The sequence below is a fragment of the Salvia hispanica genome, chromosome 3 (assembly GCF_029641045.1).
Source record: "Salvia hispanica isolate PSC_SH4W2 chromosome 3, Shi_PSC_v1, whole genome shotgun sequence".
NCBI classification, from domain to species: Eukaryota; Viridiplantae; Streptophyta; class Magnoliopsida; order Lamiales; family Lamiaceae; genus Salvia; species Salvia hispanica.
The window spans coordinates 18,556,025-18,663,890 of NC_142694.1; the positions used below are offsets into that span (position 1 = coordinate 18,556,025).

Here is a 107,866-nt window from a genome sequence, read left to right on the forward strand (position 1 = left end):
TATATCTCCCCGAATGAATAAATATTTAGTATCATAATTTCGAAGAATTTTGGATATAGCATGTTCTTTGCTTATATGGAGTATATGTTAGTTAAATTATTACTATTATTCTCCACCAATATAATTTGTTATCATATTTTTATAGTAGAAGAATCTTAAAAAAAAAGCAACCAGCTTATCAAATTATCAAATAATATATAAACTTTAATTCAAAGTAGTAGTATATAATTTTATTAACTTGAAGTTTGACAGGTTTTCAAAATCGAGTCAAATTGAATCAAAATCTATGCTTTGTTTCAGAGATAGTATATAGTATGAATTAAATTACAAAATATGTCTCTATTATTGAACTTTCAAACTTTTTTTGGTCATTGTGTCAGCGACAAGAAATTCAATCTACAATCGGCCAAATATACATTTTTTATTGTAACATGCAGTTAATGATTGGTCTGCAGTTATTATACATAATTATTTACACATTCATTGACGATATGAACTTATATGTATATATTAAATAATATAATTATTGTTCGTAAATGAAAATTAATGGAGAAGGTGAAGAGGAACCAAAAGATAAGGTGAGCAAGCAGCCAAAGATGATAAAATATGAATATCTATGGAGTCGGAGATAGATTTTTCGATAAGGTTACAAATATGAAAAAAAAATTGCGATGAGGAAAAATATTTTTATATGTATCATATGTGTGTCTGTAAGACTGTAACGCCATTTGCAATAGATTCTCTACTTATAAAAGTATAATTTGACAAGGACCCAAATATATTTAATATGAGGATAATAAATTCGCTGATTTAATTTGCAACTTGTTAAAATTTCATAAATATCACAAACTTATATTATTATTTTTATTATCTATCATAGGGGAGTGTTATATTGTTAACTCAATACCTAATTGTTAACTACAACTAAATAATAGCCATTAAATATTCAAATTAAGGGTCTCTAGATCATCAACCACGAAATGTCAATACGATCAACAAAAAATGTCAATAAAGCCATAGGATTGATTCCATAAAATATCAATATGGGTATTAATGTCAATCAACTACATGTTTAGTTATAACTAACTTTTAAAAGAAATCCCAAAACGTTAAATTCATATAAGAAATTAAAGATAATTTTATAAGGATTCCAACGATATCATACATGCATATGTTCCGACGTCAAAATTTGAAAAAAAATTCGAATTTTTTTCAATTTTTTCGTAAAGCAGAAATGTCAACATACTATATAAAATATGTCAATATAATACATGTAGAATGTCAATATAAGCAATGGGTTAACATTCTTAAAGCATTATGTTGACATTCTCAATGCATTGTGTTGATATTTCCGAAACACTATATTGACATTTTCATCTAAAACCCTAATTTGGCGTTTTTTTTATCTTTTTTTTATTTTATTAATAAAAACGAAAATTACACATGGCAAATTATAGACCACACGTTTTCTAAAATCATATGACCTTAAATTAGTTGTAGTTAGCAATTAAGTGATAAGTTAACAATTGATGACCATCATATTTATATTATATGGAGTAATTATTTAATTTGGCAATACATGGCACCGGATCTAACCTAATTAAGAAAACTAATTAAAAATTCGAACAAATGTTGAATTCAGCGAAATGACCAATGAGTATTTCACACGGTTACCAATATTGACATTATTTTGAGTTTTTGACATTATTCTAACATGGCAATCACACGAGTCTTTGGTCTAATTTATTTTATGAGGAAGACTAAATACAAAAGAAAGACTACAAATTTAAAGTTTTCGAGATTGAGGATGATCTTAGCAATATTTGTGTAGAGGAAATGAAAAGTATTGAACATATTATCTTTAGGTGTTATTATTCCATCAACTTGTTCCTTGTGGTATTAGTGTTACAATTGTTGGAACCTTTCCTTATGCTACATGGGTTATTGGGGCTTCATTTTTTAGATTTGACCAAAAAATTTGGACATTCATATTTTATGTGGTGATGTCTGTTTGGTAGCTAAGAAAAATAACCGCTTTCTAGAAAATGAAACTAAATTGAAAAGTTAATTAAAAAAACCCAATTATGTGGAGTGATGGGTTGTGGATTAAAGGATAGAGGGTCCTAATTTTCCTTTCTCTTAGCATCAAGTTTACGAGAATTTGCTTAAAGTCAAGTGAAAAGGAAAAGACTTGAAATCTTATCGAGTGCTACTGAGGTGATATGTTATTCTATTTGCTTGCATGCTTTTGCATAAGATGAATCTTCGTATATCTATGTGTTATTTTTGGACCTTTTGGGTTTGGATTCGATTGGCGTAGTGATTTGCGGGAGTGTATTTATTTTTGTCTTGTCTTTGTCTTTGTCTTTGTCTTTTGCTTTCGCTTTTTTTGTTTGTTTATACATTGCTAACAATTACCAGTCTTACGATTGAGTCCTTGATCTCAATAGATAAAATCCCATAATGACATTATTTTCATAATTAATATTCGTAGCCTTTAGATTCGAGCAATATCCAAGACTAATGTAAACTAAAGAAGTCGAAACTTTTCTCTGCACTATACACTAGGACAAAATTTCGATGTGTAAACATTAAATGTGTTCTGGGCCTTACTGATCCAACAACAAGCACCATAAATGGGCCACCATGTAATCTCAAACTTTTATGGGCCTAATATGGATTATATCCCAAAATTCATTGATTAGAAATAAAACTAAGAGTATATATTTAGTTTTATTTTCTTCTTTGTTCTATTAATTTTGTTCAAGTTGGTTTCACACGATTTTTTTCTTCTATTCTCCATGCCCCCAAGGCATGCAAGGCAATGTTGTCCACGGTTTTTGATCAAACTAAAATATGTTTAAATATGGGCCTTGGCCCATTTTGTTGCTTTAAAATAAAATAGTGCTAGTGCAATGTTGTTTCTTTCGACACTTCACACCTAAAAAAAATTAACCCTATTAAAATAAAATTAATTGACGATGCTAATTTCTGCTCGTGGAATCTTGTTCAGCCCAAAGACTGCATTCAATAGCTTCAACAAGATTCCTCATTTTTACATTGGGGTCAAACCCTTTACCTCAAAACCCCCATTTTCGATGTCAGCGGACACTCTCACAGCAGCAGACAGTGATGGTGCAACCATTAGCCTCGAAGAATGGCAGGGGTGGGGCACCGTGTCGCCGCTGCCGGCGATGGTGGATCAAGTTATTCATGATATGAAGCTTCTGGAGAAGGACATTGACAAGCCCATGACCTTTGGTGGCAACCGCGGCGCCCTCACGGTGAGAAAAGGCAGTGTTTTTGTCGACAGCTTGTGTGTAATGCGGTGGAGTTGTGTGGAAATTGAATCAATTGGATGATGTTGTGATTTTGGTTTGTGGGGTTTCGGAAAGATTGGGAATTTGTGGGGCGGAGTTGGATGTTTGTGTGATTGAATTAATTTTATGTCTGATTTTTACCTTTTATGTTTGTTTATTTGTTTGTCTGTTTGTGGTGAATGGTGATTATTGAGTGTTGTATTGTTCTTTGTGGTTTATCTATGGATTAATTTGTTTCAACAACATAACATTTGCCCACAATTTTGGTTTTGCACGTCCTTGAATATAGACATTACATTGTTTGTAAGTTTATCCTAATTTCACCCTGACCTATGGGATGGAGGGAAAGTGTCTCACCACCTAAGTTGTGCTTCCTCCTCCATATTTTGAGGAAATTGAAGCTGATTCGCCAGTGTGAACATACCCTCTGCATACAAGACAGGAGTAGTTTATTGTATGCAACCAGTCATGTCACATGTGCAAAACCAAAATTAGGGAAAAGTTCTTGTATTTCAAACCAATTAACCGTTGCATGTAATAGTTTGTATTTGCTTGGAAACATTTTTTGTTTCAATCAAATGTATGGGAAAAAATCAATGTGATCATCAATGCTAAGCTTGAGAATGCAGACTTTGCCATTTTTAAAATTTGTTTTACTTGTAAGAGCGGCTATTTCAGTACGTAACCAATAAACACTTGCATAAACCTGTTGCTTTCAATCATTGTCAAAGGAAAGTTGGATAAACGTGATGTTAATTGGTTAGATACACTGATAAAGTAGCTGTGTTTAGATTCATTTGCCATTTTTATCTGTGTACATACTCTTCAACTATGTCTATCTTGATCTCAATATTTTAGATATGTATAAGCATGCTATTGTTATAAATGAAACTCAATCATCCAGAGGCTGGTTTATTGTGTCTCCTCCTTAACAATGGCATCTCTGCTTGCTACTAGGGAGGTTTTAAGGTTGCAGAAGACAAGAAGCATCGTGCAAAATATGCATCTCTAAACACTACTGAAGAAAAACTTCAATTCTTTTCAGCTCGACAGATAGCATGCCGGCTACTTGGGAGTAGGGGCTATCTGTGTCAGAAGGTACAAAGTCGGTCAATTTTGTCATACACCATTTTGTTTCTACAAATATAATTGGTTAGTGACTGACTTCCTTACTCTGATGGACTTAATAGCTCTTCTCCATGTGTGGTTATAATTTCCATTTTTTAACTACTTGTTGTCGTTTGAATTTATTGCAGTGCTGGCTTCCCCAAGAAGACTGTGTATGTTCGAAAATGAAAACATGCTCCTTGTGGAATAAATTGCGTATTTGGTTGTACATGCACCCGAAGGTTTGAGTTTCTGTCTGTTTGTTGCTCATTTTGCATTTATTATTTCATTTCAGAGGAGGAAACACACATGCTTGTTCTGATTTTTTTTTTCATTTTAGTTTTATGATATGCTTTCTAAAACTTGAAATAAGATCGTTGAGCATTGCATTTTCATCTCTTTTATCAGGATTTCCTAAGACAGAACAATACTGGGAAGTTATTATGGCAAGTCTTTGGTGTTCAAGCTGCGAGCTTGTGTATCTTTGGCATAGCTGAGCACGAAGAAATGATGTGGAATGAATTGAATCATGCAGGTATTTTGTGTTCTTCCCACTCTTCACTCTTGAGATGTTATTTCCAAATTGAGGTTTTATGCTTATTTTATGCTTTTTTCCAAACCACAGTTTCTCCAAGAAAAATGTGAATTTTTTTTTTAATCTCAAAATTAAGTTCTTTTGATTCGACCAAGGGTGTTTTACAGGTAGAAACAGGGTTTGGTGTCTTTATCCTAATAAGAATGCAGTGACTGAATCTGTTAAGGATATTGTTATCTGCTCAACAAGTCAGGAAATCCAAGTAGAACCGGTAATTTGCATGCCTCATTACTGCAGGCTCAAGTTTGTTATAATATTATATACCAAAGCAATTTCAATATACAACCTATGCATGAAGCTTCTTTCAGTTATATGCTAAAAGCTCGTATTTTAATGTCACACAGGAAAACAAAGATGATGTGTTGCACTTTATTTTGATCGATGGTACTTGGAGCAATTCAGCTGCAATGGTCAAACGTTTGCAGGTTTGGAGCTAAACAAATATAAATCCGTATAATATCCAAAAAAAAATTGGTTCTCATTAATAATCTTTTATTTGCATTCACTCCTTGCTACGTTAAGAATCTATGAATCCGGCTTCTCATGAATGGAAAGTGAATATATGAAACTAACTATGTACTCGAAGAATAGCTCGTTAGGCATTGCGTAGCTACCATTTGTGCTGGCTAAGATTTTCTTCCACACTCATACATCGTGAAAGATAACATTTCACTAATGTAAGCTTGATTTTATACAGACTAGAGCTGAATCAGAATGGGGAAAGGAACTGCGTTGCATATCTCTGAACACAGGTGCATCCTTGATGCATAAACTACGGTAAAATCCCTTCTACATTCTTCCATTAAGTTCATATATAAAACTATCTAGTTGCTATTGTAAAGATTAAAAAAATTTAAAAATAATTACAATGCGTCGTTTTTGGCGTAAATTACTGTTTCACCCTTAACCCTTAATGCACATGAATTAGCCTGAATTCATGACTAAAACACTTTGTGGACTAACAAGCAAACTAGGCCAGTTTATATTAGGACTAAAAAGCTGTGGTTGTGAATTATAGGCAAAATAGGGTCAGTTCACGACTAAGAATACTCAGTTGTGGAATGTGGATTGAATGCAAAATATAGTCAATTCACGACTCTGAAGCATTTTGGTCACAGTCTAGGTAAAATAGGGTCTATCCACTGTCAAGTGGTGTCGTGGTTGTCAATGTTATCAAAATCACCCTCCCAAGGTGGGCGGGGCGAGTGATATCCAGGCCGAGTTCTGTGGCGACTTTTTTTAGAACAGTGATAACACTTTTTTATTTTGAGAATAGAGGCACTCTTTCCCCTATGTTACTTTTTGTTCTTTCTAGGTGACTTTATATCTCCTTATATTACATCTCTTATATTTCCTAGGTGCCTTTATATCTCTTATTCTGATTTTAATATCATTAGTTGCAGTTTGCAATTTTTATGTTTTAATATATATAAGTCATTCATTTTAAGTTTTAATTTTTACTAATGTTAACTAGGGATAGATATAAACAAATTTGGCTATAAAGTAGCCCCGTCGCCCTGAATTTTTACATCAATGGCCCACATCCTAACAACACTTGTGGTTGTGAATCGTAGGCAAAAATATGGCTAGTTTTGTTTTTTTTTAATCTTGTTGGTTTTCTCTCTGTACATTTACAAAAAAAATGGATATGTATGACATTTTTCTTTCTAGTGTTTTGTAGTTTGAGTTGTATTGTCTGATCGACCTATTATGTGTGGTTTAGACCCCAGCCGTCTTGGGATCGTACATGTACTGCTGCTGCAGCAATCGGCCTCCTCAATGAGCTCAACCAGCTTCCAGAGTTCAGTTCCATGGGATTGGACAAACAGGCAGAAGCAATAGACGATGCTTTGGAGGTGTTGTACGAAGGTCTCATTACTCGGAGACTGCGCTGGGGCAGGTCGATCTCTCGCAAGGAAAGGCACAACTGGGATATCTGGTAACGAGCAGCGCCACATTTTACGGTTTTTGCATATGGGCATACAAAGTTTTGCTGATTTCTGATGATTGATTTTCGATTTTTTTTCAATCTTGAATTTTTTCTTATTTCGTTTGATGTGGAATTCAACGAGACTAGAAAGTGATGGAAAATAGAGAGTTTTTTTCGTGTAATTTTTTAGCACTGTATTTCTGCTACTTGCTCAGTCGAAATAGTTTACTCGAGAGAAGTTCGGTTTCCGAGATTGGAGCTCAAGATTGAATTTGTGTCATGTTCGATTCATGAGATTGAATTTTCGTCTAGCTCATATTGTAACTTAGTAAGTATCATAATAGTGTCAAAACAATTGACGACAGCTAAGACTTTTAATGAACCTTTCAAAACAGCTAAGTATGCACTGAAATAAGGTTGTTATTGAAATTAAATTCTTTGCTTTTTAAATTGAATGTATGTCTATATATTTTAACTACCAAATTATCTTCAAAATGAAGAATATTAGAAGTACATCAAAAATTGTAAGAATAGATTCCGGTACACCCTTCTAAATTAGAACGAATGTGGAAAGACTTATGCATTTTTTCTATTATTAAGGCAAAGTATTTTGATTTAAAAAGTGTAACAGTGACAAAAATTGCATATAACCGTTACTTGCCACCTTGTTCATTCAACACAATTTGTCTATACACTAATTACTATGAGTCTGATTTTCCCCCTTTTTATCTGTAAATCCCTAGAAAACACCTACTTATTTTTGTGCAATAAATTCATACTACTAATATAACAAGCTAAGATTAATAAATATTTTTATGTTGCATATATACCATTCTTCTCCCGATTTCTTCTCCTTCAAACTCACCAACTCAAAGAAATCCAAAATTAGAAAAAAGCAAATAACAAGAAAAAAACCAAAAATATTTTATTAGAAAAGCAAATATAGAAAATAGCAATCGACAGAAAAAAAATCGGTTGAAAATCCCATCTGCAGAAGGAAGAAGGCATCAATGGATTCCAACAAATCCTTGCTGCATTTGTTTCTATTCTTCCTTGTTGTTGGCATTGCATCTTCTTCCCACCTTTCAAGTAAATTCTCCTTTTATATATATACACTAAGTTATTTCTCTATCATTATTTGAATCCTGATTTAAATTCCTTTGTAATGGGGAAAACTGTATTTTTCTTTGCAAGAATTAGTTGTTTAATTATTTGATTTTATTGTTTGAATGTTCAAGAATTTGACACATTTTTTTTGGTGATGTTTGTGAGAAGATGGGATCTTCGAACCGCACGGATCAATTGGTCGTTCGCTTCTACAGCAGAAAAAAAGTAAGAATCTATTTCTATTCATTTATCAATAAAAAAATTTATTTTTATTGTTATTGTTTTCCTCATTTTCGTCTTTTTTCTCATATTGTTTGTATAGTAGTAGTAGAATGGCCTGTACAAAATAGTTATTTTAGAGATTTACCATGTTCAATTTTGAATAGCAGGGGTGGGTATTCGGATTTCGGTTCAAACTTTTGACTAATTCGAACCGATTCAAAAATTTGAGTTATGTCCCATCATATACTCAATAATAATTAGGGTTAAAAGAGTAATTTTTCACAACATTACCAAAGACATTTAATTGTGGACGGATGAAGTGCGCCCCTAATTAATTAATGGCGACAAATAACTGCAGCTTGCCCCGTGGATTTCGAGAACATGAACTACACGGTGATCACAAGCCAATGCAAGGGGCCAAATTACTCGGCCGATAGATGCTGCCCGCCGTTGAAGCAACTGCTCTGCCCCGTCAAGGATCATGTCAACGATCTCAAGAGCGACTGCGCGGACGTCTTCTTCAGCTACGTCAACCTCTACGGCAAGTACCCTCCGGGGCTCTTCTCCACTCTCTGCAAGGAGGGCAAGGAAGGGCTCGACTGTGAAGGGGTTGTTGTTGCCAAAAATGGGGCCTCTTGCGCTGCCTCCTCCTCTCTAGTCATGGTCATTGCTACATTAGCATTGATCATGTTTTGCTATATTTGATGAGAGTGTGATGTGTGTGTGCTTTGTAGTTTGTTTGGCCTATTTATGAGTTGATTATTTGGAAAAAGCTCTGTGTTAAATTTGGGATGTGGATTGTGCACACATTTTTAATAATGTCTTTGTCGTCCTATCATTGTTGAATTGCTATATTTGATCTGGAAACTTGGACCAAATTAAAGAGAAAATTAAAAGTTTATTGTGACTTGAGATATTGGATCAAGATTCGAAGAAAAAATTCCGTGGTTAAGGCAAACCAAATGACAGTTTGATGTTGTATGCCCCACTAATAAATTTTTGACATCTGAATTTGTATAGACATCACTGAACATTAATTTCTTTACCAAAATAGATATTATTATAAAATTTGGAAACTATCTAAAAATTTTAGGAGTTCCTATATTTAATACTACTACTACTATAACTTAATATACTTTTACGTTTTTTATGACCAAATTTCTTGCGATATGAGTTATAAATATTTTCATCCTTTTAGTTATCAATAAGATGAATTTAATAAAATAAAATACTCTATACATGAAATATTATATATAGTATTATATTTTGTTTTTAGATTGACGAAGATTTAATATAACAAGATTAATTTTCATGTCATTTACTTACTATTATTAGCTACGTTTATATTTAATACTGATATAATTATTCATATATATGAAATGGTAAAATAATATAAGAATTTTCATGTCATTTACTTACTATTATTAGCTACGTTTATATTTAATACTGATATAATTATTCATATATATGAAATGGTAAATAATATAAGAATGAAATTATAGGGGAGCATTAAGATCCTTACACCCTTTTAGGACTCGTTTGATAAGAAAGATGAGATATAACAAAATTTGTTAAATAAGATAAGAAATGCAGGCTTCGTGTCAAGATAAGCTCGGATGAAGGTTTTTTCGTTGTTGTTTGGTAAACAAGAAATTATCTAGATTTTGTATTAATAAATCATAATAAATGAGGTAGAAATGCTATCCGACCAAATTTGTGAGATACATATCTTTGTATTTTAAGGAAAAATTTGCGGGCTCAGATGGGCCATAGAGAAAACCACGGGCTGACATAATAGGTTAACTATGATACCAAACACTTAGAAATAGTCATATAGATATCTATATCTAGGTATTACTAACTTATCAAACGAACCCTTAGTGTTATACACAAAACAAATCGCAGTCATATGATAGGTAGATTGGATGGATATGATTTAAATTTTAAACTACCCGAGCTACATTATTCAGCCAATTTCGTACATTATCGGGGTAAAATTGGTATCATACAATAATTTGTAGCAGTTTTGAAACTGCAGTTCCAAGATTTTAGCAGAATTAATTTGAGCGACGATTCCACAACCCAATCTTTTTCCCTCCTCCGTCAATTCAACTCTCATTCATTCTCTCTTCCTCCCAATTCAACCCTACCCCAAACCCTAAAATCTTCTGGCGCTATTTTTTTTGTTAGGAGTCACTAGTCCAGTAAGTCAAAAGGTTAAGGATATTTAGGATAATTGACTCCATAAAATAATAGAGTGATGCAATATAACTGGAAATGAGTACCCAATCGATAAATATGAACTAAATTATCGATAAATGGCCCAATTTAAATTATCGTAGTATATCAACAGCTAGAGTATATGCAAATTCATAATATTAATCTATAGGTAAATCCATTGTAATTGATTTATTATATGATATAGTGTACGCAATAGTAATAATTCACAATCTCAAACTATAAAATAGACACTTAGTGTTAAGATACTACATCGTATTATAATACATAAATAAATATATGAATTCATAATAATAATTTGAGGGAACATCTTTTTTTTTCCACGAACTTTGTCAAAGTATCATTTTAGGTCTGTGAACTTTGAAAATATTATTTAAGGTCCATCAACTAATTAGTACTTTTTTAATATTTCCAAGTTTTTCTGGACGAAAATACCCTTATTACCTTGAAGGTATATATTTTTAATAAACTTATCATATACTCATATTTTTTATAAATATATTTACTATATATTTTTGACTAATTTTTTAAATATAATTTGACCTTCAATATTATCACTTAATTTTGTGACAGACAAGAAAAGTTCCTTATTCATTTTTTTATTATTAAAGAGTTTTAAAATATTTTTGAGGTATTACAGTATATCAATATTCAAGTATTGTCTATTGACTGTGACAGTTATTTTTACGAGTATTCATACATCAAAAATATTTAAAAATTCTTTAATTATAAAAAATTGAAGAAGGAACTTTACTTGCATGTCACAAAATTAAGTGATAATATTGAAGGTCAAATTACATCTAGAAAATTCGTCAAAAATATATAGTAAAGATATTTATAAAAAATATGAGTATATGATAAGTTTAAAATATATACCCTTCAAGGTATTGAGGGTATTTTCGTCCAGAAAAACTTGAAAATAGTAAAAAAGTATTTGATTGATATTAACTCATAGTTGGCGGACCTCAAATGATATTTTCAAAGTTCACGGACCTAAAATGATACTTTGGCAAAGTTCATGGACCAAAAAAGAGGTTTCAGGTAGTGCACCGACTAGTAGACTACATGCCAGTGCGCCGACTAGGAGCATAGGGGCTGTTTGATGCACATGAGTATGACGTTGGACCATTCCAAGTAAATTTGGGTAGAAAATACTCCTATATAGTAGGAGTAGATGAAAAGTTTCGTCCTAACAAAAATAATTTTCAAATTATATACTCCCTCCGTCCCACATTAATTGTCACTTTTTTCCATTTCGATCGGTCTCACAATAATTGTCACACTTTATTTTTACCATAAATAGTAAGTAGGTCTCACATTCAACTAATTCACTTGACTCACATTTTATTATAAAACCAATATAAAAAAATGGGTCTCACATTCACTAACTTTCCCAACAAACTTTTCTTTACATTTCTTTACATTTCATCGGCAGGATCATCATTGTTGTTCTCCATTGTAGCTTTCACCTTAAGCACAGATTCTCCATCGCATGCAGCACGGATTTCAGCAGCACGGTCATTGCCGAATATTTCTTTCCAACTCTCGCAATGATGCCAAGACTTATTGCGCATGTATTGCGCATTGTTGACCTTCTGTTAGGTTAAGTAGATACACGTGAGATAGACATAAATGAACCAGTAGAGGCAAAGGACAACTTATGTTCAACAAAAGATGAATCAATGGAGACATCAAGCTCATTCCACGCATATGAGAAAAAGGTATGTAAAGTCACACTAGGCAAACAATGTTTTATTACATACCTGGAATATTTGCGACCATTGTTTGTTAGTGCATTCAATCGTGTAGTCCTCATTAGAATTGAACCCTATTCTACTTCGGTCTAGGATTGAACACAAAGAGTTGTAGTTCTTCTTCCAAGTGGAAATCTTGGAGCTTATGTATGCGGTAGCCTTCAAGTCGATTTTCAAAAATTCCATTTTCATGGCCTCCTCTATCCGGTTTAGATACCCTCCCTTAAATTCATTGTCAGATTTCCACCAAGAGACGACCAAATCCTTCAACGCAATGACAAGTGTAGCCTCCTCTTTGTCAGACCAGGATCGTCTAGACCTGTTATTATTTGCTGACTTATTCCGCTGATAATCACTGCTCTCTGGATGTTAACAACATGCGAAACACAAAAGAACAGTTCACATATATCATATATACACCCATATTTTTTAAACGACTGTAGAAAGTAGACTAACCTTCAGTGCCAAGACTCCCGTCAAAGCCATTGCTCCTAAGTTGAGATTCTGACATAGCTGCAACCAAAACCTGCCCACTACATAGAATGTATACAAATGTCGTTGTTAAGGATGAGCGTTATGAAGACGCACTTACTGGTCCGATTTTGGACCAAGAAAATACGGTGGAAGATGAACATGTGATTGTGATACCAAATACATTCACACATAACATATAAACGGTAGAGCATATACAAAGATGAATAACTTCATTTCACACAATTGGACCTTATTTACAAATCAATATAATCCACAACGAAGCACGAAACACAACTGGAGGGAGTCTACAAATAAATAGTTCACGATTCGGAGTAAATGTTAACGATTTCTTACCCGAGATCGGTTTGAGGGGTAGGTCGTATGTTAAGCAAATGGAGAGAGTCTGCGAGAAATGAATAAAGATGAAAAAATCAAATGAAGGGAGTCTTACACTAATATGTACAATATTGGTGTTTCGGCGGGAGATGAAATTTGGTTTCCCTCCACAACAGAATGCGAAAATTTTGGTTACTTGGTTTCCCTCCACAACAGAAAGTGAAAACATATGGTTACTCAGATTATAATTTTTTAATATTGATGGGGGTATTTTTGACATTTCACGAACCAATCTACTTTTTTCTGTGAAGTATCAAACACGAGTTTGACTAAAAGTGCGAACAACCAAGCATATCAAACACGCGTTTATCTCAACATATGGAAGCTAACTCTATCAAGAATATATGGAAAGTGGAATTTTTTGTCCAATCTTAGATTTTCCAACCCCGTGTATCAATCAAGCCCTAAAAGGATTGAGAAACAACCAATCGGGGAAAGCCATGGGAAGGCATAGAAAAGTTCTAGGGGCTAATAAGAAACATGTCCTTCCACAAAGAACTAATAACTAGCAAGGAAAGACAAATAAACATAGAACCAAGCTTGAGCAGAGTACTACATAATTACTAATAAACCTAGAAGAAAACAGCTCAAGCTCAAACGGTGGTGAAATCTTCGAGAAGACGGGTAGCAAGGTAAGAACCCCGGCTCAACACTTGGATGACCTTCAAGTTATTTTCAAGGTCAACCATTTCAACCTTGAAGGCAAGCTCAACCAAATGGTAGATGACCCATGAAAAGTTGAGGCATAAAGGTAGCGCTGATCTCCTTCCAAGTGTCTCGACTGTTAGCAAGCAAGATGTAAGTAAGAAAAGACAGCAGCGCATAGAAGCCCAGGTGCATTCCAACCCTCTTTTTCTGGTCAACAGAGGTTTTATTGAGAGTTTTGGTGATAAGAAAGGCAGCACCAGAATCAACGAGCTTCAAATCAGTTTCACGGTTTCCAGTGAAGCACCAGGGTTAACGACACGGGTATGTGCATCTTAGAGCACGTAAATGAAGTACAAAGAAAGCTTCTCACAGCCACCATCAGTGTCGTCACGGTCGTTCATGGCCTATTTCACCACGGAGAGTATTTGGATAATGCAGTCACCCCTTTCACGGGCATTCAGATTAATGAACCACATGAAGCTTCACCTTGTTGGCAGTGGTGTTCACTGCAAAATAAAAACGATTAGAACTATACAAATCAAAAAACATAACTAGGCATTAATAAGCAGTTTACCGATGTTATGCAGTACTTCCATGGTGATTTGAATGTCTAAGGTCGTCTGAGAAGGAAATGAAATGAGAATCGACATATAAAGAAGAGGGAGGGGGTAAACCGTGTTCACCATTTTCCCCCTCCGCTCTATCATCTGTAACGAAGCACCGATTTAGCATTATTTGAAAATCGAGTAGTTAAAACCAAAAAAGAAATGTTGCAGACCATGGCATATAACATGATAGAAAGCACAAAGTAGAGTAGAGGTATACATATGAGTATTGTTGAGAAGCAGCGCTACGTTTGAAAGTTTTGCACCAAAAAAGAACGATTTTGTAAGAGAGTTCTGAAACACAAAAATGAAGGTTGAGGAGAAATAGAGATAAAATGAGAGGCATATCAAGAGAGGTATGTATATGACTAACAATGGGAACTCAAACATCACATCGAGAACCCAAACCCTAAAAATATACAATCAACAACTTTAAAGTTTATTCATTATAGTACTTTCTCCCCAATATTAAATACTCCCTCTGTCCGCGAATAGGAGTCCTCGTTTTTCTATTTTATTCCGTCCGCGAATAGGATTACTGCTTCACTTTTACCATAAATGGTAATAGGGTTCCACTTTCCACTATCTTTTTCCACCCACTTTTCTTAACATTTCTTAAAATCCGTGTCACCCACTTTTCTTAACATTTCCACAGAACCTGCAATAGCCCGCCGCGGCTCTCTACACACCGCCCCATCTACACCGAGTAGTCAGCTCTGGGATGTCCGTCACCCATCGCCGCGCTGCTTGTGTCATCCACTATAGGTAGGCGCGGCCATCGTATCCTCCCTATTGTGGACACTCTGATTACAACTCCCTGCAATCACGTTTTTCATTCCCAATAAATTAATTAATTTGTTTGTTCCAATGCACAATCATAATACTTGGATGCTGACAAAATAATACTAAATGCATGAAGAAACATTTGAGATAACCATCTTGGGTGGGATTGAGCGCCGTGGTGGGATGTTAACCATTTAGTGGATGCCCGAAATATTATCACGAGGCACACAGTGGTGGACTTGAGCCACTGTCGATGACCAACGGTCAAGAGAGATTGCATTTTTGACAAATAGTTTACAACAAACACGTGGAGCACCATGCATAATTGGTGAATTGACCTCATCCGGGTCTGCAGGTGACTTGTCGTTGGCATGGTCGACCACCTCAATTGTGTCTTATATAATGATAACCTCGGTCACCTCAATTGGTGAATAGCCTTTAGTAATGATGAAACTTCAAACACAAGTTGTTACAATGATTTAAATGGCGCAGCACCTTCGATTGCCACTATCGCCTTGAAAGTGGCGTACCTATGCTCGAACACTTTCAGTCTCAAAGAGAGATCTATGGCCGTCATCGGAGCACCCGGTTCCCCCATGAACACACGTTCAACTTTGGCGAGTACCCATGTGGGGACTTCATTTCCTTCCCACGAATGCGAACGCCTAATACTCACAATGGTCGTCACAAGCATGCTATCTAGCTTTGGAGTCCATTTCCCTTTATAGAAGAATGATGCTTGAAGGGGGATATATGGAGGCATTTTTTTTATGTTGTATTGGTTAGTTCTTTGAAAGCATATGAGCCCTGAGTTTTAACATGTGACTAGTATATAGATAAAATGCAAGTTTGGTTGGTACCACACATGCAGCATCGCACGTATTGAATTTAAATACACACAATGAATGCAGTTTTGCTTTTCATTATGTCTCTACCTTCCCATTTTGAAGCTTCAGTTCGCCAACCTTAAATGCAATCAATTTCATCAACCACCCCAACTGTTGCTCTCCTATATCACATCGTCGACCCACTTCCCAACTCCAGCTCAATATCACATCGTCGACTAACCCATATCGCTTGCGTATTCCTATTTCCAATGTCTTCTCATCAATTGTAGTGGATAGGTTTAGGGTTGTCAATTGGGCTAACCCGCTTGGGTTCGGGCCAACCCACTCGGGTTGTCGGGATATTTGGCTGCGGGTTATTCGGGTTGTGAATTTTTCGGATTTTAAATTTTCGGCCCTAACCGCAAATCTTCGGGTTTCGAGCTAACCCGCGGACTATTCGGGCCAAAAGTGATCTTATGTGTTACTACTTATATCCAATCCAATATTCTACTAACTTATAAAAAAAAAACAAATTGTCGCAAATAGTAAATTATAATCAAAGTGATCAAGAGAAATAAAATAATAACAATTGAAAATTGAAACAAAATACATAAACATATCGCTAATTAGTAGTACACGTGAATTTGACTACAATTAAATGGAAATCATGCATTTAAAAAGAGTTAAATGACATTCTTAATTGTACACCCAAAAAATAAATTCTATGTAGCTAAATATTAATTACATTTGTATTCCATATAACCCTAACTTTCAATTTGATAGAGAATACATAATTGCCATATATACTGCATATCAATGTTGCTTTTTATATTGCAATTACCATATATACTTCATATCAACGCTGCTTTTAATATTGTAATTACCATATATACTTCATATAAGTATATAACCCAAAATTTTAATTATATTTTTATTTTAAATGCTCAACCCATGGGCTAACCCGCAACCCACCGGGCCAGCCTGCATAACCCCCTGACCCGAACGGGTCAGTCCGTGTAGCCTTATTCTGTATTTGGGTTGCGATTTTCCAGCCATAACCCTATAATTTTACCGGATTATTCGGGTCGACTCGCGGATTTCGGGCTAGATTGACATTCCTAAATGTGGGTGTTGTGCTCTTGCGGAAGAACAAGGAGTAAAAGTGGATCCGGGATGAAGGTGGATGCTCTAAGTTTAGAAAGGGGCTAAATTGTAGCCCACTTCAATCGATGAGCCACATTTTATTGAGTGGGGCAGATATGGGCTGGATATAGGAACTAGGATGGGTAAGGCTAAGTTAGGCCTGCCCACTAAATATGTCTAATTCCTCACAATAAAAAAAATGTGTAATTTTTTGACTGAATCTCTGTCATTGTATCATGCTTTTTTGTTTTCTAGAATTTGATGGAAAAAAGAATTGATGCTCCTCAAAATGATGGAGTTATTGAATATTAAACTTTTAGCCGGTGTTGGATTCTAGGCCGCTCATTCACAAAAAACCAATGAGATATATAGGCATCAAATAGCATTCCCAATTAGGCCAATCGATGTTTGGAAACCACATCCACAACTTGAAGAGATTCAGCATTACCTAAAAGTTACAAATATGTTGACGAAGCAACAATTATTATGATGCTGTCGCCATATATATGGCCACACATGATACTATCTTCAAAACAAATCTTAAATAAAATATTAATAATGTACTATAAAGTAGCATGACCAATTATCTGCATGTGCAATCACCATGCTAAGGAAAATAGTGAAAAATACAAAGTATCTGAAAAGTCACGGAACTTCTGAAAAAAAAAAGAATCTAATTTAATTCAATAGAAGATTTGGGAAAAGATGAAATCAAAAAAATTGGGAGGGTTGCAATCAAAGTGTTTAGCTAGGCTTATTTTAATTAATTTCATATAATATGTCAAAAGTTCATACGATAATGTTTAAACAATATTGATGATTGAATTTGTAAAGGTAGAGGGCGAGAATTAATCTTGAAGAGAGAGAAAATGAAGGTAAAGAGAGAAAGTCAATTATAATAGAAATTAGAAGAATATATATACTAAAAAAATAAATTGTAACAAGATTATTTTTATAAATTTATTGGTGCATATAAGATCATGAAAGAATATGACGGGTTGAAATTTTATTAAACTACAGGTGAAACAGAATAACATATCATATAAGGATTGTTTTTGTAAAATGATTATTGCTAATAAAATCATGAAACTAGATAGTAGAAGAACCTGTTTTTTGGACTTATAATTATAAGCTGTTGAATTTTATTTTCACAAATTATAAGCTATTCATAAGTTTATCTTGTCAAACACTTCTCAGAAGCTTATAAGCTCAGTCAAAACGACCTATTAATCTTACATAAATGAAAACTCATGTTGGATTATATGCAAACAAATTTTAATCCACTATCTAAAATATGATTTCTTTCCTGCCTAAGTTTAGCCAACGCGTTTCAAGAGCCTCCCTTGCAGCCCGAGCCACGCCCCTTTCTTTGCAACGACATGCGCCGGTGCGCCCCAACTGCCATGCCATTCGGCTCACCTCAATGTGAATGCTGGAAGAGCTTGGTAGATTGCCTTTCAATTTAGGTTATCATAACTATCTTCTCGAATCTTTTGTTTGTTTTTTTTATCTTTAATATTTTGGTAAAAAATCAGATAGTTTTCTAAAAAAATTTGGCAGATCATCGTTTAATATATGTTGAACAATAATCATACTAATTAGTCTGCGGTTCCGATTATAATTTGGCCTATTGACCATGGTCCTAGTTCTGAACCGTAGACTGTCTGCCTGATTCCGAAGTGAACCAACGGTTCCAAATTTACGGTTTTACCATACATGAAAAGGCTAAAATATACATTACGATATATTGGATGCTAATAGTAACTTGGTTGTTAAATTTACTCGAAAAGAAAGTTAAATATGGATCCGGGAGGTGGGTATTATATTAAATCAAGTTCAACGATTTTCTTCTCACACGACATCCATTATTTATAGAATTAATTCCCATCATAATATAGTAGTACACTCAAATTACAATTAGAGGTAGCATGATCTCATCTTGATTTTATTGTCCAATCGTTTGATTCATGCCTTCATCCTTCACAAAAGCTAGTTGTGTTGAGTCTATTTTATCGAATCTAAAAGGGAACCCAGCTTTGTCACTTATTCCAACCGCTCCAAACAGAAAAACGAAAATACCAAAACAGAGTCGACAAAAATTGAAGAAAAGATAAAGCAACTAGCAACGGTTTTAGAAAAAGCCTCTCTCTCTATCAAACTACAAATACATTCTTATATCCGTCGACGTCAATACACAGCAATGATACAACAATATAAATCAACCTAACAACGCCAAATTAGCCTACAAATCACCCGGTCCCTTATAATACTCAACATCCAAGCCTTTTAAATAATTACTGGGACCAAAAATACGGAAAAAGAAGAGGAAAAAATTAGAAACGCGCAGATGATCTTATCTATGAGCTGTCACCAGCGTCTCTATGAATCTCAATCCATCAAACCTCGGCGCGAATTTTTCCGAAGAAGACGATCCCTGTGATGCAGACTTCTCGGTGTTTTTCTTCGCCCGATCATCCTAATTTTAATTATCAAAATTAAAATAAAATCAGAAGGTGAAACTGAGAGTATGGGACTGCTGAAAATATGTGTGCGCTCAGAAACAACCGAAGAACACTCACAGAAACATTCAAATAATGCATATTTTTCACTAATTGATCAAACCGGTGCTTTTCTCCGTAAATCGTCAACCAAAAACACTTGAGAAATCGAATTTTAGCACCGATTCAGGTGAAAAAACGCCATATAATTGAAAAAATAAATTCGAGATGCAGATCAACCGTGAAAAGGCGAAATTAGTGAGAAATCGCGAAAACTAGGATGAGAATCGGGATCTAGATTGGAAATTACCTCGCGAGGGAAGTGAAATTTGGCGGACGACGCCGACGAGATCGCGGTGGCGGAAGCGGCGACGGAGGCGGCGATGGCGCCGGATTTCTTCATCATTGATTGAGATAAGAGTAGTTAGTTTCCGCGATGAATCAGAGAGTAACTGGAATTGAATCTGATTGAAGGCGTGAAATTCTTCGCGGAAAATAGGTGGGAAATTGCGGGTGGGTATTTTATTTATGGTGGAGGGAGGAGAGAGTATTTATATAGGGAAGTGTGGTGCGTCATTTTATTTGTGCGAATAAATACGCGGCAACCATTGTGGCATCTGACGCCCACTTCTCTACTTCAATTACGGTCTTACCCTTGCCTTAACTTCCCCGCAAACAATTAAATTTCACAATTATGCTATATACTCAATCCACAACTAAAAGTCTAAAACATTATCTTGATACTTTTTTTTTTGCACTCCCTGTATTTAACTAGATGATTAAAGTGTTTCTTTCCACATTTCCACACTATCACTATGGAAATTACAACCCTATTATTATCGTCTCATCATTTACACTATTATTGTCTCAGTTAGCTTCACATCAACACTCCATTAGCCTCATCGATCGAGCTTCGGGTAGAAAATTTTTCATTGAATATTTATTCTGTTCTCTTCAATTCAGCATGTTATCAGTTGTCTGTTCACTTTTTGTACTATTATACATTCTCACAAGTTAACACGTACTTAAAAGTCTTACTGTTATCAGTTGGGTGGTACTACAATTTTCAACTGCAGATAAAATGCAAAATTAATTTTCTAATTTTAAAACGCTAAACAGCTATTTCAAAGACGATGTGCCTTGACAGCGTGTGTGCGATACGCATCACATGATTCTTCGGGCACACGTGTGTGCCGTGATAGCCCCGCGGCATTTCACGCTGGTCTTCCCTTCTTCGGTGCTTTCTACCGCCCTCACATTATGTGGAGTACTATGAGCCCCCATTGATCCTCTTACTATGCACTTAAGGATAGTATAGTCAATTAAACTCATTTAGTTTATCAGAAAATTGTAAAAGTAATTCAGAGTAACAGTATTATTCATATTCCTCCAAATATCTATTAAAATCAAATTTTATGTTCAACAATCCGATTGTTAAGCCAAGACTTCTATTGAAATCCAAGAGTTCAAAATTGATGAGCCAAGACTTGTATGGCTAATTTAAAATAGTTAAGTATATAAATTCGAATTGTTTACTTTGTTCCAATGAACAAGTCAAGGTAGCTAGATCGAAGCAAATTATAACTGGACTATAAGACATAAGTATTGATTTTGAATTTTATTTAGTTAACGGATGATTTCAACGTTTGAATGCATCCGGAGACTTTTAAATTCTAATTTAAGAGAGTTTCTCTTGATATTAGAGGCTCTTATTTAATACTCTAAAATTCTAAAAGACTCTCTTTGGGTCCATTGATTGGTTAGGAGATTTATCTTGTAATCCCTCTCGTGACTACTCTAAAGTCGAAACAATCTTAATAATAGACTATATAAATTTAGTACTAAAATAAAGAGAAATAAACATAAAATATGCTTGAAAATAATAGTAAACGACACAAATTCAGTACACACTCCGATGCTTTTTCACATAAAAAAAAAAAAAAAAAAAAAAAAAAAACCAAAATTGTTAAAATATTTAAAATTGGCTTATGGTGGTGATAGGGTGAAATAGTAAATTCCTGTCTGATAATTTAAAATTAGGTTTGCGCTTCGGGGCGTTGATTACCACTTCTGCTGGACAGAGATAGGCCGATATTTTGGACTCACCACCAATAGAATTCTTCCACGTGTATGGAGCAGATGCACCCACGACACCTCCACTGTTTTTCACATGTTTACTATCCCAATCATCCGGGCCACGTGGAATGGAGCTGCTTACATCTTTTCTTTGCCACGTGTTATTCAATTTTTTTTTTAAAATGTAATTTTGGATTACTTTAGTTTTATTTTCTTTCTTGATTTTCATCATCTTCGATGTAGATAATAGTTTGATTATTACGGAGAAAGAACAACTGTTAGTAGCATGGATTGTTAAAAAGTCAAGGGTCAATATGTTAATAATAAATGGGTCAATAGGAATACTATATGGCTAAATGTTGATTAAATGGAATGAGTCATAAAATTATTTGAACTTTGAAATATGTAAATAAAAGATATTGATATTTCAAAAAAATTCGATACTACTAGCTGTATTAGTACAAGAAAAACGCAATTGACACATTGATTTGCCATTAAAGTCCATGTTGGTTAGTTGATGAATGATTTGACATTTTAGGATCATAAATATGTGGGATGAATTAAATAACGTATGCTAGTCGCTAGAGTGTATTAATTTTATGTATGTGGTGATAGTGATTCTGAATTTTGTGGCTAGTGTGATGAGTTAAAATATTTTTGTGGTGTGTATGAAAGAGAAAATTTATGAGTGGTGACTTTATTAGGAGTATAATTAATAGTGGTATATGGTTGTGGTAGATGATGTATATATATCGTACAAGTTGTTAGGAGCAATAGAAAATTAATAACGTTCGGCATAGTGTTTAACACGCAATAGCTAATTACAATTGAAAATGAATAAGCAATCTCCTAAAGTTTTTTACCCAATTATATACTCTCACTTTCCTATTACAAATGCAACGTTTTCCTTTTTGGATTGTCCCACTAAAAATGAAACGTTTCTTAAAATGAAAACATCACTCTCTCTACTTTTCTCTTTCTTTTACTTTACTCTTTCTTCATTAACTCACAAAACAACACTTGCATAAAATCCTGTGTCGAAAACCAAATACTCCTATTTCATATTTATTGGGACGGAGGGAGTATTTGATTGTATTTTATATTAGACATTGATTCTTGACATCATACTACCTTTTTAGTCCCTTTTAGTTTATACACATATCTCTATTGTTCATATAATCAAATACCCAGGGGAGTGATCAATTGCTAACTCATCATTTAATTGCTAACTACAACTAATTTAAGGCCATGGAATTTTAGAAAACGTGTGGACTACAATTTGCCACGTGTAATTTTCGTTTTTATTAATTAAATCGAAAAGGATAAAAAAAACTCCAAATTAGGGTTTTGGATGAAAATGTCAATATAGTGTTCCGAAAATATCAACACAATGCTTTGAGAATGTCAACACAATGCTTTAAGAATGTTAACCCAGTGTTTATATTGACATTCTACATGTATTATATTGACATATTTTATATAATATGTTGACATTTCTGATTGTACGAAAAAATTTAAAAATTTTGAAATTTTTTTCAAAATTGACGTCGGAACATATGCATGTATGATATCGTTGGAATCCTTATGAAATTATCTTTAATTTGATATATGTTATATGAATTTAAAGTTTTGGGATTTCTTTTAAAAGTTAGTTATAACTAAACATGTAGTTAATTGACATTAATACCCCTATTGACATTTTTTGGAATTAATCCTATGGCCTTATTGACGTTTTTCGTTGATCGTATTGACATTTAGAGATTAATGATCTAAGCCTTTAATTTGAATATCTAATGACTATTATTTAGTTGTAGTTAGCAATTAAGTTAGGATTATAAAAGTACTCAATCCAATTGGCAATAGAAGTTATTTTTGGATATTTTGGTCCATCAAATAATATTTATTTTATTTTATTTTTATTATAAATAGTAAATTTATTTTATATTTTATTCACTTATTTCACTCATATTTTATTATAAAATTAAAAAATTAATAAAAGTGATACGCACATTTCTCAAACTTTTTTCAACTCATACTTATTCATATTTTCTTAAAATGTGTGCTAAAACAACTCTAAAAATTAAACAATGTTCAGCCATTACATAAGTTAATTAATTTTCAAAAAACAAATATCTAAATTAATGACATGCCTACAAACAATATGAAATGTTCGATTGAAAATTGTTACTCTGCTATTTATAAGTAAACAACAAAAATAAATAGTAAACTCTATTTTTGCAATATTTTTTCAGTTTAGACTAAAATGTCTATTATACATTTATATGGATGGATTTCATATAATAATTCAACGACAACCCCAATTGAAGGCTAGCTTATTCATATTTGTCAAACTTTTTAGTTTAGATGTAGTCTTTGTATCTATTTATAAATGGATAGATTTGGAGCCTTTCCGTTTATGCTTCTCTTAGCTAGAGCAGTCATGTTTATTTTTTATTTTTATTCAATTATTACTCTTTCTTTATAAACTTAGTTTGCGAAATTGTATCTTGATTTGTTATTGTATTTCATGATTATTCATCTCATCCATACCCTGTCGACTAATTTAATTATGGCCAAAGTTCATCTTTAACTCATTTAATCTGAATCTAATAACCCAATATCATTATTTTAGTAGCCCAAGATGTGGTATGTGCATATCGTAGATAATATTTTGTCATTTTTGTAAGATTTGCTTGTTATCATGCCAATGTAGTAGATTCATCTCAACTAACGATTATTACATCTTTTTCGCCCAAGAAAAAACAAAAAAGTTTTGTTTTTTTATGAAGGAAATCTATTTTATAGGTTGATGATGATTTGTTCTTAGCTACACGGCACGATGGCCGAGGCGACCATTACCTAAAGATTCAATTTTTAAATCAGTCGAAACCAAATTTAATCAGATTAGGTAGTTAAGGTATATATATGTACCATATTCCATAAAAGTAATTTAATGTTGTAGTTGCGTAAGGTTAATTGAATTATACAATCGTACAAATTTGCTCAACAAATAAAGGTAGCAAACACGATCACCTACTCATTGTAGAAAAGATTTAACGTGTCAATTGATAATGCGCTAACATTCCAATTTACAATATTACTACATACGTTCACCAAATTTTGACACAGTTTACCATTTCAGTCTGTCCTTAAAAATTTGACACACTTCATTTTTACTATTTTTGATAGTGGACCCCATATTCCACTAATTCATTTTTACTCATATTTTATTATAAAACTAATACTTTAAAGTATGACCCACGTCCCACCAACTTTTTCAACTCATTTTTTATTACATTTGTTAAAACTCGTGACGGGTCAAAGTGTGTCAAAATTTGGAGGACGTAGTATAATTTTCTAGGCTAAATGTATAAACTAATACTATACTAACTTTTTACTATTATTATTCATTCACCTTGATCATTCCAATTATAATAACTTTTAACCAAACCCAAGCTTCTATTGTCTCAAGAAAAACAAAATTGTATTAGTATTTAATTAAGAAAAAAATAACGGTGGAAACAAAAAAAAATTGCATAAGACATCCATATACATCCAAGATGATTCGAACCATCAACTTATTATTTGGAGCGAAAGCATCCTGATAACTAAGGGCATAGATAACGCATCTGTCACATGATTGAGCTACTCGCTACTTTTTACTACACCCCTTAACTAAGATTCAACATTGATAAACTCTAATTCATTCTCTTGCACTATTTATGGATATTATTCTTTAAATTTTGATTCGATTCTTACTTCTCATCTAATTCATTAAATATTCAAATTAAAATAAAACAAAATAATTTATTAAAATTAAATTCAAATAAACTCAAATATAATGAATTTTTTATATCCTAAATAAATTTATTTGCTAAATAAACTCAAAAAGGAAAGAATGCAAAAAGAAACAAAACGAAAGCAAAAATAAAACTGAAAAGAGGTTGTAAAATAATGTTAGTGCTAGAATTCTACCCAACACCTCACCTCCTCTTCAACAAAAATCAATAAAACGTAAAAAATTTAAAAATTTGTTGTGGTTGGTTCTACTATTTTGGTGAGGTAACATGCCCGTCCGTCCTGTAATCACCTCCGCAAAACGTTCTTTGTGCGTCACGTCCGCTAAGATGAGCTACATCCTTAGCGTTGCAGATGATATATAACATCACTTTATCACTAAACATTAAATAATTAAATTAGTAAAGTATATTTATTAACTTACTGTAAATAAATTAAAAATATACTAGTATTAACAAAAATAGATTGAAATTTTGACTACTGAACCTTCATTACTATACTTAAATTTTAAATATAAATCATCATTACATATACTCCATATCACCCTCCAAAAAAAATAAAAATAATGTTGGCTCCCTTGCTTTATTATTTATTAATAACCGTAATGTTAACCCACGCACTTTTGACCTTTAATACTTAAAGGTTATTAGAGAGATTCCTTCACTACTTTATCATGTTCTTTTCTTTTCTTTTTTCTTTCTAATAATTGACTTGTTAAGAGGTCATGGCCACCAAGGAGCTAATTGACTTGTTAAGAGGTCATGGCCACCAAGGAGCTTACTCCGTGGCTCATGAATTCTTGCTTTGAAAAAAATGACAAGACATGGAAAAAGGCTTCAAAATTTTGTAAATTGGTTAAGTCATTATTACATGATGCTTTCGGTTTTAAAAAGGTTGTATAAAAAAGTACAAACCTAGATGGGTTGACAATTATGTAAAGATTTATTAGCTTCATTCAGTCGCAAAATTGCTTTCAATTAAATATTTGATTTAACAGGAAGATTAAAGAAATAGGGTTGATTAATCATGTAGTTGTCAAAAAGATAAGCCATCCATAAAAGATAAAACCATATATGATCATAAATCCATGTTTTGTAGTGATTATAACTTTAATTAGGTCAAATTCGTGCATGACTCCAAAAAAATCAATCTCTTTAGTCCTTAGTTTAATAGTTTCAATGTTGAACTAATATAATGAGGTTTAAATTATGTGTTGCTTGTCACTTTCTCTTACGTGGTTTATGTGTTAGTACAATTGAGTTGGCCAAGATTATATCCATTTTATTATTAATGTTTATAATTATTGTCGACCTCTTCAATTCGATTTTGAAAGAAGAAATGCAATTTGAAGCACAAGTCCCACAATGTTGATTCTTTTGGTTGGGATGGTCAGTGCACATGTTTTTGTGTCCCCTAATAAGTTTGACACATATGTTTCAAATGAATAATAATGGGGTCTCATTCTAAGATAAGGGATAATGTTTAATGAGAATCACTCATATTGCCGCTCATATGGAAAATGAAAACTATAACCATTTTTAAAAAAGTATTATGCTTTTTGGGTTTGTCAAAAGTAAGAATCAAATCTTGATTCGTTTTTGGACCATTTTCCACCCAAAACAAAAGGAGGCTTTGGATTCAACAAAGGTTTGGAATGTTTTCCAGTAGGAGTTTTGTCACGATACAAATAAATAAAATTTATCCTTCCAAAAAAATGACTAAGTTTTTCATTTCGAACAGTCCATATATCAAAATTAGTCTCTATCTATTTATAAATCATTTTTTTAATAAAATGGATTTTATTTTCCACTACCATTCAATCATTTTTCTCTCTAGATCTCTTTTACTTAATTAATTTTACAATAAAACTCATATTATGCACTACCAAAACTATTTTTGTGAAGAAAGTATGTGAGTAAGAAAATGAATTTATTTATTTTAGTAGCTACCGGTTATGTGTTAAGATGATTTGTTTGGGGGTAGTAAATAAAAATGAAACCAAATATGGACTGGCACAGATAACACTAATACACAAGTAAAGTCAATAAAAAGAAAACATGTAAAGTCAATAAAAATAATAAAGAAAACGTACACGTAAGTCAATTAACAAAGGAAAAAAGAAACCCACGTAAGGTCAATAAAAGCACTAACAAGAATAATCCGTCGAATATCTTTGAAGCAATTATTAATAGCTAATGATTTGTGGCCAAATCGCTTTTAACACTTTAGTTCCAATTAAAAAACTAATGCTAATTAATCAATTAATTAACTATAACGACAAAAGATGTGGTGTACCTTCAACGACGGCATAGTTATAGTATTAGATAAACGTGAACTTCATTAATCCCATCTCCATCATTCACATTTGAAATCACCAACAATTTTAATCACATAATACATGCAATAATTTGTTTAATATAGCATAAGTTTGTTTGCTGAATATGACATTCAAAACAATTATTTGTATACAATCACATCAAAGTGAACTATGGGGAGCAATTATTATTGTTTATTACAGATGTACATCACACTGTGATTGTGTTTTTCACTATAATGAAAAGTTGCCAATAAAGGGTAGATGCAAAATAACCAAAAAAAAGTAGTGAGCTTTGTTGTTTGTCCATAAAGAAACGGTAGAAAACATAAATATTACAGTACTATTTTGTATTGGTGTAATGAATGATTTTGCATCATATTTGTTGTGGAAAGAGCTACCTCTTGATACTAACTCCAGCTCCAACAAAAATACCAACACGAACATGAACACCGAACACAAACATAAGATTCCTATCAATGGAGTTCACAGCAGCAAACACTAATCCTGCCAAAGAGACTTCTTTCAATTCAATATTAGGAAATATGCTTAGCAAATCTGATATTTCATGAAAGTAAAAGCAGATTATTCTGGAAATTAACAAATTAAATGACGTCTGTAATCAAGAAGCATGTCGAGTAAATCAAGACCAACAAAGAATGATTCAAGCAGGAACCAACGGTCCAGAAACACAAGATAGTTGAAGCGTTTCAAGCATACAGAATGCTGCTAACTAAGATACAGTAACTTGAAAAACTGCATGCCTACGGCTGTAATACATTATTGAACTATGTATTTGGTTCATGACACAAATGCATTCTACCAAAATATCGACTTCATATATAGCCAGTGTCTGAAAATTTGGCCGAGGTAGCGACTGGCCACAGCATTATTTCAGGCATTGTTGAATGAATATAGTGCTTTACATAAATAGGACTTCAACAACCAATTAGAGCAAAAAAAATAGTATTGATTAAATACTAGAAAGTGAAGACACCCCATCTCCAATTACTGCTCAACAAGTAGTCATTTAACACACTAAGTTCCCGAGTGGCTCCTAGCTAACTTTAGAAACACTGCTTCATAAGTCTTAAATTAATCTAATCAAGAAGTCACACCTAGCAAGAAAGGAGTATCTTGTTTCTGTTGGTAGGAAAAGTTTCTATCTTATTAGGATTTAGAAGGTATAAACTCAAGCAGATATCTAAAGTTGTAAAAGGTCGACTTCTTATAGGTTGATTCTGAAAATTCACCCTAGGTGGCTACTGGCTACAGCATTATTTCAGTCATTGTCGAATGAATATGGTGTTTTACGCAAATCGGACTTCAACACCTATCAGACCTAAGAAGCATTGAATAAATACTACAAGTGAAAATATCCCATGTCCAATTAGCTCAACATAAAGCCACTTAACACACCAAGTGCCCGAGTGGCACCTAGCAAACTTTAGAAGCACTACTCATAAGTCTAATATTCTTCTAATCAAGCAATAAGAACTATAGCAACAAAAGGAATGACTTGTTCTGTTGTTCTAGCAGCCCAACTTAGGCCACCTCAGCAAAGTTTCAGTTGCTGAATGCACGTGGTAGGAAAAGTTTCTATCTTTTCATGATTTAGAAGCTATAAAGTCAAGTAGATATCCAAACCAAAGAGCCAGTACTCAACAACTACATCATGGTTTTCAAACTATCAGCAATCTAGTTAGCCTTGTAATAATTGTAGTGATTGCGAGTGAGCAAACTAAGAACCCAGGTGTCCATTCCAACAAGCAACAAATAGTTCCGTTTCTCCAGTTTTTCAACCAATAAGCTACTAGGCATGACTACATACTTCACCTTCGTGCAATACATTCACAATGTTTGGTTGCCACATTGCATATTTCACAAAGGAAGAATTTTAGCATCTCAATCCAAGGTTGGATATATGTTCAATAAATTCTAGCACTTCAACACACTACACCCCTCAAAACACATACGAAACAACAGTGCAGACAATGCTACCATACTTAATCAAAGAAACGCATCAAACACCACAAATGATCAGAAGCAAGTAGCCCAAAACAAGGCATACATAGCACATAAAACACAAGTGTAAAAAGCATTACTTCACAAAGCTTTGAACAAATTCACTGCCAAAACATATAAGAAACGACAATGAAGATAATGTAACCTAGCTCATCAAGAAACATACTAACAAACACAACAAATTGTCATAAGAAAATATCCAAAAACCAGGCATGCATAGCACAAAAAACAAAAGTACAAAAAGCATTACTTCAAGATGATTTGAACGAATCCACAAATCCGCTCCCAAGCAGCCTCTCTACATACTTCCCCAAAATATCAACCTCCAAATTCACCTTCTGCCCAACTTTCTTCAAAGCAATCACAACTTTCTGCTGTGTGTAAGCCACCAACATGAAATTGAAACACCCTTCATCATCAAACACATCCACCACAGTCAAACTTGTCCCATCCACAGCAATAAATCCCTTAGGCACAATGTACCTCAAAATCTCCCTCCCAACCTTGACTTTCACCCACAGTGAATCTCCCTCCGGCCTCAACTCCACTATTTCTCCAGTCCCATCGACGTGCCCCTGCACAAAATGTCCCCCCATTCTGGTGCTAGGGCTCAGCGCCCTCTCCAAATTGACCAAAGACCCACTCTCCAATTCGCCCAGAGAGGTCTTCCGCAGCGTCTCCGGCGCCAACCCAACCGAGAATTCGGACGAAACGGTGTCGAATTCAGTCACCGTTAGGCAGGTTCCGTTGACCGCGATGCTGTCGCCCAAGTGCACGCCTTCAAGAACGGTTTTTGCTTGGATTTTCATGGTGAAACTGTCGGGTTGGTCGAAACCCAGGTGCTTGATTGTGCCCATTTCTTCAACTATTCCAGTGAAAAGGGATTTCACTGTGGTGTTGGCCAATTTGGGCTGGTGGGGTTTGGAGGGTTTGGTGAAGATGGATGAGAGTGGGGGCTGTTTTAGAGCTAGCTTGGAGTGGAGCTGAGGCTGCCGCGGCGGTGCAGCTGCGGAAAGGTCGGAAATTGAGAGTATTCTGGCCGCCGTCAATGGATTCCGGCGAGGGCCGGAGAGGAGGGTAGGTGGGCAAGATAGAGCCATTTTTTCTTTCAAATTGGCGGAAGGAAAAAAGACGTTTCTTAAGACTTTATATTTATCAAAATAGAAAAAAAAGGTAAGGAAGAGGAGGAGAAAACTTACGAGAGAATCGAGAAGAATTGTTCTTTTAATATAATACTACCTCCGTCCCCCAAAACTTGACACAGTTTACTATTTTGGTCCGTCCCCAAAAACTTGACACACTTCACTTTTTTCATTTTTGGTAGTGGATCTCATATTCCACTAACTCATTCCTACTCACATTTATTATAAAACTAATACTTTAAAAGTAGGACCCACATCCCACTAACTTTTTCAACACACTTTCCATTACATTTCTTAAAACTCGTGTCAGGTCAAACCGTGTCAAACTTTGGGGGACGGAGGTAGTACACATTTTATTGATTAGTTAAAATTACTACCCCCGTTTTTTTCTATATTAACAAATATAAATATTAATTAATTAGGCGTATTAATATTGATTAGTTGTGCTTTGGTAAATTACGTAATTTGGTACTCCCTCTGTTTCTTCATAGTTGAGGCGGAACTTTTCGGTACGAAGTTTTAGAATTGAATGTTGGGTGTGTTAAATAAATAGATAGATAAAAAAGTAAGAGAGAGGAAAATGTAGAGAGAATAAAGTATAAAGTGAATAAGAGCATCCGCAACGCTGTTTCTTATCCGTCTCTTAACCGTCTTATCTCTTCACTATTCATGGGCCCCACTGTACTTTTCAGCTCATCTTTTAACTAAGAGACATCACCTGCATCCCTCCATCTCTTAACCATCTCTTAACCATCTCTTAACTATTCATTCAATTTCATTTTTTATTTTTAATTCCAACAAATTCAATTAATAAAAACACGCTTCATTAAAATAAAATAAATATAACAATTTAAAAGCCTAAAAAATAATAAAAAAATACATAATTTAAAATCCTAAAAAATAAAAAAAATACATAATTAAAATACTGTAAATTAAACTATAAAAACTACTCTGCCAGCGAATCATCATCCCCCGAAGTCGGCGGTGCACCTATACCAAGTTGAGCTCTCATGTACTCAATTCCGACCATATGGGCTGAAACTTGGCCAGGAGTCATTTTTGAAAGGTCAGCCATCGTGCCGACCAGGTACATGGACATTAGGGTGTGCGAGCCCATGCCCGTGCCGGAGCCCGAGCCCTCGCCCGCTGGCTTGATTCGCCGCGGCCCCTCCCTCTCCCCCTCGCTCTAGCCGCCTTCGCCGCCTTGTTCCCTTGCGGCCGACGTCGTGTACCGGAAGAAGACCCCCCTGCATCATCGGTTGGCGTGCCCTCACGTGAGGTGTTGCCTTCGCCGCCATCACTAGACGAGTAGTCGCGCCGTGTGCTTCGTTCGTTTCGAGCCCGACTCGACACCGCCAGCCAACCTTTCAAGGTGGTGGACTTGCGACCAAACATCGACAAGCTTGAAATCTTTGCCGACGTCGTCTTTGAAGACCCGCAACGCCACTCTCAGAATGTCGGCTCCACTTGCTCCGCTCTGATAATTCGCCTCTTCTCCCCTGTATATTGCGCAAAAATTTTTGACATCTCTGTCGCATCGGTCCCAATGACTGCGGAGCATCTTCACGTTGCGGGCAACGGTCTTCTTCGGCCTTCGTGCGTTGTAAACTTCATGACTTTTTGCCAGAAACACTTGTTGGTTTGTTGATTCCCGACGACAGGATCGTACGAGACGCTGATCCAAGCGTCGTACAGAGCCAACGTCTCGTCTTGGCTGTATGGATGACGGGTGCCGTCTCCCACAACCTCTTCCTCCGCTTCCTCCGCTTCCTCCTCGGCATTGACGCCGAGCCTGAGGCTGATCCTGCCGGAGCCGGAGCCGGAGCCGGAGCCTCCACCTATTGGCCAGTCGGGCAAACTGCGTTCAGGCGCCAAAAAATTCTCTGGAATTTGGGATAATTCCGACGATTGCCCGTACCTCTGGGGGGGGGGAGGGATGATAGTATGCATCCACATCAAAATGTGGTGTTTGGTACGCTGGCGGGGTGGTTGAGGCTTGGGTGCCCGGCGACGAACCGGGAGTACCCAAACAGTTGTACATGCTCGCCCAATCGTCGAACGAGTTCAAGTCGAACCCGCCGGAGCGCCGCCTGCTGGAGCCGCCGCCGCCGCTGGAGTTTCCATCGCCAGACATTTTTTCAACAATTTGAGAGTAGTGTTTGTGTGTAAAATGGAAGAGGAATGAGAGTAGTGTTTGTGTGTAAAATGGTGAATGAAGTATGGAGTATATTTATAGAATAATAAAAGAAAAAAAAATTAAAATTCGACCGTTTGTTCCCAGCGGTCATTTGACCGTTTGAAATTTTTAATTTTTTTTAATTAAATTCGATTTTTTGAATTTATAAAAAAAAATTATTACGTCATAATTCCGACGCCCACTCGCGGGCCGGCGAGTGGGCGTCACGCCATGTTCTAGCGCGCGCCACGTGGGCGCGCGCATCGTCTCTCCAGCTCGAGGCCGGCCTCGCCGGCACGCGTTGCACCACGAGAAGTCTCGTCTCGTCGAGACGAGACCGAGCCAACATCGAGTCAGCGATGCGGATGCTCTAAAGTAGAGAGAATAAAGTAAGAGAGAGTAAAGTAAGAAAGAGGAAAAAGTTACCATATAAGAAAATACTCAACTATGAAGAAACGGAGGGAGTAGCTTTTAATTTTTTATATTAAGAATGGTTTCTTTTAGTCAAAGAATCGACAAAAAAATCTTTAATTTCAAACTAATATTTTATTATGCCAAATACCTACTAATTTCAAACTAAATATGCTATCAAGTATAACAAACAATAGTTAAGCAAATTATACTTAAAATATGCTAACAACACTTAAAATGTCAATAACTATTTGGCATTTATACGGAAATGTCAAAATAACTATTGTTTCACTTTTTATTAAAACTCACGTTAAGCAAATTTATCTTACTTACATTTTATCCATCTTTGTTAATATTTTTATTCACTTTTTATTTTATTTATGAGAATGTAAGTCCCTATTTACTTTTAATAATTAATAATAGAGTTCACATTCTACTACTTTCCATATTAATTATGGGTTCACTTTTGTGATTTTGTATGTCCCCAGTTAACTATTGACTTCACTATTAACTTACTCTTATATTTCACTCACATTTTATTACTACTATATAAAAATAAGATTTATATTTCACTAATATTTTTTCTTGACATTCTCTTATATTTTTTAAAATCTGTCTTAGATCACAAAAATAACTTATTTCACTAACTTTAATATCTATCATTCCTTAATATCAATACCGAAAATAAATAAGACTCTTGATGATAGATTGAGGAACTAATTATTTAAATAGTGAACTACAAAAATAGTCCTTGGACTATGCGTTTATCTCGCCAATAAACCCTGGACTTTAAAAATATCCTCAGACAACCCTGGACTAAGCGTTTATATCGAAAATGGTCCCTTTTCACTGTTTCGTGACGAAAATACCCTTTTAGGCGGGGGGGGGGGGGGGTTTGGGGGTTTGGGCAATTTGGTCTTTTTACATTTGAAATCTGACATTATTTCAATGATGTACTGAATCTGATTTTATTTCAAAATCATCATTATTCTTCCCTTTTGCTATCCTTTACTTTGTTTCTTTATTTCAATATTAGATTTAATTTTATAAAATTAAATTTTAAATTTCAATTTTTAAATATCTATAATTTTTTTGAATTATTAAAATTACTATTAAATAACAAATTAATAGTTTTAATCAATATTTGATAGTGTGTAATATTTAATCAATAAGGTACGACAGACGCCTTAGTTTTAATCAATATTTAATAGTTTTAATCATAAATAGATTATATAACACGATTTATTCCGAAATAAATATGCATATAATGTAAGACTAATATATTTTTCGTTTATTAATTTGAAAACAACCAAAATTAACTAGAAAATTTCAACAACATTCTCTTATATCAAATTTTTAGTCAACTTCATAATATTTTTAGTCAACTTCATAATATTTATTTCAAAATAAATCGTGTTATATGATCTATTTATGATTAGAACTATTAAATATTGATTAAAACTAAGGCGTCTGTCGTACCTTATTGATTAAATATTAGACACTATCAAATATTGATTAAAACTATTAATTTGTTATTTAATAGTAATTTTAATAATTCAAAAAATTTATAGATATTTAAAAATCGAAATTTAAAATTTTATTTTATAAAATCAAATCTAATATTGAATTAAAGAAACAAAGTGAAGGATAGCAAAAGGGAAGAAGAATGTTTTGAAATAATATCCGATTCAGTACATCACTGAAATAATATCAGATTTAAAATGTAAAAAGACCAAATTGTCCAAATCTCCCAAAACCTCCCAAAAGGGTATTTTCGTCACAAAACAGTGAAATAGGACTATTTTCGAGATAAACGCTTAGTCCATGATTGTCTGAGAATATTTTTAAAGTTCAGGGTTCATTAGTGAGATAAACGCATAGTCCAAGGTCTATTTTTGTAGTTCACTCTTTTTTAAAATTCATGTTAAATTAAAATGAGACTGTTATTGTTAAATGGAGGGAGTATTTGTCTAAACAAAATTTTAGTGATGAGTCGATTACTTTAATTCTTCTAATATTTTCTCCTCCTTGGTTATGATTATTTCCACTTTCCAACGCAGCATCTACCATGTTGATTGTTGAGTTCTTCTACTGAGATCGTGTAATTTTCTTGTGTATAATTGAGTTCACGTGATAAAAAAAAATAGTAATGACCTTACTATTAAAAAAATTAGATGAAAATAGATTAATTTTTTACAGCTAAAAATGATCTTCCTAATCATAAAGTATGTTGTCAATATCTGGCGACATGTTTTTTTTACCTCGACAGCTAACCTATCATATTTAATCTTGTAATACTGCCATATATTTATATATAATCTAATTATTAATCACTAAGTATAAGTCGAGATGGCCGAGTTGGTCTAAGGCGCCAGATTAAGGTTCTGGTCCGAAAGGGCGTGGGTTCAAATCCCACTCTCGACATTTATGTTTTTGTTTTAATAATTTTTAACTTTATGTTTATGTTTGTTTTAACAATGGCACTATATTTCGTAAATATGGAATAACAATTTTTGTTTTAATAATTTTTATGTTTATGTTTGTTTTAATAATGGTACTCTATTTCGTAAATATGGAATAACAACCTCACCTCGTTATCATATGGATTATGGAGTATTTTATTTCATTTTATTTCTGTTTTCATAATGGTACTATATTTCGTAAATATGGAACAACAATCTCACCTATCATTTATTTTATTTATTTTATTTATTTTTTAATAATATAATTTTTACTTTTATGTTTGTTTTAATAATGGTACTATATTTCGTAAACATGGAATCTCACCTCATTATCATATACTACTATCATACTATGCAATAAGATTTTTATATGTTTTTTAAATAATGGTACTATAGCTCGTAAATATGGAATAACAATATAATCATGTATGGAAGAAGCGTGGGCTCAAATCCACTGATCTCAACATTTAAATTTGTAATTTTATTTTTGTTTTAAGGGTATTATATATAATTTTTAATTATTTTTATGTTTTTAATAATGGTACTATTATATCTCGTAAATATGGAATGACAATATCACCTCATTATCATACATGCATAAGATTTTCTTCCTTTTGAAAAAGGAGCATATATAAATTTCCTTTCGCCAAAATTTATTGCCAAACACGACATACTTTCCATTAATTTGATTTATTCAGGAATAGGTTAAAACCACAACCGCCCTAAGTTGTATTGAGTAGGAGTAATATATAGTGGTGTAAAGGCTTTTTTTTTGCTCATCCATCTCTTCAAATAATTTAGTGTTACACAGAACTCCCCTATTTCTCAAGCAATTATAATTGATGGGGAAATCAACCACAGCCAATATATTCAGAGGAATATCTGCGCTTTTTTATTTTATAGCATTTATTATCATGTTTGTAACCGAGCAAAAGGTTCGAGCTGGTACCGTTGCGTTCACTGCCAAATACTCTCATTGGAATGCTCTCTCGTAAGTTATATTTCATCAGTACATGTCACGTCGTATATACACGTATAATATCGATGTCGTAGCATTTCACTTTCATTTTCTTTTTGTTTTTCAGTATCTAGCACTTTAATTTAATTTATATTTATTACTAATTATGATTCACTAAATTAATCAATTAGGGTTAATTATTATACATCTCTTCTAATGAAATTGTGACTAATAAATTTGCAGGTTTGTTTTATGGGTTAGCTTAATTCCTTGCATCTATAATTTTGGTGTTCTATGGATTCCTGCAGGGAGTAAGTTTTGGAGGCTTGTCATCTTACTCGATCTGGTATATTTTTTTAAATTTTTTTAATTAATATAGTGTTTCAATTGATAGCTAATTAAATGAAATTTTTGTTAAGTAAATTAGTACTTACTATTTATTTGTGCAGGTTATGTGTATTTTAAGCTGCGCAGCAATTGGAGCTGGGTGGCAAACATATTCACTATTTATTGAAGGGCATATAAATTCAATTTATGCAAATTGGTCTCCAATATGTGGCGTAGTCCCAATCTTCTGCCTCAGAACTTTGGTCTCTCTCGTTTTCTCTACTATTGGTTTTGTGTTTATCTTTTTGCTTACCGCTTATTGTGTTAGTGTTAGTGTCGGATTGATTCAGGATTCATGAAACCTTTAAACCATGACTACAGTTTTTGTGTTTTACTATTTCATATGAATAATTTACTCGTTTGTGTTTAGTAATGGAATTAATTATAGTTTTTTCATTTATTTTATCCGAATTTTAGAGCCATTTGCAACCTAATAAACATATGAAGAATATTTTGGAAAGGAATGGAATAGCTTGGCCTTTTATGTGCTAAAAAAGTAATGTAAAATAAAAGCAAATATTAATTCATATGATATGAGCCAGCAATTCTGGCATATATGGGATGACTAACTACCTTTTATACATGTGAGATTATATTATTATTGGCAATCAGTTTAATTGTGTTGCGTTTTTTAAGGGGCATTAAATAAATCAGCCGTTATCAAGTCGTATACAATTATCTTTAGCAGTTTTTTTACACAATATATGAAATGAATCACCACAATATCACCAAATTTAATACTATGAATCAAGCTTCAGCTTGTAGAATAATCCAATGCATAAACAATTTTTTCATATTCAAGCAATAAAATTAGAGGAGAATCCAATGTATAAACATTTTTTTCATATTCAAGCAATAAAATTAAAGGAGAACAAGAACAACTGAACAAGACAGAAAAATGCGAAGTATAATTACTAATTATCATAAATTGATGGAGTAATTTTTTTGACGTCGTTTGTCCTCCTCTGTGAGAGAGCATTTATTTTAATTCAACTTTATAAAATTGGCGTGCTTTTGTATTGACAGAAAATGAGGTGGCACGTTTGGTAAATTTTACCATTTTTCTCTTTCTTTATTCTTTATTCTTTATTAATGGAGTACAAAGTTTGAGTAGGATCACATGACTAGATTCTATATTTTTATTGTTTTTGAAGTTAAAGAAGATTCTACGACTAAAAATTACGCAAATTAGACGAATTCTTGACACTAAATACGAAGTTGTTTGACTAAAATTCAAGCAAAATAAAATTAGAGAATCTTTAAATTTAGTGTTTGCAATAAAATTAGAGAATCTTTAAATCTCCAAGGGAGAGGATAAATGAAAAGGTAAAAAAAAATAATTATTATATTTATTTATTCTTTATAAAAGTTTATGTTCTAATGGAAAAGGTATTTGAGGAGGTATTGTACCTTCTTTCATTTTAAGAAGGTATTTATACAAAATGTATAAAGTTAGTTATTTTGTTTGTCTTTTTAATTTACCTTTCCTTGGAGTCTATCACTTTTTAAGAAGGTATAATAATTTTTTTAAGAAGATAAATGAGAAATATACCTTTCCTCCCGGAGATGCTCTAAGGTAAGCCAATTTCATTCGAGTCAAAACAATATTCCAGAATCAACATTTAAACTTAAACACTTAATATTTCCTCTTAATTCAATATTATTTTGAAATATTCTAACGAACTAGTCAACGAATATCTTAATTTCCAAGTAAGTCTGACTCTTTTAACGATGTAAATTAATTTATTATATTTCAAATAATTGCCTCCAAAGAATTAACCTAGTCCAACAAAGAAAACCTTCTGAAAAAAGTTTGAACTTTACGGTACAACTACGTGAGCCAAAGGTACCACCGAAACATCTCTTTATCATATTTCCATCCGCCATTACCACCTTTTGAATAACTTAGCCCTCTCAATTCCCAATTTCCGCCATCAACGTCAATCTAAACCCCACCGCCGCCGCCGTAAACGCCACCACCGCGGCGGTCGCGGTTATTAATCTCGATAATCACAGGAATCACCTCCATCGCCTTTCCAAATTCCGCAGATCTCTGCGAATGCAGCTATGAATCAAAGCGGAGAGGAAGAAGACGTTTACAACATCATCCCCGTCCACAATCTCCTCGCCGATCACCCCTCCCTCCGATTCCCCGAGGTGCGCGCCGCCGCCGCCGCCCTCCGCTCCGTCGGGGACCTCCGCAAGCCTCCTTTCGCGCCATGGGAGCCTCATTACGACCTCCTCGATTGGCTAGCCGCGTTCTTCGGCTTCCAGGCCTCCAGCGTGGAGAACCAGAGGGAACACCTCGTCCTACACCTCTCCAACGCGCAGATGCGCCTCTCGCCGCCGGCTGACGACGCCGACGCGCTCGACCCGGCCGTCCTCCGCCGCTTCCGCCGCTCGCTCCTGAAGAATTACTCGAATTGGTGCTCGTACCTCAACGTCAAGTCGAGCGTCTGGTTCACCGAATCGCACTCGCGCCGCGGGGAGTCGGATCACCGGCGGGAGCTGCTGTACGTGTCGCTGTATCTCCTGATTTGGGGTGAGTCGGCTAACTTGCGCTTTGTTCCTGAATGTATTTGCTATATTTTTCACAACATGGCGATGGAAATGAATAAGATATTGGATGATTATATCGATGACAACACGGGGATGCCATACTTGCCCTCGGTGTCTGGGGAGAATGCTTATTTGAATAAAATCGTGAGGCCAATTTATGATACAATTAATGACGAGGTGGAAAATAGTAAGAATGGGACGGCGCCGCATTCTGCGTGGCGGAATTATGACGATATAAACGAGTACTTTTGGAGTAAGAGGTGTTTTGAGAAGCTTAAATGGCCGATGGATCTCCGGAGTAATTTCTTGGTGACGGGACACAAGGGGCGGAAGGTTGGGAAGACTGGGTTTGTGGAGCAGAGGTCATTTTGGAACTTGTTTAGGAGCTTTGATAAGTTGTGGATTATGCTGTTTTTGTTTCTTCAGGCGGCAATTATTGTTGCTTGGGAGGGGAGGGAGGACCCGTGGCAGTCATTGAGAAGTACCGAAGTTCAGGGTCGGTGCTTGACTGTGTTTATAACATGGAGTGCTCTGAGGTTCTTACAGTCTCTGTTGGATATCGGAATGCAGTACAGCTTGGTTTCAAGGGAGACTAAGTCTTTAATGGTGAGAATGATTTTGAAAACTGTGGTTGCGGCTGGGTGGATTGTTGTGTTTGGGGTATTTTACTGGAGGATTCTGGATCAGAAAGATCGTGATCTTAACTGGGATAGTGGCGCGACAAGGAGGAGAATGGTTAATTTTCTTGAGGTTGTGGTGGCTTTTCTTGCTCCAGAGCTGTTGGCTATGGCTTTGTTTGTGCTACCATGGATTAGGAATTTTTTGGAGAACACAAACTGGAGGATATTTTATATGCTGACGTGGTGGTTCCAGAGAAGCACTTTTGTGGGTCGAGGACTGAGTGAAGGTCTTGTTGACAACATTAAGTACAGCCTTTTCTGGATCGTTGTGCTTTCCACAAAGTTTGTTTTTAGTTACTTCATGCAGATCAAACCCATGATTGCTCCAACAAAGGCTTTGCTGGGTCTCAAAAATGTTACTTATGAGTGGCATGAGTTCTTTGGCCACAGTAATCAGTTTGCAGTTGGGCTGTTGTGGCTTCCAGTTATTCTGATTTACCTAATGGATATCCAGATTTGGTACTCAATATACTCTTCATTTGTTGGTGCTACAGTTGGGTTGTTTGATCACTTGGGTGAAATTCGGAATATGCAGCAGTTGAGGTTGAGATTTCAGTTTTTTGCCAGTGCTCTCCAGTTTAATCTTATGCCTAAGGAGCAGCTCTTGAATGCAAGAGGTAATATTAAGAACAAGATCAAGGATGTCATTCATCGATTGAAGCTGAGATATGGACTGGGCCGGCCATTTAAGAAACTTGAATCCAATCATGTCGAGGCCTACAAATTTGCATTAATATGGAATGAGGTAATCAAAACATTCAGAGAGGAAGACATTGTCTCTGACCGTGAGGTTGAGCTTTTGGAGCTGCTTCAAAATGACGGGAATGATCCTACAAGTAACTGGGAAATTAGGGTGATTCAGTGGCCATGCGTGCTCCTGTGTAATGAGCTGCTTTTGGCACTGAGCCAGGCAAAAGAGTTAATAGATGCTCCTGACAGGTGGCTTTGGTATAAGATCTGCAAGTATGAGTATCGACGTTGTGCAGTTATTGAAGCATATGACAGCTTAAAGCATTTTTTGCCAGCAATTGTGAAGTATGATTCTGAGGAGCGCTCCATAATCAGAACTTATTTCCAAGAAATTGATCAAATTGTTCATACGGGAAAATTCACAAAAACCTATAACCTGACTGCCCTCCCCAAGATCTATGAAAAGTTGGTCCGTCTTCTTGATCTTGTCGTCAAGGTTGATTTAAATGCTGATAAGGTGGTGAATGCTCTTCAGGCCCTTTACGAGGTGGCTATCAGAGATTTCCTGAAAGATCCAAGAAACAGTGACCAGCTGATTGCTGATGGTCTGGCTCCTCAAAAGGCAGTTTCTGGTGAAGCATTGCTTTTTCAGAGTGCTGTTGAGTTACCTAGTTCAAGTAATGAAGCTATCTATCGCCGGGTTCGGCGGTTGCATACCATTCTCACCTCTCGTTATTCAATGCTAAAAGTTCCAGAAAATCTTGAGGCAAGACGTAGGATTGCCTTCTTTAGTAATTCCTTGTTCATGAACATGCCTCATGCTCCTCAAGTTGACAAAATGAGAGCCTTCAGTGTTCTAACCCCATATTACAACGAAGAGGTACTATTCAGCAAGGAACAGCTACGAACTGAGAATGAAGATGGGATTTCAACCCTTTACTACATGCAAACCATTTATGCCCGTGACTGGAGGAACTTCATTGAGAGGATGCGTAGAGAAGGGATGGAAAGTGAAAGAGAACTGTGGACAACTAGGCTGAGAGATCTTCGATTATGGGCATCATACAGAGGTCAGACACTTACCCGCACAGTGAGGGGAATGATGTATTACTACCGTGCCCTTGAGTTGCTGGCTTTTCTGGATTCTGCTTCTGAGGTGGACATGAGAGAAGGATCTCCACGACTGAGTTCCATGAGGCGTAATGATGAAGCAGACTGCTTGTTAGAGCTGTCACCCACTTCAAGAACATTGAGCAGAGCCAGTAGTTCAGTCAGTCTTCTTTATAAAGGGCATGAGCGTGGAGCAGCTTTAATGAAATTTACTTACGTAGTTGCATGCCAGATTTATGGTTCTCAAAAGGCGAAGAAAGATCCCCGGGCTGAGGAGATACTTTATTTGATGAAAATTAACGAAGCTCTTCGTGTTTCCTATGTTGATGAGGTACAGTCAGGGAGGGATCAGAAAGAGTATTACTCTGTCCTGGTTAAATATGACCAAAAGTTGCAGAAAGAAGTTGAGATATATCGGGTCAAGCTGCCTGGTCCGGTGAAGCTTGGCGAAGGGAAACCAGAGAATCAGAATCATGCGATTATATTCACCAGGGGAGATGCAATTCAAACCATTGACATGAACCAGGATAACTACTTTGAGGAAGCTCTAAAGATGCGGAATCTCTTGGAGGAATTCAAGTCTTTCTATGGTATCAGAAAACCTACCATCCTAGGAGTTCGGGAGCACATTTTTACAGGTTCTGTATCATCACTTGCTTTGTTCATGTCTGCTCAGGAGACGAGCTTTGTCACCTTGGGGCAGCGTGTTTTAGCAAATCCATTGAAAGTTCGAATGCATTATGGGCATCCTGATGTGTTCGACAGGTTTTGGTTTCTAACTCGGGGAGGCATAAGCAAGGCTTCCAGAGTAATCAACATCAGTGAGGATATTTTTGCTGGATTCAATTGCACACTGAGAGGTGGAAATGTTACCCATCATGAATACATCCAAGTTGGAAAGGGTAGGGATGTTGGGCTGAATCAAATCTCTATGTTCGAAGCCAAGGTTGCCAGTGGAAATGGTGAACAGATACTGAGTCGAGATGTTTATAGGTTGGGTCATCGTCTGGACTTCTTCCGAATGCTTTCATTCTTTTATACAACTGTTGGCTTTTTCTTCAATACCATGATGATTCTCCTCACCGTGTATGCATTTTTGTGGGGTCGGCTGTATATGGCATTAAGTGGGGTTGAAGGTGCTGCCTTGTCAAATGCCAATGATAATCGAGCACTTGGTACAATCTTGAACCAGCAGCTCATCATCCAACTTGGTCTCTTTACTGCCTTGCCAATGGTTGTGGAGAACTCCCTTGAGCATGGATTTCTGAACTCTATTTGGGATTTTCTAACAATGCAGCTCCATCTTTCTTCAGTGTTTTATACATTTTCCATGGGGACTCGTGGTCATTACTTTGGCAGAACAGTTCTGCATGGTGGTGCAAAATACCGTGCAACTGGCCGTGGTTTTGTGGTGCAGCATAAGAGCTTTGCTGAGAACTATAGATTATATGCCCGTAGCCATTTTGTTAAGGCTATTGAACTTGGATTAATACTTACTGTTTATGCTTCTTACAGCCCAGTTGCTAAAGATACTTTGGTGTACATAGCATTGACTATTAGCAGTTGGTTTTTAGTGGTTTCGTGGATTATGGGTCCCTTCATTTTTAACCCTTTGGGCTTTGATTGGTTAAAAACCGTGTACGACTTTGATGACTTCATGAACTGGGTATGGTTCAAGGGTGGTGTGTTTGCAAAATCTGAACAGAGCTGGGAAAAGTGGTGGTACGAAGAGCAGGATCATTTAAGGACGACTGGGCTTTGGGGGGAAATTCTGGAGACCATTTTGAACCTCCGTTTCTTCTTTTTCCAGTATGGTATCGTGTATCACTTAGGCATTGCTGCTGGTAGCAAGAGCATTGCTGTTTACTTGCTCTCATGGATATATGTGTTCGTGGCTTTTGGGTTTTATTTGGTAATAGCTTATGCTCGGGAGAAATATGCAGCAAAGGAGCACATTTACTACCGTTTGGTTCAGTTCCTTGTGATCATCTTTGGAGTAGTTGTTATAGTTGCCTTGCTTCAGTTTACCGACTTCAAATTATTGGATTTCTTCACCAGCTTATTGGCTTTCATTCCAACGGGCTGGGGATTCATATGTATTGCACAGGTCTTTCGCTCCTTTCTGCAGAAAACAATGGTTTGGGAGATTGTCATCTCTGTAGCTCGAATGTATGACATCATGTTTGGGGTTATTGTCATGGCCCCCGTCGCCCTTCTATCATGGCTGCCTGGATTCCAGAATATGCAGACTAGGATTCTCTTCAACCAAGCTTTCAGTCGCGGCTTACACATATCCCAAATTCTGGCTGGAAAGAAACCCAAGGCAGATGAGTGAGTTAAGGTATTACTTTCACCTACATCCCAGCTTTTATCCTACATTATATGAAATGATCGAGTATGAATACGAATATGTAATACCTCTACTCAATTTCTTCATTTACTGCTGTTATTATCTCCTTGTGTGTATCTATGTTCTGGCATGGTAGTTTTCCAGATGTATGGAATCGATGCTAAGAGAATTGAACTTTGAAATGCAGGTTTAGAGTTTACTTGTGAAAAATAGATAGAACACAGAGCTTAGAGTTCTAGTTTACAACCACAGAGCTGAAGATTCTGATTGTTTTTCGTCTTTGCCGGTTGCTCCATCTCTCTCTAGCTGTTGATAAATTTTCAGGTTTTTGATATTTCATTTGTTTGTGTTCATCAATTTATGACCCAGATTTTGTAAAAAAAAGTAGGAGGAAGTTGTGTTTTTTCATCTCCGAGTAAATATATTTTGCCAGCTTCATACCTTTATTCCTTCCAACTTTTCATTGTAACTAGCAAATCTGCAAACTCTCATGAGTTTTGAAGTTTTTTCATGCTTAGAAAGTCTCTTTATTCGTAGTCCTTGTCACTTGTGGTTCAAAATTGTACATATTCAAGAAATGCAAAGTTGATATTTGTAAAATATTAACAAAAATAGTGGGGGCCTAAATAAACAAAATACATGTTGGCGACTTCTCCACTAGTATGCATTGTCACTTTCTTGATTTGTTTTCATACTCATTTATTACTACGACTTCGCAAAATTTATTGATATACAAACAACGTGTTGAATCCACAACCATGGATGCATTATACGCAATATCAATTAAATTTTTATTTGATGCTTCATAATAATCGCCTAGAATCAAGCTAATGATTTCCTACATCAAGTGTGGCATATTACAATATTAGTATTACTCTAAATTTATGAATACTATAGTAAATTTTTAATCGCGAAAGAGTTGACACTTTCCATTTAAAACTATAAAAACATTTTCAATTTTTAAATCTTATGGACTGACTCACTCAATGATTAAACTAAAAACTTCGTGTGCCAACACTTAATAAAATAAAGTTAATAGCTGCGACCCAATCTGAGAATTCAATAAAAATTAAGTTACTCCAAATAACTAAACACCACATATTAGAATCTAATTATGTAAGTGATTTTTATATACCAAAGCCAATTTTCATTTGCAATAACATTGTTTAGTGGTTTGTTAATTACGTGTTAATCACATCAAGCTCATTATTGAGAATAATTTCAATCAATATTAGAAGCTAATTAATTTTAAATTACCAAATTAATGTGGCCCCACGTGGCCGTAATCACATTTTCCCATCATATAGCTCATGAATTTTGCCCCAAAATGAAAAATTAAAGAATTCATACAATCGATTGGACAAGGACGTTAATTCGTTATTATCCCTAATTCAATCAACGATTCTTCTTAACAAACCAATGCCGACATATTTTCGCAGATCTCCGACACGTAGCAATTGGGAGCGCATTTATCCGCTGACAAATTTTCGTTTCACACACACACATATATATAATCATATTAAATGTACATAACTAAACCAACCACTCGCTTTGTCGATCAATTAATTAGTTTATTGGAGCTGCGCACCACCTGTTTGATCTATGCGCTAAACGGCCACAAATAAAGGGACAAAGCGGGTTTACTCAGTGAAGAAAGTCCACATCTGAATCTTGGGAAAAACTGCAGAAATGGATGCAGCTCTTCTCGGTGACGATGCAGGCAGCAGTGGTTGGGCGAGAGCGAGACGGAATCATCGGCGCGTGTTTGATCGAAGATCAGAGGCTATCGCTCATGGCTCGCCCTATGAAAGGGCTGCTGCTTTGGTTGATCTTGTATGTTAGTTTCTCTTTACTCGTTTTTTTAGTTGAAACTTGATATTGTGAGCTCAGCTTCTTCGCAATGTAAAAGTGGGATCTGCGTTTTTTAGATGAGTTATCGTTTTACTTGAAAAAAATGGTATCTTTAGGTGTGATCGTTTTTGAGAGACTCTCAAGTTTCTTTCTTTGCATAAAGTGTTGTTACTCGAGAAGATATTAAAGCTCAATTCTGTTTTGCTGTTATATCATGATTTATTCGTTATGTTTCACCTTCAATTTTGAGTTGTTTTTAATTAATTGTCTTTTGTCTGGAAATTGGCTCTTGCATATGCTAGCAGATTAGAGTGTGACATTTATTTTCATTGACTTTGACTTTTATTGAAAGAGCCATCTGGATAAGGAAGAGTTGGTTTTAGAAAATTATTTTCTTTTCGTAGAGTTCTTCTTTACTCGTTCTTTAGTTGAATCCTGATGTTGGGAACTGAGCTTGTTCGCAATGTGAAAGTGCGATGTGGTGGGATCTGCTGTTTTACATAAGCATGATCTAATTCTCTAAAAATATGGTCTCCTTAGGTGTGATTTTATCTAAGGTTGCATGAAGTGTTAATATTATTTATTACCCAAGATGATATTAAAGCTCAATTCTTTTTTTTCTTATACAAGACAATTGAGTCTTGTGAATTATCAATCTCAGTTTTGAGTTGTTATCAATTAACTGTATTGTCTTTTGTCTAGAAACTAAGAGTTCTTTTGGGTCTTGCATATGCTAAAAGACTAGAGTAAATATTCGAGGACATTTGTTTATATTGACTTCGACTTTCATGGAAAGAGCCAGCTAGATATGGAAGAGTTCGTTTTAGGAAATTATTTTCTTTTCATAGTAAGTTATACGGATGGTGGCTGGGAAGCTTTTGAGTCCCATATAAATTAGAATATGATTTTGTCTGCCATGGAATGAGAAATCCATGAATTTTTGTGATTGGAGTGGACGGTGTTAGACAGTATTATCATTCAAATGACTGATGCAATTTCAGGCTGAAGATGGAATCGGGATACCTGAGGAAATCTTTGACCAGCCAAGTTTCGGACACTCCTTAAAGTCATATTTGTTTTTTATAAAATTTGATTTCCTTTGGAGCCTGAACTACTTTGCTCTAATTCTACTGAATTTCTTGGAGGTTCGTATAGCCTTTTCACTTGTCTTCTTTCTCTTCCTACTTTCATATATTGGCCTTCAATAAATTTGCTAATGTAAATCTTGATATGGAGTTTCAGAAACCTTTATGGTGTAGAGAGGAATGTAACAACAGGGGATACTACTATCTAGGAGAGTTGCCTTACTTGACTAGTACTGAGAGTATCATCTATGAGGTAACTCAAAGTCATTTGATATTACTCTGGTGTTTTCTTTAGCATTTCAATCACTCGAAGTTGAGTGGATTCATTTCACTCATTGCTCGTCGTTGTAATTAATCTTCTGTATTGGGCTGCTTAGTTGTGCAATCATTTTATCTTTCCGTTAATAATCCGTTTTCCGTTAATTATCAATAATCAATAATCATAAGTTGAGCTTCTCATTCCTACCCTTTCCTTTGCAGGCCGTAACACTCGTGATTCTCACTGTGCATACTCTCTTTCCATTATCATATGAAGGGATTGGTATATACTGGAAGAGCCATGTTAATAAAATTAAGGTACTTTCCATTCACTACAATTGCATAGTTTCTATTGTTTGTTTTTAAGCAGTGAAGTCTTCAATAGGATGAACAATCTATAAGTAATCGAATTTTACAGCATTGTAATATGCTTGTGCACAGTTGCACATGCAAAGAAGACTCAGCTCAAAAGCTTTTTCCGAACTTGAAAAATGAAGCTCAACCTGGCTCTTCTAAACGATCAAGTTGCAAACTAGTATTTTTGTATTAGCATCTGAGTTGCTTGAAAACTGATCCACTCATTTGTAGCCCTTCAGATCCTCAAGTTCGATTATTCATATTTTCAGGCCTCGTCCAGCATTATTTAGTTTAATTACTTACAATTTGATGTATTAACAGAAATTATTTTACACTTTTTGACTGCTAATCCCTCTCCCCTCCCCGCATTATTTGCAGGTGGTTTTTTTGTTATTGTTGGTTATTGATCTGGTTGTCTTTATCATATTTCTATCTCCGGTGGGAATCTATACTCTTCCCTTCCGGCTTGCACCATATCTCCGAGTCGCATTTTTCATCCTTTCCATCAGGTAAGCGTACCAATAAGCTTCCAATTACTGTGCCTGGTCTTGGTTTCTTATTTTCTACAGTGTCTTGCGTTCATACCTGGAAATCGACTATTAGAATTTATATGTTTCTCTTCTGCTTTTGGCATACTACTATGGAGAAAGTAGTTGAATCTTCCATTTTCATACACACAGAGGAGATCAGCCTGAATGAGATGCACTTTGTACTTGCAATTTAATTATATGATTAAAATCCAATCATGACAAGCTGCAGTATTTTCATGTTGACCTTAGGGAGTTACGAGATACATTGGTCATCCTGTTCGGAATGCTTCTCACATACCTCAATGTCTTGGTATGTTGGTTTTCATAAAACACACTTGACCTTACCAATTACTCCCTCCGTCCCACAAAAATATGGGCATTTGAAATGGCATGGGAATTAATGCACAATTGGTAAAAGACAGAGGAAGAGAAGGGTAGTTAGAGTAGTGTTAATGGATAGTGGGACCCACATTATTATTATTGTTTATGAGTTGTAATGATGGGTTATAGTGGTATAAGTTGTAAATAAATTGATGTACATGGGTAATAAGTTAGAGAAAACTTTCCATAAAAGGAAATGCCCATATTTTTATGGGACGGAAGGAAATGGAAAGTGCACATATTTTGTAGCAATTGAAGATAATGATATTTTGTTTGTGTTTTCTTCTGTTTGTTGTGGTGGTGGGCGAAATGCAGGCTTTACTGCTACTATTTCTTCTGTTTTCAAGCTGGTTGGCGTATGTCATTTTCGAAGATACTGATCAGGGAAAGACCACATTCACTTCATATGGAACAACAGTGTACCAGATGTTTATCTTATTCACCACTTCCAACAATCCTGATGTCTGGATTCCAGCATACAAGTATACAATTTAATATTTAAGCCGACTATTTGCTATTCTTTAACATGTATTTTTTTATCCATAAATCTTTCTATCTTGCAAGGATGTCAAACCTTATGAAAACACTCAATCGTCACTATTTCCTTGTTTATTGTTTCATTTTTTCCCTAAACCTACTAACACAATCAGTGTTCTTTTCTATTTTGTAGGGCCTCACGGTGGTATAGCTTGTTCTTTGTCTTATATGTGTTGTTGGGTGTTTACTTTGTCACCAATTTGATTCTTGCCGTTGTATACGATAGCTTTAAGGCTGAGGTACACCATATTATCTTTCTCTACAAAAAATGTTCGATGACTTCTTAAATCCAGAGGTCTCAGACTTATCTCTTTTCAAATCATGACAAGTAGACTAATCATAGTTTTTCCATAGCTTGTACAACAAGTTTGTGCGAAGGATAATGCAACAAAAAGGGTACTAAAGAAAGCTTTTAGCATCATAGATGAAAGTGTAAGCATAAATTTTTACTACCATAAATGTTTTTACTTTATTTCCTTAGACTCGCTCTATAACTCTTTATTTACTAACTACCGGTTTAATTAATGCTAAGAAGTGTTTATTAGTACATGTTTGCTTTTTTTTTTTAGTTTCTGAAATCCCTTCCCTTTGTCACATTTTGGGTACTGGCAGGATCTCGGTTACCTCGATAAAGATCAGTGCATTCGCTTGTTTGATGAGCTGAACAAATACAGGTATAGTATGCTTCCCGAACAACTTTTATTGCTGATTCTTTTTGCACAATCCCCGCATAATTCGCTTATGAGTTATGATTTGATTCCTACATTTAGAGCAGCATGAATATTTCTGTATGCACAAAATGTTTTAGAGGATAAGAAGCCAAAAAGATGGTTGACATTGATGATGGAGATATCAGATAGATGCATGTTCTTCATTATATTCATGCAGAGCTTTGCCAAAAATGTTTTTAATATTCATGCACATTGAAACTGTTCTTTTATAATACTCGCAGGACATTGCCAAAAATATCAAGAGATGATTTCGAATTAATATTCTACGAGCTGGATGACAGTCATGATGTCAAGGTATTGTTGGGAAAAAATTCAATTAGCCCTACCTCTGTATCTCTCTCTAATTATGTAATATCTGCATTCCTCTTCAATTACTCTTCCGGTAAAATAGTTACTCACCTCTTTTTAGTTGCATCTTGTGAGTACATTTTGACTCTTATGCTTCTCAATAGCTGCCCATAGATCCATGTTTCTTCTTTTCTGATTCTTATGATCTCAATTCTTGGTTATTAGTTCTGAAAGGCAATATATATATACTTTCAATAGTTATTTTGGCATGAAATCTGACTGACAAAATTGAATTTTTTGTCCACTGACATCTTTACGCTTGTCCTCTTCGGCTTTGCTTTGCAACCACAGATTAATCTGGATGAATTCGTTGATCTCTCGCATGCAATCGGACTCAGATTTCAGAAGGAGGATTCAGTAAATATACTTTCACAAACTAGAGAATGAGTTCTGACTGTGTTCACCCTACTGAAGGTGCGTGTATACGCAGGAACCTATTTTCGAGAGCTGCTGTCCAACGTTCTACAGGTCATACGCATCTCAAAAGCTGAAAGATTTTGTTCGTGGAGAAAAATTCGGTTACGTTGTAGCCTTCTTTCTCATCCTGAACTTTGTTGCTGTTGTTATTGAAACAACGGTATGAATGTGCTCAATCAAATAGTTACAACTCGTATTTTTCTTGATATGCGCCTTTGATGTTTCCTCAGAACTGGCGGGGGTTGGATACATAAAAATATGTTGCTCTAATGAAATTCTGGTTTCTGATTCCATTGCAGCTCGATATAGAGGACAATTCTGCGCAGGATGCTTGGCAAAAGATCGAATTCATATTTGGTAAGTCCTATTTAATCTCGTAACTGAAACCATGAACTGCACTAAGTGGGGTGCTACATGTGGCTCTTAACTTTCTCTCTCTTCCTCCTTCCACTTGAAGATAGTATTGATATGTATGACTATATATACATGACTGTAGTTTCTTAGTCATCATTCATATTGTCAGATATATGACCTTGTTTATTTGAAATGGCAATATTGATGGATGTGTCTCTTTTCGACATATATATAAACATTCATCGTTTTCCAACTAATTGTCTTAATTATGTTAAACTGAATTTTCAGTTACTAAATAAATTGAAAATTTTGCTGTGAAGTTCATTTTTGGAAACTTAGATTTTTTTATTTTTAATAGTGTGTGGGTGCTCGGAATCTCAATGATACTCGTCGTTTTATTGAAAGGCTACAGTTGGTGTTTTCTTTCTGCAGGATGGATTTATGTCCTCGAAGTGGCATTGAAAGTGTATTCCTTTGGGTTTGTGAATTATTGGAGAGATGGCCAAAATCGTTTCGACTTTGTAATCACCTGGGTAATTGGTAATTACGACATACTACTGATCAACTTATCCATTTCTAAGCATGATCCATCTGTTACCCATGTTCAGAAAGATTAACACCGAATGTGTCTTGTTTTTTGCAGTAATTGGAGAAACAGCAACTTATCTGTCTCCAAGTGGACAAACATTCCTCTCCAACGGAGAATGGTGAGATTTTTTCCTCTGTAAATGAATAGCCATGCATCTCAGTTTCCAATATGTGCTTTTTTATTGGGAAGAAAACGGTTGGACTATTAATGGAAATGATAACCCCATTTTAGCAGAGATCTTATTGTGTTTTATCATCTTCATTTTCTTGGTCATCTTCTAAAGAATGTTATTTTTCTTTTGTAGTTCAATTTGCAAGAAATGCATCATTTTTTTCTGTTAATCAAGATTTGTTCTTGACAATGATTCGTTCTACCGCAGGATTCGGTATCTTCTAATAGCAAGAATGCTAAGATTGATTAGGCTCTTGATGCATGTTAAACAATATCGCGCTTTCGTTGCAACGTTCTTGACCCTCATACCTAGCCTAATGCCATATCTGGGGATCATCTTTTGTACCTTGTGCATTTATTGCTCTGTTGGTGTTCAGGTATTGGTGGCTCCCCACGCTTTATTAATCTGTGATTTCTATCTCGAATCCTTTTTAGCTTGGACTAGCTTCACATATTGACAACTTGACATTGAAAGAAGAGAGTGATTTATTATATCTTTCGGAGTTATATATCTTTCCATTTCTATTATTTTTACTTCAATTACATTTGGATTATATATCATTTCACTTCTTCTCGATTTGTAGGTCTTTGGTGGTGTTGTTAATGACGGAAATCCAAACCTCAGCAAAACTGATTTGCAAGATAGCGAGTATCCTTTGCCATAAGTGATCCAACTTTAACATTTAAGAATACTTATCCAAATCTTTGGTTTATCGATCTCTTGACATTTCAGACTTGAGGTCTATGTTTGTGTTTGTCCATTGGGTCTCAGTTTTCTATCCACCCCGATTAACATCATCTTCTTGATAGTCGTTCCCTTGACAAGATTTAGCTACTTGCTCTTCAACTTCAATGACTACCCTAATGGGATGGTAACACTTTTCAATTTGCTGGTGATGGGAAATTGGCAAGTGTGGATGCAGGTATGTAGAGTAGTTCTACTATTGTTACCTCGAGATATCTGAAGAGTTCACAGTTTAGAACAAATATTCTCCTTTTGGCCTTAATTCGCTCGTTGTTGAAATTCCAGAGCTACATGGAGTTGACTGAAACTAAATGGAGTTATATCTACTTCATCAGCTTCTATCTCATCACAATCTTACTACTCTTGAATTTGGTAAGCTATTGTTTCACATATTTTTCTGTCTAAACAATACTTGTGACATGGTTGTGTTATGGCAGTTTCCTGCTCTCTCTTTTCGACGTTTGTTCTCAGTTGAACTAAGATGCAAGATAGCTAGAGCAGACTTATGTCCGTCTCATTTCAACAGACTACAACTGGGAACTGCAGATAGAAGCACATATAGCTTACTATTCGTGTAGTTTAAATTTAAAATGCTAGGAATATTAAACTAGGTCTTTTAGCATTTCATCTGACCTGTCTTCCAAATATCTTTCATTATACGCATTCAAATTATCCGGTGAAGAAACAACACAAAAATGGTAGATTGCACAAGGAACATGGAGATATTCAGTAGATTTTCCATATGTCTTGATTGTCATCTTCTTTGAAATGATATACAAATCGTATCTATAATTTTCATTCTTTTCGTTGTTCAGGTTGTGGCTTTTGTCTTGGAGGCTTTCTTTGCTGAGATGGACCTTGAATCTTCTGAGTCAGGGGAGGTCAAGGTCAGTGGTTAAGAATTTACATAACCTTTCTTTTCTTATGCCTCGTGGCTTCTCATACACATTCATTTCCATAATGGAGTATTATACAGTCGTCGTATATGAAAATTTTTAAGTGTACTTTAACTTTCTGCGCTGTGCAAAACAGGAAGAAACGAGGAAATCACGAAGGCTTATCGGGTATGACCACTGCAACCATGCTTGCATAACATTCCATCACTTTTTTTTTTTTTTTGGAATTATTTGTTTTATCTTATATTTGTATCAATTTTTTCCACCCTGTGATGTTGTGCAGTGCTAAGTCAAGGAATCAGAGGGTCGATATGCTTCTCCACCATATGTTGAGCGCTGAGCTGAACGAAACGGCGGCAGAGGCAATAGTGCCTTCCTCTCCCTAGAACGGCGCTAGTAGCGTATGATGCTTACCCATATTTATTAGTACGCCGACTGCTCTTCCCTGCTTCGTCTTGATCCTATAAACTATGTCTGATTCCTCTGTTTTTATCCACATTATAGGACATTGAAGCATTCATTATCTTCGAAGATTTGGATGCGAGGTGAAAAGGAGTTGAGCTTAAAGAAGATGAAATTTTTCCTCCAATCATCACATATGGAATGTGATCATGTGTTTTTGAGGTTTTTGTTTGTTGCAGATTGCAGATTCATGTCTCTCTCTCACTTGTGTAGCAATTCTTGAAGATTTTGCAACCTCTTGATTTGATTTTAATTTAGGTTGTATTTGAATTAAGATGGTTGCTAGTTTTATGTTTACAAATTCGGTGTGTTTAATTAGGATTTTTTCTACTTTCTGTATTTATAACTTCTTATCACAAGCAGCTTTACACAAATTATCCCGTTGGTGTGATCCGTGACAGTTCGCCGCGAAGAGCACGTGCTCTTAGGGGAGGAAACTGCAAAATAACTCATCAATTATGACTCATTTTGCCATTTCAATACCGCTTTTACAAATTTGCAAATAATTTCACAAATATACGAGTGTTAACTTAAACAAACTTTGAAATGACCTTCTTTAGTAAATTTCCCCATCTTCCTTTCAAGAACACAAACCCAATAAATTAATAACATGAATCGCATTCCATTTCAACTAGAAAATGCCAAAAAAGAGAAAAAATCATATATTGAAGTCAAACTTACATGTTAAAAAATCTCATTTATTAATTGCTTTTGTTGTTTATTCAACCACCAAGCTACTCTATAATAAAGATTTATCTTTGACCGTAGCTCACCACTGTGTTCTAACTTCTAATTGCAAAAGGATTTGACATAACAAAATAACATAGGGTTTTCCCAATACTCCTACTCCCTCCGTCCCACTTTAGCAGTCTCATTGACTTTTCTGCCTTTTTTTTGTAAAAAAAATAATAAATAGATAGAGTTGAGAAATGGTAAAGTAAAAAAAAGAATAATGTAGATAAGACTCTTCTCTACATTATTCTCTCCCTTACTTTACCATTTCTCCACTTTAACTATTTATTATCATTTTTACAAAACGAGTGCAGAAAAGTCAACGGGACTGCTAAAGTGGGACGGAGGGAGTAATTAATTTAATCCTTACAAAAAGGATAAAATTAATTAAATTTATGTTAAGGAGGAAAATATAATACTCCCTCCGTCCCAGATTTGTAGTAACATTTTGCCATAAAAGTCCGTCCCACATTTGGAGTAACATTTAGAATTTACCATATTTGCACATAAAATTTTACTCCAATATTTACTAAAATTACACCCAAATGCCATTATCTATATTAAAATAAATCAAAACAAAAATAAAAAACCAAAAAGTCAAAGAGGGACCCACCTTCAACCAACTCACTTCATTTATTACACACTTCATCATCTCACTTCATTTATTACACACTTCATCATCTCACTCCACCATCTCATTTCATTAATTACACACTCTACCAATTCCTTAAAACCCGTGCCATAACTAAATGTTACTACAAATGTGGGATGGAGGGAGTAGTACATATATCTAATAGAGTGATGCTAAATGGCCACATTATGGCCCGCCAATAGTGAATTCTAGTAGTTAACATTTAACAGTGGTAGTAGGCTAGTAGCTTTTTTATCAGCCAATAGTTAAACTAGTCAAGCCAATGCTATGCGACGTGATTAATTAATTCCACAATATAATAAGAAAAACATGTGTCCACTTTTATGTGTCTTCGTATTTCAGAGTCTATAACATAGGGTAATGATCATTCTTTATGGTGAAATTTAAGAATGAATATGTAGCACAACTGCCCTATTGTACATTAATTTATTTTTCAGTATCAGCGTAAATTAATTAATGGTGGCACACTATTTTGATATGCACACAACGCTTATTTTAAGATTAAGTTCATATTTAATGAGGTACTCTTTCCAACTCGCTTAGTCTCATTATTCAGTATAAGATTTTGTATGATTTTATTTTTAACATAAAGAATGAATCAAGATAAATAATAAAATATTAATATTGATGTTTCAGATTTGAGTAAAAATTTTATGGTACATCTATAGTTCCATACCAAGTTGGCATAGCGAGTTGGTGTACCTCACTAATAACTTATTAACAAATGAAAATAAAAAAGGGTCCACATGCCACATCAATTAAACACCAAGTCAATAAAAATAATTGCACAAAATAGACATTTATTAATTATAGAAAGTGAGATTATATTACTACTAGTATTAAATATGGAAATTATCATAACAAAATATTTGAATAGGCGTGTAATATAAATGCATATTGACCTTTTAATGTAGTAATACTTAATATTTTACACATAAAAGTTTAATCATACGGTATTATACATTATTTTTCATGCTAAGAAAAAGATATATATTAAAACTCCTTGATAGTACTATTTTGAGATTTCATGAATAAGACCTTTTTTTTCTTGTTTTGTATTTATATATAAACAAATAAAAATTATGACTATAACTTATCATTTGTTAATACTTCCTCCGTCCTATAAAAGTTGAGTCGTATTCCTTTTTAGTCCGTCCCAACAAAGTTGAGTCATTTCCTTTTTTAACAAAAGACAAAACATCTAATCACTCTTACTTTATTCCATCATTTACTTTACTCTCTCTTATCTTTCCTACTACCTCCGTCCCCCAAAATTTGCTACACTTTGACCCGACACGGGTTTTAAGAAATGTAATGGAAAGTGAGTTGAAAAAGTTGGTGGGATGTGGGTCCTACTTTTAAAGTATTAGATTTATAATAAAATGTGAGTAGGAATTAGTTAGTGGAATATGGGGTCCACTACCAAAAATGGTAAAAGTGAAGTGTATCAAATTTTCAGGGACGGACCGAAATGGTAATATGTATCAAATTTTCAGGGACAGAGGTAGTACTTTTTTTCATCTCTCCTATTTATTTAATATAAATTCTTAATCTCCGTGGCCAAAAGTTTTGTATCAACTTTTATGGGACGGAGGGAGTACTTAATATATTAAGAAATCAATTACTATAAAGTTCAATATTTTCTTATTATCATGTAAAAAAATTCATAAAATTTTTGAAATAAGAAAATAAAAAATCAAACTGAAAAATATTATTATTTTAAATAAAACAGCTCGATGATTACCGAAAAGTTTAGTTACATCAAAAGAGTACCACTATCAAAGAGTTGTAAATATGATTACTTTTTATGTTTAACCTATTAAGTACTTACATTAATAGGTCAATATACATACACATATATTGTAATTATATTGCACGCCTATTTTATGATGATATTTTCCAATTTAATAATAGTAATATAATGCCACTTTTCTTGAATAATAGTATATGTCTATTTTGTGCAATTAGATTTATTAAATTGATATTCATTTGATTTGGCATGTGGTGTCCATTTGTCAATGAGTTATTGGTGAGGTACACCAATTCACTATGCCAACTTGGTATAGATGGACGATGAAATTTTAAAGATTACTAAGAGTATATCCCAAAACTAACACATCCTTCCAAAATTGAAAATTAATCTTGTTTTAATAATAACTTTATGTTATACCTTATAAGAACCATAGTATGTTCAAATTCAAAACTTTTTGTGAGGATACAACTATGTACAAGGACGATGGCAGGTAGGGACAAACTTAGATATGGTCGGTTGGCTAAACCGACTTCACTGTCAGTCTACGAGTTGAAAACTCCAAAAATCGATCTCAAACTCCCGCAACAGCTTGCCTACATCAGATGGAAATTATAATTTCACGATTCAATAGCTAGAAAAAAAAAAAACCACTTCCTCATCCCAAGCGACAATTTAGCCAACGAGCTCTGTTCTCTAGATACGTCACTAATGCCTAATCTTGATCAAGTATGATCTAATGATCCATAATCTTTAATTATTAAATGAAACTTGTGTATTATATCTTCAAAATGTTTTAATACTACCAAAAAGTTGTTTCATTTAAAACCCATACATTCACTCATTGAATTTCCAGCTGGATAGTTACTGCCAAAGCATAATTGCGAAAGCTAGGGTTCCAAAAATTTTCCCCCAAATCCCATCCCCTTCGATAATCCCAATCCGATATGGGCAGATTCTTCTTTATTAAACCCCATCAATCCCAATTCCGCATCAGAATGTCGCCCAATCACCCTACACCTCCTCCCTCAAATACCATGATCAATCTCTGATCCTCCGATGAATCCGTCGCCGTCGTCCACTTTTTTCGTGATCTGCACGCTCCACGCGGCCGCCGCCGCCACGTGCGGCGTCCTGATCATGTTCTACCTGAGGGAGATGACGGAGCTCGGGCACGGCGCGGCGACGGCGAGGTCGATGGTCGGATCGACGGCGCACGACGAGGTGGTGCTGCGCGTGTCGAATTCGTTCGCGGGGCTGCTGCTGGTGGTGATCGGGTGCCTGGTGTTCATGGCGGGGCTGGTGAAGGATCGGGAGTTCCAGGGGTTCTTCGCGAAGGGGTGCGTGGGGCTGCACCTGGCGATGGCGGTGTGGAGGGTGTGGTTCGAGCGGAGGTTGGAGGTTTTGGCGCGGGATTGGCCGAGGCAGCTTGTCGGCGATGTCGTGCTGGCGCTGTCTTGGGTTTTCTTTCTGGTTTACACGTGGAGAGAGAAGTATGATTAGTGGGTGTGGGTCCCACTCCGCTGCTTGAAATCGTCTTTATTTTCTGTTTTCGGTATAAATATTAATGTTAATGATGATATGCTATCTAAGTAAAGAAAATATGGAGTAGTATTTGAAATTTCATCACCTACCTATTTAGAGAGTTAGGTATTAAGGTATGACTATGAATTTCATAAGAAGTACTCTAATCTAAGACAAACAAGTGAGAAGGAATTTCAAATCGAGTATTCTGTTTCTATATATCAAAATGAATAAATTGACTCAATATATATCGACAGTTCTCTACATTTCTGACACATACATTCAGTCTCTCTTATCAAAATTTGTGATTTTATTTAAATTGAGTAGTAATACTACTATATGTATCATACTACTATCATACTAAATAATTCCCTTTGGTCTATAAAAATGTAGTACTATATCACTTTGAAATGAATGAATTTTAATTAGCAATTGATGAAATTAAAGAGTTATTGAAAAAAAAAAGTGATTGAAATTAGAATATAAAAATTGAAATATTATGTAGGAAATAAAAAGTCATGACTCTATTTCGTTGGGGTTAAAGTCCAAGGTTGACTTGGTTAGAAGGCATAGTTGGAACTTGGAACTCTCGGAAGAAATTGAAATGATATTTCTTGGAAATGTGTAGAGTCAAAAGGTAGAATGGTTTGTTTATTTGGTCTAGAAAATTAGAAGAATTTTAATACCCAATTTAAAACTAGTACACGTTGAAGCGTCGAAATAGAGCCACGGTCCACTGCCGACACACAGCGTGGCCCTTACTTGTCTAATTTAATGCTCCTATTATCTTTTGTTTAATTTATTTAGTAATAAAAATTCCCTATAATAAAGATGGATCACATTTTCACTCTTCAACTAAGTTTTCTTTTTATTTCTCTTATTTTATCATTTTTTAAGATAATAACTCGGTAAATATATTTAAATTTAAAATAATATTTAATCGCATGGCATTTGGTTAGGAAATTCGGGTGTCCGAATATCTTGTCTAAAATTTTACTACTCCATATTTTATCTTTTGTAAATTCGGAAAAACTCAAATAACAAATTACTCCCCATCGACCTGAATTATTCGGTAACAGCTCGCATTAAAAATAATGAATTTTCAACTATTTGATTCAAAGATTCTTCAAATTTTCAAACTTCATACTCCGACTTTCAAAAAGCATCATTTCAATATTTTGGACAATAATAACATGCTCAATTTATCAATAATCAAGCTACATCCTCTAAACATACGAACTACATGCTTTTTTATATGTGCTGTTAGTTTTTTTTTATTATTCATTCTTCTGTATACTATTTGTTGTATTTTATGTAATTTTGTACTCCCTCCATTTGTTCACGTTTTTCCATCCCCTATTTAAGATACATCCATATTCTTTTTCCAACTTTAGTATGTAAACCTCATGCTTAGGGATGTCAATGTAGCCTGCAACCCGTGAGCTGGTCTGAATAGCCCGCCAAATTTATAGGATTAGGGTTGAACTTTTATAACCTGAAAGAAATCACAACCCGACAAGCCCGCACCCGATTAACCCGCAACCCGTTAGGCCAGATCCGAAAACCCGATGAGCTGGCCCGGAAACCCGATAAAATTTTTATTATTGCAATTTTTACTCCTAATTCGACATTTCATTGATTTTATAATTATAGATAACTAAAAAAAAGTAACTTTCAATTTTTATATTAAATATATAAATTATATATTGAATTTTTATTAATATAATAATTGATAAATAAACTAAAAACTTTAAATTCACTAAAAAATTATTTAAATTTCTAAAATATGCATTAAAATTTTACGAAATATCTCAAATATTAGTATTTGATCATGTTTATGATTGAGTTTAAGCATATATCTCACGTTTATCATTATTAAATATTTTACATTTTATGAATATAACTATTTTTCATCATTATTTATGGGATTGATCGCATGTTAATCTTATCGGTAGCAACCCGATTAACCCGTTGGGCTAGCCCGAAACCCGAGTTTTTAGGGTTATGGTCGAACTTTTATAATCCGAAAGAAATCACAACCCGACTAGCCCGTACCCGATTGACCCGTAACCCGAATAGGGTTGGCCCGAAACCCGGTGGGCCGACCCGATTGACATCCCTACTCATACTACTTCTTTAACTAATTGCACTCATATTATAAGGATTCGTATTCTACTAATTTTTTTTACTCATTTCTTTAATAAAGCTAAACAATTTCTTAAAATCTGTGTCGATTCAAAACGCATCCTTGAATAGCGGATAGAGGGAGTACAGTTTAATGAGTTAATAATCATTTAAATCATGAAGTTTGGTCAAATTTCGGTACGTCCCATGAATTTTGAAACTGAAATATTAAATCTCAAAGTTTCAATTTTTCTCAATTGTCACATCCATGCACAAAATATCGGCTTTTAAGGATATTTAAAATGACAGTTTCATTTAAATAAGTATTTTTTCTTTATTTTCTTATTACTCTTATTTTATTGAAATATTGTTGTTTTTAATATCACAAAAAGATGTCAATTTATGCATAGTGAGATAATCGAGAATAATTGAAACTTCGTGATCTAATATTTTAGTTTCAAAGTTCATGGGATTGACTAGAATTTGACTACACTCAAGATTTAAAAAGACTATTCCATCCGTCTCATAAGAATATGCACTCTTTCCTTTTTAGTCCGTCCCACAAGAATATGCACCTTCTAATTTTTTTTAAAAAAATTCTCTCTAATGAGTGAGACCCATTCTCCATTAACAATATTTTGTTTACTTTTTCTCTATACATCTCTCTTATTATCAAATTTGTATTAAAACTCGTGTCGAACACAAAATGCATATTCTTTTGTGACAGAGAAAATATTATAATATTGTGAGAATTGTTTGTATCGTCAAATATAATGAAATTTTGCGTTCATTCAATTCGTTTGTTCCTCCACTCAATACTTCTAGTAGAAAATATTTTTACTTTATTATCATTTTGATTGTTTTTAAATTTTTTTAATATGGTAGAACATTAGAAGTTTGATAGTATTACTTTAATTGGTTAAATTCATATCATGCATACAAAACTTATAAAAAAAAATCCAAACTTGTGCCGCTAAGATCAAGATCAATGCTAATTTGTGAAATTCATCGAATCATTTAAAACATGCGAGTAACTGAGTACACATATATGAATTGGTCGAATTCATACCAACATGCGAAACGTGTATGCGACCAAATTAGGTACATTGGTATGAACTACTCGAATTTGTACTAGTATAAGAGACTTGTCTGAGCACATGTCTAATATCCTAGTATGAAATTACAAGTTCATATCATGATCCCAAACCTTTTTATATAGTATGAATTCAAATTATACACAGTTAATCATGTAACACCAAACAAAGCCATAATTTATGAAAGGATGAATCTTGAGATCATCTTGAAAGAGACTCTCAAAATTGAATCAACTATCTATCCGTCTGTGTGAAGCATTGATAAGGCGCGTAGAAGAGTTGAATTCCAAAGCACCAGTTTTCATTAGTATGCTGCAAAACTACCAAACAAAGAAACGCATCAAAAACACAAACCAAAAAGAGAAAGTGAAAAAACAAAAACAGAAAAAAGAAAAAGGCAGCAAGCTGCAAACAAAACCCTCCCAAAAAGCAAACCTCAATTTCAATTCGATCCAACCATATTCCCCCAAATTCAACAATCAATCCATGGCGGACTCCCCCGCCGGAGCTCCCCCGCCGCCGGAGCTCTCCAATTCCACGGCGCTGCTGCTTCGCCTCATGAGCAAGCGCCGGACCTGGGTCTGCCTCTTCGTCTCCGTCTACTCGCTCCTGCTCTTCCTCTCCTGGAATTTCCTCAAATCCGTCCTCTCCTGGTACGAATTCGAGTCAGCGCCGCCGTCGGGCTGGCCGGCGCTCTACGCCTCCGCGCTCCTCGGCCTGGCCTTCGGAGTTCTGTCGATGGTCGCCGCGCTGGCGGTCGCGGTCCCGGCCACGCTGGTGACGTGGATAACCGTGCTGGTGCTGCTCACCTTCTGCGGCAAGCCGAGGAAGACGCTGGTGGTGGAGGGGAAGAAATTGACGGCGGAGATCACCGGATTCGTGGTCAAGGTGCTGATCAAGGAAGGGAATCTCGTGGCCGCTGTTTGCGCCGTGCTTGGATATTTTGCCCTTGTTAGGCATAGGGAAAACGGCGGTGGCCCTCTCGATTTTCAATGAAATTTCCCCAAATTTTTGTAACGATTATGTAATATATAGTCTAATTAATGTCTAATTTTGAAAACTATCTGACTGCTTTTTCATTCAGGGTGAGTTTATCTGTTTTTGTGACTCTGTTGCCAATTGTCTCTTGTGCTTGTGCAATTCTCTATTTGTGGAAAGGTGACAGTCTCTGAATTTGTTTGCCCAATTCAATTCAAGAACACCCTCAAAAGCTGGGCATTTGTATTCCTCAAATAGCCAAACATGTCCCATTTCTAAGCAAATTGGATACAACAACATTTTGTACATGCATATTTACACACACATGAAATATGAATGAATCTAAGCCAGCATTAACTTATTTAGTTCTGCTTCATCTATGCCCATGAACATTGCAAGAAGGCTAGAATGGTCACTTTTCCTCTTCTTTGATGCATCACAGACTGGGGGATCCATCTCTATTTCAACTGTTTCTGCTTCTGCTGCAGCATCAGATTCTTTTCTTTCTTCCGGAGGTGGGCGTGGCTGCTCGTCGTCTTGCTCTCGAGACGAGCTTTGTTTTTCGTTTACCAGACAGCGTGACCTGAGGTTGACAACGTCTTCGTTGCGATGAGCATATACAGCACCTAAAAGCACAAAGAAGAAGTGGTTTGAAGTTTGATGATCCTGCACACTATCAAGACTTGTTTTTGGAAAGCAGGAAGCAAACTCACCTAGATCTTCGAGCGTTGGCTTTGCCTTCGTTCTCCTTCCATCTGAACGCCCCGCTGTTACAGACGTTTCTTGTGGAGGATCGTCAAAATAGATCCCTTGCTTGTCATGGACTCCCACGATGTTGCTAGTGAAAAGCTTATCAGAAAGATCTCGGAACAGATTGCAGATCCCGAACAATTCGCCTCGAAACTCCTTCGAATCCTTCAGAAACAAATTCATTTGAAATGAGTCGAGCGAACACAAAGTATGAGAGTTTTGTACTATGAAAGAGTGATAGGTCATTTACCTGCACGCCTTCAAAATACCGCTTCTCCATCTTGCCTGCAACGGCAATATTCGAGAGCTGCTGCTTATACACCTGCCTAGTGTAGACGAGTTCCTCGAGAGAACCAGCTGAGAGAAGACGGAAAACAGTCACATGCCGCTTCTGGCCATAACGGAACGAACGATCTTGCGCCTGCAAATCCTGGGCAGGATTCCAGTTTGGGTCGAAAATCACCACCCGATTTGCACTCACAAGATTTAGCCCTAGCCCACCAGCTCGAGTGGATATGAGAAACACCTGAATTCAGAAAATTTCTCCTAATAAATAAACAATCAAAATTGCAGAAATACAAATCTCAGAGTTGGTGAGCAAAAGGGACCTGTTTACTCGGACTTGAGTTGAAGTCATCCACGAGAGACTGCCGTACACTAGTTGGAGTTGAGCCATCTAGTCTCGAAAAGCTATAGCCTTTCCGTATTATGAACTTTTCGAGTATATCCAGCATCCTACAAGACACGATACAATGCATTGGAGTGTATCGTTGATCACAAATTCACAATTACAACAAACTTGGAAACATCTGTACACAATAGTGAAATCCGAGTTCAAGAACTACAAAGCAAAGAAGATGCATAAAGAAATATAGTATTAACCTCACTGAATAACTGAAGAGAAGAATCTTGTCGCCCATCGAAATCCAGGAATGCATTAATCTCTCCAAAGCCCTCATTTTTCCACAGTGCCTAACATCGCTAAGGCCCATGAAGCTGCCACTCTGAGTGGCACTGCCTCCTACTGAATCAATGTCGGTGCTGAATACAGCAAAAGCAAATTCCGCATCCTTCATTTGCTTATCATGATCATCCTTCGGGCTAGGCTTGATGAGCTCTAGATGGTTGCTTATCTATAAAATATGTACCCTCCCATCAGCATCTCACGAGATGGAGCAGATTAAAGAGCACAAATGAAGCCTAGTAAAACAGATACCTGCTGGAGTTTCACCAGGCAAGGGAGAACGAGGCAAAAAGGGCACGAGTCACAACCTTCGGGGTTGTCCCTATGAAGATAGGGCCAAATCATACCGTTTGGAACCGTTCTTTGACAACACTCGGCTTGTTTGAGTGGGCTGCCACAGCTGCATGGCAAGTCCTTGTTGATGAGGCATTGGATATCGGGTAGCTGCAGTATCCTCTGGTAAACTCGTTTTTGCAACTCACTCATCGCACAAAACACAACATTATCTTCCTTTCCCATCATGAGGTGCCCAATGGTTTCGTCTTTTGTCCTTCTGAGCATATACTTTTGCAGCACTGAGACTAAATGCTGTTTCCGCTCTTCAGCAATCTGAACAAACCGTTGTGGAGCACTTGATCTTTGACCGTGCTTGAGAGGTTCATCATAAAATTCCCGAAAGTGCTCCCGTGTCCCCAAGCCACCAGGGGCCACCAAATCAAACAGATTGAATAATTCCATTATCTTGTTCTGCATCACAGTCCCCGTAAGACCATAACGCTTCAGTGTCTTAATCTTCATACACGCTGTATATAGCTTCGACTTCTCATTCTTAAGCCGGTGTGCCTCATCAACAATAATAATCTCCCACTGGATATCTGACAAAATGCTTCCTTGTATTCTATACGTGTCGAAGCTGGTAATGATAACCTCAACGTCACCTGCTTTTAGTTTGTCGATCACTAAATCCCGATTCACGCCATGGTAAACAGCAACACCAAATGTGGACCATTTGGAAAACTCACTTTCCCAATTAAGGATAACAGAACTGGGGCAAATGATTAGCACGGGACCCTTCGTCTCATCTCGATTCCCATCACGAGACGTTAAAACAGTATCCGATTCATCCGAACCCTTCCCAAACACAGCAGCCAAGAAAGCAATTGCTTGAATGGTCTTCCCCAATCCCCTATTGCCGGCATATGATGGATTCCATAAAAGGAAACATAGACGAGAATCAATTTATACAATCAAATCATATTTTCATAAACACACATTGTTCAAAAAAAAGAGAAAAATAAAACCAATAATTTACACAAACATAAGAGAAGTTAACTTACATATCATCTCCGAGAATTCCTCCATGGTTGTTCTTGTACAAGTTATGCAAAAACTTCACCCCTTCTCTCTGATGTTCCAAAAGTCGACTATTAATCGACGCCGGAACCTGAAAATTGGCATACAGAAACCACAATTCAACACAAAAGAAATCAAAAAAAAGGAAACCTAATTCACTCCAAAGAAATAATTCAATTTTGAATGAAGTGGAAAATATTCATTAATAACAAAATGGGAGCTCGGGAAATCACCTGAACAGCGGGAATTTCACCGGACAACGACAGAAGAAGCGGTTCATAAGGTCCGGTGTGATCGAACGAGCGAAAAGACTCCAATTTGACATCTACTGGTCGAATTTCCGCCTCTTTCTCCTTCTCCTTCTCCTCGCATTTAGAATTTCTGCTTCCAGCGTTTAAATTGGGGTCCGGATTGGAGGTATTGAGTTCGTTTGGGGGCGAGAAATGGGCGGGATCGTTGAGGCGGAGAAGTTGGCGGGAAAGTGAAGATTTGGGGGGTTTTCTTGTTGGAAGTGAGGGGTGAGAAATTTGGGAAGAGGATGAAGATTGGGAGGAGGTTAGAACGGATTTGCAGGGCTTGAGCGCCTCCTTGAAAGCGTTCAATGACATGGGAAATTGGAATGCTCAAAATTTTTGGATGGGTTGTAGTACTAATTGCATGCTTTGCATTTCATTCCACCGCCATCGACTTCATCAAAAGCTTCCCCTGCAATTTAATATTTTTACCAATTTAATATTTCCCCCTCTACCAATTGATAATTTATGCAATTAGTTACAAAAAAGAGAAGATTTAATGTAGCACAGTTTTATAACATACAAAAGGCATAAAAGGTTAAAACCCATATCAAATTGAAAAATCTTATGCAGTGTTTTAGCATTCATTCCTTCAATATTTTGAATAAAAATAATTTTAAATTTTTGAAAACATAACATGAGTCTTGCAATAACAAATTTATGCTACATTATCATGGTTCAACTTATTTACAAAATTATATTGAAGGTTCTTCGACAAAATCATTAAATACAAACTTTAAATGGGTACTCCATTTAGTAGTAGGGTCTCATTATATACAAATCACCCCCTTAGTCATAGTAATACATCAGGATTTAGGTCATCTGAATTTCTATTTGGTATGTTTGTAAATTCTGGGAGTAAATAAATTGTGTGCGACTTCTTTTTACCCTAATCGACTAACCGCCTTCTTCTCCAACTTCACACCCCGGACGATATTTCATCACCAACACCATACGAGTTTCAAAATGGTTGCGACAAGGAATTCGACGATTCAAGGTTTATTGGACGTTTATTTTTTATGATGACCGATTGTCGATAATCAATTTTACTCCTATATAGTATGTTTTGAACTGGAACCGGATTGCAATCCGTTTATAAAGATCATACAAAATATATGTGGAGTGTAAGAAAACTTCATATCAACAAGGGAAATATTCAAGTGCGTATACAATTAAAACAATTCAACCTAAGTAGTTGTCGACTAGCCAGTGAGACTTGACAAATATATACACCTTTTTAACTATACAGCAAATCAAGGAAGAATGCTCGAGTCAGGGATATTAGGGTCAATTCGGACCGTGTAGTAACAGATGTCTGGTCCATTAAGCTTCTTCTCCAGGCACAAGTTGTTCATCTGATTCTCTGGTATCATCTGTGTCGTAGTTCCAAAGGTGTTTGATCTCGCCTCTTATCCATCCCAACAAGACACAAGTTCCTGGGATTTGTAGAGAGCCATTTGATTCGTGGAACTAAAACAGAAAGGAATGTAAGAATAGGTGATTTAGAGAAAGGGGAAGGAATTCATACCTAGTGTACATGGAACTAGGTACAGAAGAGCTGGTTGGCCATGCCCGTCCATCAAATACAACGCTAAGTATGTAAACAATAGGCCTGCAGCAAAATGAAATACTTTTTCAGTAATTATTCACCATCCCAAATCCTTCTCAAATGAAATCGAGCAAGAAGCTGGTATAGTCAAGAACCGAGGTAGTGATCATGGGTGCACACATTATAAAGTCTAGATTGAACTTTATTTTCTATTGTCAGCAGATGTAGTGTATATACCAAAGAAACAGCATCACAAGCGTCCATTTTTAAATAATTCTAGTTAATCATATTATATTTATCAGACTTGTAGTAAGTTTGGTTAGTCAAGAAGCAGAATGTTGAGGCAATCTCACTACATGGAGAATTTACCAATTATATTTTCTAGCAGTTAATGGTCTTGTCACCACAAGACCATCTTGCTAGAAATATAAACATGAAATTATTCAAGACAATCAACATGTCTAATTAAACTAATTAAACTGATAGTACATAGCAATTGGAAGACAATTAACATATCAGTGGAGGAAATAACTATTCATGGGCACTAAAATATGACCAAGTTGCAAGTATACTCACCAACTCCATAGCCGATTGACAACCACAGGAAGTATCCATTTAAGATCCCTTTCTTATTAGCTTTGTCAAATCTGCAATGAACACCCATAGATGGACGACTTCAGTCTTCAGATGAGGGAAACAGTTAGGGCAATATTTTAACTATAGCAGGTTTCATTACTTGATTTATACGCATATCAGTACACAATTGAATTGACTAAACAGAAAAGTTACAAAAACGTATGGTACAAATATGAAATATTGCTCCTTTAATATTACATATCTCAATCAAATAATTATAGTGATATAAGTAAGATACCTAAAAGCAAAGGAAACTAACAGGCCGGGGAATAGAATGTCCCCAAAGCCAATCATGTTATAGCCATAATATGGGTCAGCAAGTCGAGGAACTCTCAGAAGCATGGGGATCGATTCTCCACCGCTTTTATCACCTTCAGCAACCTGAATGACATTAGAAGAACCAGAGCAAGACAACTGAGATAAAAGAATGCAAGAGCAATGCTGATAATATCACCCAAATCTAGTTATTGGTAAGATCCTACAAGCCAATCTTCAATGAGTAAGCACCAGGACAAATAGGAAGATGGTGTAAAGAACTTAAGATCCAAAGCAGAGGAGGCAATTTTTACGTACAGTAAAGATATCATACGCACCTCAGCTTTGTAAAGATTTAAAAAGGCAGAATATCTAACAAATTTTCATTTCAAATAAGTGAAAGCTTTAGAAGAAAAAGATGATAAAGATGACGGTATTCGGAAGCTTTCAGGCATACAAAATGAGGGAAACGAGAAGGGTATGTGTAAACTTACTGCGATCATAACACTGTCCTGGAATATAAATGGAGATAGGAAAACCCAAAAGATATCGTACACGAACGCACAACACAAAAGTACTGTAGCAACCTGAAAGTTGGCATGAGATAAAAATTAAAAGATGGTAAAATTATGTTCCTAATAAAGTGTATCCACATACCTTTATGTTTGGCAATTGAGCCAATTGTAAGACAGTTATCATCATACATATACCCTGACATCCACAAAAATTATCAATACAATTAAACTTTGGAGAAAATGATAATGGTTGTCGCAGATTTTAGAGTGTCAAAGAAAATGTCAAAAGGCCATATGCTCACAAGCAAAAAGGAAACAGTCTCAATGGAGAAATTTCAGGACATATAGTTGTGAACCTGAGGATTTGGGGTAAACATGATGTTCACAGAAAAACATGTGTCCTGGTGTACACAGTCACATACGGCAAATAAGTGTGAATATGCATATATTGGATTAATATTATTATCAGCAATTTAATCCAAGATCTTCAATAAATGAGATTTCTTAGAAGATGAGAGATAAAAATAGACAATGCATTGTAGACACAGGGTACATTTAGCTTGACATGACATTGAATGATTTCATATTAAATCATTAAGGGGATAGGAGACCAAGTTATTGCGCAGAGTAGCCAAAGCTTACAAGGATGTCTTGTCCAATCCAAGAGTAGGACTCCATCCGGGTAGCAGCCCAGGCAACAGCAAACAGCACACAGAATATCAGAACAGCTAAAGAGAAGATGGAAACTTCCCCTAGAAGTGGCAGATTCATTCTCTTCTGTTCGCTACCCCTGAAATTGCTGCTCAAAAAGCAAAGCAAATACAAAGGTTACTATAAATTCATAAAAGACTTAGTTGTCACAGAAATATCAGCGTTGCTGTTTTCAGAAACACAACTAAATCATACCTCAAGACCAATGAGACAATACAATTGTGCATTCCCTGATAATGACAAAATCATTAATGGAGTAAAAAGGTATTCACACAGTCACACTTGATCTCATTAGTTCTACAGTCAAATGAACACAAAAGACTAGGAAACACTTGAGGCTGATTCCTTGTGCACAAGCAAACAAACACATTATAGTGAAAGTATCTTTGAAACTGAATGTGCATCTAGATGATGAAATGATGATTGAGGACAAGTATAAATAATATATATTTACCTCAATACCTCCAATGCAGAAAAGTATGATCAGCAGCCAGATGAACCATGAAGACATAAAGAAATAAAGCAGTAGCAGAAAAGTTGATGCCGTTATAACAAAAACTATAGCACTTTTAGCACTTATGTGGAGAATTTCCTTCTCTTCATCATCCTTGTCTGCTACAGAACCAGAATCCTAACATAGATATAAAATATAATTAGTAGTGTATGCATCACATGTATTAAATAAAAAAGAAATGAAGTACCGTTTTCTAAAGTAAAACGGTCACATGAAAAAAAATAAAAGAAACACTATCAGATATGAACAGCGAGAAGCATATCACATCCATCAGCTAATTGTCATCCAAGTCTAATCCAGATTACCCTTTTTACACTAGGAATCAGTATTTGTATGAACAGAACATAAAAGCACATTAAGAAATTCAAGGAACCTGTGGAGACAATTCATTATAGTGCACATCAGTTTGCTTTGATCCAGTGATTTCCGACCAAAGTGAAGCAGTAACTACTGTCCCAACAGCCATCAACCACAAGAATATCACTGAGTAGTCTAAAATTGGCCGATCCGGGGAGTATAATAGAAGCTCAACTGTTTCATCAGAAATAGATGTGAGAAGTTTGAGATTATAAAAGAAAGACGCTATTTAAAAAAAATATTAAATACTACATTCGTCCTTTAACATAGAAACTTTTGAAACAACACGGGTTTTAATGCATAATTGGTAAAGAGAGAGATAGAAAGAAAAAGTGATTAAAGTATAGTTAATGGAGAATGGCCCCACCTCATAAGAGAGAAAAGATTTCCTCAAATAAGGGGCGGACCAAAATGGAAATAGTTTCTATTTTAAAGGACGGAGGTAATGACAAACATAGACACCAAAAGCATTTAGGAAAATTAGGCAGTAGGCTTCTTTTTACCACCATCTGTAACTGGGAAAGTGTTTCAACATGCCAATTCCAATCATATATGCTCTACCAGATTACATATGTACATGTCAAGTCAAGCTGCAATAATACCACATTTATAATTCGACCAACATTGGTTTTGGAAATATTCACTTAGTTTACTTTCGTTATGTGCAAGAGTAGAGTGACTTAAGTCGGAAAAGGATTCCACAGGAACTAGCAATAGCTACAGAGTCAAGCCAACTGAACTCCATCATTTCTCCTGACTGCTCTAAATGTACAATTATCACTTAATGTTCAAAATGCAAGTATGAATTGGAGATTAAAATAAGGACATACTCCCTCCGTCCGTGAATAGGAGTCCCGTTTTTCCATTTTAGTCCGTCCGCGAATAAGAGTCCCGGTTCATTTTTACCATAAATAGTAATAGGGTCCCACCTTCACCTAACTCATTCCACTCACATATCATTTAAAACTAATATATACAAGTGGGACCCTATTCCACTAACCTTTTTCCACCCACTTTTCTTAACATTTTCTTAAAACTCGTGCCGCCAAGGAATGGGACTCCTAATGACGGACGGAGGGAGTACAAAACACTGATACCACGTTCTGAAAATTTACCGAAAATCTTGAAATAACAGTCAACTGGTTAGAAAAAATAGATAAAGGTACTTGAGAATAGATGGTGAAAACATATAAGAGAGCTAAGTAACATCACTCTGAAATACCTACTCAAAATTATTCTCACCAAAGCATATAAGAATGTATTACCTTTTCCACCATTAGCCATGGATTTCTTTAGTTCCTCTCCTCCTGACTTAGAGATTGTAATAACAGGAATCGTGATATTTAAAGTAGTATCATTCCCACAACTCATCTGCACAAGACCTATGAAGTTCAAGCAAAGTAGCATCCATTAAAAACCAAGTGGGATAAACTCAGATAATATATGGGGCATTAAGTAATGCAACGCTACATCAAAATAACATAATATATGCATCAGCAGTATAGCCAACCTTCCTCATCATTTATCACTATCAGTGCTGCTGCTTCCCCAGCTTGAGCAACTTTAGCCTTAGTTGTAAAGATGCAATCACCACGTACTGTCAGTGCAATAGAGCCTGATACCTGCAGGATAACAGAAAAGACTCTTAGCATTATGGTCCAAAAACTAGCTATGATGATATTTTGGTTTCTTCCCAATGAAGGAAAAAGAGTGATCCTTTCATACTGAACTCTGCTTCATCAAGCTATGAAATAAAACTCATATATCAACAGTGCATCCAGCCTGCCCCACTACTTTTAAGTCCATCTCTATTGATTATAAGAGCTCCTAATTTATAGTACAAAAATCTTCCTAGTAATTTTTATGATATTGATCTTTTATTACAAGCAGTCCAACAATGTAAGTTCCAAATCGACCTAGAAACTAGCAGTAATCTCATATTCCAAATTATGACTTTAAGAAATCCAATATAGACTAGGTCTTGATGTCTGAGATCTATCCCATAATAGACCAATGTAGCAGCAGGAAGCAGGCCCTTCATTTCTTAGAAGTTCCACCAAGGTAATTACGAAAGCCTTCATTCCATTGTAGCTTCAATTAGTTGTTAGTTTCTTATCCTTTTTGTATTATACTCCCTCTGTCCCATTAAAAATGAAACGCTTTCCTTTTTTGATTGTCCCATTAAAAATGAAACGTTTCCTAAAATGGAAACAATTCTATCTCTACTTTTTCATCTCTCTTACTTTACTCTCTCTTCATTAACTCACAAAACAACACTGCATAAAATCTCGTGCCGATTCTCAAATGTTGCATTTTAAGTGGGACGGAGGGAGTATATTTTAGCTGATACATAGCACTTAGAATGCTGTGGCCAGTACCATAAACTGTATCCAATTGGACCATCAGGCCAGAGCTAAACTCATGAACAGGCTAAAACTGCCAAAAAATTATTCCAACTATAGAGGTTTTTAGGAGAATTGGTCACCAGTCATAGAGCACTTAGAGTGCATCAAAATCCTAACAAAAATAGTATGACAGAAAATAAAAGTATTATAAAAATACATTAGAAGACGAGAGTGAACAGCCATTTAAAGGATCTGCAAAAACGGCCAAGAAACGGTGGCCTTCTTCAGCATGAGCAGGTAACACAGACCCAAAATCGGCAGTTAATCCACCTATTGCCTCCTTCTCCACACCATCTACCCACCTTTTGACCTTAACCTGGAAAGCAAAGAAAGAAATCAGCACATACTGAATGAACGGTTTTCTTTTCAACATCATGATTAGGAAGTTGAGACAAAACATAGCTAGAAAAGAGATATGTAAATTTGAGTTAGCATCAGAAAACTGTTCCTCCACTGTCAACTTAATCATCACCACACAAGAATAACTAATAAATTCCTTCTCTGGCACCTATAAATTCATAGTACAACCAAATGTCGTCCTATTTTAACTTGTTCCTATTGTCGTCCTATTTTCACAAACGATCACAGGTCGACCACACCAGCAAGCACAAAGACGTGATAGTGAGCCTAAGTTGCTTCTCCCGCATGATTGCCCATGGTTATCGCTTTATCAAACCTAATCAGCCTCAAACATTATTGAGCTTAGATATTATTCAGCTGCGTGTTGCTATCTAAAACCCACGAACACACGCACGCACACACCAATGTTGATATAACCGAATAGGAGCGATTGAATTAACAACAATTCAGGCAGATCAAGACCCCAAAAAATATTAAAATCTCTAAAACAACCTTGGAGGTCAGATCATTTACATACCAATCGGAAGTCGTTACCGCAGGCAGCGGATTCTTCGTCGGGGGCAGCTGGAGAAACGTCATCTCCGACGGCAATTGATGACAGGAACAACAAAAAAATCCCCAATTGCAAAGCACCAGCTAAACTCGCAGACCGTTGAAATGGTGCAGCCATACCTAAAATTTAGGAATTCTGCGAATTAATCAGCCGCAGATACAATGCGAGTCATTGGCATTCCAATTTGTGCATACGATTTCGAGGAGGAGGGAATTACTGGTAAGAGATCGAAGCAACCAGTCCATATTCAAAATTTGGAGGTGAAAATGGAGGAAAACATTTTGAGGGAAAATGGGATACGTGGTAATTAACAAGTGGCACCCTATAATTAAGTTTATTTACATTTTAACGCATCACATAGTATTTCCACATAATCTTCCGCTCGCGGCAAGCTATCTTTAAAATTATCAAATGAATACTCTCTATCTTCCAAGATGAGATACGCATTTTTCTTCCACTTCTGCATTATTTTTTCTTTTATTTAAATATTTTTTCACTTTAATTATTTTATATTTTCTCTGTCCTATTTTAAAAGTTTTGATTTATCATTTTTAGGTGTCCCATTTTAGAAGTCTCGATTAAAATATTCTATAAGGGTGTGTTTGGGAACATGGAATTGGAGTTATGGAATTAGAATTGGAGTCTCTAATTCCAATTCTACTGTTTGGTATAATAAAAGCTCATGGATTTGGAATTGAATTTCAATTCCATCCATTTCAATTCTACAATTTTAATTCCATACATTAACAAAAGAATTGTAATTCAATTCCATTCAAAAACGGGTCAAAATTAAAAAAAAGCGCGGATCCACTTCCGGGTCAAAATGTAATCGGGTCATATAAAATAGAAAAATATGCAGCGTGTTTCTCTTCTCTCTCCCCCTCTCCCTCTCTCTTCGTGTTTCTCTCCTTTCTCTCCCTCTCTTCGCCAGTGCCGCTGTGCCCTAGCCGCTCCTCTAAGATCGATTGAAGGATAATCATGAGTTTGGTATAATAAAAGTACTCGATTGATGGATAGCATGAGTTTCGTGTTTGATCGATTGAAGTTTTGATACGATCCTACCTCGAGACTTCCCGATTTTGATCGATATCACGTAACTCACACAACAATTCAACGATAAACACAACGATCCACAACCAAATCACCAAATTGAGATCACAACAATAGGAACTATATTAAGAGGAATTGTTCAACGAATTACAATAACGAAACAGAGCAATAACGATAATGCAACAAGAAATGCTATGGATCCACGACCCAAGGCACACACACACATTCACACTATCGACATGACTACAAAAGGTGGTGGTCCTCCTATTTATACATCTCACTTAATCACATGCTGCCACCTCATCTCTGCCAACGTGGAACGCCCATGTGCCATCATGTGTCTTATTATCCTCATCAGCTTATTATGAAAATATAGAAATCATACTCACGAGATAATGCGCCCCCTACCATCGCATGAGCGAGCCATCTCGGAATGTTGCATGCATTGTGTGATCTCGAACATGCATGCAACAATGGTCAGTTTTTGTTCCAGTAAGTACCTCAAGCTTTGGTGATCTGTAAGGATAACAAATTTCCTGCTCTGCAAATAGTAGTACCACTTCTTAACAGCCAACAAAATGGCTAACAACTCCTTCTCATAGACTGATAGAGACATGTATTTCTGGGATAAGGCCTTGCTAATATAAGCAATGGGATGGCCTTCTTGCATTAAAACAGCCCCAACACCTGTTCCTGAAGCATCAGTCTCCACAACAAAATCTTTAGTAAAATCAGGCAGGGCTAATACTGGAGCAGAGACCATGGCTTCCTTAAGTTTTTCAAAAGCCATTTGAGCTTCTGATGACCAACTAAACACAGCTCCCTTGGTAATTTCTATCAGGGGTCTTGCTATAATTCCATAGTTAGGTACAAACCTCCTATAGTATCCAGTGAGCCCGAGGAAACTTCTCACATGCTTGATGGACCTCGGTGTAGGCCAATTCTTCACCACTTCCACTTTTCCTTCATCAGTGGCCACTCCTGCCTTAGATATAACATGGCCTAAGTACTCCACACTCCTGCAACCAAACATGCATTTAGACCTCTTGGCTAGGAGATGATGTTCCCTCAGTAGAGTCAACACAATGGATAGATGTTGCTCATGCTCTTTTTGGCTCTTGCTGTAGATCAATATGTCATCAAAGAAAACCAAAATAAATTTCCTCAGGTGCTCTCTGAAAATAGTATTCATTAGATTTTGGAAAGTGGCTGGGGCATTAGTTAGCCCAAAGGGCATCACCAAAAACTCATAGTGCCCATCATGAGTTCTAAAGGCAGTTTTAGCAATATCATCCGGAGCCATTCTGACTTGCCAATAACCTGAGCGTAGGTCAATTTTAGAAAACCATTCAGCTGACCCCAGTTCATCCAGCAACTCTTCAATAACTGGAATTGGGTACTTGTTCTTGATGGTAATAGCATTGAGTGATCTGTAATCCACACACATCCTCCATGTAAGATCTTTTTTCTTCACTAACACTATGGGGCTTGCAAAAGGACTGTTACTATGCCTTATCACTCCCGAAGCTAACATCTCTTTCACCATGCCCTCTATAACATCCTTTTGTTTAGCTGCATATTTGTAGGGCCTAACATTCACTGCATCAGCTCCTTGCCTTAATGTAATCATGTGATCTTGTTCTCTTGGTGGAGGTAATCCTTTGGGTTCCTCAAATAAGTCAGGAAAAGAAGATAGCACCTCCTCTAGTTCAGGCCATATCTCCTCCAAACTAGCACTCCAGCATATAGATAAAGGAACCTCCACTGTTGGCATTATAAAACTAAGCTTCTCCTCAACCACATCTGCTTCTTGAGGATTGAGAATATGCAAGCTATGTAGCTGCTTTCCTTTTGTTGGCCAAGACTCTCCCTGCAATGTCACCTCTACACCATCTAGCACAAACTTCATACTGAGTTTATCAAAATTCCATCTAATTTCTCCCAATGTAGATAGCCATTGTCCCCCTAAGATGAGATCATAGGTCTCTAGTTGTATGATGTGCACCTCAGCCATAAAAGGAAACCCCTGCATTGCCCACACCAATCCTTCACACTTCTCTGTACATTGTAACACCTGACCATTTGCCACCTCTACAGCTCGAGGAGTCACTGGTTTCATCTGTCCTTTGAGTTTCTCTGCCACCTTACTACTCAAGAAGTTGTGAGTGCTGCCAGTGTCAATCAAAATTTTCAGAGGCCTTTTTTGACAATTACCTCTAATACACATGATTTGAGGTCCATCATTGCCCCACACAGCATGCAAGGAAAGCTGCAAATCATCCTCCTTCTCTTCTGTTTCTTCAGCCTCCTCTGGTGGTTCATTCCCTCCCATCTCTTCCTCTAGTTGTATCATTTGTATAGCAAAGGATTTCCTTCTAGCACAGTTGTGGTTTGGTGTAAATTTCTCAGTGCACCAGAAACACTCCTTCCTTGCCCTCTTCTCATCTAGCTCTTTGGGGGTCAAATTAGCACTAGCACGCACCCCAAATCTATTACCCCCTCTGTTCTCATTAGTGCTTCCATTCCCCCCTGGCTTGTAGTTAGTTGCAGTGACAGCCAAGGATTTGCTGTTTGCATAGTGACCACCAGTCATTTGGCCCCCACTCGAATTCACCTTTGATTTGATTCCCAGAGCCTTCACTGTAAGTTCCTGCAATTTTGCCAAAGAATAAGCCGCGGCTAGGCTCGTAGGTTTGAACATCCTAACAGGCATTTGAAGTTCATCCATCAACCCTGATAAGAAAAAGCTAAGGGCCTGATCCTCTCGAATTCCTGCTCTTGGATAAAGCTCATCAAACTCATCCATGTATTGTTGCAGTGATCCTCATTGCTTCAAGTTCCTTAGATCAGCCAACGGATCTTCATAAGCATGCGTTGCGAAGCGAGCCGACATAGCTGAGATATAGCATCTCCAGTCTACATACGCGATATCCCCTTGTAAGCTCGCAAATCCCTTGTGCCATTGCTGAGCTCTACCCTCCAAATGAATCGCAGCAACCCTGACTCTACTTCTCTCCGGCACTCTAGCAACATCAAAAAAGTACTCCGCCCTCATCACCCATCCCTCAAATCCATTTCCGTCGAACTTTGGGAATTCGTAGCGAGTGGATCTTTCCCAATCATTACGATCATCGTCCGCTTTCGCACCAGATCCTTGAATAACCACTGTGCCTCCAGCCGATTCTCCCTCACCACTGCCCGATCCTTCTCCCTTCACCCATTGAGTTTTGAATTGCTGATTTTGTAAATTGATCGCAGCAATAGCATCCGTCAATTGCGTCATCTTCTCCCCATGCTTCACCGAGAACTGATCTAGTATTTCACTCACTCTGTTTTCCACCAACTCAACCACCTTTTTCTCCATTTCTAACCCAGCGTCACCGACCCCTCCCTGAATCGAGGGCTCTGGATACCAATTGATACGATCCTACCTCGAGACTTCCCGATTTTGATCGATATCACGTAACTCACACAACAATTCAACGATAAACACAACGATCCACAACCAAATCACCAAATTGAGATCACAACAATAGGAACTATATTAAGAGGAATTGTTCAACGAATTACAATAACGAAACAGAGCAATAACGATAATGCAACGAGAAATGCTATGGATCCACGACCCAAGGCACACACACACATTCACACTATCGACATGACTACAAAAGGTGGTGGTCCTCCTATTTATACATCTCGCTTAATCACATGCTGCCACCTCATCTCTGCCAACGTGGAATGCCCATGTGCCATCATGTGTCTTATTATCCTCATCAGCTTATTATGAAAATATAGAAATCATACTCACGAGATAACGCGCCCCCTACCATCGCATGAGCGAGCCATCTCGGAATGTTGCATGCATTGTGTGATCTCGAACATGCATGCAACAAGTTTCTTGTGAACTGCTTCCAACTTATGATGTAGCTATCTTTTGTTTTCACATTAGAATCTTAACTAGTTGTTGCTTCCCCTAATTTTTCAATTCAAAAATGATTTCTCCTTGTCGGATTACTACCAAAATTTAAAGGTGTGGATCAAATTAGGGGTTAGGGTTTTATGGGAAAGTTTTGATTTTATTGAAGAATGATTATCCATTCATGACATTGTAACTATTATTTGTATGTAATCTTCATGGGGTTTGTTTTTGAACGGAGTAAATGGGGGTGCCTACTGGTATTCATGATCTCTCTCTGTGCTTCCATTTTCCATTGACTGTGTTTTTCTTCTCTGCTTCAATTTAATGTCTTTGAACTCTCTAATTGAACACAACTAGTATGCGTTCTCCCTCTATGCATTTATGGAGGTTTTGGTGCTTTAATTTTAGAGAGAATAGTTTTGGGAACAGTGTTAACGGTGGTGTAGTTGTGGCATTCCGTTACATGTTTTTTTTTTGGCTTCGTGTGGTGTTTTGTTTCTCCTCTTCAATTCATGAGTCAGAGAACTTGGTGAGATTTTTTATCCCTAATATGCTCGGTTGTTTCTAATCGACTACTTTGACCGTGTGGGTTTGGTGTTCTAACTACGCTCATTTATCGAGTATTGCAATAATTTCTTGAAGCTCTTTTGTTAAATTTTGTGGAGAATTCTTGAAATTTGTTTATCATTAGGGTTGATAGTTCTAGCTATGGAGGTTGTTGGAAAAGATGCTAGTGTTGAGCCTTCTAATGCAAATGATGATTCTTTAAACTACAACAAGGTTCTGGTTTCATCGAGAGGGCAGCAAGATTCTGGTGAGCTTTGTTGGAAATGATGCTAGTGTTGAGCCTTCTAATGCAAATGATGAACTTTCTAATTCTGGTTTCATCGAGATGGTAGCAAGATTTCCGTGCTTCAGTGGGGGAATTTCGGTGAAATGATGAACCTGTTTGCTGTTCCTAATCAGCGGAATCCATTTTTGTGGGGCATGGGTGTGGTTCACTCGCAGAGACATGAAATGAATATGGCCGAGTTGTCCAAAGAGGGAGGTCTGTTTCTGGGTAAAAGTGGCTAAAGGGAGCGCTTTCAAGAATGAGAAGAGGAACGAGAGTTTACATGATGAGGCTAAACAGGTAGCTGGGGTGTCGGGTAATGACTGATGAGGCTGAGTGTAGTGGTCGTAGCCCTCAAGAGGAGGTGGCGTGCCTGACGGGGGAGTCTCTCGGTGAAGGGATTGGCTCTAAGAAGAGGAAGACAGAAGGGGGGTAGGTTTTGATATTGTTATGGTGTTTGTTATTTCATTTGCACACTGCAACAACAATGTGTGCAGATTAGATTTTTGTAATTTGATTCAGTTGTGTTTGCATCGACTTATTCAAATAAGTGATTCAAAAAATAATCCTTTTATGTTATGTTCTTTAGATGCAAATTTATTGTTAATATTTGTCTTATTAGTAGAAATGTATACTATATATAATTGACATGATCGTAGTTTGTATGTAACTATATTCATGTATAATGCTCTTGTATTTCATAATAACTTAACTATTTTAATTATGATATATACTGTTTAGTTTTTTATTATTTTAATAAAAAAAAATATGAATTTGAATATATATAGCAAGAGAAAAAAAATTATTATAATTTTGAATAACTCAACTAAGTTAATAAAAATATTTGAAGTTTAGAGCTTTAGAAAAAAAAAATAGAAATGTGATAATTAATAAAAGAAATTAGTACTTACTTTAAAATTTTTGAATTCAAATTCAATTCCAAATCCTTTGTTTTGAGTTACCAAACAAAGGATTTGGAATTATAATACAATTCCATATCAATTCTTTAACTATACCAAACATAGGATTTGGAATTGAATTAGAATTCAATTCCTACAAATTCAATTCCACAGAATTCCAATTCCAATTTAATTCCAATTCCAATTCCAATTCCGTGTTCCAAACGCACCCTAAATGGTATTGTATGCCCCATATTTCACTAATCTGGTGCAAACTTCATTCAATGTGCTAACTTTTTGTTTTACCAAGCTTATACCATTGTCATTGTCACAGCTTATAGCTATAGCTCCGTGCTCTACCGCAAAGTCAGCAGCAATTCCTTTCAACCAAAAACTTTCTTTCACAGCTGAAGTCAACGCAAAATATTTAGCCTCGGTCGTGGACAAAGCAACTACATTCTAGAAACTTGATTTCCATCTTACACTTGCACCAAACAAAGTAAAAATGTAACCAAGCTAAGACATCCCGGTATCCACACTCCACGGATAATCACTATCACAAAACTCCACCAATGCAACCCACATATCCTGGATCACCTTTGAACATAATCCAACATTTCCAGCTCCCTTTATATACCTTAGAATCCATCAAGGCTAACCAATATTCTCTACCATGGCCTGCCATAAATCTATTGATTTTGCTTATTGCTTGAGTCACATCCGCACTATGTTTGCATAAGGAATGACTTACATCTCCAGCCTTTCTTCCTCGTCATGATTGGCTCAAATGCTTATAATTTCTTCAAATTCCTAAATTTTATGTACTATATATGTATTTTTAAAAAAATTGGTAGTTTTTGTGGATATATTTTTCTATATTTTTATCTTAATGTAAGAATGTATTTATGACTTTATGCGAGTGTAGAAATATGTAAAATTTCGATAATTAAATTAGTTAATAAAAGTTCCAAAACATTGCATAATATTGCTAAGAAAATAATAATAATTTAATTGATGAACATTAAAAAAATGTTTCCATCTAAGAGGGTAGTATGCCATACCAAATTCATTGCCCAACTTTTTGCAAGGATTTAAAAAGTTAATTGTATGAACTATTGGATTAAAAACGTCACTGCAATCTAAATAAATAAATAAAACAACTAAAATTCTCTTTGATTTTCTCTAATTCTCTCCCCCAAAAACTTGGTTGATTTCCCCCCAAAACAATTGTGCTTTATAGATTTATATTTTTCTTTATTTTAATTTTAAAATTTATATTATTTTTACTTTTATGAATCTTATATATTAGCTAAAATAAATCTTTATGAAAATTGACTTTCACTATAGTACTTCTATTTATATTTATATTTTATTATAGTCTCATATATTAGCTAATATATAATGTTATCAACTTACATATATGATAGTGCTACTTTTTATTTTGTTTTTCTTCTAATAATGAGTGATTTTCCTAGTTTTTCAAGTGTTCTATTTTCATCTCACTTTTTTACACTCATTGAACATTTATTACGGTACTTTATTTTTTATTTTTTTTAATATTTCATAATATATTTATATAATACGGGGTTTGTGTTAAAATGACAACCCCTCTTAAAATGACAACGTGACAACGCTTATACAGCAATATTATAAACGTTACACAGCAATATCCAACACGTTAGACAACAATTTATAGGTTGCTGTCTAACGTGTTGGATATTGCTGTTCAAGAAAAATTGCTGTTTAAAGGCCAGCATATTGCTGCCCGTCTTTTTTGGGGGTTTTTTTTTTTTTTTTGCCACGTGTCAGCTTATTATTCGTCCACGTGTACAAATGATTGGCTAGAAATGGTGGTATGGTGTTATTTTAAGGGGTGGTGGCACCCTAACATGCCCCTATAATACGGAGTAGTATTTAGTAGTATTTTTTAACATTTGTATAAATTATCCTACTTTTCCTTAATATTAAAAGATTTATATTCTACATGTAATAACTAACATGAATTTTGTATTAAGAAAGTTTGAGAATCCTAACCATTGTGACTTAATATTTATAGAAAATTTAACTTAACCCGACTTTGTGTATTAGTTTTAAAAGTTATAAAAAAGTTCTAGACCGAATAGCACAACGGGTTATCTTGAAATCCAAAATTTTAGGCTTATGATTGGTAATTTATAATCTGAATAAACTATATCCGGATGACTTGTAATCGAATAGCCTGATTACCCAAATGGGTTTACCCGAACACAAATGAATTGACTTGATTAACATCCCCAGTGACTATTTCCCCCTCCATTTTCTAATTCTAGATCTGGCACTGATTATTGTCAGCACTGTTATATAGGGATGTCTACGAAACGATTTGGAATATCAAGAAAAATTAACACAACATTGTTCCCTCATTCTTTGAAATTGTTGTTGACGACAAATTGCTCCTTTTTTTCTTAAATTTGTGGAGTTTGAAGGCACTCGAAGCTTTCTATGTCCTATATTTATATTTTGTATGTATATCATCTTTAAGCAAAACACATCCTTAAAATCCTTAAAGTCCTTGTACTTTTTTTATTAATTTCAATAGATCCTTATATAATTTTTTCGTTTCAGTAAGTTCTTATACTTTTATATTCTATATATTTCAATCCTTATTTGACGGAACCGTTAACTTTTCCGTTTTAAAATAACATATCGTATATTAATATTTGAATATATTCCACCTAATATCCTAGTTGGAAAATATAAACATACCATAAATATATATAAAAAAAAAAGATAAAAACAAAAAGACTAAAGAATTCTAAACGAAATGAATATTCGGAACAAGAAATTTCGTAAGAGAAATAATTACTACGGCTAATTTATTCAAAGAATGTTCAAGTGTAGGTAGGTTTAGGGGTGGGTCGATACGATATATCGTATCGAAAACGTTGTATCGTGTATCGTATCGAAAATATCGATATGAAAGAATTTCATATCGTTATCGTATCGAAAGTTTCGATATATCGAATTTCGATATATCGAACTTTCGATATAAAAAAATTTCATATCGTTATCGTATCGATATTTCGATATATCGTATCGAAATTCGATATATCGTTAAATATCGATATATATCGAAAATTTCGATATATATCGATATATATCGGAAATAAAATATCGATATATCGAAAATTTTCAATATATATCATATTTTCGATATAAAACGATATATCGCGATATAAGGAAATTCATATCGTTATCGTATCGAAAACTTACGATGATATCGTATCGTATCGAAAATTACGATATATCGAAAATTCGATAATTTTTCGATATTTTTTAATACGATACGAGCGATATATCATTTTTTCGATATTTTTCCCCAGCCCTAGGTAGGTTTATAATGTTTGGTTAATTTATTCAAAGAATGTTCAAGTGTAGGTAGGTTTATAATGTTTGGTTAATTATCAATTCTTTTGTTAAAATATGGTGGAGATTATATGCGTAGGTTATATTGTTAATTAAATATTTAGTTCCAATGATATAAATCTGGAATTCTTTTTACCATGGAAATCTAAGTTTTTTCTTGTTTTTATTTCTTTCTTCATGTTAATGACAGTCGCAGAATTGGTCGTCGACCTAGGGCCTGCTCCGGCTCCGACCCCACGCTATGGATGCTTCGTCAACATGGAAGAGAGAAGAGGAAGAGAATTAGAAGAATAAGAGGGAGGTGAAATAGTTTCACTAATGAGAATAAACTTCTTGAAAAAATGAAAAAGAAGAGACGAGAGGATAATGGAGAAGAAGAGCGGCGCAGTGCTCTTTATTTTGATTAGTAAACCTAGATAGTAGTATTACTATTTTTCAAAATTAATGAGGCGTTATTTTTATCTTTTCAGTTTTATATTTATGTTATGTTTATATTTTCCAACGATATTAGGTGGAATATATTTGAATAATTAATATATGATGTGTTATTTTATAACGGAAAAGCTAACGATTCTGTCAAATAAGGATTGAAATATATCAAATATAAAAGTACAAGGACTTACTAAAACGAATTTTTTTTATAAAGATCTATTGAAATAAACAATCAAAGTACAAAGACTTAAATATGTGTTTTACCTCATCTTTATTTAAAATAAATCGGTATCTTTTAACCGGTATTGATATATGACAATCATTTATGAATGTTATAATTAGTTGGCAAATGATAAGTATTTTTAAAAATTTCTACAAGATATGGTGTATTCTAAAATGACGTAGTGATATTAAAATCAATATTATTTGCTCTACTTATATGTATTTATTTGATAATAGTATGTATAAATTCTTTAGCTTTGCTTATATATATTTATTTAATAAGGGATGTAATCAATTGCTAACTAATTATCAATCTAAAATTGAGACCAATTTTTAACCATTAGATTAGAAGATTTTAAGATTTTGTGGTTAATATAATGCCAAGTGTAATATATTTTAAATTTAAATAATTATTAATTAAATTAAAAGGGTATTAATGTCAAATCATATATGTAGTAATTATGACCAACTACTTTCTCTCTCCTCAAAATCATCTCAAATCTTTAAATTTACGTAACTCTCTCAATTTAAATTATTTTTTCGCAAAAAATATATCAAATTAAAGATAATTTAATAAGGATTCCAACGAGATCTCAATTGCATATGTTCCGACGATGTTCGGGTGATGAAATTTGATAAATTATATTTCAATTTTCGTACATGTTGATAAGCAGCTTGTATCAACAAATGCAACAAAACATCTCAATATATTGTAGGCAAAATCTCAATATTATGCATGTTCAATCTCAATAAAAATGTGTTGATATTTTCTTGTCCTTATATTGATATTCTAATGTCATATCGTTGGTATTTGTAATACACAATGTTGATATAAAAAAACACTCACGAAAATTATCATATGATAACATAATGACGATATTACCCTTTTGTTGATATTTTGTCTACTATTTATTGAGATTTGTGAGCTTTAATCTCATCCACCCATTTTAAAATTCAAGGGTGGAGATTTAGTCTTGATTTTGGATTAGAGTGCTATAAGCATTAGAATAGGACTCAATTTAATAATAGTATATATACTCTTTAATGATTTGTTTCACATTGCAATTGACTATGAAATGGAATGTTCGTAGAGGAAGTGAATAGATATTGAAGTCAATCTTGATTGCTCTACTTATATATATTTATTTAATAGTATGTATCAAATCTTTAGTGATTTATTTCACATTGCAGTTGACTATTAAAACTCTTTGCTAAGTTGGCAGGATTTACTATCCATAAATATTTTACAAAACGATATTAGGTGGAATATATTTAAATAATTAATATATAATGTGTTATTTTATAGTGGAAAAGTTAATGATTCCGTCAAATAAGGATTGAAATATATCAAATATAAAAATATAAGGACTTACTAAAACGAAAAAATTGTATAAAAATCTATTGAAATAAACAATCAAAGTACAAGGACTTACAGATGTGTTTTACCTCATCTTTATTTAAAACAAATCGGTATCTTTTAACCGGTATTGATATATGACAATCATTTATGAATGTCAACTATAATTAGTTGGCAAATGATAAGTATTTTTAAAAATTTCTACAAGATATGGTGTATTCTAAAATGATGCAGTGATATAAAAATCAATATTATTTGCTTTACTTATATGCAGTGGCAGAGCCAGACTTTTAAAAATGGGGAGCCCAAACAAGTGAACAACTATTACCTCTGTCTAGCAAAAATAGTCTCATTTATGGACGACACGAGTTTTAATGAGAAAGTGGTAAATTAAGAGAAAGAATGTATAAAAATGTGGATAAAGTAAGAGAGATGAGAGAAAAATTGAGGTAAATTAGTATGAGGAAAATTTTCCATTTTTATAAATGAGACTATGTTTTGTGGACATTCTAAAATGACAAAATGAGACTTTTTTTAGGGAATAGATAGAGTATTAAAATTTATTGAGTATATTAAGTGTTCGGAAATGACTCGAACATAAACTATAGAAAAAGTCGTGCGTTAAAAATAAATAATAAGAAAAATATGAATATATTTTTTAGAGCATAGCATTGTAATTAATTTTACTAATATTATATAGTATTATCTAATTACATGTCTATATAATTATTTTTATTCTTAAATTATAAATATCATTCTTTATGAATAAAATTTTAAATCTGTCTATCCAAAATTACTAGAGAGAAAATCAATAACCAGAATAACTAATTTAAGAAATTCAAAAAATAAAGCTACGAGCATCATTCAAAAATAAAGCTACAAGCATGAGTTAGGAGGTATAAAAAATGCACCAGAAGGATTCGGAATTCGTATCTCATGAATGGATGTCTAACAATCACACCAACTGCACTACCTACTGATGTTATTAAAGTCGCATACGTATATTATATTCTCTCTGTTCCATAGTAATGGAGATAAAACTTTTCGGCACGAAGATTAAGAAAAATTGTGTTAGGTGAGTTAAGTAAAGAGAGAATAAAGTGAAAAATGAAAATGGTAGAGAGATGAAGATAGAAAAAAGTAAGAGAGAGTAAAGTAGGTGTGGAAAAATGTGTTGAAACTAAAAAGGGAAATGACTCTATTACTATGGAACGGACGGAAATGGAAAAACACCCTTATTACTATGGAACAGAGGGAGTATATTTTAAATATTCAAACGGCTGGGGGCCCAAGGGCCTCCCTTGCCCCACCGTGGCTCCGCCACTGCTTATATGTATTTATTTAATAATAGTATGTATAAATTCTTTAGCTTTGCTTATATATATTTATTTAATAATAGTATATATACTCTTTAATGATTTGTTTCACATTGCAACTGACTATGAAATGGAAGGTTCGAGGAGGAAGTGAATAGATATTTAAATCAATCTTGATTGCTCTACTTATATATATTTATTTAATAGTATGTATCAAATCTTTAGTGATTTATTTCTCGTTGCAGTTGACTATTAAAACTCTTTGCTAAGTTGGCAGGATTTACTATCCATAAACATTTTCTTGAACCTTAGCACTATATATACATCTTGATAAATGACAAATTAGAACAAAATCACATAAAAAAAACTAACTTGCAAATCAAACACAATCTTCATTTACCATATGAAATAGGGATATGACATCCATAAAAAACAAGGTAGTTTTCATTCTCTTTTTCACTATTTTTACATATTCAAAAGCAAGGCTCGGACATTTCAAGGAGACCAGACAAACAGTCTTCTTCCAGGGCAACTCCGAAGACCAAAACCCAACCATGGCAGTCTTACTGAATGGGAATGGGAAGGATGATGGGCTAAAGGGGGACGATGATGGACCAAAAGGAGACGATGATGGACAAAGGGAGAATGATGATGGACCAAGAGGAAATGATGATGGACCAAAGGAGGACGATGATAGGCCAAAAGGAGACGATGATGGACCAAAGAGGGATGATGATGGGCGAAAGGGGGATAATGATGGGCTAAAGGGAGACGATGATGAACCAAAGGGGGACGATGATGGGCCAAAGGGGGATGATGATGAACCAAGGGGGGATGATGATGAGCCAAAGAGGGATGAAGATGGACCAAGAGGAGATGATGATGGGCCAAAGGGGGACGATGATGGACCAAGAGGAAATGATAATGGGCCAAAAGGAGACAATGATGGGTCAAAGGGAGACAATGATGGACCAAAAGGAGACGATGATGGGCCGAAGGGGGATGATTATGAACCAAAGGGGGATGATGATGGGCCAAAGAGGGATGAAGATGGACCAAGAGGAGATGATGATGGGCCAAAGGGGGACGATGATGGGCCAAAGAGTGATGATGATGGACCAAGAGGGGATGATGATGAGCCAAAGGGAGACAATGATGGACCAAAAGGGGATGATGATGGACCAAGAGGAGATGATGATGAACCAAATGGGGATGATGATGGATCAAGAGGAAATGATGATGGACCAAAGGGGGATGAAGATGGACTAAGAGGAGATGATGATGATGGACCAAAAGAGGATGATGATGGACCAAGAGGAAATGATGATGGACCAAAGGGGGATGATGATGGGCCAAAGGGGGATGATGATGGACCAAAGGGGGACGATGATGAACCAAAGGGTGATGATGATGGACCAGAAGTGATGATGATGGGCCAAAGGGAGACGATGATGGAACAAAAGGGGATGATGATGGGCCAAGGGGAGACGATGATGGACTAAGAGGAGATGATGATGGGCCAAAAGGAAACAATGATGGGCCAAAGGGGGATGATGATGGACCAAAAGGAGATCATCGGCCAAAGGAGGATGATGATGGACCAAGAGGAGAAGATGATGAACCAAAGGGGGATGATGATGGACCAAAGGGGGACGATGATGAGCCTAAAGGGGACGACGATGAATCAAAGGGTGATGATGATGGGCCAAAGGGAGACGATGATGGACCAAAAGGGGATGATGATGGGCCAAAGGTAGACGGTGATGGACCAAGAGGTGATGATGATGGGCCAAAAGGAGACAATGATGGGCCAAAGGGGGATGATGATGGACCAAGAGGAGATAATGATGGACCAAAGGCTGATGATGACAATGAACCATGATTTGGCATGTCCTCCTCCCTAGGGCACAAGAGATGCCATATCGTAACATCTCGTCATCTCCAATACCGTGTGCAATTTTTTTTTATTGTTGTAATTTATGTTTTGAGTTTAATCGAGTCGAGCAAAATTAGAAGCTCCAATTCGGATTTTCTTCGTCGGTTCTTTCCCGGATTGCATTAGAGAGTCGAACCACAACGTAATTCAAGAAATAAAATGATATACTCCCATCGTTCCATAATATTAGAGTCACTTCTTTTCGCGACATAGATTAAGAAAGAGAAATTAAATATATTAAGTGAAGAGATAATAAAGTAGGAAAGAGAGAAAAGTAGAGAGAATAAAGTAAGAGAGATAATAAACAAAGTGATGGAAAAAGTGTTACTTTTTGCTAAATAGGGAAATGACTCTACTATGATGAACGTCCCAAAATAGAAAAATGACTCTACTGCAATAGAACGGAGGGAGTAATGATTATGAAAACCCTAATCGTGAAGCATCCGATGTGAGCATCAGGGACCTTAACATCTCCATGTTCAGGGACAGAGATAGCCTAGGCCAAGCCACCGCTTCAGCGGGAGCTTGGCCGGTGCCACCCTCCTAGATTCGCTTATAGTATTGTTATGTTTTTCTTTTTTGTAGTGATGGAAAGAATTGAAGAAAGAAGATGAGAGAAGAGAAGGAGTCTGGGGAGATGGGAGAGAGAAATATGATTATGACCTTGTGAATAAAGTTCACATTTTTCTCCATTTATTGTTTTGTGGGATTAAGAAAATAGGAAAATTTTAAATTCGACATAATTTGTCTCAGCTTTTTAAGCAGCAATAAATTGGTTTTATTCAAGCACCAAATATTTAAATCAGTTAAATTAAATCCAATGTATTCACATGAATATATTTTTGAAGGGGTTGGCAAGGTAAGCGTGCGTACAAATAAATCAGATAATAAAGCGATCTATTTAGCAGATTATTTAGACAAATTCTATTCGCGCAATTATCACATGTATCATGCTCATAACTCAAATAAAATCATGCTTTAAGTGTAATTGAAACCTAAAACATGCTTTTCTACGGATTAGCTATTTTACCTTGATGATTCTCCAAAGAATCGAAGATAGCTAGCGCGTTCTCCACGTGAAGTTCTTGAGTACTAAACCACAGATCTTCTTACTGGTTCCCGAACTGTATACTGATGTGGATCCATGTATTTTGTGATCCATTTCCCAAGGATTTACCCAATTGTGATGCTTGATCTAGGTATTTTTGTGAGAATTGGTTTTCTATTTTATCAATAAAGGCAACACAACAAGAATTAAGGAAACTAAGATGAACAAAGAAGGAAATAACATTGGATAGAGTGAAAATTGGGATACATAGTCATTGATGAAGTAAGCTAAGGCACTTACAACATAACTAACATGCATCCATGGCTAGATCTTCAAGGGAACCACAAACCTCAAAGCATACCTCTACTTGATCCATGCTTGAACTAGCAATTGATGGAAATCTCATGCTTGAACTAGCAATTGATGGATTCAAGCAACCTAAATCTAGGAATTGGATAGAAACCCTCTCCAAGAGGAAACAAAGCTCTCAAGCATCTAATTTCATCAAAATCTAAGGAAAAGAAATGACATCAAGAGGTATTTATACTATGGGTCCAAAAATAGAAAGTTGGCCCACAAAATCTAAAAATCGGCATAATCGCCCGGTCGGGCGTTTTTCACATGCCAAAATGCCCGGCCCGGGCGTTTTCCCTGTCCCCGGGCGTTTTGCACAGTAAAAAACGCCCGGGCGGGCGTTTTCCCCGAAGCTCCCGGCCTTCTCTGAGCGACTTCCGTAAAACCGCCATAACTTCCTCATTCGGACTCCGATTGGGATGTGCAAGATACCCACGCGAAGCCGTTTCCAAGACAAAGACAATGGTGGTAGTTTCATAGCTTTCGGATATCATCTATATAGGACGGTTTTCGGTTGAATCCAGCTGTAGCTGAAATCCTCGACGCACGGCCTCCATGATCGTATCATCCTCCCCTTCTTGGAAAGGATTTGTCCTCAAATCCGAGCCTTCTCTATTCCTTGCACCCTCGGGAGGCCCTCTAGCTTTATTGGATCCTTGGAATGTCTTCTCTTTCATCCTTGGGCCCCAATCAACCCATGGTTCACGCCGAAGGGAGGACCCTTGACGTCGAGCACCCGTGGTCATATCATTCTCCCCTTCTTGGAAAGGATTTGCCCTCAAATCCGGATTTCGTACACCTATAAAATAGCACGAGATCAAATCAAATATCCATGTAGGATGATTGAGATTAAGACCACTAACTACTCTAATAGAAGTCACCATACCACGACGGTGGACACACTCTAACAAGCTCAAAACTAATACATAAGCTATGTTGAAACAAATACCCAGGCAATCTTTTACATTGAAGTCCCAAACAAAACCATGTGATGCATAGTCTTTGACAAAATGACAATAAAAGATACCAACCCCACTAAACGGCTTGATTGTCATGCAATGAAAACAAGTATTATGCCAGACACAAGCTTCACACAATTTGACTCTTTTTGCCTCAAACATTTCCATATTATCTATACCCATGTCCTTCAACATCTTCACAAAAGATTTGGCATTCTCATCAAGACAAGGCATATACAAGAAAGGGTCCTCATATGGTGCAAAATGGAAAGTTATCAAGAGAGGCCTAAGCACAAAAATCTTATTCTCACGCTCATGCAACGAACAATCATTTTCAATCATTAACACACCATTCTTGCTCAAATAAGAAGTTCTCTTCCATAAATTGACAAACTCTAGGTCAGGATATAGAGGAGGTTTATGATAATTCACATTAAGTTTGCAAGAAAGTGTCTCAACCAACAAACCAAGTTTATTACAAGGGATCTCACTCAATTGTCCCAACAATTTCAAGAAATGATCAAAAATATATGAGCAATGCATCCATATACCTTCATGCACAACATGTAGAGTAAGAACAACATCATGCATGGGGAACTTATGAAAAGCAACATCAAGGGTCAAGAGAAATGTTTCCAAATTACCCCCACACAAATGCTCCAACAATTTTAAAATAATACCACAAACATGAGAACGATGCAATTTTATGTCATTAATCACATCACCATCAACAAGAGACATATAAGTGGAAAAATCCTTCACAAAACGGCCATAGAACACTCCAATCCCATTGAAGGGTTTAACCACTTTGCAATGAAGACATAGCAAACACCAAGTTCTAAAGTCATTATCCACGTTACTCTTCTTGGTCTTACTATCCTCACCCACATACACATGAAGCTCAAAATTACCAACAAATGAAAGCTTAGGCATCTTAGCATACAAGGAAGTCACTCCAACATTCAAGGTAGAAGCCACAAGAGAAATGTCATGTCTCTCAATGCTTGATTTTACCAAGAAAGGATCAATATATGGTGCAAAGGTAGATTTAGCATTCAAAGTTTCAAGCTCATGAGACCACTTTTTACACAAGACATCAATAACAAATTTATCAACACAAAGGGGCTTCTCTAATATAATCTCATTCAATGAAACATCACAAGGAGATAAGGATAGTGCACTTGAACCTTGGGCAAGGAGTTCATCCACTTGCCCTCGTTCCTCTTGTTCCTTCTCCGGGTGAGTAGTTTCCAAGCCATGTACAACATGATGCCTCACTTCCATGCCTTCAATTAAATTTCCTACAAATTCATGAACACAAAAAGACATAGAAGAAGTGTTAGTGGATAAGGGTTTAGTTTCCTCACCAAGGGCAAGAGGCAAAGGATCATTTGGTGCCCACCCAAGGTTGACCTTAGAATCTAACAAGCACCCTTTACTCACTTGTGCTTGTGGTTTTTCTCTCATTTGATATTTTTCTTTTCTCTCACCCCCACCACTCTCTCTTGACTTTTGCACCTCACACTCTTGTCTTTTATCACGCTCTCTTGGCTTTTTAGACTCACATTCACTCTCAAGCCTTTTCTCTCTCTCTCGTTCTTTTTTTCTACTAATTTGGATTAAGCTCTTCGAAGAGGAGACATTTCCATATACATCAAGAGACTTATGTGATAAATGGAAAGAAGAGGGTGTAGCCAAATTACTTGATGAGTTACCTCTTTGGTTTGTGTCAACACCACCATGTGGGTAGGTAGGCCTCAATCGAGCTCTATATGAGACTTCTTTTTCAATTAACCTCTCAAACCCCTTATGGCTAACTTGATCTCTCACCCTCCTAGAATACCACTCTCCATGAGACTTGGGAGCTCTTTTCCCACTATATCCTCTATCAAGCCCATCTCCATGGTACCTTGATTCATAGTCACCTTTAAAACGGTCACGGGAACCATTTCTTCCCCCAAACCGATCATTCTCCATGTGATTGACTCTATTTCTATCATTCCCCCTTTGCCATCCCTCATACACCACTTCTTCCATCATCTCCTCCGGGGCAACATTAGGTAGATTGTTACCCCTAGAAGTAGGAGTCCTAGATGTGCGGCCTCCCTTCAAGGTGTTGAACTCCTCAAATAAAGTGTTTTGGGCGGCAAGCATGCGGGCTTCGGATTCTTTTGATTGAGCAATGGATTCTTTTGCTCGCACATCCATTTGGATCATCATCTCTTGTTTGAATTCCTTCATCATGCGGGCCATCATGCTCACAAGGTCCCCATCGGGTATAGGGTGAGTCATGCTTGTTTCCTCCCCCTCCGCACTTGTCCCCGCCATTTTGTTGGACCGGGTGCGAGGAGGCATAGAGTAAGTACCTACAAATCAAACAAACACTAGGAACTAGTCCTAAAGGTTAGTAATAAAAGAAAGTAGAATTTAAGAAGATGAACTCAACCTTGATGTCCCAAACCCCCCTCAAATCACTCCCCAATAACTCTCGACGACGGCTTAGAATATTGTGAGAAAGGTGGATTCACTCACACTCACAACTCCAATTCCAAGATTTAAGTGCTTGAGGTGGATCAATCAAGGTATACTCCTTGGTCAACAAAATCAAGAAGACAAAGCCATAAACACATATTAGCAAGATGCAAGTCAAAGAAAAACAAACAAGGGGTGACATTTTTGCTGAAATTTGGCTGATCTTTATGATTTTTTTTGGTATTGATTCCCGCGCCCAATTTGGATGAATTTTGGTGGATAGATTCCCAAACAAGTCTAGATCAAGGAAAAATGGCCATATATAGTCAGATTTGATGATTGGATATGTTTTGTATGGTTTTCCCAACTATGCCAAAACAGGGCAATGATGTTAATCTCCACGGTTAACTAGGCAAACGAACGAATTTTTTGATGAAATTTTTCAGGTACGTAGGTCACATAACATATATCATACACACCAAATTTCGGCTTAATATAACCACAATTGATCAATCCGATTATCCCAACAAAACAGAGCAAAAACAAAGGACAAAAGGAAAAATAACCCAACTCAAAGCAACAATAGATCAAACACCTAGTGGGTACTAGGCTCTAGATACCAAATGATGTGGATCCATGTATTTTGTGATCCATTTCCCAAGGATTTACCCAATTGTGATGCTTGATCTAGGTATTTTTGTGAGAATTGGTTTTCTATTTTATCAATAAAGGCAACACAACAAGAATTAAGGAAACTAAGATGAACAAAGAAGGAAATAACATTGGATAGGGTGGAAATTGGGATACATAGTCATTGATGAAGCAAGCTAAGGCACTTACAACATAACTAACATGCATCCATGGCTAGATTTTCAAGGGAACCACAAACCTCAAAGCATACCTCTACTTGATCCATGCTTGAACTAGCAATTGATGGAAATCCCATGCTTGAACTAGCAATTGATGGATTCAAGCAACCTAAATCTAGGAATTGGATAGAAACCCTCTCCAAGAGGAAACAAAGCTCTCAAGCATCTAATTTCATCAAAATCTAAGGAAAAGAAATGACATCAAGAGGTATTTATACTATGGGTCCAAAAATAGAAAGTTGGCCCACAAAATCTAAAAATCGGCATAATCGCCCGGTCGGGCGTTTTTCACATGCCAAAATGCCCGGCCCGGGCGTTTTCCCTGTCCCCGGGCGTTTTGCACAGTAAAAAACGCCCGGGCGGGCATTTTTCTCGAAGCTCCCGGCCTTCTCTGAGCGACTTCCGTAAAACCGCCATAACTCCCTCATTCGGATTCACGATTGGGATGTGCAAGATACCCACGCGAAGCCGTTTCCAAGACGAAGACAATGGTGGCAGTTTCATAGCTTTCGGATATCATCTATATAGGACGGTTTTCGGTTGAATCCAGCTGTAGCTGAAATCCTCGACGCACGGCCTCCATGATCGTATCATATACTGATATCAGGATGGATTGATCTCACCAGAATATTAGGACTTAAAATAAAGAAGACAGAAATTTTATCTCACCAATGAGAGATGAAGGAGAAAATTTTGTCCTTCACAGTGTAGGAGAGGGGGCCGAAAATTATGAAAAATATTAAGTGTATTGTCTATCTCCTTTATTCTCCTCATTATATTAAGTCACATACTGGGCCCAAACATGGATCTATGGAAGGTTTTGGATATGACCTTCTTCAATTAACTTTTTACTAATTAAATTGAACCCACAATTTAATATAAGCTTATATTGGAATATTACGAGTAGCCACTACAGAAGTAATATTGCACTTCTCATTCAAATCCGAAATTATAAGTAATCCAGGTTTTCATTGTTTGTCATTTATTTCCCGCGCTTAAGATAGATACATCCATTAATTAATTAGTGTCTGCTATAGACTTAATTAATTAACATCTTATTAATTTCAAGAGTGGAGTCAGCAAGAAACGCTTATTAATTATTCATAGAGTAATCAAACTCCAACTAGCTAGGTTCCGAATAATAAAGCCTTATTTCGAGCTCCTCTTGAGGACGTTATCAAACGAGATTCACCTCGCGCACGATTCTATATAATAGCAATCCTAGCACCGCTAGATATTAATCACCACTACCCAATATACCAGGACTATTGGGTTGCGAAAACCCCGCACCATTTGGTAAGTCAAAGTAGTGCATAATCAATACTGTATGCTCAATGCTAACATACATTGATTAAGAATGTAACACCCCGTCTTTTTATTTACCCTAAGACTTTAAGAAAACCGACCTATTAATATATATATATATATATATATAGGGTAGTGATAAAATGCAAACTCATATATTGTACAAACTCCAAACTTTTTCAACACAATATCAACACAGTATAAAATTTCAAGATTTTGATATCAACACAATATCAATACAATGTCAACACAATTTCAACACAACATCAACCGTTGACATTGTGTTGACATTTTTTGTTGCTATTATTTCATGATCTGTTGATATTTTCTAACGGTCCAGATCATAGTTTGGAGTTTGTACAATATTTAGAGTTTGCATTTGATCACATCCCTATATGTATATATATATAGGAAAATGATCAATACAAAAATGCATCTCAATACAAAATCCAGACCAAATCCTGACCATGAGATTTTTGTATCTAATGGTCAATAATTAAAGAAAAACACAGTGGGTCATTATAAAGCAGTTTTAGGTCATATTATAAAATTTGGGTTTGAGGTCATGTTAAGATCATTTTATGTCATGCTTATTATAATGACATAAAAATAAGCTTACGATGACCTAAAAATGACATATGTATGCTTGGTTCTGTATTTTGTATTAAGAATGAGTTTTACATAGATCAAAACTCTCTCTCTCTCTATATGTATATATAGGGATATATTAAGATGTCAACCCTCTTTATTATAACACCATACCACCATTTTAGGCCATTGGATCTGAAAATCGTGTGCTTGTCATGCTGCCACGTGTAAAAACACGGAGGGGTAAAATAGGAAATTTCTAATTTTACGTTACTAGATTGCAGTGCTGTTCATTGAATATTGCAGTCTTACCACAACAATATTGTAGTTTACCACGACTGCAATATCTAATACAATAGACTGCAATATTTAATACAGTAGATTGCAAACCCGTGTTTTTTCACGAAACTTAATCCTAGGCGTCCATAGATGAGATCTAACGGACTACATTGGTGGTATGGTGTTATTTTATCATGGTGGCACCATAGTGCACCCCTATATGTATATATATATAGGGGCATGTTAGGGTGCCACCACCCCTTAAAATAACATCATACCACCATTTCTAGCCAATCATTTGTACACGTGGATGAATAATAAGCTGCCACGTGGCAAAAAAAGAAAACTAAAAAACCAAAAAAGACGGGCAGCAATTTTGTGGTCTTTAAACAGCAATTTTTCTTGAACAGCAATATCCAACACGTTAGACAGCAATCTATAAATTGTTGTCTAACGTGTTGGATATTGCTATGTAGCGTTTATAATATTGCTGTATAAGCGTTGTCACGTTGTCATTTTAAGAGGGGTTGTCATTTTAACACAAACCTATATATATATATAGTCCCATTATCCATAAATTCACTCTTAAAGACCGAACCACCGAACCCTACCAAATTATTTATGGATAAGATACAGAAATTTATAAATTATTTTCGCCTTTATCACGAGCCTATTTTAATTCATCCGAAGGTAAATAAGTCATACTAACATGTTACGAAGATTTAACTTCGTCCAGAATATATTACTTCATTCTAGTAGGTTTTTACTTCATTCCAGTAGGTTTTTACTTCATTCCAATACGTAAATGTGGTTTCGCCGTCGCGTGCCATTCTTTCTCTTTACGATATCTATCACCACCGCCTTGGCGCTAATATGGTTTAATAAACACATGGAATAATATAATAAATTATTGGAATGAAGTATGTGTAGAAGCATTTGAAGTCCTACTGGAATGAAGTAAAAATCGTATCCAATGAAGTAATAACGTTTCTGAATGAAGTAATAAACTTACTTAAATAAATTGCATATTTAAATGTTAATCAAGCAAAAACCCACGTCAATGAATTTGAATGAAGCATATGTTGAATCATTTCAAAACCTACTGGAAGCAAGTAAAAACATGTTGTAGTTTCAAGGTATTACGTACAGAATGAAGTAATAAACCTATACAATGAAGTAAAATAGGCTAGTAATGAAGTAGAAAAAAATTTCACAGCAGCACATCTCATTAAAAAAAACTAGATCTAATGGTCCAGATTTGGTCTCTAGTTCGGTCTTTAAAATTGGTTCGACATTGATCACAACTCTCTCTCTATATATATATATAGGGAGATGATCAAAATAAGAATGCATTTAAACCCAGAAATGCAGCCCAAATCTTGGCCCTGGGATTAGATGATCTAATGGTCAATAATTAACCCAAAATACGGAAGGTCATAATTAAGTAGTTTTAGGTCATATTATAAGATTTGAGTTTAGGTCATGTTAAGATCAGTTTAGGTCATGCTTTGTTAGCATGACCTAATAATAAACTAACTATGACCTAAAAATGCCCTACGTATGACTGTGTTCTGCGTTTCTGTATTTAAAACTGGTCTTCATAGATCAAAACCCTATATATATATATATATATATATAGGGATGTATTCATATCAAAACGCTAAGTATGAGTAAAACTTAAAACACTTGCAGTCCATTGGATCGTGTGATCTAACGGTCAGATTAATGCCACGTGTCATCTAATAATGTAGATTTTTAGCCTAATAATGTACATATGATAATAATGTAACATTTTAGTCTAATAATGTACATTTCCATTCTAATAATGTACCTCGGCGAATAATGTACATTTTTAGTATAATAATGTAGTTTATCACAACCATCCAATCTAAGGATCCAAGGGCTGTGATTTGTGCTGTGTTTTACACTGAGATGCTGTTATGACCCTAACATATATATATATATATATATATATATATATATATATATATATATAGGGGAGCACTAGGGCGCATCCTTAATTAGAGTGCTAACGTACATCCAACCACGTGCTGCCATGTGGCACGAAAAATGCAATATTGTATATATAAAAATGCAATACACATTTGTGAAGTTGTTCATGCATTTTCGCAGATTGCATTTTAGTTATAGGAAAATTGCATTTTTTATTGTTAAGTTTTGCATTTCACATAAATTGCATTTTTTATTGTTAAGTTTTGCATTTTCACATATATAAATGCAATCCGTATAGATATAAAATGCAAATTAAACAGTCAATATCAAAAATGCAAAACTCAACAATAAAAAATGCAATCTTCATATAACAAAAATGCAATCTGTCGAAATTCATATTGCATTTTTCTATATATAATATTGCATTTTTCGTGCCACGTGGCAGCACGTGATTGGATGTACGTTAGCACTTTAAAATTAGTTAGCATATTAGTACATCCCTATATATATATATATATAAAAGTTTCGCACCTAATTTCTTTTACTTCTCGTTATGATTAATCGTAGCGAAGCAAAAAAAATTTGGATAAGTGAATGAAAATAGTATTATTACAATAGATGTAGTTCTCTCAAATAAAAGTCTGTTTGTGAAGGCCGAGCTTCAAATAAAAGTTCGTACACGTTCTACATAGAGTTCAACATTAGAGTAAAATTAAAAATAAAAATACTCTCCATGTCCTCCGGATCTCGCTAAATAGTCATGCCTTGAACCCCGATACCTACACGAATGGATAAGAAGCGTGTTAAATCAAGACGAGACGGTCGACGAAATCACATCACATCAAACACGCCTACCAAACGACGGCTCACGTCTTTTTAAGCGACAAGATGTAATATTCTTACCAATTATAGTAATGTGAAAGATTGATTTGCCAACTTACCCCTTTTAGCAAAAAGTCATTATCTCATGTGTAATAGTTTGCTTCTATGAATTAGGGAATTGACCATGTTTTTCCATGTACCCATTTTCCACTATAAATACCACTCTATCACTACCTTTAATCCTTTTATTCCACCACAAAATCTCCCAAAACTATTTTATCTCAAAGTGATTATTCTCAAATGAATGCTTGAAGAAGAAGAGTCAATTCTCTACACACTTCATTTCTTTTTCTCCTTTCCTCAAGGTAAATTCTTCAACATCAAACTTTATTCATAGATTTTCATATTTCATTCAAAGCATGAACATTAGAAGCTTTCCATGTCAAACACCAATTCTATACCATTTCCTTCACCCTCTTTAATATTTAGAAACTTCTCGTCGAACTTAAAATCACAACTAAAGCTTGATTAATGAAAAATTAGAAATGCTTAAACACTCACAAGCCATGACTTGAAAATAAGGGCAGTAGCAGGTTTAATTTAATACCTCAAAAGCCACCTCACTCCGGTGGATTAAATCAAGACAAGTATTGAGCAACAACTTGAAGAAATTAGATAATCGTTTTGACTTAGCTAAATTAGTTTGTCCTCAAACTGCCAAAGGAGATAAATCGTATAAAACTTAGCTTTTAAGATTGCACCAATGAGCACTGAGCTACCGAACGATGCCGCTGCTGTTGCTGTCACTCGGCGGCAGCCGCCGCCGCCGCTGTCTCGGCAGACGGTAGCCACACAAGACCGCACGCTGCTGCACCGAATGAACCCCGATGCACTCTTCTCCGTTCATTCGGCGAACCCGGGGCCTGAAATCGAACCGAGGAAGAGAAGCATATGTGTATGTTCGAACGTATAAACATAGCGAGTGAAGTGAGAAGAAGAAGGGAAGGAGAGGAGATTTCGTACCTGGACGGCGGAGGTCGGGCGGTGAACGAGCGACGAGGAGGAGGAGGCGGGCATGACCGGTAATAACTAAAATTTTATCATTAATGTCTCCACCTTCATTTCCTAGTTGATGTCATCACCATTGTCTGCACAATCCAACCACCTTCACAGATCAAAATTTTATTTTGGCAGCAATTTGGTAAGCATATCCGCGGGGTTCTCTGAAGTATCAACTTTGAACACTTTCACTCTTCCTTTCTCTAATTCTTTCCTTACAAAATGTGATCGCACATCGCGCTAACTTCGTTCATGAAAAAACTGGTGTTTTGCCAAGCTTATACCATTGTCATTGTCACAGCCTATAGCTATAGCTCTGTGCTCTACCCCAAGGTTAGCAGCAATTCCCTTCAACCAAAAACTTTCTTTCACAGCTGAAGTCAACGCAAAATATTTAGCCTCGGTCGTGGACAAAGCAACTACATTCTAGAAACTTGATTTCCATCTTACACTTGCACCAATCATAGTAAAAATGTAACCAAACTAAGACATCTCGGTATCCACACTCCACGGATAATTACTATCACAAAATTCCACCAATGCATCACCCACATATTTGGATCACCTTTGAACATAATCTAACATTTCCAGCTCCCTTTATATACCTTAGAATCCATCAAGGCTAACCAATGTTCTTAACCATGGTCTGCCATAAATCTATTGGTTTTGCTTATTTCTTGAGTCACATCTGGTCTTGTCCCAATCATCGCATAAATCACACCCCCCACTATGTTTGGATAAGGAATGACTTGCATCTCTAGCCTTTCTTCCTCATCATGATTGGCTCAAATGCTTATAAATTCTTAAAATTCCTAAATTTTATGTATATATATATTTTAAAGAAAGTGGTAGTTTTTGTGGAAATATTTTTATCTTAATGTAAGAATGTATTCATGACTTTATGCGAGTGTAGAAATAGTATGAAAGAAAAATAGAAGTGTTATACATATACATTAGAAGACGAGAGTGAACAGCCATTCAAAGGATCTGCAAAAACAACCGAGAAACAGTGGCCTTCTTCAGCATGAGCAGGTAACACAGACCCAAAATCAGCAGTTAATCCACCTAATGCCTCCTTCTCCACACAATCTACCCACCTTTTGACCTTAACTAGGAAAGCAAAGAAAGAAATTAGCACATACTGAATGAACGGTTTTCTTTTCAGCATCATGATTAGGAAGTTGAGACAAAACATAGCTAGAAAAGAGATGTGAAAATTTGAGATAGCATCAAAAAACTGCTAGTCAGCATCATATTCCTCAACTGTCAAACTTGAAATTGATGAAAGGAACAACAAAAGAATCACCAATTGCAAAGCACCAGCTAAACCTGCAGACTGTTGAAATGGTGCAGCCATACCTAAAATTTAGGAATTCTGCGAATTAATCAGTCGCAAATACAATGCGTATCATCGGCTTTCCAATTTTTGCATAAGGAGGAGGGAATTACCGGTAAGAGATCAAAGCAATCAGTCCAAATTCAAAGTTTAGGGATGAAAATGTGGGAAAACATTTTGAGGGAAAATGGTTGATGATGGTAATTAACAAAATGCACCCTATAACTAGTTTATTTGCATTTTGTATCCGTAGATTTAAAGTTTGTGATTTGGCACACTATATCTAGATTGAATTATTAGTTGCTATTGCATCTTTTTTTTCACATCGCATCCAGTCATTTATACGGTAAATATTCAATTTTGCCCATCAAAAAAATTCCAACTCTAAGATAATTTTGATAAATATACATTTCTATTTTCGTTTAAAAAAAACTCCCGCAAAAAAATCCCGACATCGAATTTTGATGTGTCCCACCAGATTTACATTTACGAAAAATTATGTGGCTTTACATAAATCCTTCTCTCTTCTTCTCCCTCGCGTCAATGTATCCCGTCACCTGAGCCACCTCAGGCTCCTTCTCTCAAAGTCGTTTCACTTTCTGACACTTTAGACTGCATGTTTCTTCCTTATATATCTCCTTATTTATTTCTTCATCATGATCACACAGTGGCTGAAAATGTTTTGCGGAACATTTTTAAGTGGAAATTGAAATATTCGATACTTTGTTCAATCACTCTTAAAGTCAGAACATTTTGTTAGAATACTGAACAATGAATCAAATTAAATATTTATCCAAAATTTATACAAGTCCATGCAAATAGTTATGAATAAATGAAAAACACATTTCTTGTTTTATATGTATATCCTAACATGAGATTGCTCGTCAACTTCAAAATCATAGAGGCATGATTGGGGTCTGGGGAGAATGATTGTACTTCGAACGATAAAGAAAAAAACTTAAGGCATTTTGTATTCACTAGAGTCATTTAATGTTGATATATTTCTCAAGTTTTCGATGATAATGCAGTCAATCGCTTTGAAGAAATAAAGACATGTCAAAAAATAAATTAGATGTTGTTTAGTGTGATATTCTTTTGTATTTTGATATGTACGTATGATATTAAAATGGATTAAAGATGGAGTATATTATTATTAACATTTTAGTAGGATGATAAGAAAACCTGAAATCACAAAAAAGTGAAACAAAGGACACAAATGGGCATGCTTGTGCCAAGTTATTCCTATTGAAAGATTCGAAGCGGAGGTCACAACAACAGACGTAGTTCCTCATTGCGCTTTCATGAAGAAGGTGGCGAGGGAGGTGTATGATGAGCAAAAGGGTTTCTGAAGAATGAAGGAGCTCTTGGCGGAGGAGGATGAGATGGAAGAGGAGGTGGAGGTGGAGGTGGAGGTGGAGGTGGAGGATGAGCAAAAGGGTTGGTGAATAACGGAGGAAGATGAGCAAAAGGGTTTCTGAAGATTGGATGAGCTCTTGATGGAGGAGGAGGAGGAGGAGGAGGGGGGGGAGGTGGAGGGGGAGGAGGTGGAGGTGGAGATGGAGTTTTGGGGGCAAAAGGGTTGGTGAATAACGGAGGTGCATTTGCAAAAGGGTTTCTGAAGAATGGAAAACCTCTTCGTGAATGATGAGTTGGAGCATTTTTCGGAGAAGAATTAGGTGATGGTGCTGGAGCTTCTGTCGGAGACGGTGGTGGAGCATTGGGTAAGGATCGAGTAAATGGAAGACCTCGTGGCATAGACGGAGTTGATGGAGGAGGTTCTTGTGAAGACGGTGGTGGAGCATTGGGCAATGATGGAGTTGATGATGGAGGAGCTTCTGGCGAAGATGGTGGTGGAGATGGAGTTGACGGAGGAGGTTCTTGCGAAGAAGGTGGTAAAGATGGAGTTGAGGGAGGAACTTCTGGCGAAGATGGAGGTGGAGATGAAGTTGACTGAGGAGGTTCTGGCGAAGACGGTGGTGGAGCATTGGGCAAGGGTGGAGTTAATGGAGCAGCTTGTGGCGAAGAAGGAGATGGAGAAGGAGTTGACGGAGGAGGTTCTAGTGAAGACAGTGGTGGAGCATTGGGCGAGGATGGAGTTGACAGAGGTGGAGATGGAGTTGAGGGAGGAGGTTCTTGTGAAGACGGTGGTGGAGCGTTGGGCAATGATGGAGTTGATGATGAAGGAGCTTCTATAGAAGACGGAGGTAGAGATGGAGTTGACGGAGGAGGTTCTAGTGAAGACGGTGGTGGAGTATTGGGCAATGATGGAGGAGCTTCTGGAGAAGACAGTGGTGGAGATGGAGTTGACTGAGGAGGTTCTAGCGAAGAAGGAGGTGAAGCATTGGGCGAGGATGGAGTTGAGGGTGGACCTTCTGGCGAAGACGGAGTTGGAGTTGACTGAGGAGGTTCTGGCGAAGACGGTGGTGGAGCATTGGGCGAGGATGGAGTTGAGGGTGGACCTTCTGGCAAGGATGGAGTTGGAGTTGACTGAGGAGGTTCTGGCGAAGACGGTGGTGGAGCATTGGGCAAGGATGGAGTTGATGGAGGTGCTTCAGGCGAAGAAGGAGGTGGAGATGGAGTTGACGGAGGAGGTTCTAGTGAAGATGGTGGTGGAGCGTTGGGCGAGGATGGAGTTAATGATGGAGGAGCTTCTGTAGAAGACGGAGGTAGAGATGGAGTTGAGGGAGGAGGTTCTGGCGAAGGCGGTGGTGGAGCATTGGGTGAGGATGGAGTTGAGGGTGGACCTTCTGTCAAAGACGAAGGTGGAGATGGAGTTGACTGAGGAGGTCCTGGCAAAGAGGGTGGTGGAGCATTGGGTGAGGATGGAGTTGATGGAGGAGCTTCAGGCGAAGACGGAGGTGGAGATGGAGTTGACGGAGTAGGAGATGGCAAAGACGGTGGTGGAGTATTGGGCAAGGATGGAGTTAAAGGAGGAGCTTCTGGCGAAGACGGGGGTGGAGGTGGAGGTGGAGATGGAGGTGGCATATGAGCTTTGGGAAATAAAGGATGGTGATAATATGGGAACCTATGCCAATACCACCAGTAATAGGGAAAGAAGTCCGCCGGAGGATGAGTCGCCTCATGGGCTGCAGCCTGAAAGAGGGGGAGGACGAGGAGGACTAGGACACAAACATGGAACCGATGAGATTCCATTTCGTGATCCTTGTGTTTTTTGTTTCTTGCAGTACATGTTCGATCTGTTTCCAGGTATTTATTATTGTGCGTTACCATGGAACCCGCTCTTGTTAATCAATGACGGGTCCAAGAAATTAAATATGTGGAGTCGAAAAACTAATTAATATCTTATGTTAGGCACAATACTTAATTAATTTGAGTATCCATATTTTGAAAATATAAAAAACACATCATACAACCGTATACTCCATAATTTAATTATTTAAGTTGTGATAAAAATAAAACAGTCAAGATTTTTTATTATACCTAGCCAAGTTTAATTTATTAGGTCATTTCCCTTGTTGATGTCTTGGCGAACTTAATTAATTTTTACTTTATTTAGGCGATTACTTAATTACTTTTACTTTATTTAGGCGAACAATTAATTGAGTGTATGTAAGTTGGCATTTAGTATTACTACTTATCAGTCATAGCTATCAAGATATTCGTCCAAATTATACCTAAGTTAGGATTAATTTTACTAGGTACTTAGGGTCTCTCCACCGGTCTCTCCACCGTCGCCCTTCCTGTTCGCCCGTCGCCGACAGGCGACTGGACGTCCGCCGTAGGAAGCGGGAAGGGCGCCCACGCCCGTCCCGAGTGCCCGTCGGATGGGCTCGCCCCTCGCATCGACGTCCTACCTGACGTCCGCCACTGTGGCGTGGGTAGGACGTCCCACTCAGACGTCCCACCGAAAATTAATTTATTTAATAATAAAAAAAACTCTATAAATACGGCTCGTGTCGAAATTTTAATTCCGTAAATTTTAATTCCGTAAATTTTAATTTTAATTGTGAATTTATTAATTTTATTGCGGGAAGTCCTAGTGAAATGGGAAGGACTAGTGCTGACGTGACAGATAGTTTTTATAGGAAGGACTAGTGGAGGTCCTAGTGGGAGGGGCGCCACCGGAGACACCCTTATTAGTCGTAGCTATCAACATATTCGTCCAACTTATACCTAAGTTAGGATTAATTAATCACACCAAGTCAATATAGTCATGCAATTACATAAAATTGTCTATTTATTTCTTAATAAGGACCCGTTTTGTAGTGTGGACGGGATATAACAAGAATATTAACATAGGATAAAATTTTCGGACCAAAAGTAGGATAGTGTTTGGATAAGAATTTTGTCATATTGTTTTATATAAAAAATAAGTTTTTTGAATTATTGTTGACGTAAATGACATAATTACCAAAAACAGAAGTCAAATTTCATCCAGAAATTTCAAAATCATTAGATTCACTCATAAATGAGAGGAAATTCAGTTCTAAAATCATATGATTCAACCATACCGCTAGAAGAATCAAACATTATATTGACAAGTTGAATGAAAATAAGACAAAAAATGCGTTCATATTTTGCTTGGACTTGAACACCAAATAATTGTGGATGGATGAAGGGCGTGTCATTATAGAGTTTCAATTGTATTTATAATTTGATGATCTCATTAATTGTAATTTATGAGATAATAAAATAAAAATGAAATATAAACAGTTCTACTATGAAATAAGTACATGTCACTGGTGTTCACAAATAACATAAATGGTAAAAAAAAAAAAAAATTGGAAACAGAAACGGAAACGTATAGGGGATGTGATCATTGTTAACTCTCCCTTGTTAACTACAAGATCTTTAAAAATCTAGTGATCTATAATTTGTCAATGTGTAAATTCATTTTATTATTATTTAAAAAGATAAGAATATCTTG

The 107,866-nt window shown here is 35.9% G+C and overlaps 10 protein-coding genes, 2 long non-coding RNA genes, 2 other non-coding genes and 1 pseudogene across 20 annotated transcripts; 9 read left to right on the top strand and 6 right to left on the bottom strand.

The window, feature by feature from the left end:
• The first annotated feature begins 2,931 nt into the window (after window positions 1-2,931).
• On the top strand, window positions 2,932-7,263 carry LOC125212061 (DTW domain-containing protein). The gene is made up of 8 exons (XM_048112098.2): window positions 2,932-3,284; window positions 4,278-4,418; window positions 4,577-4,669; window positions 4,836-4,962; window positions 5,130-5,233; window positions 5,367-5,447; window positions 5,720-5,799; window positions 6,746-7,263. Exons 1-8 carry the CDS (start codon window positions 2,982-2,984, stop codon window positions 6,963-6,965), a joined length of 1,149 nt encoding a protein of 382 aa, XP_047968055.1. The 5' UTR covers window positions 2,932-2,981; the 3' UTR covers window positions 6,966-7,263.
• A 564-nt stretch (window positions 7,264-7,827) lies between these two features.
• LOC125209246 (GPI-anchored protein LLG1-like) lies at window positions 7,828-9,148 on the top strand. The gene is made up of 3 exons (XM_048108850.2): window positions 7,828-8,041; window positions 8,228-8,284; window positions 8,640-9,148. Exons 1-3 carry the CDS (start codon window positions 7,963-7,965, stop codon window positions 8,984-8,986), a joined length of 483 nt encoding a protein of 160 aa, XP_047964807.1. The 5' UTR covers window positions 7,828-7,962; the 3' UTR covers window positions 8,987-9,148.
• A 10,100-nt stretch (window positions 9,149-19,248) lies between these two features.
• LOC125212242 (uncharacterized) lies at window positions 19,249-20,209 on the bottom strand. The gene is made up of 2 exons (XM_048112350.2): window positions 19,958-20,209; window positions 19,249-19,625 (listed from the first exon to the last, which is right to left on the bottom strand). Exons 1-2 carry the CDS (start codon window positions 20,051-20,053, stop codon window positions 19,503-19,505), a joined length of 219 nt encoding a protein of 72 aa, XP_047968307.1. The 5' UTR covers window positions 20,054-20,209; the 3' UTR covers window positions 19,249-19,502.
• A 7,754-nt stretch (window positions 20,210-27,963) lies between these two features.
• On the bottom strand, window positions 27,964-31,023 carry LOC125216030 (riboflavin synthase-like). 3 transcript variants are annotated; one of them, XM_048117633.2, is made up of 2 exons: window positions 30,111-31,023; window positions 27,964-28,357 (listed from the first exon to the last, which is right to left on the bottom strand). In XM_048117633.2, the coding sequence occupies exon 1, from the start codon at window positions 30,958-30,960 to the stop codon at window positions 30,112-30,114; it is 849 nt and encodes a 282-aa protein (XP_047973590.1). In that variant the 5' UTR covers window positions 30,961-31,023; the 3' UTR covers window positions 27,964-28,357; window position 30,111. The 3 variants fall into 3 exon arrangements, with proteins under 3 accessions (XP_047973590.1, XP_047973589.1, XP_047973588.1); XM_048117632.2 differs by having other exon boundaries at window positions 27,964-28,354; window positions 30,111-31,022; XM_048117631.2 differs by having other exon boundaries at window positions 27,964-28,342; window positions 30,111-31,020.
• A 4,909-nt stretch (window positions 31,024-35,932) lies between these two features.
• Window positions 35,933-36,013, top strand: TRNAL-AAG (transfer RNA leucine (anticodon AAG)). Its single transcript has one exon. It is a non-coding gene; the product is annotated as a tRNA-Leu (tRNA).
• Window positions 36,014-39,241: 3,228 nt separating this feature from the next.
• LOC125209437 (callose synthase 12 pseudogene) lies at window positions 39,242-45,306 on the top strand (annotated as a pseudogene). Its single transcript, XR_016136345.1, has 2 exons — window positions 39,242-44,776; window positions 44,973-45,306. The product of XR_016136345.1 is annotated as a callose synthase 12 pseudogene (transcript).
• Window positions 42,414-42,494, top strand: LOC125217206 (small nucleolar RNA J33). Its single transcript, XR_007175625.1, has one exon. It is a non-coding gene; the product is annotated as a small nucleolar RNA J33 (small nucleolar RNA).
• Window positions 45,307-46,305: 999 nt separating the features above from the next.
• TPC1 (two-pore channel 1) lies at window positions 46,306-54,815 on the top strand. 3 transcript variants are annotated; one of them, XM_048114737.2, is made up of 24 exons: window positions 46,306-46,618; window positions 47,638-47,781; window positions 47,879-47,974; window positions 48,202-48,297; window positions 48,715-48,845; window positions 49,116-49,176; window positions 49,563-49,729; window positions 49,918-50,023; window positions 50,139-50,216; window positions 50,397-50,458; window positions 50,737-50,809; window positions 51,155-51,220; window positions 51,294-51,440; window positions 51,580-51,637; window positions 52,067-52,174; window positions 52,278-52,341; window positions 52,603-52,771; window positions 52,979-53,043; window positions 53,227-53,317; window positions 53,425-53,511; window positions 53,955-54,026; window positions 54,172-54,203; window positions 54,319-54,461; window positions 54,540-54,815. In XM_048114737.2, the coding sequence occupies exons 1-23, from the start codon at window positions 46,475-46,477 to the stop codon at window positions 54,419-54,421; spliced, it is 2,220 nt and encodes a 739-aa protein (XP_047970694.1). In that variant the 5' UTR covers window positions 46,306-46,474; the 3' UTR covers window positions 54,422-54,461; window positions 54,540-54,815. The 3 variants fall into 3 exon arrangements, with proteins under 3 accessions (XP_047970694.1, XP_047970693.1, XP_088923438.1); XM_048114736.2 differs by having other exon boundaries at window positions 46,307-46,618; window positions 54,319-54,436; XM_089067312.1 differs by lacking the exon at window positions 46,306-46,618 and adding an exon at window positions 47,149-47,193 and having other exon boundaries at window positions 54,319-54,436.
• A 3,473-nt stretch (window positions 54,816-58,288) lies between these two features.
• LOC125209438 (uncharacterized) lies at window positions 58,289-59,419 on the top strand. Its single transcript, XM_048109034.2, has one exon. The coding sequence runs from the start codon at window positions 58,691-58,693 to the stop codon at window positions 59,132-59,134; it is 444 nt and encodes a 147-aa protein (XP_047964991.1). The 5' UTR covers window positions 58,289-58,690; the 3' UTR covers window positions 59,135-59,419.
• A 3,263-nt stretch (window positions 59,420-62,682) lies between these two features.
• Window positions 62,683-63,433, top strand: LOC125216917 (pyrroline-5-carboxylate reductase). Its single transcript, XM_048118704.2, has one exon. The coding sequence runs from the start codon at window positions 62,683-62,685 to the stop codon at window positions 63,367-63,369; it is 687 nt and encodes a 228-aa protein (XP_047974661.1). The 3' UTR covers window positions 63,370-63,433.
• A 131-nt stretch (window positions 63,434-63,564) lies between these two features.
• SWI2 (switch 2) lies at window positions 63,565-67,140 on the bottom strand. Its single transcript, XM_048118703.2, has 8 exons — window positions 66,652-67,140; window positions 66,403-66,509; window positions 65,318-66,251; window positions 64,984-65,234; window positions 64,710-64,836; window positions 64,352-64,627; window positions 64,065-64,266; window positions 63,565-63,977 (listed from the first exon to the last, which is right to left on the bottom strand). The coding sequence occupies exons 1-8, from the start codon at window positions 67,024-67,026 to the stop codon at window positions 63,694-63,696; spliced, it is 2,556 nt and encodes an 851-aa protein (XP_047974660.1). The 5' UTR covers window positions 67,027-67,140; the 3' UTR covers window positions 63,565-63,693.
• A 689-nt stretch (window positions 67,141-67,829) lies between these two features.
• On the bottom strand, window positions 67,830-74,963 carry LOC125209439 (signal peptide peptidase-like 3). Its single transcript, XM_089066280.1, has 15 exons — window positions 74,784-74,963; window positions 74,531-74,685; window positions 73,811-73,969; window positions 72,759-72,870; window positions 72,514-72,630; window positions 71,265-71,422; window positions 70,832-71,008; window positions 70,573-70,607; window positions 70,309-70,465; window positions 69,809-69,862; window positions 69,646-69,738; window positions 69,135-69,277; window positions 68,837-68,907; window positions 68,240-68,323; window positions 67,830-68,147 (listed from the first exon to the last, which is right to left on the bottom strand). The coding sequence occupies exons 1-15, from the start codon at window positions 74,809-74,811 to the stop codon at window positions 68,035-68,037; spliced, it is 1,656 nt and encodes a 551-aa protein (XP_088922406.1). The 5' UTR covers window positions 74,812-74,963; the 3' UTR covers window positions 67,830-68,034.
• Window positions 74,964-75,454: 491 nt separating this feature from the next.
• Window positions 75,455-80,946, top strand: LOC148930309 (uncharacterized). 2 transcript variants are annotated; one of them, XR_016136166.1, is made up of 3 exons: window positions 75,455-75,553; window positions 80,227-80,349; window positions 80,428-80,946. It is a non-coding gene; the product is annotated as an uncharacterized LOC148930309 (long non-coding RNA). The 2 variants fall into 2 exon arrangements; XR_016136167.1 differs by lacking the exon at window positions 75,455-75,553 and having other exon boundaries at window positions 79,526-80,349; window positions 80,435-80,946.
• A 19,402-nt stretch (window positions 80,947-100,348) lies between these two features.
• On the bottom strand, window positions 100,349-102,281 carry LOC148930310 (uncharacterized). The gene is made up of 2 exons (XR_016136300.1): window positions 101,607-102,281; window positions 100,349-101,506 (listed from the first exon to the last, which is right to left on the bottom strand). It is a non-coding gene; the product is annotated as an uncharacterized LOC148930310 (long non-coding RNA).
• Window positions 102,282-104,105: 1,824 nt separating this feature from the next.
• LOC148930311 (uncharacterized) lies at window positions 104,106-106,150 on the bottom strand. The gene has a single exon (XM_089067692.1). The coding sequence runs from the start codon at window positions 106,129-106,131 to the stop codon at window positions 104,278-104,280; it is 1,854 nt and encodes a 617-aa protein (XP_088923818.1). The 5' UTR covers window positions 106,132-106,150; the 3' UTR covers window positions 104,106-104,277.
• Between the last annotated feature and the right edge of the window lie 1,716 nt (window positions 106,151-107,866).

Bases quoted from the DNA above. Each gene is read 5' to 3' on its own strand.
- LOC125212061 (XM_048112098.2), top strand. From the start codon at position 2,982: ATGCTAATTTCTGCTCGTGGAATCTTGTTCAGCCCAAAGACTGCATTC. The intron at 3,285-4,277 runs GTGAGAAAAGGC...GCTTGCTACTAG, and splicing joins GCAACCGCGGCGCCCTCACG to GGAGGTTTTAAGGTTGCAGA. The intron at 4,670-4,835 runs GTTTGAGTTTCT...CTCTTTTATCAG, and splicing joins GGTTGTACATGCACCCGAAG to GATTTCCTAAGACAGAACAA.
- LOC125209246 (XM_048108850.2), top strand. From the start codon at position 7,963: ATGGATTCCAACAAATCCTTGCTGCATTTGTTTCTATTCTTCCTTGTT. The intron at 8,042-8,227 runs GTAAATTCTCCT...GTTTGTGAGAAG, and splicing joins ATCTTCTTCCCACCTTTCAA to ATGGGATCTTCGAACCGCAC. The intron at 8,285-8,639 runs GTAAGAATCTAT...AAATAACTGCAG, and splicing joins GCTTCTACAGCAGAAAAAAA to CTTGCCCCGTGGATTTCGAG.
- LOC125212242 (XM_048112350.2), bottom strand. From the start codon at position 20,053: ATGATGAAGAAATCCGGCGCCATCGCCGCCTCCGTCGCCGCTTCCGCC. The intron at 19,626-19,957 runs GTAATTTCCAAT...AATTAAAATTAG, and splicing joins AATTTCACTTCCCTCGCGAG to GATGATCGGGCGAAGAAAAA.
- LOC125216030 (XM_048117633.2), bottom strand. From the start codon at position 30,960: ATGGCTCTATCTTGCCCACCTACCCTCCTCTCCGGCCCTCGCCGGAAT.
- TPC1 (XM_048114737.2), top strand. From the start codon at position 46,475: ATGGATGCAGCTCTTCTCGGTGACGATGCAGGCAGCAGTGGTTGGGCG. The intron at 51,638-52,066 runs GTAAGTCCTATT...TTCTTTCTGCAG, and splicing joins AAAGATCGAATTCATATTTG to GATGGATTTATGTCCTCGAA. The intron at 53,044-53,226 runs GTATCCTTTGCC...GACAAGATTTAG, and splicing joins ACTGATTTGCAAGATAGCGA to CTACTTGCTCTTCAACTTCA.
- LOC125209438 (XM_048109034.2), top strand. From the start codon at position 58,691: ATGAATCCGTCGCCGTCGTCCACTTTTTTCGTGATCTGCACGCTCCAC.
- LOC125216917 (XM_048118704.2), top strand. From the start codon at position 62,683: ATGCTGCAAAACTACCAAACAAAGAAACGCATCAAAAACACAAACCAA.
- SWI2 (XM_048118703.2), bottom strand. From the start codon at position 67,026: ATGTCATTGAACGCTTTCAAGGAGGCGCTCAAGCCCTGCAAATCCGTT. The intron at 66,252-66,402 runs GTAAGTTAACTT...TGCCGGCAATAG, and splicing joins GGAATTCTCGGAGATGATAT to GGGATTGGGGAAGACCATTC. The intron at 65,235-65,317 runs GTATCTGTTTTA...CATATTTTATAG, and splicing joins GCCTGGTGAAACTCCAGCAG to ATAAGCAACCATCTAGAGCT.
- LOC125209439 (XM_089066280.1), bottom strand. From the start codon at position 74,811: ATGGACTGGTTGCTTCGATCTCTTACCA. The intron at 71,423-72,513 runs GTAATACATTCT...CTGATGAAACAG, and splicing joins CATGGCTAATGGTGGAAAAG to TTGAGCTTCTATTATACTCC. The intron at 68,324-68,836 runs GTGAGTATACTT...ATTTTGCTGCAG, and splicing joins GTCAATCGGCTATGGAGTTG to GCCTATTGTTTACATACTTA.
- LOC148930311 (XM_089067692.1), bottom strand. From the start codon at position 106,131: ATGGAATCTCATCGGTTCCATGTTTGTGTCCTAGTCCTCCTCGTCCTC.